The following is a 138,175-nucleotide window of genomic DNA, read 5'->3' on the forward strand; positions in this document are numbered from 1 at the left end:
TACTTGTGAAGTGTTCTCTAGGTTAACTTATATCCAGAAAATCTTAAAAAGGTCAGCTAAAAACATTTATAGACCTGTTTTGCATTTTTGTTTTTTCTATCACCAACTGTTAAAGTGAGAGGAACCCACCCGCAGAACAGACATGCATCCACCAGATACACACAGTAAGAACAGTACAGGGATACAGCCTTATCTGTCAGTTCTGGCCCTGGTACTTGCCATCCTCTACCTGGAATTTTTGGCAAGGTTCTCAAAAAGCTGTATGCATTGTCATTAGCAGGAGCCATTCTGTTACTTGTATCTGAAAATTGATTTTAAACCCTGAGGGCTGTCAGATGGCCTTCTAGCAAAGTAGTGAGAGTAACACTATTTTTCTACACTGCTTACTTCAAAAGCAGAAGCATGTTAACACCACACCAATGCACCAGAGCATACTTACTGAAAATTTCTTTTGCAGCTTACAACTGTGAGAGGTGACAGTGCTCTTCATTTAACCTAAACGTTCAAGTAAGACATCCTTAGTACTAATTACTGATTTCAGTTTAGAGTTTAGATTCTACCACATGGAAGTATATTTTGGTTGTTATTTAGAAGTGAAAACTTACTGTCTGCTTGTACTTTCTCTACACTGTAAATGTAGTAATCCTTTCTCTTGTTTCAGAAAAAAAATCTCTATAAGAAGTTCTTAAAAAAAAAAGAAATAAGTTAGGTAGTTTAAAAAGCACTATTAATAATCTAAAAAATATCTATAAGCTATACTGACCATAAAACTATATACACCTTTACAGAAGGCATCCTGTATGTAAGGGCAAATCCCATATATTGAAATAATTATGTTGATTCCAGCTATTCAGTTCCATACATCTTGGTGTTTAAGTGCCCAGCCTAATAGCTATTGTTCCTGACTACAAGTATCTGAGAAGGTGGGGAGAAAAGAAGGGTAAAATTCCTAACCAATAACGTTAATTAAATGTGAAGATATTCCTAAATCTTAACAAAGGATAATCAAGGATAAACAGTGAAGTAGTTAATACCTTTTGCAACAACCACAGGATTTAGAGATGGGCATTCACTGTCTCTAAAGCTTAAAAATATTAAAAGGTTTGTAGTTCTTTTTTTTTTTTTTTTTTTTTTAAAAAAAAAAGTTTGTAGCTCTTTTTTTTTTTTTTTTTTTTTTTAACCCCACTTCACTATCATCACTGGGGAAAACCAAAAAAAAAAACAATCCACCCTCCCTCAGCCACATGGACTATGAGCTATACTACCCAGTGTTTAAATGACAGAGAAGATAAGGTGTTGTTACAGATGCTTTTGTAATACACCTCTGCCTCAATACAGAGCAAAGCAAATCCCTCGTTATTTCCAATAAGCAGATTCTTTATATTTATATACCCTAGTAACTGAAAAACCTCAGTGCAACTCAGACCCATGCTGTGGACAGGTGTACAGCATAACCATCCACTGTAAGGAAATGGTACCAGAAGGAGCAGCTGAGGAAACAGCGTTTGCTGTGACAAACATCTGCAGCCATTTGCCTTTACCTCCTTTCAAAGTCATCTCTTGCTACAGCACTCTCAATTTGGTAAGGGCAGAAAGGCTCAACCACACTGAACATTTTCTCTTTCTTGAAGGCAAAGTTTTATTGTTGAAAGTGTTAACTCAGCTCTCCGATAGGGTTCCACTTTCCCCATATTGCAGTATTCCCCAGAGAACAGTCTTAGTGCAGATAATGAACAATTCCAGGTGTCTTGACTTCAGGGGAGCTATGACAATTTTTATACCTGTTCAAGACCTGCCTCCCTCTGTTTCCATGTGGAGACTGACATAAAGACAGCTGCTCTGACACACAGCATCACGTACAGTTCAGAAGAGAGCACCAACAACACAACAGAGCAGCTCATCTGCTTTTAAGTGGAAGTCTAAACATTTTGGATGGATTATCCCTCGTGTAGATGGCAAGATTGAAATTCTCATTTGAGAAGAAAATAACACGTGAAATGGATTTGACAAGAATATCATAAAATGGCAGTTTCCCCAGTTTTTGCAATCTTCTCTAGGCAGTGCTTAATTTGCACATGGGGACAATTTGTTACGTTCACCGTTCTTCTCGCTTTCTTCAGCTCCCCACAACTTAAAACAAATCTTGTCTTTAAGGTAAGGACTGTACTGGACATTCCATCTCATGGAGTGACCAATCCTCCCTTGAGTAAACAGGTTTGAAGGTAACAGGAGATGAAACAAGTCCAGTTTGTCTTCAGTGCAAAGCAACTGACTTTCACCATTTGTTTTAATTAAGGCTTCACCAAAAAGAAATATATAGTACCATCTTTAATAGCTGAAAATTAGCACACTCCTTTCAAAACAAATGGTCCTGGAGTGACTTTTGCACCTCTACCATCAATTGTCTTCCTGAACAAAGTAGTATCTCACTGGTGGCCCTGGCAAGTCTTCATCTCCATCAGTCTCTGGAGCAAATGATACTGTCAAATCCACATACTTTTTATCAGCAGATGGCTTCACAAGCTTTTGCATCCTACAAAGAAACAAACAGTTTATTGAGGTAATATAAGAAGGATTGACAATGGGAATTCAGAGCCAGACTAGGAGAAATTTCACTACCAGCAATGAAGCCCAACATACCAGAAACCACATTAAAATGGAGAAGGAGCTTCCTTTTAACAATGGACACAAATAAACACACAGGTTGTTCCTGTCAGAGCTATAGCAAATGGCTTTATTCTACTTCTCTTGACACAGGCCTCAGCCTGCTAGTGAGCTATTCCATTGCTCACTAACAACCACTCAGAAGAAATTACAAGAGAAAATGGCCACTTGGGATTCCTCACCCACGTGATTTGTCTTTGGCATCCTATTAAGGCACAAGATAAAAGTAGCTTTCTGTGCAGAAATTTGGTCATGAAGTAGGACCAAATTCTTGGTCTACCAATAATGGCTGGTTTTAAGACTTTAATAGGCAGACCCCCTCCAATGCAGACACCAGATATGCAGTTCTCATAGAAAGCAATTCTACTGAATTCTAACAATTCTACTGACTTTCCAAGTCCTTGAATTTTGAAAGTGAAGAGCTAGGAGGGGGAGAAACGGAAAAGAACTAGGACTTATTCTTCAGGGACAGCAAAGCAAGCTCTAACAAGGTAATCACGTCACATTTCAGTACGACTTCCCCTCTTTGCCCTCTGGAGTCCTGTTACAGCAATAAGCAATAGCTGCACCTTGGAGACTTAAATTGCACAATAATTACTTAGATCAACCTCACTTTCATTGCATATCTCTGGATGTCTCAAAACTATTTTTTTTTTTATCTCCAACTTGGAGCACTGGTTCACAAGGCCAGCTCAAATGCTAGGAGGCTTGAGGAACACATTTATTTCTATTCCTCACAGGACACTTCAGAGAAGGATTTTACTTCTGGCTAAGCCTTAGCACACAGGACAAAAAGCTGCTTTCCCCAAAAGTACTTGTTCCCTCACAAGAACACAAAGCATTAGACTCTTCTTAGTAGAGATATTGATGTCATATCCATTTGCATGAGGAATCCTCAAAGTACAGAGCAAGGTGAGTAAACATTTCTAAAACCTGCACCTAAGGACTATGCTTCCAGTCAGTGCTGTAATTCTGAAATGAAGACAGCATTTTGAAACACTTGTTGTCCTAATATAGCAAGACTTTAAACACCTTAAGAAAAAAAAAAACCTGCAAGCAAGACCTGAATTTGCTGTGCACGTATCTTTTCAAGCTTTTGGGACTGCTTGTAACAGAACCCCACAAGCTGTAACTACATGGAAAGCTTGAACGGTCTCAGGGTTAATGGAAAATCTTGATCTTTACACAGAGGCAGCTTCAAAGCTGGCCTTTGACTTTATTACAAACTCCACTCACTCAAAATGATTTATACAGCAGTAGGAAAAGGAATATAAACAATCGTTTTGAGGTGGGCTATAAATTCACATCTTGGTATGCCAGGCACCCTACAGGCAGCACCAACATAGACTCTTCTCTCCCTGGAATTTTCTCACACAAGTACTACTTTCCCTAAAGTTACCTACTAGCAGATTACTGATCAATACTTATTTGTGAGCACTGACCAACAAACACTTCAGAGGAGTTGCGATGGACAAATTTTGAGCTACAGAAGTTCAATCGACACGTAAAAGTAAAATTAAACTTGGGTCAGATCTGGCTATTCCTTTGCAAAGGTCTATCAATCAAAAAATAATAATAATGGCCTGTACTCACACCCTCTCAAATTTCTAGTTTGTTATACCCTGATGTCCTGTCAGTAAGCATCACTCACAGTCTTGCAAACTTCATTTTTAAAAGGCCTGAAGTAAACTAGAATCTCAAGGAATTACCACAGACTAAACAGGCTACCATTAATCTCAGCTTGCAACCAACACATTAACTCCTTCCTGAATGTCTTCCCCTACTTTCAGAACTAAGTTGCTAAATATCACCATTAGTTTTAAGCCTGTTTAGAAAGGATCACTTAGTACTGTTTTGATTAAACCAAGCTATATTCCGTCTCCAAAAAGTTACTGTCAGACTTCTTTGGGTTTCTCATTCTGACATTCATCAATTAGAGTCATTAGAGTTGCATTTTCTAAGTCTCCTGTCCTCAGCACAGAAGTTAATTCACCACAAGAATTAATTCACTTTTTTTTTTTTTTTTTTTAAAAAGGAACAAAGTACCTTTTTTCTTTCCCAAATATAAACAACCAGAAACCACTTTGGGAGAAAATACTGCTGTCAGACACACATTCTTATGATACAGCCAGTGAACATAATTTGTAGGTGCATTCACATCCCTAGATCCATTTTCCAGTTATACTTACGTCAGCTTTAATCTTTTAATATGACCTGGCATCACAGGAACATACAGCATTTTGACTCCTTGTACAACCATTGTTGGTTCAATTCCATATTTCTCCTGGAATTCACAAATTAGAATGTATTAAAGGACTATGCCAGCTGCACAACCCAGCAGACAACTACGGTTACTACTACAGCTAATTATTGAGAACCATAGGATTCCAAAAAGAAAATGAGATAATACATGGATGTTGACAGAAGTTTTAATACAATACATTTAAACAAATGGAATTAAAGAATTTGAAAATAAGCTTGGATGTGTGAACTTACAGATTTAAGCTCCCATTGAAATTCTTTCTAGAATTATTCTGATTTAAACAACAATTTGACAAGGTCAAAAAAAAAGTCAACAACCCAAAACAAGAAAATGCTTTCTTCTCATCTTTCATTAACTCAGTACAATAGATATCTTACTCTGACAGCGTTTATGAAGTCCAACAGTGTAAAATCCTCTTTTCCATAAATTGTCCACCTGTCCCAGATTGTAAATGATATCCCATTTCTGTTTTAAAAAGAGAAATATGGTTTGTTACTTCAGAACAGACATTTCCTTTAAACATATATTGAAGAATTGCTCTCTCTTCTAGTGACTTGCTGTTTTATCTCAAGCAAAAATCTCTTCCCTGTCTCCTGCCATTTCTCCAGCCCTTTTACCTGGCTAAGTGCAAGACACAAAGCTGTAACTGAGTAAACATAATATCTGGCAATGAATTAACTGAGTTTTCAGGCCTACTGAAAAATAGGTTTTGTATTGACCAAGATACAGAAGTGCATCGAGTCTGAGCAGACAGGATATTTATTAATAACTGTGCTGCATATCTATCTCGTCTAGATTTTTAGAGCCTAGCTACCAACAGCTTCCACTGAAAACAAAACTAAGCCCTTAAAACCACTAGCTTTAAAATTAGGACAGAAGGGTGTATGAGCTGCATTTCCACACAGGAAATTGAGTGATGCATTATGGGACACCCTTGGCAGCAGTATATGGCTAATAAAACTTGATAGCAAACACAAAGTTATTCATCATCTTCCAAGTTTAAAGAACGAAAACAACCAACCTTGAATATCTGTATTTTTTAACTGGAGTATAACCACAAACTTTGGATCCATTACATTTCTGCTATACAAGCACGTATGGATTTAATCTGATTACCTACATTTAGTAAGTACAAATCTCACACATGTAATGTCTCACCAACTTCTAAGTGAGAGACATCAGGTTTCCAGAATACTGCCCTTCTACCATCATCCATCTACCATCATCCTTCCTACCTGATTTCAGTTCTTCTTACTTCAGCAGTTTCTGTAAAGACCATTATGGGAATGGCTAAATTGAGAAAACAGTTCTTGTATGCATCAGCTGGGTAACCACCCACAACTTTGATGAGTTCCAGTGCAACCTGCAATACATCAGAATCACTTGCTTCCATAAGACCCACATTAATTTAATTAGGAGGCCACACAACTGTAGGATAAGTTGTTGAGGAGATCACCCTTTGAGCAATCCACAAAGTAAATCGTGTTAAACGCAACCCAAACATACCCAAACAGAAATAAATTCTGCTGCTGCTGCTGCAAATGTTTAAAATATTCAAAACTCTTCCTAACGCAGGACTCTTACAAAATTCTTCAATTCAAGACACCCCGCCCCAAGGCCTGCAGTTCTGTTGAGGTGCATGAATGTGAATTAATACTGAATAGATCATTTCCACTCTTGACGCTGCCACTCTGACGGTAATAATAACGGCAAAAAACAAACCGAAACACTTATCTTCAACTCCTCTTTCTGGTCAGCAAACCAGAAATAAAAGTACTGAGGGCTTACCACAGCTGAAACCACGAGTGACCTTTCGTACTTGCACAGAAGAGAATAGAAGAATATGTCCTGGTTTCAGCTGGGGTAGAGTCAATTTTCTTCATAGTAGCTGGTATGGTGCCATGTTTTGGATTTAGGAGGAAAGTAATGCTGATAACACACTGATGTTTTCCGTTGTTGCTGAGCAGTGCTTACACTAAGTCAAGGACTGTTCAATGTCTCACACCATCCTGCCAGAGAGGAGGGCTGGGGGTGCACCAGAAGCTGGGAGGGACACAACCTGGACAGCTGACCCAGACTGGCCAAAGGGATATTTCATACCACGTGATGTCGTGCTCAGCAATAAAAGCTGGGGAAGTTGGCCAGGTGCCTCCCATTGTTTGGAGACTGGCTGGACGTTGATTTGCGAGTGGTGAGTAATTGCCTTATGCATAACTTGTTTTGTGGATTTTTTTCTTTTTCCTTATTAAAAACTGCCCTCACCTTGACCCAAGAGTTTCACTTTGTTCCCCAGTTCACTGCCCTGTCTCTCTATGGGGGAGTGGATGAACACCTGTGCAGTGTTTAGCTGCCTGCCAGGTTAAACAACAGCAGGATGTAAGTTTGAAATGAAAGTATTTATGACATATTAGACTGATGATTATCATTATAGAATGAATACTTTGTGATCTTAAATAAAGAAAATACGAAAAACGTTTCTTAGATGAGGCTCTGTCTGGATGGCATTAATGAATATCCAAACGTTAGTGATTTTAGGCAAGGAACAGAGAAAAAAAACCATGCATTTTCAGAATTTTAAAAGCATACTTACCAGCCCTGAAACCGCAGCAGTAGCTGTTGCAATTGCAGGAATAATCTTTCCAGCAATGCGCTTTGTTTTGAACCGATCTGCCGGTTCGATGTTGTACATCTTGGCTCGTAAGTTTGACGCTGCTGTTATGAAATCTATATGCCCATTACTATCATCATCTTTTTCGAAAGAAATGGGCTTCATTTGCAAGTCATCTACTCGTAGGAAAAAAAAAAGCAGAAATTGTTAGAAAACAGAAGGTGTCCCAAACATAAGTTACAGAGAAATAGAACCTTAACAAATACATTTTTTTTTTATTTTTTATTTTTTTTTTATTTTTTTATGTTCTGAAGCTTGGTGCCATACTTATAACTTGCTTTTCTATGCTAGAAGGAAAAACTTCCCTATCAATATTAATGCTGACGCTGACTGTTGTTAGAAGTGAGTAACTAAAGAAATATCAAGAGGTCCAGAATACAATTTTCCTTGCAACACCAGGAATAGATTTTGGATAGTTCTATGGATATTTCTTATTAACCTCTACCGTGTTATAGCTTTTCTACTCTGAGAATTCCCTGTAAAAGCTTTGTTTATCTGTTACCATATTGGTACAAGCTCAGTAGCATGGCAGACAGAGGTTTGAGTCAATTCTCCATAGGATGGGTTAGAGCTAAAGTAATTTTTCTCTTCTGTGTCCATGGGCTAAAAATCTATGCACGCAGTTCATGCCGCCAAACAGAAACAGAATTCAAACATCTACATTTTATCATATCTAGAAGATGTTGATGAAGACTAACAGCCTTCACAATTTAGGATAATTTCAGAATGTTTCCTGTAAGAACCAACTCTCAAGTTTGTCATACCAGAATCACTTTCAGCCCATCTGGGACCTAGTCAGGACCTCTTCCCTCCTTAGAGGGAATACCCTGCTACCTTCTCACAGTTATCAGGGCTGCATTTGTGTGAGAGTATAACAAAGAACCCTATACTCCTGTATTTCGGAGATTCTTGCAAGTTTTAAGGTCAAGCAATATAGACAAATTACCTGCATGGTACTTTGGAAAGACTTAGCAATCGGCTGTCTAATTCCTGCAGAATTACAGAACTTTTTTTATCCAAAGACCTGAATGTCATGCTGCTGCAGTGCAATTGCAAGATGTTACTCATCTATAAAGCTAGCTTGTACTACTCACTTTCCAAAGCTTCATTGGATAGTATAAACTTCTCCAGCTGGAAAATAGCATTTCTTTCATCCTCACTGCTGACTGGAATATGATCTGGTTTTCTTGCAGTTTCATCAGTCTGTACAACCTGAAAGTATGTACAGTGTTTAAGTAATAGAACACATGGACTTTGTACAGCACAAACGCACTATATTTTCTGTGTTCCCTGCAGTCCTCCCTCCCAGGTACAAGAGGGGCATGGACTTGCTAGAGCAAGCCCAGCCAAGGGCCACAAAGATCATTAGGGGACTGGAGCATCTCTCATATCAGGAGAGGCTGAGAGAGCTGGTGCTGAGCAGCCTAGAGAAGAGAAGGCTCAGCAGGATCTTATCAATGTGTGTAAACAGCTAGTAGCGGGGAAGGACAGAAGGTGGAGCTGGACTCTTTTCATTGGTGCCCAATGATAGCACAAGGGGATATGGGAACAAACTGAAGCATAGAAAATTCCATAAAAAATGTAACACTTAAAACCAATAACAAACAAATAAAAACAAACAAAAAAACCCAACCACACACCAAAACAAACCACAACCAAAACTGTAAGGATGGTTGAACACTGGCACAGGTCACCCAGAGCGTCTCCAGTCCTCAAAGGGATTCAAAACCAGATGGGACACAGTCCCAGACAAACTGCTCCAACTATCCCTGCTTGAGCAGATGGGTTGTACAGTCTCCAGAGGCCCCTTCTAATATCAACCATTCTGTGACTCTGAGTCACAATAGGAGTTTTGTCTCATGAGACAAGCATTCACGACACAAACATTAGCACTGGGCAAGAAAATATGAAACCACCCAGGGATATATTGTTATTTTTAAGCAATGACAAATGCTACCCACTGCAAAACAAGACTTAAGCTGTTTTGAAGTGAACACTTCAGAAATAAACAAAAGTAATGACACTTGCTTAATATTACTTAGAGAGAAATAATAAATTGACTCTAACCAAGGATTGCTTTGAAGTTGCTTATGAATGACATTTTACTACTTTAATTATATAGGTATAAGCTTGTGTAAACTTAAAGACATTGGAGACTTATGATCACACCCATGCATTGAAAAGGCTACTGCAAGTCATTTACAAAAAACCCATAGAAAATCCACCTCGCATTTAGTGGCTGGTACATGGACACCTTAGCTCTATTCAAGTTAAAGCAGTCCTGCATGTCACTCTCTTGTTTCTCAAAAATGCATTTTTATTCATGTTTATTTCATATCAGCATCAATGCACAGAGAAGTGGCAGATGTGTGACACTGTGTGTGGATTATTTTTTCCTTAAAATTGAAGTCATACTTACTTTGTTTGAAGGTCTGAACTCTGGTACCTTCACAGATGAAGTTATCTTCAAAATCGTTTCTTCTGACAAATCCTATTATGGTTTTGAAGAAGAATAATTTAAATTCATAGCAACTGAAAAAAAGTCCCCTCCCAAGAGACTGCATATGCAGGAACATTTCGAAGAACACCAAAACCAAATAAATCCCACAAATAGTCATTGGTGTTCCACTGGGACATCAAGTCAGGTTTACAGTGCACAAGACCCACAGTGGTATGAAGTGCCTAGCACTAGAAAACTCAACAGAATTCATCTGTCTGTGAAATAAAGATTATTCCAGTAGCCTCTTTGCTATAAAGAAGCAAACACATATTTGTCTATACAAATGCAAGATTTGCAAGAAATACAGAATAGTATCAACGTTGACAGGGATTCACGTAAAAATAGGTATCAAAGCTACATCCAAGCTTAAAAAAACCCAGTATATTTCATTTGTATGTTCTTTAAAACGTCTGCAACTGTGTTTTGTTCAAAGAGTACTAAAGTCACGTCAGACATCCAGAGGCAACATAAATACTTGTTATCATGTGTCTGATTTCTGTAGATCTACCATGAGGGAAGAGGTGCCATTTCTTTTACCTGGTGTGTGCAGCACAAATGGCAGGGTAGTTTTGCATTAATTGGAATTTTGCTCTGCAAAGCACAGCAAGTCTGACTGGCCTAGAATCAGTCAGTCTCCCTGCACAGCACCTGGATCCACATATATGTCTGGGGTCTCCCAATTGCACGTACGGCATTACTCATGGCACAATACTTGAACTAGTTCAGCAGATATAAATGTGACTTGCAGGAAAATTCAATTAGAAAAGACAAAAGGTAACAAGAAAAACAAAGGATAAGCAACAGAGAGGCTGTGAGTAGTAATTATCAATAATAAAACACCTCATAAGACAGCTAAGAGACTTGATCAAAAATGCCTTAAAAAGATCTTTCATTTCAGTCACTATATTACACAGGAACCAGGTCCGTCAAAATAAGGATTTAAGAGTTCAGAGCTTACTGAAAATACCTAATACAGCAGTCAGTTGTTTTCCTGACAACTCTGTTTTTACTTTAATCAAAAAGAATACATATGAACAGCTGCTGGACAACCAGTGCTGATGGATAGATTATTTTAAGAACCACTTTAGTTACTGGAAAGGACTGGCAACTGGAGACGAGACCAAAACTGAATGTGTATATCCAAGTTATGAAATGGGGACACTATTGCAACATGGATTACCTTTTCTGTGAAGGGAACACAGTACACGGTTGCAAAGAGTTTTGCTGCGCTCACAATGAAACCATAGTGCCTGAAGAGGAAGAGATATTTTTTAATATTTTTTTTTTTTGTTCAGTGTCCACATGAAGTTTTGCAACCACATTCAAAGAGATCTTGAGAAAACACATTGAGAAACGTCTACCCTTCAGAGCATGCCGTCCAAAACAGACAGATTTTGAGGGACTCAAAAGTCCTTCCCTTCTATCAAGCATCGGTCTAACTTGTACTGCTATAAAGCCATTGTCTTGTATGTCCTACTATGGGGTGAGCTTTATAGGATGCATTAAAATGCTGAGCCATACTTACAAAGGATCATTAAATTCAAACTTCACTGGGAAAGGTGGCCTCTTTGGTGACTGCCAGAACAAACCTGGTAAGAAGACAGACTTATGATGAAATCCTAAGGAATCAGGAACAGCAATGCATGATATATGGCATGAATTCATAGAAGGCACAAGACAGGGTCTGTACTTACTTCCATCTTTTAATCGTGTATCAAGGGGAAACGAATGAAGAAGCTGAAGAGCCTAGAGGAAAAGTTAGAATAACTTCAGTAATTTGTCATATATAGATTGACACAGCTGCACAAAATCATGCCTTCTTTTTAGCAACGATGTGAAATCTTGATACAGCTTTTAACATACCCCAGCATATAGCTGATGTCATTTAAAGAAAATCTGAAGACATATTTATCAATAGAGAGAGCTTAAAGACATAAATACGTACAGGCAGAGTGACTTGCTCATTCATTCACAGGATGAAGATGACAATGTCACCTCACCTGTACCACGTCCAAGCAAGATACTTCATCCAATAAGCAAAGAGTTCCCCCCCACCTTGTTGTCACTTTAGGATTCTGGCACACCAATTCACAATTGGGAAAGTAACGTTTTTATAACGTGACAACTGTCATCACAACCAGGGCTTCGATACACATGGATGTGATATGTTTATTAATACACAACATCCTGATCACTTCTTTCCTACACAATTCCTCAGCACACACACAGACACTTCAAGCAACACTGTAGTGACTGGCTTATATTTCAGCTAACATTTCTGTGACAGCTTTAAGAAAATCAGGGATATGGATACGAAGCATTAAGTAACAAAAAGTTTAGTGGGAGAAAAAAAGCTCTTGTCCTTTAGTAAAAGGCATCTGATAATCCTGCTGCTCTGGAAAAACAAAATACCTAGTCAGTTAGAAAAAATGCAAACAAAACTGCGTGGAAACTACTGAACAAAGCCATTGGGAATTAGTTAATAAAGCAGTCTAAAAAAAGTAAGAAGAGGAAGGGATGCAGCATTTTAAAATTTCAAGTAAATTTTGTTATTTATGAAGAAAAGATGGAAGTGCATGCAAAGACTTGGAAAACTAGTTATTAGGAGTAAGTTCTCTAAAATCCCTATCAGTCAAGCGTTGCCTTATTTCCACATCTTAGCTACCTACCTTATGGCTAAAATATTTTTCAAATTTTACTCTTGCTAGTTCCACACACTGAGTCCAACTTCGGGGTCTTCTACTAAGTGTTTTAATAACATGAAAGCAGCCTTCTAAACTCTCCCCTGATTTTATTCTCTAGATACAAAAGAAAAAAAAACCAGAAAGATTAAAACAGACAAGATTCATCACAAAATGGTCAAACAGTAAGTTTGATCTTAGTAAGTTACAGGCAAAAGGAAACAGAACATCACTTTGTGAATATTAACCTTCATGTGATTCTTTCTTTCTGTGTTTTTCCACAGAAGCTGTCATCTACTTAGTTTTATTGCCACCCAGCCCTATAGTGACCGTTAGCCATTACAGACAAGAAATAAAAACAATCCAGCTGTTAAGTCCATTTGAAAGTAAATCTTCCTTTTTTTTTTTTCCCCAGCTGGGTGCACATGAGTGATACTCACTAGTATGGTTGATAACAATCCCTCAGCGTTTCTGATACTTCTATATCATGTACAGAATACACGAGATAAGGAAGCATACCATGCACAAAACTTGGCTTTTATTAGAGAGCAGAAATACTGCTCCTATGAAGGATCTACAAACGACTTGGCCAAATAAGCCTTCAGATTTTCTGAAGAAAGTCAAAAAATAACCCAAATCTTACTTAATGTAATCGCTTTTCTTGCTGGATTTTGTTCCCATTCGTTGAACATAAGCATTAATTCAAACTCTGGATTTTAACGTGGCAACCTTCTCCTACCTGTAAAACTTCTTCTGCAGATGGATAGGTCTGCCAAAATTTGTTAAACAACGAAGGCTTGTGAGAAAATGAACTTTCAAACTAGAAAACAAGAAGAACAAACATGGCATTTTACAAGAAGTAGATAAGATCCCCTATCTTTCCAAATACACAGTAAGTTGTGTCAAAAATCTACAAACTCATTTACTTACCTTATCTCTTGCCCACTGTATCGTATGTTCAATGGCAGCTGGGAAAGATTTCAAGGTACAAAAAGGTATTTCTTCTTCTGGTGGATCCCGCTGTATTTAAGGAGAATAAACATGGGCTTATTAAAGCTTATTGCTAATAACAGCACCAAGAATTTACACACTATGTACGTTTAGAACAAAGTTTGGTTTATGTTTATTTGTTTATAATGACTAATCTAAAAGATACCAGAAAGTGAAATTTAGCCCTAAAGCACAAACAACAGAAGTTACCAGCCAGATTTTCCAAGATGTGCAGTTCATATTCACACACGCTCACAAGGAGAAATATGCTATTTCAAGGCCAGAAACAGTTTTCTTCATTGCTTCTAGCAAGACTCTAAGGACGGTCAACATCAAGGCTACATGGCAAGCGGCATCATTTCATGGTGCCCTTAAACAGTGAATGTCTACCTTGAAAAGGTAGTTTCATAGGAACTTAAATTGAGGGATAATGCAAGAGTTTGAGTATCCAATTCAATCAGAATTAATATGTATCCTTATGGAAACAGGCAGACGAATGTCTAGTACAGAGTCTGCTCAAATTTAATTTCTTGAGAGCTTTTCTTAAGAATCCAAGGAAATAACTATTTCCTAATAGGACTGAACATCAACAACTCAAATGGGTCACTTATTTTAGACAGATACGTAAACAATTACAGATTTATAGGTTATCATGGGACTAGCTACAGAAGCTAAGTAATGGTCTTAAACCACTTACGTGACTATTATATGACTCTGTCAGATGAGGCACAATAACTTCTGTGTGTCCTTTTGTTCCCATAGTTCCAGAGTCTATAAGAGGACGCAGGTTTGCTACGCAACGACTGACATGAAAAGACACAGACTATCAGGATACAGATTACTCACTACACTTGCCTTACAGACGTTACCAGACCATAAGCAAAACTGACTCTAGGACCTTTCAAGAAGAGTGGAAAGCTTAAACCAAACCCAGGAAAAGAACAAGTTAAATAAGAAGAGCTACTTCAAGTTCGACTGTGACAGCATAAACCTGAGCCAACCTAGAATTCTTTTTAAATGTAAACATCCCTACTTAAAAATTTGGAGTACATATACCTCCACATAAATAATTCAACCTCAAGACTGCTACAATATTATCCCCCTCAAACAGGCCTTGACAGCAGTTCATTTCCAAGAAGCCAGTCAGAGGCTCCCTCCCATGTGAACATGAACAGCAGCATTTGCACGAGAGCAGAGCTGGTTTTCACCACAAGCTTAAAACTCTTCCTCCTCCCAGCCAGCATCTTTGCCAAGGAGCAGAATAAATCTGAGTAAAATGCTATCAATCTTAAATTGGAGTTAAGTTGAAATTCAAGAAGATTAAGAACAGAATAATAAAATTATTCTCAAATAAAAATGCGAACAACCCTCGTTTCCTTTTCACAACCTACCTATCGATGTACCTCCTCGCCTCAACATTGTCCAAAGCAGTCACAACCACATCTTGCTTTGTGTAGAAGTCATCACTGTAAGTGTTCTCAGTGGCTGGACAAACTTTATTAATATATGAGTCAATCTTTAAGCAAGGATTGATGTTCAAAGTTGCTTCTGCTGCAGTATAGCTTTTAGGCTTCTGAAAGTGCAAATATATACATGCAAATCAACATTATTAAAATAACATCTGAGTCAAGTATTGATTTCATTTGCTGATCAGACAACAATTCACTTTGATAGAAATGTTACCATGCAAAATACACAACAAAGGTGACTCTTTAATCATATACCTCCCTCACAAAAATACATCTTAGGTTAGTTTTGGTTTTAGTTTTATTTAAAGTAGTGGGTCAGAGACCACAGTGCTTGAATAGTGCAGCATAAATATATCCAGTAATTGAAACAAATGCACATGCTCCCTCTCATGCTCTCAAAATGCTGTAAGAAAGGAGCAGTTCCTGACTGTCAGAGGATAAAACCATCAGTTACTGCGACTCTGACTATGCAGCACAGACATCAAAGGCCTATGAATAATCACATTACTGCAAAGTATTCCACACAAAACCAATTTCAAAAGCTAAACTGGAATAGAGGTTTTAACCTGCTTGACACTTCTAGCCACTTCAAAATGCTGCATTCAATTATCTAGGGATCTCCACTTAAAACACCAGAACTCAAGACAGCGTGGCTTCTGAAAGCTTGCAGAGGTCACTCTCCATTTATCTATCCAACCAAAATATAATCTATTCCTAGATTTGCTCAACAAACAAGAGGTAAAAATCCAGCTGCTGAGTTTTGGGCAGGGAAATCCCTTGTTCCCACTGCTGTGAAGATTTGAGCCGCTTTTTAATATTTTGTGCCATGTTTGCAAGCACAGGGATACTCTCTCTGCTTCTAAGGAATTAACAATTTCCATGCCATCCATTTACTGAATGTACCTTCTTTTTTTTTTTTTCCCTCAAGTTATTTACCTGCTTAATGAAGACTAAATTAAGACAGACTGCAGCATTCAGCTAACACTTAGGTCAAGTTTCATCAGCATTAGTTGTTCTATTGAGAACAGACTTCTGCCAGTGCTGTCTGTTTTATTTTATTCTCCCTGAATTTCAATGGTACAGAAAAGCATTTCTAGCTTGTTAGTTCACGGTGGTTTCTTATAAAACACAGCATTTGTCACCTGATTCTTTCTTTGCAAATTTGAGAGATTTCATTAGTCAAAGCCTCCAGTACAAACGCAGATCAGACCTGCCAAGTTTACTCAACCAATACCAATGACAAGCAGCATGCCAGTATCGTCTGGGTATTGTTCTAAAAGATACTGAACATCATTACAGCCGTTACACCCTCTCTGGACAGAAGTACATGCACTCACAGTGGAGCTCTCAGTGAGGACACAGGACAGGGAAAACACAACAGCCCAGGAAGTTTACTGAAGAAAGAATACCTGTATGTGATGAGGTCGAAAGAGAAATTGCCTGTTCAGGTTGGATTTCTCTATCAAGTCTGGATCTGTAATTGTAACCTAAGTCAGAAGGGGCAAAAGCAATAGCTTAAGTTATAAATAAAGCGTAGCACTAAGCAATATTCTTGAAGAAACCTGTACAGAAATGTGTTAAAATAAAAAATAATCCTCTTGTCATTCACTATGGCTAACAGCTATGCCTATGTTCATACTGGTTGATTAAATTTTGTTTTAAAATTGAAATATAGCAACTCCACTCCAAGTGTTCTGCCTCTAACTGCATACTACTTCCACTTCATATAAAAACTATTTGCCCCTAGGCCCAGAGATCAACCTGAACAAAGGCTTTGGGTTTTTACTACTTTCAATGTAGTTTAAGTATTTAACTATTCCTTGCTACATTACTTTCTCAAAAGCAAAGTGGACGTGACTTACCAACCCTTTATCTTGCCCAGTACCAACACCAAGAAGTGCAAAGTTTTTTAGCATTTCACAGCCTATTGCTCCACAGCCAACCTAAAGAAAATGACATTTTTAGGACTGTAAACTTCTGTAAACTGTCCCTGGGGAAGATTGAGAAATTGATTATTCCCCTTTACTGAGCAGCCATTAGACCACATTTGGAATACAGCGTCCAGTTTGGGACCCTCCAATAACAATAAAAGGTGATGAAAAGCTTGGGCAAGTCCAAGTAGGGGGCTGGATCACCTGTCCTATTCAGATTACAGTGGATCCATACTTCCTCAAGATGGAGGAGAGAAAGTTCAAGGTGGACCTAACAGCAGAATTCTGATTCCTAAGAGGTTACTGCCAAGGCAAAGCCAAGTTCTTTATGGAGGTGCACAGCGGAAGGATGAGAGATAATGATCAAAAATTGAGACAGAGAAGGTTCTGTCTTGGCATAGGCAAACATTTTATTCTGTAAGACTAAACAGGCATTGGAACTGGTTGTCCAGAGACGTATAACCTTTGTCCTTAGTAATTTTCAAGATCCAAGTGGATTCCTAGATATAAAGCTAGCTCCAGAATTCAAGCACTGCACAGGACACCACGTACCATGCAGCTTAGGACTTATCTATTATATGGATGTCTATGCCAATATGCAGTGACACACGTAATCAGGCCTAATTTATCATTATTATTTTTTAAAATAGTTGAGACAAGTGGCATTAGCTGTACTAGCAGAGTATTTGCAAGAAGCCTAACAGTTTCAGTCATACTCACCAAAAAAACATTCAAATTATGCAGTTTCTGGCATAGAGGGTCTCCAATACAAGCCCTCAAGGCATCATACCTATCTCCCCTACAGAGGGGCAGGAAAAAAAACACAGGAGAGTATCAAGCTGACATTTATCATGCTAGTGTCATTGTTGCCAAACTGCACTTTGATGCAAATTAAGAAAATCAGACTGAGCCCCTGAAAATCCCTATCCCTCCCACGCTCAAACAGGACACACATTCTTAAACCTAAACCAGTCCTCCTCCAGAAGGCTACAATGAACTCCTGATTGAGACTCAGATATGAAAAGTACTTAAAACAGCAGATTGTGTTTATATTTACCGTGGAAGAAATTCTTCAGAGCCCATCTTTTCCAGAGGTGTAACAATGTCTAACATATCTATGTACAACTGTAAAAAACAAGTAAAAATAAATTAAAAACTGAAAGAAATCACATTTAGCGTAAAAAAAAAAAGTAAATATTTTCTATGCACAGAGTTGAGAAATATGTAAGTCCAGAACTTTTATTGTCAATGTAAGACTATACAGCATTCGGTTCATTACAGTTCACTACACAATTTTAGGGGACAGGAAAAACATGCCTGGACACAGAGGAAAGCTCACCAAAATCTGAGACAACCTTTTGACTTGTGATGATTTTAACCAGAGGGCTGTGATTCTCTAAATTGGACTGTGACATTTTTAAGCTAACTTTATTCTAACTCTTGTCCTGGGGGTCCTGAAAGTACAGCAGCTTCAGCAGGCTTCTGGACCATAACACACCTCTGCAGCCCTGCACTGACAGGCCAACACTTGCCTTGCTTATAGAAAAAACAATATGATTTCTGAATCCCAAATATAAAAGTTTTGGTTAAAACTGCTGCACTTTCATTGTATTAAAAAAAAAAAAAAAAAAAAAACTTTTTTTTTTTCCCTAAGTTCAGAATCAAATCCTTTTTTTTCTCCTGTTAGAAGGTTGTTCGAGCTCCTTTGATCATACAGCATTCACACGCAACCATACATTGATTACATCACTGTCAAATAAAGCTAAAGAAGCAAAAAAGCCTTACCCATTGCTGTAATGGAGAAAATTTTCCTGTTACTGCTTTCAGGACTTCCTGACTAGCAACACCACCCACTGCTGCAGCCAGAGGGGCTAGAAATCCCTGAGCCGTTCTGGACAGCCACTTCACTATATCTTCATTTACCTGAGGCTGAAAAACAGGACATGGTAACAACAGATTTATCCCATCAACTGAGCAAGCCAGCACTTTACAGCACCATAGACTATTTTTTGATCTATAGTAAAAGAAATTACTTTACTCTGCCTAGAAAAATGATTTCTAGCTAGGGCAGATGTACTACATACCCTGAACATCTAACGAGCAGTGACCTAGAAACTGGATTCACATAGACACATGGATTTAACATTTGTGTGAGGCAACCATTTGATTGAACCAGTGTTGATACACCACTGTATCACCTTGTGTGGCCTTCATAAAGTCAGCAAATCCATCGCTGGATACAAAGACCAGAAGAAGGGCCAAAAACCAAAGCACAACCTTTAGGCAACTAAATGAGTGCATCAGAAATTACTCACAATGACACTGATTTGTTACTCACTTTGTTTTCCAGTGTTTTGCTTACAGACATGGCTATTTTCAGCATTTCCTCAGCATCTTGAAGGCATCTAGACACCAGGGTAGAAACAATAACGATCACTTAAACATTCTAGAGTCCTAAAAACATAATGAAGAATGAGCCATTTGCTACAGTAGGAAGAGTTTGGAAATTTGTATTGGTTTTAATATTGATCATTAAAAAGCAGTTTAAATGTCAAGGTTGGCTCAAGAATAAGAGTCTCAGTGTAGAAGTCTATATGCAAGTCAGCTGCTGAGACTTACACTTTTTAAGTAGCTTTGTCTAATTTGCGTCAAAATTATGCACATAAAGAGCTTCAACTGAAAAAAAGTTATGGATAAAAACAAAGCCTTCAGATATTTGAATCCATACGCTGCAGGATAACTCAGGAATCACCAAAACAACTTTTCCAGTTTAACATTTAAACGTGAAAAAACTGGAACAGAGCAGGACTGCTTTCAGAAGGAAGCAGCTGGATTTTCTGTCTACCTAGGCCCAGAAAGTGCTATTGCTACACCAGAAACACCTTGTTAAAAACCCAGACAGGTACCATTTTGCATCTAGATTTCAGCTTTCCCTTTCTATGTCATCTCTTAAGTACTAGACAGACAAGGAATGCTGCTGCACATCAAGCCAGAGGAGAGATCTGATTCAAGACTTAGCAAACACAAGACTGCTGCATTACCCAATGTTTGGCATGCGACCAAAGTTCTCCTGGAAGTGGTTCAAGGCAAGCATGGCAATATGGATCTGCAAAGGTGCCTGTTAAGACAAGAATACACATTGATGAGTTACATACTCAAACTGGAGGAGACAAAAGCAACTGTTTATTTGAACAGTTCTACATTTTCACTTCCTTGTCTCTTAACTGTACAGCTCCAAAAAAAGTTTTTGAGTAGCATTAAAAAGTCAACTTGAGGTATCTTCTGCTAGCAATCTCACAAAATGGGTTCAATAAATATTGCTCAGGAGTAACGCAATAAATACCCTTCACGCACATTCAGCACCCACTTCGACCAAGTTCAACTAAAGATTCCACCAAAAGAATTTAGCACTGAAATTGGAAAACAATGTAATCTTCTTTTAACTAGACATTAGAATGTACTGCATTCTGCCAAACCTCAATATCAAAGCCCAACAGTAATGGTTAACAGTAGAAAATCTGAACAGACAAGCTAGACCTTACATTATTAGACAAACAAACAAACAAAAAAAACCACTAGATCAACCTTTTTTTGGTGTAAGATTTTAACGTGGACTAACAAGGACTTACATTCCTTGAATATGAATAATACTTCAATAAAATTGTGTTAAAGGCAAATATGGGTAGTTTTCTTTTGGATTTTAAATACTTTTGAAACTTTTTTTTCCAATGAAAAAATATATTCTCACACTTAACTGCAGTTTCCTACCAACCTATGAGTATTTTTTTAGATTGGTTTGACTTGGACTCCAGCATATTTTTTTAATCAACCAAAGATCATTGATAAAGAAAAATCATTCTCTCTTGCAAAATTAATACTCCCATGCATTAAAGAGTTATGAAAACCCAAGACTTTAAGCAGCAGATTTATGGAGAAGTGGGTAACAAATTTCTACAGGGATCTAAACCGTAACGTACATTCTATGTGACCACACAAACTGATATCCTACTCTCATTTCATAATTTAAGTTCTCATTTTAACTACTGCAGAAGAGTTAAAAATGAACGTTGTTGTACATATAAAGCTTCAGATTACACTCTTCGTTTTAGAGTTAAAATATTTCCATATATTAATTACCTCAGGCTTGCTAAAGTCTGCAACTAGGCATAATGGATTTGTTATCTGCTTCTCCAACCGTTCCTGGAAAAAAAGAATGCATGAAAATAACAGTTACTGAAAGGGTCACTGCTCTTCCTGAAGAGACTAAGAACTGAATATCCTTTTTCACTAGCATTTCTATTGCTGTCTTCATTACTAATACCCAGAAAGATGCATAATACAATAACGTGCTGAAAATTTTATAAGTCAAAAGTGTCACAGAGATGTTTTACATTGCAGTGGCAAGATTCATTTCCAAAACTGCTCTGTTGTCATCTACCAAAGATTTTACCACTTGCAGCGTACTTGTAAAAACTTCACAATCCAGCAAGAAACGGGAAGGCACTGGTTTGAAGAGACAAGACACAGCTCATATGCTGAGCTGGGCATTTTCATACCACCAGCAGCTGATCCTTACTTCCAGCTTTTTACCAGGATGTTTAAAGGCAGTCAAGATTTATTTGTTGTGGGTTCAAAATGGATCACGGCACCATGTGCCTTGCAATCCCTCTCATACAAACTCATCCACTCTTCCTTGTTCTCAGAAGGCTGCCAAAAAACACATATTCATAGACTTTCATGGACTCACCAGCAGTACAGGGATAGATTGCCCCTAATTTACTTTTTTTTTTTTTTTTTTTTTTTTTTTACCTCCTCTACACTGGCCAGTAACTTTGAATTCAAAGTATTTCCTATTCTTTGTGTTTTATTAATAAGCAACACTATCCTTACCCAGTAAGTGTAAACCTGTATCATGGTTAACCAAAACATGTACCTCCTGAACTCTGCTTTCAGTGCTTAGACTGTTATCACTGAGGAACCTGGTTGTGCCAAGGCACACTTACAAAATAAAACATCTTGGGGGTCTTCACTTGGACAGCTATGCCACCATGCAAGTAAGGCTCCATTTCTGACGTATCACCAATGCTGAATGAGTAAGGTGACACCACTGAAAAGAAGAAAGAATAAACACTGTGACAATGCATGCTACAGTTCTACAAACAATAAAGAGTTTTTTTTTTTTTCCCCCCAGTGTTTTTTATGCTCTAATGTTTTAGCATGCAACCTTGCTTTGAAGCCATGAACACAATTGATCCTCCTAACTAATGGGATTGTCCCTCTCTGCAAGGTTCTGGGCCAAAGTATTACACTCACATGATCTGTGATGAAATGAGCTTTTTAGAGTAGCAGCAGATTTATCAGGAATTCTGATGACCACAGCTCTGTAACAACAGTGAAATCACTCTCGGTTTTATTTGGACTGTGCACAGCAGTGTCCAATATAGCAGTCAGAGCAGGATTTTAGCCCAGCAACTAGAACCACAAGCAATCAAGAAAAATGCTCCAACTGCCAAGCAAAGCAATCTTTCCTCTTGTACCACCTGGAGCATCACTCAGATAAAGGAAGACAGCATACAACTGTTTTGATAACTCGGGGCATGAAAGTTGAAACCAAAAGCTAGGCCATGATTAGAAGGAAGGAATAGCATCAGAACTAGCTAAACAAATGAGTCCAGAGAAAACAGACTCAACCACCTTTCAAGGGTAGTTTTTAATCTCAGACCACAAACAACTGAAAAAACAACTAACTAAACTAAACTAACTGTACTAACTAACTAAACTAACTGTACTAAAAAACAACTGAACAACTCCACAACTCCTAACACCCATTCTCCCTCCTTCACAATTAGATGATCCCCCATCATCCAAAATGAACTGAGTAGTAGGCCTTGAGACCTACACAATGAAGATGAAAGCCAGTTAAATGGCAGTTCATGAGAAATATATTCAAAAGCATGCTTGGAAACTGAGTAATGTCAATGCATCCCAATACACTTACATTATCACCCAAGAAACTACCATGTGTACAGTGACATACACAGTGGTGTTAATTTAGTCCAAAACAGGTTTTACAGGACCTTAAAAAAAAAAAAACAAAAAACCCACAACCCCAAAAAATCAAAACAGTTTTGTCAGTCACTTCAGAGATTGCCAACTAGTTTCTACTAGCTGGTAGTTTCTACTACTTCTTAAGGAACAAGATGAGTTTAGAAAAGCTTCACTAAATGGAAATGAAACAACACTAGAAAGACCTCCATGCCAGATGGCAATTTTTCATGTGATCTCTGTACAACCCAGCATTCTTCTGGTTACAATAACTAACAGTACAGTGGACTAAAAAAGGTCAAAAAAAAATAAATATATTGCAAATGAGTAAGAAACAATTTACCCGTTATTTGGTGTGTGGATCCATTTAAACAAGACATTCCGTTAACTTCACGAAAGGTTAAGAACTGTCCTGTTTCAAGCCTGTGTGGATGATTTTCAAGGCAAGTGACAATGCCAGGATTTGACTGAAAGCAAAAAATGGCAAAGTTAGGAAGGAGAAAGGAGTCTTGTATAAAAGGGTCATGCTTTAGACAAAAAGCTTTTTGTCTATTGAAGCCGCAGCTAACGCTTCGAGTGCCTCATTTCTGCCATAACAAGGGATTTATCCAAAATAATATTTCCACTTCAGAGAGTGGAAGCAAGGTACAATTAAACTCTAGTATCAGATTATCAATTAAGAAAGAATTTTAAAAAATATATATATTCCTTGCCCTGGCACGTACTCAGGACAAGATGTGAAACAACTGCATATGGCTTATATAATTAATGAGGATCAAATCATTCATTCCACTTTAAAGATACCAAAGAATTGGCTACCCAAATCATTGTGTCATGAGTTTTAATTCAGACCAAATACAATTTGTTATACGACCCCTTCTAGCTTGATTATTGTTACATCTAGAGTGGAGATATGACAAAAGACTTGCTACTGAATGAATAAGGTTCTTGTCTGGACTTCCAAACAGAGTTGAGAGGAGCCAAAATTGTTTACATTTACAAAATAGAAGATCAGATAGATATACTCTCCAATATTCTCCACTGAAAGTATTATTCATAACATCCTTTTCTTGCTGCCTTTGCTTTGGGAGGTTAAAACAATCAACTCTTAAGTTTCTTCTCAAAGCAGGCTCTCGATCATTCTGGTGGTTGTCCTCTATATGTGACGTAGTTTCTCATAAAAAGGGCTAGTTTCATGACTATTCTAGTCATGACTATTTTGGTCATGAAACTTGAAGACTTAACCTATTCCCATAACAAGGCTATATCTCCTCTACACACTTCAACTCTTCCTTTCACTCAACAAGAAAAAAAGCCTCAATGTTATTACGTTAAATTTTAAGCAATGACAAGGGACATCTGCATGCTCTCTGGTTTTTAGCACTCATCACTGACTGTTTTTGGAGTAGACACTACAATCAAGGAGCTTGATTTGCCTCTGCTATGCAGTTTTCAACTGCTTACCAGGCTGATAACTTGAAATGCTCTGCTTGGTCATTTAGACAATAATGAGTCATAACAAAGCAAAGTTATACCAGCACAATAGCTTCTATCCCTTACTTGTGTAATATTTGAAATGAAGATTTCCTTTGGTTCCTCTCCTGTTGTATCCAGCACTTCAAATTCATCACCAAAGTCACAAAACAGACGTGAACATATTCCATACACATCTGCACTGATGAACTACAAGACAAAGTAAAAGTTTTAAGTATCCCTAAAACAGCATATACCAAAGAAATGAACTCTCAACATCCAACCTTGTCCAAGGCTAGCAGGTGTAACTTCTGCTCTGGTGGAAACCTGAGACATACACCCAAGTCACTGACTCTACAGAACAGCATTACCGACCAATTTTGAACTCACACTAGCATTTCAGAACTTCTACGCAAAAACCAGGAGTCACAGCAATAGGCAATGAAGTACTGCCATTTCTACTACTGCTATATTTGGTCTCACCCTGTTCTCTCAGAACAGAGGTTTTGAGCTAACATTGAAAAATATTTATTTACCAGCAGATTCCCTCCTCCCTCCCCCCCCCCAAAAAAAAAACAAAACAAAACAAAAAAAACAAGCTATGGTTACCCATGTAACATCAGACACACGCACAGAAAAGAACGGCAGCAGCATATTCCCAAAAACTCATTCTGCTCTGTCATTGTGGTACCTGCATAAAACTATATACACCTCATAATCCACTTTCTCAGTTTCTGGATAGAACACGCTGGAGGTGCAGAATGCTTGCTGTATGGATTAATTGTGTGTTTAAGGTTGTTGTTACCTTGATGGGTGGCTGCTGAGCATGACAGAAGTCATTAATCTTCTTCTGCAGTGAAAGGCTTACTTCAGTCAATATGACACACTGTGAACAGGAACACAAATAAAACTGAGACCCTGAAAGCAATCAACATTTTCAGGGTATGGAAAAGGTAGTAGTAACAGGAAGTTACTTTGGCACCCTGAATGTTCAAAATTCCTTTCCCTACTACTCCCAACATAACAGAGAAAGCAGTCTCAAGTCAGTTTTCTCATCAGGTAGGTTACTGCTCCACAAGTTCTTGAAGCAAGATGAGCAGGACCAGGAACGGCAAATTCTCACTTTTTATCACAACTTTGAAACTCAAAACCTAATTACAATACTCAATAAAACACCTACAGGTAATTTCTGAGAACGGGGCTCTTGAATTTCAAGATTAAAGTTAGCAAAACAAACAAATAGTAGTGACCAGTGCATACCAGGAGGTCTGCACAAGATTCAAGTACTGGTGTTCATTAAGTTGCAGACATAACACAGTTTCTGCAAGCATTCTTTTCAAATTCAGGTTAATATTGGGTTGCAAAGCTTACGCAGCGTGTCCCAATTCAGTTATATCTCTGTAGCTGGGGCATTTGGAAATCTGGTTGAGCTGCCAACTCATCCCAAGCCGTGCACACAGGCAGAAGACAGCTGACTGAACAACTGAAAAAACCTTCCTTCCACTACATTTCACTGGATATACAGATACATACATAAATGACCTAATTAAACAGCCTGAATTTCTATTGCACGGAATACAATGCACAAAATACATGTAGGACACTGTGCAATATGACTGTTAAGAAGTCAGTTTTATCTTGCAAATAAGAAAACTATTGTACAGTAATCTCAATTAGCTATTTGTTATCGTAGTAAATTCCATAAGCAACAAAGTGAATTGATAGGAACAGTTTTAGCCTTGAAAATACGAGCGTGACCATTTCATTCATCCAAAGACACATTTCTTTCTTTCCATCATTTCAAGATACACTTTAAAGTTTGCTTTCATTTTATTTACTTATATTAAAAGCTCTGAGCAAAATACTGTGACATTTAAATTCAGAGTGACATACCTGGTACTGCTTTAGGAAAGACAGATCTGTGGTTTCCTCCAATGGCACAGTTGACGCTGCTACGTGGACATACGGATTAAGTTCAGCAATACGATGAAGTGTGGCCTCAGCCCTGAAACAACAATTTTCAATTTTTTTTTTTTTAATGCATTTACAAAATTGTATTTTCTAAACTGAATTTCATACTACAAACATCCTACAGGAGTCCTGTAGAAAGTATCCTGGTGACAATCAGCAGCTAACTTCTTCACACTTAAATTCCTAGCAGGTCTGAGGAAAACAGCTCTGTCCAAAAGACAGTGAGACATTCTAGTCTTGCAAAGGTGGCTGAGAAAGTCTGAGAAAGAAATGCACTCTGGCCCTCATTACTAAGTTAATGTTACAAGCTCCCAGCTGGACGAAGTGAGATATTTGACTTATTTTGATTATTTGACTCAGGATTCCAGCCCCAACCTAGACTTCTCACGATACCTACCTCATCATTGCACTCAAAACCAGAAACTCCAATGGTAGGGGGTTAACTAGTACCTGACATTATTAACAGCTCTTAGACACTGAACTCCTATTTTTGCCACTGATCAGACTGTTGGTCCTAGTCAAGTTCAGTCCTCCCTCACCCCAAAGACTTCACCAACCTGTTCCTTTGACTAAGTATGTCATCTTCGTGGATGAAGAAATTGATCCCTAAATCCCATTTTGTGCATTGCTTGGTGTCATGAACTGTAAGAGCCTAAGAAAGAGAAAAAGCATTTACTGGAAGAAGGATACATGGTTTTAGCACCCAAAATGATGGATTAATCCCCATAAAAAAGCTGGTGGACTAGCATTGCAGAAGACCTAGTTGTACCATATATAGGAATGAACTCCTCCATCCTCTTTGCCAAAGCCCTTACTGTTTGAGAGAGAGGAGTGCATCTGAAAGATGCATTACATTAAATGTTTTCCTTGCAGCTTGCAATGATGAGAGTATGTAAATACCGAGGATGATTTTTGCCACACTGCAATTAAAGCACAACTGCCATCTGTAACTGAACAATCTCCCAAAATTATAAATAGGCAGATTTTTGAGTGTGATTGGAAGAAACAGCCTTAAAAGGCTTCTCTAATAACATTAATTCCAGCAGTACAAAAGCAGTTGTCAGATTAAAACACCCAACCATTTTAAATTCTATATAAGTGGATTCTGGCAGGTGACAGACCAGGATAACATTTTGAACAGATTGGCTTTTCAGTTTATATCACTCCATTTATGAGTGGTGACTTTGTCAATGAATTTTTTGAAAAAAGTCTGATGAGCAGCTGGATGAAATATTACATGAGGTATTTCATGGAATCATAGAACGGCTTAGGTTGGAAGGAACCTTAATGATAATCCAGTTCCAACTCCCCTGCCATGGGCAGGGAGGCCACCCACTAGATCAGGTTACCCAGGGCCTCATCCAGCCTGGTCTTGAACACCTCCAGGGATGGGGCATCCGCAGCCTCTCTGGGCAACCTGTGCCAGGGCCTCACCACCCTGAGAGAAGGATTTCTTCCTAACATCTAATCTAGGTCTCCCCTCTTTTAGTTTAAAACAATTCCCCCTTATCCTGTCATTATCTACCTGAGCAAAATTTTTCAGAATGCTTCTACTAAGAATCCCAAAAGGTACAAAAATTCAGATTTCATGCTAAAGCAAGACCCATACCCTACTACTAGAACATGCAGACAATTAAAGTTTTTGCTCTCAAGTCCTCAAATTTTTTGCAATCCTCCCAGAGAAAGACAGTTTCAGAAACTTAAGATTAGCTAGCTAGTGGCATTGCCCCTTTTCCTCCCACTCACCTAAGAATACCCAACAACAGAACTGTTTTACGTACCTTTACCCCAGCCAGAATGATATTTTTGGCTGAAAAAAAAGAAACACACAGAGAGAGGGAGTGTTGCAGATTTTTTGCAAAGCTCTAAGTGAAAAGTTATGTGGGTGGACAATAACAATATGTCACTTCTAAGAACTTCACAGCTTAAGGGTTTGTTTTCTTTTATGTTTGGTTTAAGTACTCTTCTACCATTGAAAGCACCACTGAAAGCAGAATAACATGAGCAAGGTTAAAAGGGCTCTCTACGTTTGTTCATCCCACAAGTGCAATTACAGAAACACTAATGACAATAAACAGCAGAACTTTATAGATCAGTTCTGGCATCTGGTGCAAAGTCCCATCAAAGCCAACTGAAAGGGTAATACCCCAGGTACAGACAAGACTAGTCTTGGCTAGTTCTTAAAGAGTAAAGGAAATGGTTATTGGGGTCTCTTGCACTGGGACAATTATGCATTTTTCACCAAATTGCATCTGTTCCCCTACACCTAATAATTCAGTCTATGGCTATTCCTGTATTAGCTTCATTGACACTGAAGCCTAAAGGAATAACTTGGGATTATCCAACCTCAACCTTCACCCAAGACACAAGATACTGCATAAAGCTATCTGCTTAATGGAAGCATGTTTTAAAATAATATTTAAAACTTTGTTCTATTAAGAAGATAATTAGACAGAAGCCCGGGATCCTTCCAGCAACTATGTCACTTACACGTCATGAACATATATAATCACTCAGATACTGCAGATGTGCTTATTACATCCAAAATAAGCTTTAGAAGTAATCTAAACGGTATGTTTACAAATACTTGCTTCTGCTTATACATAAATGTTGTCTAAACTTACCAATCTCCACACCAAGACCACCTATACCGCTCAGGAACACGTGGGACTGAGCCATCTTCTGCATTGCTGTGTCTCCAAGAACATATCTCTGGCGACTATATCAAAGATAAATTCAAACAAAAACAAGATACAAATAAAATCAAGAGTCACTTCAAATATTTTCACTTTTAAGTAGCTATTCCTTTCCTGCTATCATCCCAGTCAGCATCTAACATGCAATAGTTCTGCAGATGAATATGTCACTAGTGACACACGCGCAGCTATATTTACCAGTCCTCCATTCACCAAGCAACTGAGGATGTAACATACACGGATCTGACCTGTAGAGTCCTTTAGGAAATAAATGCATATCAAATGCAATACTTTCACCAACAATTGAAATAGTGAAATGCATTTACTACAGTGTTTCTCAATGCTGGGTTTTAGAGAGGAAGAAATATATATTTTAAAGCAGTGCAATTTTTTTCCAGGATAGTATAAAATCACTTTAAAATTAACTCTTGAAGACACAAGCAAACTAAAAAAAAAAAATTCTTTGCTATCAGGAATATTCAAATTGGAGGGTGCAGCAGCTTTTGTAGTGAAATCCTGAGCTCTGAAAGACTCAGAGTTTCCAACCACACAATTAAATTAAAACCATTTTAAGTAAAACTTCCTGATGGACAAGTATGACTTTCCTATGATTTGTGTCAAAAATCCATACAAGTGCTGAATTTGGTGCCTCATTTGTTCAGCATACAGAAGATGTGAATTCATTTATTTTTAATAAAGAAGCTTTTCATGCCACCATGTTTTTCTAGAGATACCATTTGTTCCACTACAGGGTCTTTAAGCTACTGGTGTGCCAAATGACCTCAAGTCACTTCTAGATAACAAATTAAAAAACAAAAATATAAAAAATTAAAATCAAAACTAAGGTCCAGTCCAAACCCAACACCCTGATATCTGGCATATAATAAAAATACTGATGATATACATGCGGACAGAAATAAATGAAATAAATGATATAGTAGGTAAATTACATAGCATAGAACAGGAGGGCAAAAAGACTGTACTGAAAGAAGATGAAGAACAAATAAGAGAGGAATATCTACTTTGTTAAAGAAGTAACAGGCTAGAGTTAGGAAGAAAAAGAATGTATTTCAATCAAGAAAAGTATTAGTTCTGGTTTCCAAAAAGCACTCATTATTGATGCTGTTGAAACTGTGTTCAACATTGTAGTATGTAACTACATTTTTACTAGAAAAACACTAATAGTCAGAAAGTACCTATTAGAATACCAATAAAGGAACAGTTTTACATGAAGATGTGTTAAATCTCCAATCCAACCAGTTCTCACTGCTAACTGTAGTTTAAGAAACTTTGCAGGAAGTGGATTCAGTTTCACATGCTGGACATTTCGCCCCTCCACTTTTAAAGTGAGGGACAGAACAGTTCAGGTAGATACACCCGGACCTAGCAGGCAGCAGATATTGTTTTCAAGTCTTGTCTTTCACATCAATGGGAGTAGATCCAAGCATTGCTGAAGAATCAGGAGTAACACTTTCAAATCAGATATTCTTACCTATACAAAGCATCATCAATTTCCATAGAGTCTGCCGCCATGACCCAATGCGATTTGTTTGCACTAGAATGCACTAGAATACAAACAGAAAGAATGCGGTTACATTGGACGCAATTTCAGTTTGTCCCCTCTCCCTATCACCATTCAATTCTTCAACAGAAGAACTGGAAAACACAGAAAGCAGTGTTATGTAAGAGTTACTTTGAACACTGACAAGTCTGCAGAACAACATGGCATCTCAGTAACTGAAACACACAGAAGCCAGAAGACAACAAACCTCAAACCTTCAACACATGAACTCAAAATACAGAGACACATTCATTTCCTCACTGAGGAGACACAAGACTAATTTCTTGTATTTGCCACAGCTGGATTTAGTAAAAGTAAAATTAAATGTTAACAGCTCCGAGTCACTTAATTTGGTTCTGCTTGTTTGCTGCTTATTCTGAATAGAAGACAGGCGATCCCTGAATGACTAGGAATAGTTATTTATGCTGCACTATTTTTATGTTAATTGAAAAAACTCAGGAAACAAATCACCATTATAGCTAACTGAAGAAATCAATATCCAAAAGTACTTTAAAAATCTATGATGTACAAGCTAGTGGAAAGTACTCAAGATGTAATAACGTTTATTTTTAAATTTACTTTATAAGATGTGAATTAATACAACATTTAACTAAGACATCAAGTCAAACACTTCAGTAGGACTTTAGTATGTGCACAGTTAAGGAGCTCATTAATTAGCAAAGACCTTTTCATTGTGAAGTTACCTGGGGGATAACTAAGCACTAGGATTAGGAAGAAATTCCATCACTGGGCAGGCTGTTCTTTTGTTATGCAGGCTTGGAATTTGTGCTTTCTAGATCTGACAGGAACCACCACCAAATACAGAAGCAAAACAGTCCCCACACTTGACCCAGAACATCAGTTCTCACCACTGCTAGAGAGGTGCACACCTCAGTACAACTCCTACAAGCGGACTTGGAAACGACAAGATTTTGAGACAAAGGCTGACAATCCTTTCTCCTAAGAGATTGCATGTAAAGGCCTAGATATACTAAGAGTATTAAGGAGTTTTCCCTCTGAAATCAAAGATGCACAAATATACTCTGAAACAGCAGTAATACTGCCCACAGGTTAACTCTTACTTCCTGTTCAGATGGCTTTAGTGCATATTGTAACATTTCTGATGTGCAGCACCTCTGCAGCCTGGCACAACCTGAGACTAGAACATTTTGATCTGAAATTTGCCCCCTTCTTTTCTCAGACCATGAGGCAGATAGCACTGCAGGATGGCAGTGAGGGACAGACAGGGTTACACTGGAAAGCAGGCCACAGATCTGAGCAGTTAAGCTGCTCCACAGTGTGGACACTAAATCCCACATGTAAGCCAACAAAGAAAGCAGTCAGCATGCGGCACCTCCATTGTATCTGCACAACCAGCCACTTCAGCACAGCTCCCTTGCCTTTACACAGCAAGCACTGAAAATAACCAAAGTACATCATTTTGGGATCCAGCTCTTAAGGCAAGAAGTAACAGACCTTATCCGATGACAGACTTGAGGCCTGCTCAGGTAAAAGCCTAAATTACATCCTCTGTGTGGGTGACAAGACTGAAAGTCCCCTCAAGACAAACCAGTGCCACCTCATTATGGCCTGCAGCAGCCATCCCTGAGCTGTTCTGCTCCTCCACAGCACAGTGATTTTGGCACTCTCAGGTGGGGAAGCTGACCCACCCTGAGGTAAAACACACACCCACCTTCCTCCCTCACAGCCCCCCGGCTACTCCTGCTGACAGCCACCACGTGTGCTCTCCCCGACAGCCATTTGCGAGTAACGAGGGCGTGCGATGAGCACACCAGAGGTTTGCCACCTGCATCCCAGACCCATTTGAGAAGGGCTTTTCCAATATGCTTACTGACTCCCAACTCTCTTCGTATGGCAGAGCTGCTGCCAGGTATATCATGTGTGGAGAAACATGGTTTGTCAAGGCAAAATAAGACTTCATAGTACTATTATTTAGTGGCCAAAGGACAAAACTTTGTTAACGTATTCCTGCATCCAAGTTGTATTTCGTTTTACCTCACCCCATGTTAAATCTGCCTCAGAGAATGGCACATAATATGGGGGTAGGTCCTTCAAGTTACTATCAGTTGCTCAACATTTATACATTCACTTTCTTTTCTTTTTAGCCTCAGCTGTTTGTGGGACAGCCCAGGGATGAACCTAGAAGCTACGTCTGACAAAGAAGGGCTAAGAGGTCCTGAACACCAAAGGCACGAAGCTGTGGTGTTGGGCTGCTTTCCCCATCCTTCTTACCTCAGAGTTAGCACAGGCTACAGCAGAACCAGTCAATTACTCGCCGTTCAGCAGCCAGGCCTGGGTGCATCCCCCCTCCCCACGGTCTCCAGAGGCAGCTGACGCAGGCTCCCTGTTGGGGCAGCAGAAGGAGAGGGCGCTCAGACCCGCTGCCAGCCGCCCCGCCGGGCACCACGAAGCTAAACCCGCACCTCAGCTCTCCCCGAGGGCTTCAGGCGAAGCCAAGCGGCGTCCAAACAAACTCCAGCCGCCCTCAGCAGCCCCAAACCCGGCCCTCCCCGCGGCCCCAAGCCCGGCGGGCAGCCCCGCCGCTGCCCCTCGCCCCCGGGGAGCGGGGAGCCGGTCCCCGATCCCGGTCCCGGTCCCTGCCGCCCGCTCTCACCGCGGCGGCCTGGCGCTGAGAGCAGGCCCGTGCCCTGCCGGCGGTGTCGGGGAAGAGAAGGCAGGAAAGGGGCGGGTGGGAAGCGGCAGCGACGCCGGTGCCGCGGCTCTTCCCCGCCTGCGCCGACATGAGGGGCCGGGCTACGGCCGCCACCTCCTCCTCCTCCTCCTGCTCCCGCCCCGCCGCGACATGGCGGCCGGCGGTGGGGATGACCCTGAAGCTCTTCACCCGAGAAGTGATGTTGTAGGGGGTGAAATTTGCCCCAAGCGCCCCGGCAGGTGGTTTTGGAGATGGTTTTCTTCCAGCTTCTGGCCGAATTGGTTGATTTTGCAACTCAAAGCTTGTGAAGTCACAGATAAAATCCGTGCGCTCAGCTTTTCTCCTTCTGCAAGCACTGTGTGGTTAAAATAAAATTAAAAGTCCTGTTACACTCAGTTGTTACCGGTTTACACAACAGATTATTTCTAAAACGTGCCCTTGAGGTATCATCTCCACATCAGGCCACACCATGTCCTGCACATCTCAAAAACAGACACTTCTTATTAAATGGGTGCTAGGGAGTGAAATTGTGGCATCCCAAGCACAAATACTAGGTGGCATCTAAAGGCATACAGGAGCATAGATCTGGCACAAAGCGGTCACACGATCAACGCACATCTCACACTGGAACAGTATGGGCTTGTGGAAACTTCCCTTTTTTATGGTGGCATTCAACACGTGCTGATCAAAGCAAGCTGTGGCAATTATCGCTGTCTCCAGAGACTTCTGGCACCAGCAGCTCCGCATCCTCTATACATATTTTCTTTGCAGTCTCCTCCCATTTCCCAAATTTTGGTTAAGATCCCAGTACTATCAGGCAAGTGGAATTTGCAACGTAAGCCCTGCCTTCGCTTGTGCTCTCCCTGACCATTGGGTTAGGTGAGGTGAGCGTGAAATCTGCCTTGATATCTCTGGCACATCTTGGTCAGATAAAATGGGAGGAGATGCAGTATACTGCATAGCCAACAATGGTGGAAAAAGTGTCATTGCATACAGTTTATACAGAATACTCACCTTTTATTTTTAATTTTTTTTTACTCTTTTATTTTATTTTTAGAAAACTGCATTCCATATTACATGAAAAAAAAAGTCTTTTCTCTATCTTTTTTTTTTTTTTTTTTTTTGGGGGGGGGCAGGGGGGAACTTCTAGAGACAAGATCTCCCAAGTTTTGTCCTTTTTGTGCATGCATGTCAGCATCTGCTACATTATTTTAACTATTTTAGCATTTTTATCTCGTATGACTGGAACTAAGAGTCCAAGGGAACTTCCAAGTCTTCATCAGGACTTAAACCACAATCCAACAACGCGTGCAGCTTTTGTACTGAATTATTAACTAAGGCTAAGAGCAGCTGGACAGCATTCATCTTGCAAACAGAGGCTATGGTTTGGCAGGTACTTGCCTACTACATGCCATTTTATTTTATTTTATTTTATTTTATTTTATTTTATTTTATTTTATTTTATTTTATTTTATTTTATTTTATTTTATTTAAATAGAACACATGGAGAAGATGAGGACAAACTTCACAGGTCCACTAGAGGCCACTAGAAGTCTAAAATGCTGGACCCCAAGGCAGGTAAACACTAAAAGCAATACGGGATGAAAAGAACACAATTCATACTAGTAAGGCAATTAATATTTAAGGCTGGTATTTGCTTTCTGTCTTTTTCACATAATACAAAAAAATCAAAATACACAAAAATATAAAATTAATTCTGTTATTTCAATGACTCAAAGAGCAATGCACCTACCTGATGAGCAGAATTATACAGAGTCCCAGCTATAAAGGGTGAAAAAAAGGCAAAGAAAAGTTTAAACTAAGCCAAAAATGTCAGCCTTGGGTTTGCCACTTTGCTGATTTTTCCCTCAGTGATTTTTTACCATTAATTTTGTGGTTTCTTTCCTAGGATCATAGAAGCTTTATCAATCATGCTGTGAAAAAATAAAAAAATCTGCTCCCTACCATCTTCCTGTCCTGGCCGCTGAACACTTAACATACCAGTTACTTCAGTATGCAATCATCTTACAGCGAACCCTGAAAAGCCTTTTGCCTGAATGGAGAAATAGCAACATCCAGTTAATTCTTTCCCAGCAGTTCGGCAGGAATAAAGCAAAGACTAACCATCAAAGAAACTGTAAATGTGGAGATTCTAAGACAAATTTCCAAATAAAGCAAGACAGGTTTTGTTTATCTCTGCAGGCAAAGAAACTGGTTCTCAAAAGCATCAATTATTAGCAGGTATACTAGGGAGCCCTCTAGGCTGATGGTACCAACCCAAAAAACATAAAGGTTTTGTGCTTATTTTCCAAGATTGCAGAATTTGAAACATCTGGAGCCATTTCACTTGTTCCTTTTTGCCCATAATCTCCTTAAAAAATACATATAACCCTAAGAATTTAATTATAAAAAATAAAATAATTTAAAAAATATATATCCCAATTCCAGAGTTGTCATTCCACTAAAATCAGCTATAGCATTTGAGATTGGCAAAAGATACCAAACAAGGCTGTCAGCTTCCTGACTTCCTAAGGCCAATCAGTGGTACATTGCTGTGGTCAGAACAACATTTTTGTACATGAGCCAATTCACACCCCAAATCCCTTTTTGACTTCAGTTCGCATGCGCTATCATAGATGCATTCTGTGTGCAAATATTGAATGCATCTTTAAAGCCGCTGTCTGCAAAAGGAGCTGAAGCTGTCAGCTGTAAATCCACCTGCTTTCACCTGCTGTGAAAATCCCAGACATTAACACTTTAAGTCTCAATTTTTTGATTTCCAGGAATGATTTCACACTCTTAACGAGGACTCCATAATGGTGATTTGGGGGATGTGTTTACTTCTCTATTTATTTAGTAAAGTAGCTGACAAACCTTCATGTCGTTTTCTCCCTAAAAACATATTATTTGACAGCGTTATGGCCAACACAGTTCAGTTTAACACACAAGCCTGTGCAGAAATGACCATAAATCCACATCAGCAGTGTTCCTTTGATGGGTTTCCAAATATCCTGCCACAGGCTATGGCTTGCCCTGGGCTCTTAAAGCAGTGAAATGCTGCCTGGTAAGGCTTTAATGTCCTCTTTTTTCCATGACATGCAGCATAGGAAGGCTTTGCTAGCATGTTTAAAAGACCTCCATCTTCCCCAGTGGGGTGGGCTGAAGGATTTTCTCACTTAAGGCTGCTCTAGTAAGTGACACCTTCCTAGAAACCACATTAACGATGTTCTTATAATCCTGATCCAGATAAACAAAAGTACTAATTACCCAAGCTGATTCCAGGTTGACATGCATGAAAACATTTTCAAAAGCAAGAGCCAGTTTCTCCATGCACATGCATCTCCAACACAGGCTGCAAGTTGCCAGATAAGTATTAATTGGCATACGTAATATCTTTTGGCTCTCAGCTCTTCTAATTTGTTAACAGGAGCAGTAGATATGAAATTGGAGTTTCTTCAAGTTTTACTTACATAAGAAATCCCAGTGACTGCTTGATGTCATTCAGCCAGACCTCCTCATGTGGTTAGGCCTTGTGAAATCAGGTTCTTACTTGCTTCCTATTTGTGCTCCAGGTTGCAAGTTAGTATTGGGCAAGCCTCAACCAACCTGATTTGAATAACCTGGAGTTTGGAAAATGTTTCTGGAAGCCGTAAATCTGTCTGGGTAATCTCAGGAGAATTGGTACATCAGCTGCATAGAAGTTCCTACGGTGGAGTGCCAGGAATGCCATGTTAGAAGGACAAGGTTTTGCAAGGCAACAAGCGCGGTGGTTGATTACAGGAAGAAGGTTCAGGTTCATTTTCAAATTTACATAGCACTAGCCATATTGAGATTCACCTTACAGTATCTTTAGAAAAGTAGATGTCTCACTTTTGTCACTGCAGAAATGTCTGTAAAGATCCCACCACTGTTAAAAACAAAATTCCTAGGTTTGGGAATGAAGAAAAAGAGATGGAGTTTTAGTATAGTTTTATACCAAACTAAATATAAGTCTATTTTGAATCAAATACACATTTTTACCTTGGCTATTATTAAATAAACAAACAAAAAAAGACAAAGAAAGAGCAATTTTTTAAAATACATTTAATGTTATGAAATATATTGCCTTTATATCATTTAAATCCTTGCTAAATCTTAACAATAATAAAAGGTTTTTAAAAATCCTTTTCCTTAATCACACAATATTCTTTTTTATCTACTGCAGAAAACAGAGTCTTCATAAATAAAACACTGACATGGAATATAAGACAAACCCAGGCCAGACAGTTTGCTAAAAGTTTGTGAAGAAAAGTGCATCTGGCTGGCTCAGGACTCCCTGAGTAAAGTAGACATTCTCCCACATGCTTCTTGCCTTTTGGCCTCTCACTATAAAATCTGAAATAAAGGCTGCTTTTCTCCTCTTAAAGGTATCTTATGTGTGTCACTTTCAGTGTGAGGTAGGAACCAGTTTATAGGGATTACAGATAATCTAAGCCTTGCCCCCATGTTGTTGCCTCTCCATTTGCTGGGCAAAAAGATAGATTTAAGTGCAAAACAAAACATGATCTCTCTCTGAATGTGAACTACTGCTTGCTTTCAATTGCAACTCATCATCCGTTGATTATAAGCAAGGCATTCACCTTCAAAGCAGTAAGCGGCAAAACAAAATAGGTGTATTTCTTTTCTTACCAAATGATACCTTTAATAAAAAGTGGAACCTGAATACTAGAAGAAAACTGTGTTTCCAGGTGACCTAATCCAAAACTCTGTACAGTCTCTATTTTGTAATAACCTAGCCCAGAGTAAATTCTTACTTTAAAAATAGCAGCAACTCAAAAGTGCATAAATTACAAACTTCACCAATAAATTAAGAAAACAGATTTGCTGCACCTGACTATCCTCCTAACTGTCCCAAGATCCTTTTAATTTTTAAATGGACATGGAATATCAGAATAGAGATACTATTACTTCAAAGGCAAAACTAAACTAAAGCCTTCAATTATTTCTAAAACAAGGTATCTTTTTTTTTTTTTTTTTAAAGCCAAAATTCAAAAGATATGAAAAAAGTTTGTAAAGAGCTAAAAAAATAAGACAATCGCTTCCCCCTACACCACCCTGAGGCCTCAATGTAGGTTTTTCCATCTGTTTGTAGACTTTTCATTCAGGGTCTGACTTTTCAGGAAATGCCAAGCATCCTATTCCCATGGATTCTGATCATGCACAGGAAAAGAGCTGAGAGACCAAATCCTGAGTCGAAGGGGAGTCAAGATGCTTCAGAGAGATTTTCTGTTTTAAGTTCAGCTGTGGGGTTTGCAGATTCTTTCACGTCTCGTACAGACTCCTGTGAGTCCTGCATTCATAGCCTAAGCAGTCTGGTGGCCATTCAAAGACAGAAGGAGATGGTATTAGATTGTCACTTCGGTTCCTCATATCGAAGGCCTGGGCTGTAGGGGATAGCAACAGTCACGTCACTGATCCCCCTTCCACCAGCAATATACTAGATGTCATGCACAGAGGTAGGAAAAGTGCTTAATCCGTGTATAAGGATAGCATTTACTCTGAAGTTCTCATCTGGACTGTTCTTTAATAAGAAATGGCCGCATAAAACACGATCATATTTATTCATGGCAGAAATGAATCCATCAGTGAAGCATGAGAGTTTATCACTGTTTACTTGCTTTGCAGTGAGATGGCTTCTGTTGGCTGGCATGCCCTTGGAAAAGCACACAATTTCTTGACTTGAAGTAAAAGGTAGTTGCCGGTTTGTGGTGAATAATTCTTTCCTTTAGCATGAATTTAAACACTGGGTTTTCTTCCAGTGAGGTTGTTCATGGAGACATGTTAGAAACAAATGTTGGTAAAGCTAGCATTTCTGTATAATAAGGACACTGCAAGTTGAACAGACTGTTTAGAAGGGCATTGCACAGATACTGTACAGGGATATTGTGACACTTGAAAATGCTATCGTAGAAGTGCTGTAATTTGAACTTCATAAAATCCTCCTTTTTCTTTCCCCTGCTAAAAATGTGCTTAAAAACAAGAACACGAAGCTTTTGTCTTCGCTCTTCCAACTTACTGCAAGCACAGAAATCCTCCTCTTCCTTAACTAGGACCTGTTCTCACTCCTGGCTGATCCCATTTTAGCCACCAAGACCGCCAAGCAGGGTGAATATCCAGGGCCTTGGATACAGTCGGCGCAGACGATGCTCTCCAATACGAATAATAAAGAGTTCACTTTCCTAGAAAGTCAGCTGTGACAACATTTGCTTCAGCTTCCTCTATGCTTAGAGTGTGGACATCTTCAGACCTCAGCTGTGGTTGAAGGTTTTGTTTTGTTTTGTTTTGTTTTTCCCCAGAAACTGTTTGTGTTTATAAAGGAGGTAAATAGCTAGGTTTTAAATGTTAGTTTAATGACAACAGTTGATAATTTCTAAGTGAGAATGCTTTAAAGCTCAAAGATGAGGACAGCAATCTCGTATGCTTAGTATAAATTCACAAGGGCTTAGGATCTCTGACAGAAAAGATAGTGCTTGCTGTGGGCAAAGTTTGCTTTGACCAAAACTACATAGGAATGTATATACTAAAAAAAATAACTTTTCACAATTACAGACAAGTATGAGTTACGTGTAACCTATGTAGTTAAATCCATTTTTGGTTTTGGAATTAGATGCCAGTTTTTGAGGTAATCCAGTCACGGAAATAAGTCACTCGTGTGTAAACTCCTGGTTTATTTGGTTTGGCACATTCATCTCCCCAGCTCACTATTCCCACGAGGTACCACATCAGTCTAGAATCGGGAGTAACCAGTGGTCCCCCAGAGTCCCCCTGGAGAAAGAGGAGGAAAAAAAAAAAAAGATTTAATTTATCAGGAGGGAAAATATAATTCTCTCCATAGATAAGAGGAAGCATCCAATAAGAGAGAAAAGCAAGTAGTATTTCAAGAGCTGCCATTTGTGCAGAATTCAATCTGCTTATGAAATCTGAGTTGGAATTCACTGACTTTTGCCTGTTTGCTGTGGAGTCTCCTGACCTGTGGTTGTACAATATCCTTTAATTAAAAATGAATGAACGAACAAACAAACAAAAAATCCCTTCTCTTCTGTTTTTTGAAACATTCCTCACACTGGCTTGTCTTCCTCCTTGTACAAAGTAGGGAAACACAAACATATACAACATTCTAAGCCAACAAGAGTTGTATTTTGTTTTGTTTTTTTCTCCAGTAACCACCATCCCTTCAGCAAATTCTTTCAGTCACTTGCAGCAATAACATTTCAAAAATAATGTCCTCAGAAAATTGGTCTTCTAACTAGATAATATCTCCTTAAGACATTAGTTGCTCTCAAAGGCTGAATTCAGATACTGTTAATAGTATGACGCAGTGATAACTGTTAGGCTTGAAACCTTGCAGTGTCAAAGGCAATCCTCACAGAACAGAACAAATTCCCCATCAACCATCAAAAGACGTAACTGAAATACACAGCAGTTGGATCCTTCTGTTCAAGTTTCTTCAATGCTGAGCAGGACAGGAACAGAGGAATTAGGTCTCCAGGACTTACCCTGCAAGGAGTTTTGCTTAAATCTGTAGGACTGCGATTCTGGAGTCCTGTTTTGAACCAGCACTTACAAATATATTCTTTATAAGTAACATGAATAGAAATTGCCTTATTAAAAGTTATTCTTATGGAAATGTTTTTGCTTGAACATAACCATTGCTTTGCAATGTTTGCAACTCTGCATCATACATGTGTCCCTACTATTCAGTTTATGCCTAGCTTCCTTATCTTTGTTTCACAGTTTTCCTTGTGCTGATCAAGGTCTGTTACCAAAGATTGTAACAGATCTGTTATAAAATGATCCTGTCATTTAATTTCAATGTTCAATTGTGCATTTTTGCACATGGCTTTTAATTAGTTGCCATAGTCAACTCCTGCAGAACAATTTGCTGAAATCAAGGCACACATATTAAATATAATATGTAGTATAATTAATCCTCTAGTATAAAGGAAAATGTAGGGGTTTGCTGTCCATTAAACAAGGGGCTGGTGTGGAACAGTAGCAATGAATGAGGAATAAAACATCAATATGGTGTATCCAGGTGGTATTTTTGAAAACAAATTATTAGATTTCACAGAAAATATTATGAAAAGCAAATGGGTTCCTAGCAGCTATTTTGAGTTACAGAATGGAAATTCCACTTTGTGCCATGAAAGATTTACATTCTGAATATTATACAACTTTAGCTTAGTATAGATTTATTTGCTAAGTAACATGTAATAAATGCTATTTCATTTTACATATTAATTCTTGTTTGAACAGAGCCCATTTTAAGGACTAATAAACTATCAGTTAAAGTTTGATCATCCAAATACTGTAATCAACATTAAAACAGTTTTCCTTGCAAATTTTCAGCTATGGTTACCTGGCAAGCATCTACTCCTCCTTCCAAGTATCCTGCACACAACATTCTGGGTGTTATGTCTCCGTCATACACTTCCTTTTTGTTGCAAGTATTCGAGTCAATAAGTTTCACTGTTGCTTCCTGAAGAGCATTAGGAGTTGGACCTGAGGGAATGAATAGTTTGAGTAAATGCAATTGTGTTGATAAATAATGTTACCTTGTGGAGGACCAGCTTAATTTTGTTTAACACAGAGGTACTGCTTGTACCTTTATGTACCTTTCCTCAAAGTGTACATGCTCAATTTCACTTAGAAACTGTACTATTAAGACAGAATTAATGATTGCATGGTATATAGTACCCAAAGTACAACACTGTATTTTACAGATGTTCCATCTAATACCATGGAATGCAAATTACCTAGCAATTTGGGTAGATGATATGAAATCAAGACAGCTTGGTTCCATTGCTAAAGGTACTCACAACTTGGCCTGATAAGAGCATGAGGTTGGGCAAGTCACTATACGCAGCTCACTGCACATTTTCTTGAAAGCCTACAGAGTTATCTGCTTCTGGCTAAACCTGGAAGAATATTTGCTCAGGCATTATATAAACACATACATGGCTAGACTACCTGTCTTAAGAATTTACAATATGAAATAGAAAGCCTGGAAAAGGAGGTCATTTCTGCTATATTCTGCTTAAGTGGATTGTAGCTCTGTCTTCATCCAGTCTAATTTTAGAGCAAGAAACTGCTGCTTACAAATTTGAGAAATATTTGCTTCTAGACAAAAACTAGGCTTGCTGCCATACAACATACAGGCTACACAAGTGATACTAATTCAGTAGCAGATCAGCTACTGAACCATGGTTTGTGCAACACATGGGTTACCCGGTGGACTCACCGTCATTGGTAAGTGCTCCCCAGCCTGTGATGACAGCATAAATATCGTATGGAAAAGTCTCAGATGGCTCAGGCAGACACACACGGTGTATGTGACTTGTAAACTCGACTTGTTTAGAGAGCTTCACAAGTGCAATGTCATAATCATGCTCTGGGTAGCGGTACTTTTCATGAATAACAATAGTCTTGATCGATCGTTTCAAGCTTGGTGGCTTCAAAAGAGCTCCAAAAGTAGCAGTCCACTTGTGAGGGTGACTCATGCTGAAAAAGGTAAGAGTGCTGTAAATACTTAGCTGTGAATATAAGTATTTGGGGCTTTAAACTTGACAAACACCTTTCTCTCATAACCCCTTCAGGCAAGCTTCCTTCTAGATTCGTAAGGCATCTGTCACTTCCCATAACACTGTCCCCCATGTCATTTTAACCTGTTTCTAGAAGAGAGCAATTTCCACCTCAGCCACAGTCTCCTGCTCCCTCTGACCCCTTGACATTGATCTAGCCAGAGTGTGGCCGCAGGGTTTAATCAGGCCCAAAAGCCCTCCTGCTAGAAAACTCATCTCCTTTACCCTTTTTGCATGGTAATAATTCGTTCAAGCACCTGTTTCATCTTATATGCCCTGCAGCTTCACAATTGCCACAGTTGAAACAAAGAGTGTTGGGAGCGCGTGGCTGAATGGAAAGGGAGGAATGTGGTTTTTTATAACATCTGGTAGCAGCCTGAAGCTGCAGCAACCTAATTATAACACCAAGGAAAACCTTTAGAAACATTCGAGGTAACAGGAAAAAAACACTCTCATTTCAGTCACATTACCTTTTCTTCACTTTTGTTTTTTTTTCCCTGAATGTGCCAAATGTGTTTCCCTTCCAAGGCAGAAAACTGTTCCCCTGAGTAGTTAGGGGTGTGCTGGAAATCTGGAAAGCCCCCCAGCTTGATCCGAATGGTGCACATTCTGCTGCAGATTCTCTCTAAGCTGGGAACTTACTCTCTGAAGCAGTGAGCTGCAGATACGAGCCACGTATTGCTGATGAGTGTTGCACCACAGCGATGGATATTATTGTACTGCAAACTAGCTTGCCATGGCCAATCCCCAGTCTCTGCAGAAGACAATCCGCCGACTATTCGCAATGATGATGCTTTCGCTATTGACTTGACTGATCTATTCTGCCGTAACCCACAGACTGTCAGAAAGGAAAAAGAATGCATTAGTTATTCCTCCATTTAGTAAACATGCCTGCCAAAGGCTGCAGGTACTATGGAAAATGTACATAAAATCACACACCACCTAGGTTCTCTAAAGGTGTAACATCAACACGAAGACAAACCTTCTACCAGCCCCCCAAAACCGAGATCCTCATGCACAACCCATTCTGTTAGAAGCCTGAATGAGCAACTGACTATTATGGTAAGCCATGATGGTCAACCATTCAGGTTTAGCTTCATGAACAGCTCAAATCAGGAATCACAACCCTTCACCATACAGCCAGGACAATTCCCAAATATAGGGATTGCCATCTCTCAGTCCCAGGTGATTTGTCTCAAGGATAAAACATGAACAAGGCAAAATCTAAGATGGCAATGATCCAAGCCATGGGTTTTTACCAAGCATGCATGCAGATTGCATCAGCAAGATGTTGATTGGAATAAGGCAAGTGCGCATTGCACAAATGGCAGCTGGACCTTGGGAGCTGCTCAGGCAAAGAGCATTGTGCCAATCCAAGCCAGAGGTGACAAAGGCATGGATACCTCCAACACGGTGTGCATCCATGGTAAGTATTATCCTCCAAACCCAGAAGGGAATGGAAATACTCATGGTTTCAGCCACTAAACAGACATTCAGGTGTAGCTGAAGCTCTCCAGTAGCTTTAGAAACTTCCTCAATTGAGGGAGCTGCTTCAGCTGTCGTCTCCCCTTCAACCAGTATCAAATCTGTCTTACCTGCGACAAGACCCACTAGACCAGGTCCCGATTTCAGCTAGACATTAGGAAAGTTGGCAGACAGAACTATCCCAATCCATTGGAAAAGAGACAGAGCTAAGAATTATTTGCATAGTGACAATACCATCCAAACTATTGCACTGCCTGTCTCTCACAGACAGTGACCCAGAGGGGGACAAGGTGGAGATCTGTAATACCTCACTGAAGAGCTGCAAGCCCCAGGCCCCTTGAAGTCCTCAGAAGAGAAACACTGGAGCCACGCAGAGCATAACCTCTGCCCCTTCCTGCTAGGATCTGCACAAGGTGATGTTAATAGTACCTCATAATGAAAAGCAGCAGCAATAACTCAGCAGATTGAAAGCTGTTCATAAATTTGGAAAAGAAAAAAAAAAAGTCACACAATATTGAGAAGGTGATATGCTCAGTGTAAGGTCTGCACTGTACAGAAATTTGTAACTGCAATGAAGGAAAACAGTGAAATGTTAAGATACAGATACTTGTCCAAAACTTTCTACATGAAAGGACAATGGAAGATTGTACTATAACTGATAAGACTGTCTGTACTAGCATGTTTACCTCCTGACAGCTATTGGTAATCCTCAGGGCCTAGATCTGTATAATTCAATCAACCACCTGAGCGGTCAATGTTCCAAACACGGAGAAAAACACAGTAGTTCTCAGTGACCCAGAACACCAGCACTTCAACTGAAAAAGCAGTATTATTTAATCTTCCATTACTTTACATTACCTTGCTAAGAGATCAAACCTTTCTAGAGGTGGAAGAAATCCATTCCTGGGGTGCATTGGGAAGAGTGTTGCCAGCAGGCCGAGGGAGGTGATCCTGCCCCTCTACTCAGCCCTGGTGAGGCCACATCTGAAGTGCTGTGTCCAAGTTCTGGGCTCCCCAGTACCAGAGGGACATGGAGCTACTGGAGTGAGTCCAGAGGAGGGCTACTAAGATAATTAGAGGCCTGGAGCACCTGTAGCATGAGGACAGGCTGAGGGCGCTGGGCCTGTATAGCCTGCAGAAGAGAAGACTGAGGGGAGACCTCACCAATGTGTATAATATCTGAGGGGAGGGTGTCAAGAGGATGGAGCAGGTCTCTTTTCAGTTGTGCCCAGCGAGAGGATAAGAGGCAACAAGCACAAGATGAAGAACAGGAGGTTCTGGCTGAATATGAGGGGGCACTTCTTTACTGTGACGTGACAGAGCACTGGGACAGGCTGCCTAGAGAGGCTGTGGAGTCTCCCTTTCTCTGGAGATATTCAAAACCTGCCTGGATGCCATCCTGCCAATGTGCTCTGGGTGATCCTGCTCGGCAGAGGGGTTGGACTAGATGATCTTCAGAGGTCCCTCGGCCATTCTGTGATTCTGTGATTTATAAGATTTTTATTTCTTTTTTTTTTTTTTTAAATGACTATTAAGTCTCCAAACAAGCTGACTTCCTTCCCTGAAAGCTCAAACATCTCTAAAACAGACTATCTCAACTTACCTACTACCTACAACTGAGACCACCTACAACAATACCTTTAGAAGACTGAGCATTGTCTATTTCCACAGCATTTTCTATGCTACTAGTCATCCCCAAACCCACAATATTTTCATTATAATCACAGACCGACTTAACTTCTACACATTGCCTCATTGTCCTTCCTTCCTTCTGATATACACAAAAGAAATGTCAAATTCCCAATTTCTAGGAGCATGCTGAAAACCACTATTCCAAACTCTTCCACGCGTGCCCATTCCTGCCAGGGGCACTTTGCATTCACAGAGTGCGATACAGGTCTCTGCCAGGCTGCCATCCTTAAAGTGTCAATCGAACAGCATGCTGGTACGCAGCCAGGTGTAGAACTCATCACTTAGAGCATATATGAGAAAATAACAGGTGACAAGGTGGAGATGAATTGTCACGCTACAGCATCAAGGACATCAAGGACAAGCAACAGATCCTGCAGTTGTTGCTCCAAGATGCAGAAAGAACTGACAGTCCTGTGCAGGCAGGATTAGACTTGACTAGATATTTAAGTACATGTTTTAATCCATTTTTAAAGAGATGTCAGACTTCACCTTTAAGATGCACCTTCCACACCAGCACTGCTGGAGGATGGAGCTTGCCATAGGCAGGTATCAACCAGGGCATGCTGCTCTGCAGCACACAGCAGCAGAACCTGAAGGTCTCCTCTCTGCTCAACATTGGGCATTTTTTCTTTTCTCATCATGTGCTCTTTTCTCACTTAATTGCTATTACTTTTAACAGGAGGAAAATCTCGCTATAAAAACAAAAAACACAAAACACAACTGACCAAGGAACTCAGCAGTGTGTGTAAGGCTTTTTCTAAAGGGGATTTTCATCCCATTTACACTAAAGACTTTCAAGCTAGTAATGACAGTTTTAAAGCATCCTGGTAGGCACTGACAAACGACTTCCCTGTGGCTGAGCAGGATTTCTCATCTAAGCAGGATTTTCTCATCTGTGCAAAGTGTAAGGTCATGTTCATTAGACAGAAGGAAGTGAAAAGGCTTTTAAGGGCCAGGAAAAGGGCTCAGAGACTCTTAATGCTAATTAAAATAATAGAGTTTTCCCAGGCTTAAAAAGCCCTCACTTACTGTCATTGAAGATTGCTTCTGCTCTTTTCCTCTCCACATCTGAAACAACAAAAAAAAGTCAGTGTAAGGTCAGGACAGCACAGACAAGGTTTATCTCATCTCCTCCATGGCCATCCTACCCTATGGCTGCTTGAGTACCGGGCATCACGAGAGGCAGAGCAGATGGGGGCTGCTGTAGAAGCCAGTGCAATTCATAAATGGTCAATATCTTCCACTGGCTAGTGCATTCCTCTCTGCAGTGCAGTTTGCTGTTCTCTGCCCAGCCAATATCCTCTGGAGCTACCACTCTAGTTGCCAGCAATCCAGGGGATAATCACAGTCTTAATACCATGTTTAAATTGTCCAGAAATTCTTGTACAGCATACACAACTTCGCAGTCTGTGGCTGGAGCTTTCCTCAACAGATCCCTGTCCTTATCTACTTGATTTTTATTTTCTCTTTGCAGCTACACAGAATGTTATCTAGCTTCGATCCAAAGCCACACCAAGCCAGGAGGAGTCTCTTTTGAATGCAAAGGGCTCTGGATCATACTTGTTGCCTACCGTGCTCTTGCAACTTGTGTTTTGCTTGTGGGCTTGACGCTCCTGGTATGCAGGGTGAATTGCATGTTTGCAATCCACCATTACTAGATACATACTCCATCATTTCCTAACAAGACAATAAGCAGCTTGTGATATAAAAAGGAAGCAAAGAGAACTGCAGTGTACATACAGTTTGACTGCAGGGAATGTTACAGAGGAAAGGCAGTGGTAGGGCTGACGTACACGCATCCAACTGCTGCTTTGTTTTGTTAGAACAGGAGATGAATTATAACTGAAAATTTATATAGTGACGGTCTTATTCACCATAAACGGGAACTCTTCTCATGATAAAGGTTTACTGGTGGGCAAGCAGCAACTTGTGAGGTCCCCTGTCAGTAAAAGTGTTCACTTGCACGTTCTCAACTGCTATGACAGAGAATGGAGAAAACCTTACAGTACGGGTAATTCCATGCTTCAGGAATGCTTGTTGTACTCTGAGAATTTCCATGCATAACACTGCTGTCCGTTGCCAATATTCCTTAGATCAAAATGTAATAATATCAAATAGGAAAAGCTAGGGGATCGCAGCAAGGGGATTCAGCAGTGCTACAAATTCCTGTAAGTTAAAAAGTAATGAAGAAACAGGAGCTGAACCATGCTAAAGAACTGTCTGCTTCACCTATGTGGTTATACTGGCAAAAAGTGCTTTGGAAAGAATCTGGCCCTACTTATTTATTTGAACCATGCTAAAAATCCAATATTTTCCTGGAAATTCATACTACATTCAATACTAATTGAATACTAATTAGGGTCATTCTAATACTGTATAGCAGGAAAATGGTAAGAAACCAACAAAGGTAACCAACAATGAAAGCACACTTTTTGCCTTTGAGTGCAGTATTGATGATTTTTATTTTTATTTTTTAACTCCTCTCTGGGTGGAGAGACATTTACCTCATAAGGCCTAATTATAAAGCCTGCAGTCAATTATTAATACTTGCATTATGTTGCAAAGCTAATCAAGGAGACAAAAGAAGCAACCAGCTGGTTCCAGCACAGTGCCGGAAGCAATTCAATCGGTATGTTCTCGCTGCACTGAGTTTTGCTGTGAATCACGCAGCCGTTCTGCAAGGCACCTGTCTATATCTCTATTGGCTTTTTTTATGAGGCACCTGAAATAAAACTAAAAATCTCCTGTATGTGTATCCCATACTGTGAGCTGGAACAGAGGTATCAAAGAAAACACCACAGTGGGGAAAACAACAACAAAAAACCACCTGGAAAAAGCAGGTGTTAACAGACCTGGGAACACATCATGCAGATTAGGACAGGTGAAATTAAGGACTCAAAGTTAAGGACACAGGACTCAAAACCAAACCACATGTACATTTTTGGAAACCAGAGCTGACATGATTTTCAGATAAGCTGAACCCAAAGTAGGTACCATCAAAAGCAGGGAACACTTCGGGTTACACGATAGTTCTGGGAGAAATCAAACAAACAAACAAACAAACAAAAAAAAAACAGGTTTCTTGCTGGTTTACCTCACTTGGGGCTTGCTTTCATTTGTCACCATCAAATAATGTTGACATTTTTTACCTGGTCAACAGCACAGATGTTCATTGTGCCAACCACCATACTGCAAGCCCTGCCTTGAAGCAATCACTTGTAAGGCACGAGATAATTTCTCTGCCCTGCTCATTTACTAGTTGCCCTAGTTGTTTGCACTACCAACAAAAAGCATCAATTAGTAACAATTAAAATGTCATATCTCATCCCAACCACATAGGGCTGCAAAAATAGTTGTTTGTGCTGCATTTAGGAAAACAGTCTTCAGGCTTCCACTGTAAACAAGAACAAGTTAAACTTGAATATGCAAACCTACCTGCAAAATGTAACTTGCTATTAAATTAAAGCTTGCCCAACTTAAGCGAAAACTAATGGTTAAATTAAAATCTCAGCAATCTATTGAAATATGGCTTCGGGAAAGCACACTTCAGAAGAGGCCCCTGTTTTCCAGCTGGATGATCAGTTAAAACAGTTATTTTGTTTACTCAGTTAACTAAATTACCTTTGAACACACCTAAATTACCGGCTTCAATTTCCTATGAATGAGAATAGTGACTTGGTACAGTTATTATTTGAGATTAATATTAGCTAATATCTTATTTTTACTGCTGAATATACATGTTTAAGCAAGAATGGAAAGAAAAGGAGAGTAACTAAAAGCAGGAGAGCTGCCTGATTTTGGTATTGTTTATATGCAATAGCCAGTTAAGGCCAGGATTCCTGAAGGAGTTCAGTGCCCAAAGCCTGCATGTCTATTTGGCAACCATCTAAATGTTGGCAGGTTTGTACTTAACTGCAGAGTGAATGCGACCACTCCCCTCCAAGGGACTCAGAGATTCCTACAGAAAAATGTGCTTGCATTGTCTAGTCTCTAATTAACTTCATCAGAAAGGTTAATCGTGTGTCCACTGCCCTATTTCACTTGAGTTACAGAAAGCAGTGCTTACATTAAAGGGAAAATAACAGTCAAAACCCCTTAATGACATAAATGGAGCAGACATTACATTGAAGAAGTTCAATCAAGGCAAGAAAACGCATTACTGCAGGACACCAGGCATTTTCAGTTTAGAAAGGGCCAGAGAGGCCTTCAAAATCAGAGGTGAAAAAGCTGCTTCAAAAACCTGATACAGCTTTACCAGGACAATTACCTAATTTTTCACAGATGCTAATTTCCACAAGCAGCTTTATTTTCTTTCAAGGCTTCCAACTGCAGATTTCTATATGCCATAACGTAACCACTAGCTTCAAAGGCAAACTGCATGGTCTGTGTTCATCACATAACTAATGTTTAAATTGTTTTCTCCCACAGAGAAGACATGGTAGGGATTATCTTAAATGGGGTAATGAGAGGAGAAAAGGATTTAAAATGTAAAAATAAATAAATAAATAAATAAAGTCCTAATAGCACTTCAGTACTAATACCATTTTCTTGGACATGCATTTGAAGCAAAGCTTTGTGCAGATGCATCAGAAACAGTGGGATCACCTATTTTGATGTTATTTAGGGTAACAGCAATACATGTAGCCAAAAAAGGATCCCTGGCAAGTTTCAGCAGTTCACCAACCTTGGTGAAGGAGTCAAGAGGAGTGCCACAGAGTGAATTTGTCCCATAGTGCAGTTAGAGAGAGGGATAGTGTCTCTACCCTAATGCTCTTTAATTACATTAAAGACTGTGAAGGCCCCAGGTACTGGGGTGAAATGGGAATTAGAGCAGTCCTTCAGAGTGAGAGGCTAAGTCCTGTTCCAAGAACTGTACCTGAAAGGAAACGCAGCAGTCTCCTGAAAGATCACAGAATCACAGAATCACAGAATCACAGAATTTCTAGGTTGGAAGAGACCTCAAGGTCATCGAGTCCAACCTCCAACCTAACGCTAACAGTCCCCATTAAACCACTAAACCATATCCCTAAGCTCTACATCTAAACGTCTTTTGAAGACTTCCAGGGATGGTGACTCCACCACTTCCCTGGGCAGCCTGTTCCAGTGCCTCACAACCCTTTCAGTAAAGAAGTTCTTCCTAACATCTAACCTAAAACTCCCCTGGCTCAACTTAAGCCCATTCCCCCTCGTCCTGTCACCAGGCACGTGGGAGAACAGGCCAACCCCCACCTCGCTACAGCCTCCCTTGAGGTACCTAAAAAGAGCGATAAGGTCACCCCTGAGCCTCCTCTTTTCCAGGCTGAACAAGCCCAGCTCCCTCAGCCGCTCCTCATAGGACTTGATGGCAACACACAAGCACTTTGGGCTCATCAGGGAAGTCTCACTCCTCTGTGGTTACATCGTGCACACAAAACAACTTCCTCCTAATATTCCTACATTCTCTCCATTCCCTCAGCAGGAATTACCTCCCTAGGGTTAAGCACCCTTGTGGAAGTAGGTACATCGGTAAGGTAGGTAAGCACAGCTTAGGTAGAGATGATGCAATTCTCATTCCTCCAGCAGGGGAGAGTAACCCGGTAGAGACAAGACAAAAGCTGTGTACCTCTAATTGTCCCTGTCACCCTGCCCTTCCCTCCCTACTCATGTCCACGGGACCTGTCCTAGCATGCATGACTTCCCCCCCATCTCCACCTTCAACCACAACTTAATTCTTCTCCATTTCCTGATTAAGACAACAATCCCTGTCTTTCATGGAAATTTGTAGCTCCAAAACTGGTAATAATCAACCCCTTCTGAAGGATGAACGAATCTTTAGTTCAATAATATCCTTCCTGTGTGAGGATAACATGCCGTATGCTGTCAGATGTCCAGTGAAGACACATGCATGGTGATATGTAAGTGCAGATTCATCCAAACCAAGCATCAACTTCATCACTATCAATGAAAATAGTGGGATTTTTGTGTGTGTGTTTTTCAGTCTGCTATATTGAGCCAGGAAGCCCCCGGAACTCTTACTGTTCAGGATCAGACACAAGCCTAGCATGAACAGAGAGCTGGTTTATTCCCCAAGCCTTTTGGGGAAGACAACAAGACTTGCAAATATTGAAACCTGCCACCTTGTGCCAGGGTAATGGCATCAAAGTGGGGGAATGTAGGATCCCCACTGTGTTTCTCAATGTGTTGATACATGTCCTGTTCTACTACCGCAGACTGCTGCTGTGGCTTGTACAAGTGGCAAGTACAAAAAAATAAGCACAGACTGCCACAGACATTCTTTGAGCCACAACTTGATGAAACGTACCTCAATAATCCAGGTCAGACACTCATCTGCATGTCTCCCAAAGAAGACTTGATAAAGAAATGAGAATCCATCTCACCAGGTTCTGTACTTTGCAAGGAGCTTTGGCAAGTACCAGGTGCCAGATAAACAGAAATAATAACAGTTGACTTGTTGATCAAAACCAATTCGTGACTCATTGTTCACGGTCAAAACCCTTGGCTGTGAGACAGATGGGAATACTTCCTACTCACTACGAACAGTGCCAGTGATCTTGCAACCAGTTTCTTTCTGACGTCAAGAGTACATTCCCAAAAATACCTTTTGAGAGACTTCCAACCTACCTGGCAAGGGGAAATAGGCTGGCAAGCTGCTCTACACTTTGCCTAATAGAGGTGCAGGCTCTGAGGTGACTACTTCTAATCAGGAAACCCTGAGGAAAAAAAAAAATCAGCCTTGTAGATCTCTTTGGTGCCAGAACTATACAGAGGACAAACTGCGACACCTTCTTTCTATACAAGTGGAAGAGCAAGTTCTAACTTGGGTGTTTCTAAGTCAACTGTGATTTGACATCTTATTCTGCCAGCCTTTCCATTGGTCTTGGAGAAGATAGGACTTTGCTAGTTTCTCCACTGAAAAATATTTAGGTGGACAAACCCAACTGGAAACAAACAAAGAGATCTCCATCACCTCCCATTTTTTATCAGAGCTATAGTGGATGTCTAGAACTATCATTGTTCTTGGCTAAGAGACTAAGTAAACTATGGCTAAACAAGAAAGTAGGGACTTCAATAATAACGACACACCTGAAGACACCCCAATAACAATGTATTTTTGCAGTTCTGTGTAAAGGACATCAACTGTTTAGTGATGATACAAAATAAAGACGGTATTATTTTGCCTTTTTTCCTTTTTTTTGCACACGCTATTTTTCCACATCTTTGCTATCCACCTTCTTTGGTTTTCACCTCCCCAAAAAAGAAAAGTGAACTCATAAAATATCATCAGCTTGGATTCCATCTCCTCAAAGCTCTTTATTCCCAATCCCTGGAATGAAGGGACAAAGCAAGATCCTATGTTGGCAGAATACTTACTTCTGTGCTTCTGCCCTGGACCACAAGTGTTGCACCCAATTTGAAGGCAGTTTGTTGGAGCTGATCCCCAAAGCAAACACTTTTGAGTGAAGTGCAAGTTGAGACATGGTGTTGAACAACAAGACGATTAGATCCTGGGAGGAAGACTTACTCATTCGCCTTATCAGACCCTCCTAGCATGCCTTGTAAATAAGTGCCTGACCTGGATTTGTTCAACTAGTTAGCTGTGCTCACCTAAGGTAAGCTATATTATTGCCCCCCAAATTAGAATCTTTTGATAAGGGGATTATAATGGAGAGGTTAATGGTTTTTTAGAAGCCATCATGAAAAAGTTCCGGGATTGCCTCAAGATAAATAGGGATTCCAGTTGGCAAAAATATCAAACTTACAATGAAGCAGATGTTCGAAAGGTTCTGCAGAGCATGGAACAACCTAGGGCTTCTCAACTTTCCTTGGCTTAAGTATTAGTGCTGCACAGGATATATTAGAAGGGAGAAAGAAACTGGAAATGCAAAACCTAGATCCCTCTCTGGACTTCCAGGACCTGTTGTAAGTTGTCTCTTCTACCAGGTGTGGGGAAGAAGGATGAACTTTGTAAGTTGAGACCTTCTCTTCCTCAGAAAGTGCAGGAGTGCTACATTCTGTACTCTCTGCCTGAGTCAACCTCATTTTCTTAAGTGGCACTGCCAACTGGAGCTTGCCTAAACCTCACAGCGCTGTTGAAATCGGATTAGCAAAGAAAGATCTAAATTTTGTTGCTGTCTCCTAGAAATGGCAAGATAGTGTTTATGTTCCTTTGTGTCATGGGTAACAATTGCACAATGCTAGTCCTGTAGTGAGTAGCAGACCTATGGAGTCAGTGTTTTATGGTTAACCTGGGACAGCCAAGAAAAGCAACAGGAAGTTTATCACACAACTTAATCAAAGTAACACCGAGATGCCATCTTTTACTGAAACCAAATATTTAATAAAAACATAGTGATTCATTTGTATCAGCTAATTTTTTAACTAGCAACTAATCATAGAATCACAGAATATTACTGTAACAGCCCTGGTGCAGTTCAAGGTCAACTAAAACAGCTCTGAAGCGCTTCTCTCATTTACCAGACTGAATATAAACAACTAACCAGATAACTTGATGAGATCACAGTTATTCTTAACAAGCATTTTTGTACTTCTTCCAGTTTTGTCCTTTAACCATGGCATGAAATTAAGATTCATTAAGCCACGACCTGACCAGCATTAAAACAAAACAAAACAAAACAAAACACAAAACACTACTACTGAAACCAAAACACAAGTCTTTCAGTCTCTTTGGTTGACGGTCACGCACTATTTCTATCTGGAAGGAAACAGAAAAGTGGTGCTTCTTTGCCCAGAGGGATGCTACCCATCATCCCTAGCCACCCCAATGGTGGGATGGTTTGGCTGGTTGGGCCATTAAGAAACAAAGGTTGTTTGACAGCTCATATTTGAGTTTCCCTGCACTGCTGCATCTTGCCCATTTCAAGCACCAAGAGGTAGAACAAGGGGTTGCTCCTGATCATTTCTGAGTGGGAAGAAGCCTGGATCCATCCAGAATAGCATTTGAGCTACGATTCTTGTTCATTCAACACAGCTGTCTGGTCTCTCTACATCTTTGCTGGCTTAAGTGGTCTAGGTGGTATTAAGTGGTCTGCAAGGAATTGTGATCCCCCCACCAAGAATTATTTTTTCCCAATGCATGTACTGTTTCCCCACAAAGTTTCCCCATGCATTGTTTCCGCAATTTCAGGCTCCTCAAAGATTGAAAGACCTAAGGAGCACATTTGTTTGCATTGCTGTGTACTGAAGCACTGTGGTGAGGCTCCTACTCTTTACCCTGACAGGAGCGTGAGGTTGATATTGCAGTCTGGAGGAAGAGCAAAACTGTACGGAGAGGCCACAAAGCATCTGCTCCTGTCAATCTTTATTTAAAAGACTTAGGTGAGCTCTATACAGTGCCATTGGTTTTGTTGCTACTTAACATCAGGAAAGACTCAATCTCAGTAACAGCCATCATCACAAGGGAAAATCAAGTCCCATCAATGAGAAGAGCACAAGAACTAGATTTAAGAGAGATACAATATACTTACTTGAGACAGTAGAAGACCTGACAATTATTCGCAGGGGTCCGGTGTATTTTCTCAGGCCCCTCCGTAAGATCCTTTCAACTCTTTCTCGCAGTGCTTCTTTGCAATCCGTGGAGGAGAACCAGAATGTGAGCAAAGCTTCTGCCACCACACCATCAGCATCTGGACTGCAAACCAACAAAACAGTCTGGTTACCTCCAGCCTATTTTGGCTTTCTTAGTTTTCATTTTATCTCTTCTAGCAATAGCAATGTAGCAAAGGATTAGACACATGATTGAACATTTTGTACATTTTTCAGAGTATGAATTGCTAAAAGAAATCCAAGCATCTGCTGAATTGTCTAATGTTCCTTAGGGTACGACAAGGCATGATGTTTTCTGTAAGTGGCCAGACCAATGTTATAATCCTGGAGTCTAAAAAAAGCAGTGACTGATTACATGTTTGGGATGCAAGACAAGGATGGAATGAACTGATTTGATCGCAATGAAAAGCTGGATATGCTGTACTTCAGAAACATGAGGCAGATGGTTAATTGTATCTGGACAGACCTTTCCAGGGTCCTGTACATGCACAGAAGAAAAATCTTAAATTGCCATTCAAAAAGGTATTTGAGGAAAGGCCAGAGACTATCCAACTTAATTCTCACCACCACAGCCTCATGAGAAATGTGAGTGTCTGCTTGGACATTCCTGGGAGAAAATCTGATTGATAACCTCACATCATGCAACAGTGAATGACACTCGGCAGCATCTCCCACAGTCTACTTATCACAGTCCAAAAAATGAATAAAAAAGGAGCCTTTTACATCTCATGGGAAAGTACAAGCTGCAGTTATGCTGGGACACACAGTTCCACAGTGGCTGCTGTAAATCCCACATGTGATCAGAAGAAAGGACAGGAATATACAAAGGACTGAATTCATCCAAAAATAATACTTATTTCTCCTTAGACAGAGCACCAGACATTGCAAGAGATGGAGTGCTAGACTACAAACACTGAAGTGTCTAATCTCGCATATTAAATCTTGCTCTACGCATGCAGACGGCTTGTTTTATCCTCGGTCATTACTCGGGGAAGATAAGAATGTGTACCAAGAACCTTCTTTCCTCTGCTTCTTTCTACCTGAGCCAAGAATGGCACAACCTACAAGAGATAGAATCTCAGTTACTTCGCATTTCATGCAGAGTGAACTAAAAGTGGGTTGCTCTGTCTTAAACATCATTCAAATAGGAAAGTGAAAGAGAAGCTCCTCCAGTTACATCTCACTGCCTTGGACAGTTGTATTTATGTAGAGGAAAAACAATTAAAAATAGAAAGCAAGTAGCTTATACACACATCATGTAATCAGCCTTTGATAGTAGAAAAGAATATGCACCAGAACAAAACAGGTATTCCTGTATTGCCAGTGAAAGGCAACAAAAAGACCATGGGTTATTAGCCCACCGTAGTATGCAAAAGTGCTTCATAGCTGAGCAGAAAGACTCATTCCTTGCCTCAAGGATATCATATTTGAGACCGAGTAGCTATATGTGAACTTTCCAACAGGCTGTTTTTTCCCGTAGTGCCAATTTCAGCATGACTGCCACTCCATTTATTTTCCAGATATTATCTGATTCAACTGTGGGTGTTGCTTTGCATTTCTGAGGTGTTCCCTCACCTCTCCCCCCCACTCCTCTTCCTGTGCTGTGCCACGCTGGAATTACCATATCAACTCTTGCAAGCACACCACACCTCTCAAAACCCTCAGGTAAGTACAGACTGCCTTGAATCACTCACTGTATAACGAAAGTCCAGAGCCAAAGGCACCTAGTCAAGACATATTTTGGCTTTCTTAGTAAGCAGTGGGGATTCTTGCTAATGTATTGCCTATGCTAAACAAAAAATACGCACAGTGCTTTCCAAAGAAATTCACAACGATGACCCTGATTAGGAGAGCTTGCATTCTAAGCACCTAAATAGCCATGAAGCTTGTGGGAAGAAATCTCTCTTATTAGGCTAAAAGATATATTTGAAGAAACAAACGAGTTTTATCACATACAAGTCTTGCATCCAGCATAACAAACCTCACAGCAGGTACCTCAGTCTGCTCTTGAGAACAAGACATTATGAAAGATACTACTTCTCCCTACCGATTGGCCTGTCAGATCTTTAAAACACTTCGTCTACACTTACAACACGTGTCAGTATCTAAAACATTCCTAAAGCTACATTCAAATAACAACTTGTATGATTTGCCTAAGTGGGAGTTAAGCCAGGATAGAGTGGGAGCCCGGATTCCACAAACCATGGAAGAACAAGGAGAGATACATTCACAGCAGTAAGATCTTTGGGGCTGCTGTCATTAGTCTTGCATCTTTGATATGTGATTATTAAGACACAAAGCTCACTTATGGAGTGCTGTGCACTCACTCAGGAAAAAGAGCTTAGTATTACAATAGGGATTTCTATGGAAAAGGTCACTATCGGTACTCAACAGTAGTCAAAAACACCTACCAAAAGCTAGATACTACTGGCAAATAGAGATCAAATAAAACAAAATAAAACAAGAAAATAATTGCAATATCATAATCCCAGTGATGGTTCTCACCCGTTGAACTCAAAGAGCAGGGGCAGATTCAGAGCAAGGTGACAAGAAGCAGCTCCTGCAAGGAATGGCTGAGCAGACTGAAACTTTCAAGTTAAAAAAAAAAAAAAAAGAAAAAAAAAAAAGAAGAAAAAGAAAAAAAAAAGAGAGAGAGAGAGAAAAAATAGCTCTAGCTGGACCTGGTGCCTGGTGAGCATTTCATAACATCTCAATTGTACGCCTTTCGTTTTTTTTAAACAATCTCACATACCTCACTCTGACTAAGCGTGAACGGACGTATTTTTTCCTTAAAATGGAATTGTGAAATGTCTTGTCCATCTGTTGAAAAAAAGAAAAATAGTCAAATTAACAACAAAAAAACAGGGGAGAGAGATGCACTGCTGGAACAAGAATTTGGAAAAAATGTATTCAGTTACAAAATCACAGATTACAGAGCCTCAGAAACATAATCCAGCCCAACCTCTACATAAGATTTGTCACAGACTTTGCTCTGCTATTCCCCATTTTAGCTGAGGCACATCACAAAAAGCTAGCTTGTTTTTCTCAATATCCTATGGCTACATCGGTGTTCCACTAGACTACCCTCCTATCCACTGCTAGGCATAATTAGGGATGTTTATAAACATCCGGAAACATGCTGCAGCAACCTCCCCAAGCACATCCTTCTCAAAAAGGCTTACAGAAAGGATACAGCATGCTGTGTGCCGCACTGAACCTCTCTTGTAGCCTTTTTTGACAGAACATTTATCTTTGCTTTAAATTTCTATAGGACTAAGGATATCAGTGATCTCAAACTACAGCCCTCCCCCAGACACCCTTGCTATCTGCCACATGCTATTCTCACCAGAAATAGGAAGCCTTGGACTTGTTTTATAACTTTTGAGTATTAGGAATCAATGCCCAAATGACATCTTGGCTGGTATCTGCTTAACCACATCCTGCTTAAGGCTGAATGTTGTCTCAGGATTGCGTGACCAGTCTGAGACAATGCAGTGTGATATAACAGGGCAAGAAATTCTGCCAGGAATAGTTTGGGATCACTGAGGTATTGAGAAACAGCAAAGTCACAAGTGAGTTATGCAGTTCCTTGTACCAGTAAGACCCAGGAAATCAAATGCATACACCCTGTAAACATCGAACGTGTTACAGGAAAAATAAATAAATAAATGAATAAAGTAGAAATGCTTTACAAAATCATGTAAGTTTTTTGTTTTGGTTTGGTTGTTTGTATTTTTTTTTTTTAGCACATAAAGGCTGTTTGATTCAGAACCAAGCCTTCACATTTTCAACCCTTAAAAAAAAAGAAAAGTAGAAAAAATAATCAAAGTTCTGGTAACGTATTTCAGATTCAGAAACAAGAAATCTGGTGTGATTTTCACAAATCTCCTCTTTTCAACCTCGGCTGCTGTAAGACAAAGCCTGACATTGCTATGTATAGAATAATTTCAAGATTGAAACTGCCTTATTTTGAGTGATTTTAAGGTGAAAAGCATACACGAGGGGCAACAAAAACATTCTTGGTCACACACTGGGCTGATGTCTTGCTGTTACTAACAGTTATCTGGAATTACTTAGGAATTCATAAAAACAGACAAAACTCTATAGAAAAAAGATATAGTGGACAGGTATCAAGTGCAACAAGCTACTGTATATGCAAAATGCATTGCATACGTGCATTTAGACATTAAGAATAGGCATACATTTAGAAATTAAGAATAGTTTTGTGTTGCCTGTAATTCTGAAGCCTGTTTCCCTTGTCCCTTCTCCACACTTTGGATATTGGAAGTATTTGTCCTCAGACAAAATGAGGATTTTTTTTTTTTTAAATATATGTCGTACTATTTGCTTGTACTTCCTGTAACAATTTCAGATGCTTCACTGATGAGTGTGTTAGAAGAAGGACGTGCTGCTAGCTTCGTGGCGCATGTTATCTTCGGCTGCACTGCCTCCAAAGATTTTGAGATCTTTGGGGCAGAGACTTTGCAGAGCACAAAGCACCATGCAAACGAGAGCGAGCTTTGAACTGTGCTGCTGTATGGGTCAAGCCTCTACATTGCAAAAGAGAAAAGCAAAAGCAGGTTTGTTTTACATTTAGGGAAGAATTTGCAATCTCTTGCAAGGGAGGGTGAAGTTAATGTGACCTCTCTGAAACCTGTATCTCCTCCTGGTGATTATATTTTCAATCCATCTGTATTCTCTCATCTCAGAGAATGCAAGTGTTTTTGCTACACTTGCCACTTGCATTTCTGTAGCAGAAATGTGGATCCTTGCTTCTGCTCCCCGTTCTCTTACACAAATTTGCTACAGCCTGAGCAGTTCATATTATTTACTCGAGCCACATTCAGCTTTCTCCTCATCCTGGACCACTTCCTAGATGTTCTGTGCAGACTGGTTGGGAACACTACGTCCTGTGGCAGAGGGATTTTCAGTGACATCAGAGAAAAAACTATTACACACAACACTTTTTTACAATAAATAAATAAATAAATAAATCTAAGGAGTCCAAATGCAATTGAACTATCAGCAACAGATATTGTTTTCAGGAAGTTCAAAAGGGATGCTGGAGTTATTTTATGGAGGAACAGTAAGTGTTTGATTTAAAATGATACCAACATTTCTGGATTTGTGTTATTTCCATGCTCTTTCACAATTTCATATCTCAACAAGAAAGGAATCTATCTTCCTGTTACACGCTATCACTAATTTTCTCCTTCTTAGGATTTGCCTTAGTTCTACATCACCAATAGATCAAAAACACCAAGTGGAGAGTGTTTGTTTCTAGTTATCCTTACAGACTCTTCAGCACCTTCAAACCTGACCAGGAATTTTTTTCCACTTTTGTAACCTGCCATATCTTATTAGGAAAGGCATGCTAGCCAAATGTCTGCACTGTGACCCCTAACTCTCACCCTGCTGATAAAGGAACTTGACAGATATGAATCTGTCCCAAATGTACTCTTTTATATTCATACAGAGTTTACATTAAGAGGAAAAAAATCAGAGAGATGCCTTCTGATAATAGCTCACAAAGACTAATTGTCTATCCCACATTTTTACCATAAATCATCTGGTAAAAACTTTCACACCCATAGCCAACAATAAACATTTTTCTCCAACGTGCCTATAGCTTTCTTCTCAGCCTGAGTCATAACCCTGGAAGCAAAAGTAACTAGAACTTTGCCCAGTAACTAGGTGGGACCCAGTCCTGCTTGGGTGAAGCACCTACACTCATTTAAAGCATTTTGTTTTGATTGCAGCCACTGAAAAGAGATGCTGTCATGTCCAGATCCCTTAATTTCACCTCTGATCACTTGTTTTCCTGGCCATTGTCTACCAGCTGCTGGATGGTGACTACTGCTTAAAAAAAACAAACAAACAAACAAAAAACAACACAGCTTCTCTCCATGCATTACATTTTCTAAGACAAATTGGACTTCACCCTTGCACTCTGCTTGATCTGTGCTTCTACAGTAGTTAGTAGTGGCCAGTAACAAAGACACGAGAAGAGGGCAAAACACTCCCACCTGTACAAACCCAGCCACAAAGGAGATTTCTTCCTTGTTCCTTGCAGCCAGAAGTTTTACACCTCGATGAATAAGAGTTGTTTTTCTATTCTGCCTCAGGTGACTCTGGATCTCATCATTACCCTCTTTTTTCTTGTGTCACACCATGTCAGCAGGGCCAGCCCTCTGAGCAACCTACCAAAAGCCTTTCCTGATGTCAGATTCAGCTGATACACCTCCTTCCCTGGGACCCAAAAGAAAAGCAAGCTCTGTAAGTGGGTCACGTGCGACAGCGATCGCATTGCTCCAATGTGGGATGAAGCTGACCTGGGCTGGGATTGTTCAGATGTGTAGCAGGGTCTGGAAGTGACCCAGCAAGGTCAGTGTGCCTTGCTTTCTCCCACTACACATGGCTCTGTCACAAGGCAAAGATTCATCAAAAAAAGTTCTTCTTAAATCTAGTTTGACAGAACTTGTGTGAGATACTTGCTGAACCCACTGCATTACGCATGTGGGATGTTGAAAGGCATTCATTAGGTTTGGGAGCAAATCCTCTTGCTGCTCAGTACTATCACACTTCTGCCTGCCGCCAGCTTAGTCCTTCTACAGCTACCTTCATGCTAACACTCTTCCCTTCGTCTTAATAGCTCATTGGGAAGTAAAGCCTATTATCAGTGATTTTATTTTATTTTATTTTATTTTATTTTATTTTATTTTATTTTATTTTATTTTATTTTATTTTATTTTATTTTATTTTATTTTATTTTATTTTAAAGTTTTCCAACCATAAATAACTATAACGCGTTGCCTGATTCAGTGAACCCCTCCAGTACTTTACAGTAACAGTACAATACAAATTACTACTAATCACTTGGGTTAATTTTGTACCAAACTCGGTGGCCAATTTACATACAATCTGCTGAGAGATCCAGCAGCTGACTGTCACGTAGTAGCAGCTTGCTTGGGAGCCTGGTATATCCCCTACCCTGGTTTCAATTGAGGGGTTAGTCGGGAACTCTACCAAGGACTGAAGGAAAAGAGGGCAGGAAGATAGCTGGACAGGGACAGCAAGAGAAGCTGAACCTGGACCTGTCCTGAACCAGGATGTGGACACCACAATCCTCTTAGAAACAGAGACACCAATTACTCACAGCAGTGGCAACCGTAAAGCCCCACTGTTTGCCTGAGGTGAAGAGAATGGACCTGAAAGAGAAGGAGTGTAATAATCCGCAGGCCTCCGGCAAACCAGAAGATCAGAAACTTTCCCAGCAGAAACCACACAAAGACAGCATGTGTCATACCCAGCACAGTGGGCAAGGGCAGCGTGATCCTCTACATCTGCAAACATCAGCACAAAACTCTGCACCGGGGTTTAATCTAGCTCAACTGCTAAAGCTGGGAGGTGAGTAACCACCGACTGCACTACAGTGAGCTCAGCCGGACAGTTCTTTGAGGCATCGGCTGCAACAGAAATAACTGACCATGCACACTAGTTCCTAAAGGGACTGGTCTTTCAGATGGAAGAAATTAAGAAGGTTAATACCTGGAAGAATGTCAAGATTTAAGGTATCATGCTCATCCCTAGTGCAACCAATCTGAAAGGCATGTCACGGCATTAGGGTTTCATTACAGCCATGTAATAGCAGCAGCTGGAATTAAGGTCACCTGAGTATTCCCACCCCTACTCCCAGCTTTCAATTGCCCGTAATTAGCTTCCTAAAACTTTCACACCGCAACTGAAATTTTGCCCACTTGGGAAGGAGATTTTCCAAAATTTGGAGAGAAAAATCCAAATTTGGATAGAAACCCATCTAGGCCAAAATCCAGAGAAGGTTGCTTGTTTTTTTTTTTCCCCAAAAAAGTAGGCTTTTCCCCAAAAAAGTTGGTACGAAGTTGAAATAGAGGAATGAACAGCTCTTAGGACAAGGCTAATTTATAAAATCTAGGATAGATCTAGGAGAGATCAAGTCATGTATTCAGGTTACAAGTGTCCAAATAGCACCAATCACACAAGTACAGTACCGAAATTGGATTCTCCCTCCTGACAACACCATGTGTTAAACAACTACTGTCTTGACCAGCCAGATTTTGATCTCAGTGACACCAGTTCACATCTTGAATCACTTCATTCATTTAATTGCCAGTAAACAATGTAGTAATTCTGGATCATGGGTCTATAATTAAGATAAGATTCTATCCTTAATCACACACACTATCGATAACTGCCCTTTATTTCATTTTGAATTCCTTTTTCTACCTCACGTTCACATCCATTTTCCTTGTGCCCATTTTACACCTCTTTATCTGGTCACACACTGGATCTGAATTTGAGTTACTTATTTTGGGGGATGGATGGTGTCATGTTATGAGACTGCAGCCTTTGTACACCCTTTTTAGACCTTCTGCCTTGATTAACCAAGGTGGGGGGACAGGGAAGAGAAATCAGTTTTTATGTTTATTACTTGAGAAAATCACATAGTATTAAGAAGTTGAAGTTAAACATATAAGTTAAAGAAAGAAAGATGGATATTAGGCACACTGTCGATGACTGTAGCCATTCCATCCTAGAAATGCTGCTTAGGTAGAGCACACTAACAGCTTGAAATCTTACTGGTAGGAAAATCACTAAACAGCAGCTTCATGCACTACGCTGCATCAATGAAAGTACATCATATTTTCCTCTTTTTTTTTTTTCCCCCCCGCTCCCTGTGTTACTGTGACCTGTAAAAACAGGAAGAACTGGAAACAAATCTAAGCAAGAAAGCATCTAAGTTTTGAAAACAATACAGCATATGCCTCTACCAGCAGTCTTTCTTCCTTTGATTTTGATTGGAATTTACAAAAAAAAAAAAAAATGGTTTACAACTGAGAAGCAAGTGCTGTCTGTGAGTTATTTCCTCTCTCAGCATACAGCATTCCACCTATGTCTTTAAAACCACACCTGTAGTGCTCAGTGTAGCCTCAACCTCTAATTCCAGCGCCAGATAAACAAGCCATCAAACTGCCACCTTGCCCACTGTCACATTGCCACGTTTCCCACTTGGCGAAATTACCATGGAAAGCTGCTTTCTGCTTTGTTTACAGCCTTGATCACCCATAGAGGGCACCCTTATTGTGTCCTGCTAACCCAAGGGCGATGCTTCCACTTTGCAAGAAGTGTTCCCTTAAAATAAAGCTTGCCAAACAGAAGTTGTCAAATACTCTAAATTCATGCTAGGATTTTTCCTCACAGTGATCCTTAGAAATACTTTCTACAAAGGAAACAAGAATATTGCTTTCATCGTACAACATTATTTTGCAGGAAAAAAAAAAAAAAAGGGAAAAAAAAGGTAAGTATTGTTAGAAAATCTCTAACTTAATTTTTCATATTTTTTTTTTTCCGTTTTCCTACTACAGGAATAATTCTAAATAAAAATGCTACCAGTGAAGAACAAGAAAAACTTTCAGTAGAAGTTCTGACCTTTTTGCCTCATGTTAGTACTAAGCAAGTACTTCAGTGACTGTATGCAGTGCCTAGGAATACCCAGGTTTAAATAAGGAATAAAGTTTTAAAACTTGGGACTGTATCTGAAAACACTAACAAATTTCTTTTGAAACTTATTAAAAACAGCAAAACTTAATTAGTATTTGTCTGAAAAGTTATCAGAAAGATTTGGCTGGTGCAGCTACTATAATTTCTATATGATCTGACTATTTTGTCTTTGATTTTCTTCAATGTTTCAGGGCCTGAGAGGGGAAAAATGATTTACAAGGGCAGGGGCAGTGGGCAGGGAAATAGCACATGCAGCAAATGAAGCTACATGATACTTGTAGTGACCATTGCTTCAACTTGCTGTTAAAAAAAAAAAAAAAAAGTCAAGTTAGACTCCTCTGAACTTCAGCACACTCGCTTTCCCAGGACATGCTCAGTTATCACCTGTACATTAGCCCTCACAGCCTGGTTTCCCAGAGCAAATACAGTCTCTAGGACTGTTTCAAAAAACTCCTGGCTTGGGGATCTACTGCTGAATTAACCTCCAGACCCAGGGACCACAAGGTATTGATCAAGCAAACCACATGTGTCTGAGCTTTACCTTATCGGCTCTGTGGAAGGTGCAATGAACACCTCGTGTACAGTTCCAGTCAGCTTTGCTACTAGCTCTTGGCTCTAAAGAGACTGTATTTCACCTTCCTCTGTCTCCCAAAAAACACAGTTTGGCTCCCCAGGAAGACATGTCTCATGTCTGACTCCAAAAAGACTAAGTGGTATGAGACAGCAGTCTCACCTACTCATTGACTACTGCCAGAGCTTTCAGTCAGGCTTCATTCATCTCACATGGAAAGCTCAGCCAGTACTGCAGGCTTTGTCCCTGCAGATGGGATTGTAAGCTACTCACGACTCAAATCACAATGATCGAAAGCTTATAACTGGATATGAAGCAGAGAGGCAGCCTTTCAGTTACCAGAAGTGTCCTGTTGAAGGATAATCTAATTGACAAAAAGGGTTATCAAGAATTAAAGCTCTATTTTCCACAGAAACATAAGCGTCTACAAAGGAGTTGAAGGAATGATCACAAAAACTTGAGTAGTGTGATGAGGGTGAGTAAAGCCTGAGTGTGCCAATGAAACCTTTCCTGATCATCTGTAAGCACTCAAAAAATTCTTTTGTCTCTGGGGATCTCTTCGTGGGTGTTGAAGTAGCTTTATGGATTGGGCCTCTCAGCTCTCTCCAACTCAGTTCCTCGTCTGTACAGTGGAAACATCAGTGCCTGGGAGCTGGGAGACCGCAGCGTGCTTTGGTTGGTTGTAACTGGAACGTGCTGAAGCCGCTGAGATCCTGCACTGCACCACTGACAATGCAAAGGATGGAGTCAGCTCCCACTGCATCCCACCAGTGTCTTCTGTGGTGGTAGCAGCTAAGGGCACTGGATTCAGCTAACAAGCCCCATTTGTGGCCACAAAGTGTCAGGGAAGGTGCAGAGCTGCAAAGAGCTACTGGATACCAAATGCTGCCCTTGACAGTCCTTGGGATTCTCGCTCACCTTTAGCAGCACAAAGAGCGGGAGATCTGTATGCAAGGTTGTGCAGGGACGTGCCTGCCCCCCAACTGCTCTCAGAGAAATATGTCAACAGACATCACCTCCCAGGGGAGTAAACTGTCTCATTCCTTCCTAGCTCCATTACAGGGACTCATCAACAGGTCCTTAAAACAACCAAGAACAGGCACGGTCATCAGAACCATCCTGCAGCATTTCCTGTGGTATCACAAGAGCAATACTCAGCAGAGCCACTACTTCTAAACTAAAACTGCACTGATTCATTTCTATCAGGCAGGGCACATCTCAAGAGCTGTATCCATCAAAAACTTTTCCTAGTGTCCATAGATAAGAACGCAGAAGATTCTTTGTTCACTTCAAATCACTGAAGCAAGATGTCTGTTTCTAGAAGAGATGCCATGACACGGTATGGAGTTCAGAGGCAAGAATTACTTAAGAAATTCTATGACTTCAATAGAAACACTGGGATAGACAGTTTTCCAGGGAAAGTGCCTAGCTATCCTGTTAATAAAATCCTCAACCACTCTGCTCAGATCCAGCCAGGTAGTTTTGTGTTGCTTGTGATGGTGCCAGGAAGGGGAAGAGCCGAGGTACCTTGTAGAGGGGAAATCCATGCCACTCCACTCTGTGGCTTGAGGCACTGATGGTGACAAAAAAACACCTTACATCTCCCCCAGGCACCCCATAGCCAAGGAGGGAGCCATGCGAAACTCCTACCTGAAGAATATCCATCCATCACAGCCTGGCTTAAAGTCACACAGGAGCAGGAGAGAGTATGGGGTAGCGAACGGGTACATGTGCAAGTCACTGGTGGGCAGGGTAAAAGCTGCTTTTCTCTCATATCTAGACACTTGCCAGCCTTCTGCTGAGGCAACTTCTCTTTAAATGGTAAAGTGCTCATTTCAAGTCCTCTTCAACACACAACTCCTTCACTTGGTAGCAAAGACTGCTTTTCAAATGACCTCCACTTTCCTCCTTGCACACGGGGCAGTGGGTGCTGCTGCCCGGGATCAGCCTGGTCACTGAGGTCTATCTAGAGCTGGCTGTCTCAGTTCCTGCTGCACTTCGGGGTCTTTAGATGAAGAAGAAAAGCTTAGAACAGGGCTTTGGACATCTCCCAGATGCTGTTACTAAGAGGGTGGCTAGGGCCTTCAAGACACTCTTGGGAAATTCAAAAGCAGAATGAAGAGATTTTATGCGAGAAGAAAAAACCCCAAGCCTGGTGCAGGAGCTACAGAAAACCAGAGGTAATGGTCATGTAGGAGAACAGTGGCATCTAAGACGATGCTTGGCTGATTTGCACGTAAGCGAACCCACTAAGAAGTAGAGGCTCGCTGTGGAAGGAGCCATTAAGGCTGCAACTGTGCCTTTTGTACTCAGCTCAAGAGGGAAGGGTCCAGCACAGTGGATTTTAGGCTGGGAAGGGAAGAACGACTGGTCCAGCTAGAAAAACAAGGAGGCTCTGGCAGGCTGGAACATCTCTTCCCACAGTGGCATTCAGTCAGGTCTGCTCTTTCACGAGAAGACAAAGGGAACCCTTAGGGCCGCTTGTAGGAAGCCATGCAGGGAGCAGATAGCTTTCATCATCTGTTCCTCAGTCCCCCCAGCTCCACCCCACAACACATTTTCCAGACTTTCCAGTCAGCCCTGCGATGTTGACTGGTGCACTGGCTTCATCAGCTCTTTGGCATGATCTCGCTGCATTCCCTCCGCCTTCAATGAGATAAGAGAGTAGGGAATGTCGTTCACATAATGGGTGTTACTATTCAGCTGTGGAAACCAAAGCTAACACCAGAATGTTTTCTGCTAGTCCCAAGGAAGGCAAAGGATGACCTCTCTACAGGATCAAAAACATTTTTCCTCGGGAAACATCACCACTCAGAAGAGCTCCTTTCAGGGTTTTTCTGGGGACAAACAAAGGAGGCTTCATCAGGGAGGGATCAGAGAAGGGAACACTCGAAGGGAGTTGCACTACCTCAGGTAATTTGAATGCTTCTGATTATCAGAGATGATTCACTTCTGTTCACTTTGCACCAAGTATTGTGAAAGATGCTGCATTTATCTGCATTGACTCACTGTTTCACAACATGAGCTTAGGTATCGTTACTACTAATGACGACTGGAAGGCTGAGGCATCCAGAACTCTGAACCCAACTGGGGAAGACTACAAAGGATTTTGGTAAAACCAAACACATCAGGAAACATGATTAAAAACAGAACAAAAGAAATCACTCAACCCTTTCCACCTCTACTTACAAGGCAGTGTGAAAATGCTGCTGATGAAAGCGTAGGTGTTCTTAGGACAGCTGTCCTAAGAAGTCAAGAGGATATTTCTGTCTCTACAAAGATTGCTTTGAGTTTTATCACCACTAACTGAGTTTTGCTTGGGCAGAATCAGACTTAGAGAGCGCATATTGTTGTTCGTTAGTCCATGGAGTCACTTAAAAAAAAAAAAAAAAAAAAAAAACAACTTATGGACAATGCTCAGCCTCACCCAGCAAAGAACTCAGAAGATTTGAAAGACTGAAGTAGAAGCTAATGCCTGAATTAAAGACCACTTGAAAGAAAAGACACAGGAATGAGGGAAAGGAAACAGTTCTCTGTATGCATGTTATGGCATTACTTATCTGGTACAATTAACATGCTCTGAAATTACGTTTCTCAGTGCTCAACCAGTATTCCTTCCAGTATTTACTATCACTACTGTTGGAAGTACTTGACACCCATAGAGGAGACAACGTTTCTTAAGCATTAGCTTCTATTCCGGTATCTGAATTAACAGCCAGATTCAGAGGGCATTCTGATTGCACTGGACACCGTATGAAATAACTTCTTGGCTAAAATTAGCATCTCCTTGCCAAAGGAGACATTTAAAAAAAAAAAAAAAAGTAATGCAGCGGGAGAAAGGGATTCAACTTTACTCACTAAGTGTTCTTCCTCAAAGTTTTCTCCTTAGTCCCTGCCTTCCTCCCACCTCAGCAATACGTCTCCTTGCTCAGGGAGAACATTCCCTCTCCAAGGTCCTATCACAAGGTTAAAAGCCTGCAATTATTAGGTAACAGTTGTCAATTGGTAGCACCTAAGTAAATGCAGCTTATGTAAGACTCTATACACACAGACATGCACCAGAAGCAGATCTTGTGAAATACAATACAGTCCCTGGTAGGCAAAGGGGGCAGAAGGGAAACAAATGCATGAAAGGAGGACAACTCGACCAAGATCTCCAAGGCCCTCAGCAGTGGAGTTGGGAAGAGACGTTAGCACTGCTAAATCCTGCTTCTCCAGGAGAACGTTCAACACAACTTAGACTTTGTTAAGAACAAATGTCACGTCCCTAAATTAAATGACAGTGGGGAGCAAAGCATTGATTGTCCTATTAACTGAGTATCTGTGCAAGGTTGCTAAACAGGAGGTAGGAGATATGTATCAGACCCTAATGAATGAAATACAAAAAGATACAAGCACAATCACATGCTTATGGCTGTAAAGAGCTGAACTCTGTAATTATCATCTGCGGGGAAGTGGCTCAAAGAGAAAACAAGAAAGGAAATTGCAATGTATCTATTTATTTCCATAGCTACTGTATGAGCACCCTCTACTATTTGTAGGAGAGTTTCCCAACAAAACATACCAAAGGAGCAGGAAAAGGACTTGTGTATTGTTTTCTCAACATCAGCAGCAGCCTGACAGATAGAGCTCCCCACCCCGTAAAGGAGAGGGTGTAAAAGCATGCTTTCCTTAGAGACAGCAGGGTAGCAGGAAAGCCAGCAAGCAGTGCCAGGTAGCTAGCTATAAGGTAGGGGAGGAGGGAAATAATTTGGAGTCTGATGAGCTCTGTCAGTATAGGTTGGTCTCTTGCGTGCCTGATGCTGCATATATACACGTGTAAGTGCATACAGCAGACAGGCTGGGGAAGGAGAAGACAGAGAAAGTGTTTGCTGATGTAAGAGGAAGCCAAGAATATTGCAAATATCTACTAAATGGGCTAAAACAAGTGGATTTGGTCTGCCAGGTATGAACATGACCCTCATGTTATCCATTGCCCATGTCTGCTAACCGTGGGGGCAGACCACCAAAGGCTCGTGTCGATTCACATTATCATCACACAGTCCTAAATAAAAGAAAGGCACAACAGTCCCAACTTACCAGTCTCTCAACCCTCTCGCTCAGGTCTCTGAACTTCCCTGAGGTCTGCCTGGACAACTCGTTACTGTACCGGATATTGGTGATTTTTACGTTGCCGCTGTAATAGAACAGCCTCTGATCTGCAAGGGAGAGAAGAGGAACAGGCAATACTCACAATGCACCAAGACCCATAAACTTACTGAAGGGTTTGGGGCTGACTGCACAGATGTCCAGGGAGCGGTTAACCTGTATCCAACCCATTCACATAATTCTGAAAGCTGGGAACTCAGGAACAAGAAATCATTTCTGTTGAGTGAGCCGTGCCAGGTAGTAACAAAAAGCCCAGTTTCTCCAGCAGGTACTTTTCTGGCCGAACAGCAGCAGTACATGCACACAGGATCACAAGTAGCATCCTCCTGGTCAGCTGCTTTCCTTCCTGGCCCACTTATCCACACAACGCTGAGCACTGGCATGCAGCTGCTGGGGATCAGGGCAGGGGAACGGGGAAACACCATGGGTAGAATCAAGCAGGAGGCTTAGCTTGTCACTCGCTTAACAGAGGCCAGAAGGCTCATGTGTTGACCTCATCACAGAAGAAGATCATGAGGAAGACATGAAAGGAGTGAAAGCAAGTGAAAGGCAACAGAAACCACAGCCCTAACCACCCTGCACAGCAGGAAATGTTCCTGAGAAGAGATCTGCAAAGATGCTAAATGTGGATGGAAAGAGTGCCAGAGAAAACAGTGGATTTCCCCCAAATAAGCTTTAGTTAGACTGATGGAAAACGAACTCCCAGCACTGTGGGCCTCAAATAGCACAAGAGAGATGCACTTAACAGAGTCACAGCAGAGTGGTAAGCTCTGTAAAACTTACCATATGCCAGAAAATAAACTAGGAGACCAATGGTGATGGCTGCTGCCACTGCTGTTCCAATAACAATTAGAGCAATTTTCCAGGGCTCAAGATGTCTTATTTTGATGGCTGGCTGATGAATTCTGAAAAAAAAAAAAAAAAAAAAAAAAAAGGGTGAGGGGGATAAATATCTAAGAGATGTTTTTCAATTAAAAACAAACAAACAAAACCACAAGGTGCAGATGCTAAAGTTTTCTCCCTTAGTATCAACTGATTCTTCCCACTAGTATTAAGTGACTTCTCATCCAACACCCTTAAAAATGAAACCATGACTCAAGGCTATTTTGAAATATATGCTGACATATGCCAAGAGCCACAGAAAACAGATGCAGGTGTTTTGTTTGTTTGTTTGTTTTAAGGGCTCAATTAAATAGGCGTCCCACTAAGGACTTTCTTACAATCCCTGACTGGAAATTTCCAAGAATAAAACTGTTATTCTCATTCTTCAGCTAACTGAACTCTTGTACAGCAACGTAAGCAGCTTTCAAGAGGTTAAATAAGTCAGTTATCACAGACATACTAGTGCCTTTGCTCCTTAGTGCAACAAAACTGGAAAAAACAAAACATCCCCTTCATTTGTATAGTACGTTTTTATGCATTACCCGAGCTATTGAGTTTATTTGAGCATGAAAAGCAGGGCTGGATACACACGCACAAAAAGATAAACAGATTTTGGGGGGCCAGCATGTGCTTCCTGTTTTACTCAGGCCAAATCTAAAAAGAAAGGTTAGCATGGTACTGAGCAGTACTAGCTGAAGGGATGGAATGACAGGGAAGGAAGAGCAGGGACATGTCAGCAGACAAGGGAACACAGGTAGAAAGCGTAGCCGGACACTTCTCTCTGCTGTGCTCTTAATTACACAGGTGCTAATCCAAATTAACACAGTACAAGTCAATAGGTCAGTATGATATTTAAACAAACCTGCCCCCAAAAGGTTATTTAGAGCAAATTCTGCCTTTGGCTATGAACTCAAAGACACCTTACGATCCCATGAGCCATGTTTTCTATGATGTTATCAGCCATTACAAAATACAGAACAGGAAGGAAGAGTTTTTGGCAAAGAGTCATTCCTACCAGAGCCACCCACCTCACTCGTGCTAAGATGCACACCTCCAGCTCCATGTACAGATAGAAAAGAAGACTACAGGGACCCTCTCCTGAGGGTATGAAGGGATCTCAGTGAGTTCCCACATTCATAACAAGATAATATAGCTCACTTCTAGAACACCTCATGAGGCATAGTTTAAATACACTAGAGTTCATTCCTCCTATACTCTAAAACAGCTTATTAAACTCTCGTCTCATCTGGTTTTCTTCAAAATGCATCTGTAGGTCCACAGCAGAAAAAAATAACACCAAAATAAAATGGTTGTGTTAAGAGTTTGGTGAAGAGCAGCTCCAATATTATTTCTGAGCCTAGTGCATGGACGTTCCCTTAAAACTCTAACTGGAGAAATGAGAAATATGTAGGTATAACTGGTTAGGGCTTTGTCTCATTAACAAGAACATTTAGGAAATAGCTCGATATAGCAACTGCCTTTGATAATCAAAGAGACTTTGGCTCGTCAGTCGCGGTAGCATCTTTTCCTCACGCCTGTGTTTCAAGCCACACATTTCTAGACTGATTGACCAGTGGGCTCACAAGTGTTCAGAGTCAGATACAGAAAAATATAGGAAACTGACTCTAACTTCCTCATAAACTGGTCTTTCTCTCCAATGGATAATTATCTGTTACTGGAAAGCAAATAGGAAATGGGATAAAATAAAATAGGGATAATTTAAATATTTTGAGAAGAGATTTCATAAGCACTTTGGTCAGAAAATTGATTAAAACAAATCTAAGAGAACCACACCTTAACATCTCTAGTACTACTACATTTGCTCTCCGTGTTTATTTAAAACTTAAAGCCAGAGCAATTTAACTAAACTTCCAATGATCACTCACCGCTGTGGTGCCTGGAATCTGGTCTCCATGGAGAACATTTATTTATGGAGGCAGCCCTTAAGGATGTGCTACATGAAATCAGGATCCAACAGGACTCAGCTTATTGTCTGAGAGATCTCAAAGCCCTAGTGGGTGTAGCAGTAGCTCTTACCTTAATTCATTAAGTGAGTGGCAAGTTCAGCTTTAGTCTATGCTTTTTATTTTTTTCCTGTGTGGTGCCAGGAGTGCACGGACAATGTGTTTTGCAAATATTTCTACAATGCTTGCAGTAAGACTAAGTTGCAAAAATAAATAAAAAACAACCCAACAAACAAACAAAGAAAAACACAGCTAACTTGATATGACCCACTCACATTCATTATCTTAGTTTCATTTAAAAAAGCAATTTCCTTCCTCAAACTTCACAGAAAAAAAAAAAAAAAAAAAAAACACTGAGAAAGTCTTTCAGCTATAACGATCCTGGCAGAGCCCCAAACCAAAATGCTGGGTTTGAGAAGCCCATTTAAAAGGCTGAATGCCAACTCCACACCACAGCAGGTGAGTGAGAAGAAGTAACTGCCTATCATATCAGTGAAAGAACGGTATCAGACCAGAAGTAACATGGCTGGGACACGATTATAGAGCAAGAACATTCTATATATTACAAACCTTATCATCATTTTTGTGTAAACATTTTAATTTTTTATATCCTTATTCTTAATTTCTTCCCTTTTGAGTTCCATGTAGTAAACAGAAGCCTCAGTCCACAACAGTTACTTATATGTGTAATCTTATTCACTACATGACTTCCACTGTATGCATGAAACCTCTTTGAGAGCACCACTTCATCAGACTCTAAATTGAACAGCTTCTTAACTGATGAAATTCAGTAAATACATCATAGAAAGTCACTTAATAGAGGTGGGATTGTTTGGGGAAAAACTGAGATGTCTTTCTACCGAATAAGGGCTTCCCTTTCCTTTTAAATAAAGGCATGACAGGACTGTTAAAAGACTTGCTCTCCATCATAAATTTGTTCTAAAACCAAAACTTTGTTAAAAAAAAAAAAAATAATAATATTATGACTAGAATGTCCCTGATTAGGCTGTTTGGCTAATCTGTACAAACTGGATACTTCTCCATTTGAAAAGATGCGTGGACTGAATTTCAAAGCCAGGTTTTCAAACATCTGTATTGAAGACAAAAGCACACAGCTTGCTGAGTTGATACTTGTCCATTTCCAGTAGGTTTGAGCTGTATTCCTGCTCTGCTCTGTCTCCTAAGGTTCATTCCTCAAAGATTAATTATTACACAATGGGACACATTGTCAAATGAAAAGTGAGACAGTACTTGGAGGGATTCAATACACGAGAAGTAGCTATCCCCAAACTGAAATAGCTTTGATTCACGTGATGACCAAGAGCTTGAACACTGCAGAGAGCTGATACAAGTTCAACAGCAGGAAATTAGGTTCTCAGGTCAAGAGTCAAGCAGTCTCTGCTAACCCCTTGGGAACTACCTGCTCAACAGAGAAGAACAGGGAGTGTAACAGAAATACACAGCAGGATTAAAAACCCTACAGCAGCAGTCAGTAGTTTCCTTCAGGAGAAATGGAGATTTTAAGCCTGAGCAAAAAATCAGCTGAAAATCTCCCACTGACCTCACTGGGTTTTCTGTTAGGGTCCTTTCTGCTTTCCAGCCTTCATGGTCCTTCCCTCTACCTCAGTGCAGTAATCTTAAATATACTGCAGTCAGGGACTGGATTTCATCCCTTGGCAAAAGGTTGTTTGCCAATTTCAGATTAAGATTTGTCTGATTGGGAAGAGGAATGAAATGTTTGCTGACAAAGAGAAACAAGCAAACAAAAAAAGATGTAAAATTGGCCATATTAGCGTAACAATTTCATTTGGTTGTTCTGTTTCCTAATAATTCCTAACATATTATTGGCTCATTTCAACTGGCATTCTGCTGGTTATTTTCCTAGAAATGTCCACTGAGACTCTTCCTGAGTGGTGGCGGGTGATTTGAAGGGACACATTTTATATCAGTGTTTGGGCTCCCCCCATCATGAGCATAAAGCAGCCCCCAAGAAACCTCTTTCTCAATAAGAAACCCCACACCAATTAGCACAAAGCCAGAGGGATCCCTCCCCCCTTTATAAATTTTAAAAGCCACAGATGGCAAGGACACAGTGGTCAGCTAGTTGTCTGTTGACTTTCATTAACAGAGGGGTATCAAAAAAAAAAAGTTTCAAGAATTTAAAAATCTTATCTAATACCCTAACTAGTTTCTTATGGATGCCACTCAATTAAAATGTCATAAATACATTAAATAAATCATTCACATACTTGCCTCAGTACAGCCTGAAACGGCTAATTTAGGAAGAATTAGCAACTCTTCCACATCTCGGGATTAAAGTTCATTTCTTCCAAAGGAGCAAATTTAAAACCCTCTCCAGTGAGTCAAACCTCCTGCTTCAGAGGGAAAGCCCTTGCCAGGGAAGAAAGCAAGCTCTGACGCTTGTGAGAATTATCTGCCCTCCATTAGCTGCTGTGAGCTTCAGATCAGAGCCTGTGTCTAGCGAAGTCAGCACGCACTGTGAAACAGCACAGGCCTCTGCTTTGGCATGCAAGCACCAGCAACGTCTGCAAAAGAAAGTTGTTGACACGACAGTGCAACTACCAAACCCAAAACAGCCACCTAGAAGTGATGTTTTCTTGTGGATTATCGAACGTCCTTTGTTTATAGTCCTATTAAAGAAGCTTAGGCAGGAAGATTTTCTTGATAGTTTTAAAATGTCTGGTATTCCATTCTTATTTGAGGCGCGCTTTGAGGAAAATTGATGAAAAGTGTTTTATCAGCCTTAGTAATAATTGCAGCACATAAACACACACATAATAGGACAGTGACGGTGTCTTAACCTGTTTACTGGACATATGAGAAGTCCCAGTAAAGCAACTATACGTACATGACTCCTGAAGAGTTCTGCAGGTCTGATAGAACAAGACCAGCTCTTCTGCCTTCGTGATTGTGTGCGCCTGCTACAGCTTATATCCACTGAGAATCTGGCCCAAAGTATCCAGCTTTTCATGTAGTTTGGAAGCTCGCATTTCTGGCTGAATAATAAGTTTTTCTGTATTTTATAGCTTATATACAATAATACGTTGCTGGTCTGGGCAGATAAGCAGTGCAATGCTGTAATCTAGCAATGTTTTTTCACTGAACAGAGATGGACAAATTTCTTCATAGGAGAAACGCTGCTGAAATGAGAGAAGACTCCTTAGGCAAGAGATTCAGCAATTTTCCAGTGACAGAGAAATTTAGCAACTCCCGTGTTCTTTTCTGTATGAAACCTGTCCCTGTTATCATCAAATCTGTCCACAAACTACATGAAGTCGTCTGATTGTGTAGTATTGGAAGCAAGTCAAATGAAGCCATCCCAAGGTTTGTGTCAACCAGACTTCATTGAGAACACAGATCTCAATCTCTCTAAAAATACAAAAATGGACAAAGTACGTGATACAAACACAACAAATTAAAGGCTTGCCGCTGACCCAAAATGCACTGACCCAAAAGAGATTGCCTATGAAAAACTTAGAGTAAGGCCCTTCTGCAACACCCTCTAGTAGGAACAACAGAGGCCAGAAACGCAGCTGAGCTTACACCGGGGCTTGCTCAGGTAATGAAGATGACCAGATTTTAATACTCAGGATTAAGTTCTTCATAATTTTGTTTTTCTGTCTGAAAAGCTCAGAAACTGAGGGAAAATGGCAAGGAAACGCAAATGGTACCTATTCTGAAGTCATCAAATTAGTTCTGGCATATATCACAACTTCACTACAGTCTTCTGGAATCAGGATCTAGACCGGACCACGCAAACTGAGCAGAGTAAGTTTGTTTGATGCCATGCAGGAACATCTATCTCCTGCAATAATCAAACGCAACTCCCACTAATACCAATGGAACATGACTGTCCTTGCACCAGGGCTGGTATTCATTTCCTGCTACACCTCAACAGTCTGTAATTTACACTTATTTTGCCCACCTACCGGATGACAAATTGGTGCAAGTGCCACTGCATTTCCACCTACATATTCACTTTTAGACTAACATATACAGCACCAGTTACTCTACAACTCACCCTGCCAGAGCACAAGATCTTCACAAGGAAGCTGCGGTAGGTTCGCTGCTCCCCAGACCACAAGGCACAGCACGATGCAGGAGCAACAAGACCAACTAGGCTGTCCACTCCACCCTGTTCTCCTTAGCAGCTTTGCTTTCTGAAGGATCTTATGGAGCACATGTTCCAGCTTAGCTCAAAATGCTGTAGAAAGAGACATCTTGGAGCTGGATAAAGCTAACACTGAAGCGCTACTCTTATTACAGACTAAGGCACAGCGTGATGTGCTCATAAAGCAAAGGTTCACAGGTGCATACTCAGACCTATATCCCTGGCCAACAAAGATCTCTGGACATTTAACAAGCTACATGGGCTCTATGATTAAGACCAGTCTCCATCCTTTCTGAAATGTGTAAATATTTAGTTACCCAACGCAGATTTCCCCCACATAAGATTTTACCACAATCTAACAAACTATTTAAACAACTGAATCCTTTCCTAAACAGGATGCAACCAAACTGGACTTAGATGTTGTTTAACTACTGTCTAGCACACTGTTATTAAAATGGTTTACACCACTGTTGATATAAACAAGACATAGCAACTAGATTTCCATCTAACAAGAAAAAGGAATAGCTTTTCAGTTCTGCTATGTACGTAAGCCTCACTTATACACCTTTATATAACATGTACAAAGTGGTATTCAGAGCTGATGGGGATTTCTTCCTCACTGTCAGAGCAGCACAGTTTTGAAGGTATGGATGTTGAACTGGCAGTAGGATCTTTGAGTGTTGAGTACCACAAGCTGAACTCAGTCTTCTCCTGACAAAGTCAACGCTATATTGACTAAAACATTATTGTCGTTGGAAAAAGAGAAAAACACTTAAGTGTGCAGAAAGAATAAGTTCTGTCAACCCAAAAGCAAAGTTTCCATGAATTCAGGAGCCAGTGTTAAACAAAAAACTCCAGGCAGCTCACTCTACATTTACGATTGGATCCCTACTCTGATCTAAGAGATCATAGTAGAACATTGTGGCTGGGAGGCTCATTTTCGTAAAAATACTCTGAACTTTCCAGCAATGTCTATAACATTAAGTTACAGTAAAACAAAATTAAGAATATCTAGCATCTCTGACTGCATAAAATGTTTCCAAATACAAAACACCTGGTCAGTATCCTCAGAAACTGTGGCTTCTACTTTAAAAGTTCTAGCAACAACCTTTAACAATGAACATTTCATGGGTACCTTCTCCTTATGTAGCTATGCTGCCTTTGCTGCTTTAACTGGGACCCTTTGCACGGCTTGAGGGAAATAATATTGTACCTAGACCTGACTAAAAGGCAGGGTTTCCCAAAACTGTCTTGTTAAAATTTGATTTTGACACAAAAAAAGTTTCCTGGATTCTGCACTGTTGCAATAAAATCCTGCTGGGGGCAGGATAAGACAATTACAGAGGGAAAGATAAGTGTCAACTTAAGCCATCATATCAACTTTCTAAACAGAAGGCAAATCTTTGTGCTCCTGGCCATGCTAGGAAAGGATTATCCTCTGCGGTTCTCCCTGCAGCCACACATTATTTCTTTCATCCAAACCGATCTCCCAAATCTCCCCTTCAGCCTGCAACTTTAGCGTCCCTTCCATTTATTGCCCCCTTTCAAGCTGCAAATTTCAGATGGGTCCATGATGTACTCTACTTCTAAAAGGATGAAGGGAGGCAGAGATATAACGAGGGCTGAGGGCAGGAAAGACAAAGAACAGCAGTGTTTTTTCTGGACCTATGTGTGTCCTCCGCTTCCTAGGGATCTCCCATAAACGATATCCCCTGCTAACATTACACCTCCAAATAAAACTTGCCGAGTTAAAACACACCACCTACTTTTGAAGATCCCATGGTAGGTCCCGGTAGGTCTGGTAGCCTTTCTGACCTCCAACCACAGCTCGGCTGAAGTCTGGACTGCGTAGCGAATGCTGCTGGAAAATGCAGGAGTCGCATTGACTGGTGTGACGGGAAGGGAAAGGTGTTGAGTGAAGATCCTTCATTGAGGCACAGCTGGCGCAACACCCAGCACCCTGTGGGTTATTGCAAAACGAGAGAGCGAACTTCGGAATAAAAACAAACAGAGGTAAGCATGGAGTCGATAAGAAGACTCTAACCTGATCAACTCAGCATCAAAGAACTCCCCAGGCAGAGATGGACGGGGTAGATAAACCGGCCCAGGCAAGAAGACTTGTTCCTCACCACAGCAGAACAGGAAGTGTGTTAAGTTTCCCTTTCCTAGCACTCCCTTTCTGTCCAAATCGTGTCCTTACAGCAGGCCTTCGCCTGGCTGGCAGCACCTTCTACCATAGACTCACTGTAAAAGCCATAAGGGAGAGTCACCGCGCTGTCCACACGTCAGTCACTCGCCTCCTGAGGTGGCCAACACAAAGGCCCAGCACAAAAACAAACACAGACATAAACGGCTTGGTCAGCCAAGCCACATCTCCCTCAGTGCTCGCTCTTCCACAGCTGTCCTGGACTCCCTTGGCATCAGGGACATGACAACTATAAGTATCCGGCCTCCTAATTACACGTTAGTCATGTAATGGTTGGCATAACCCCGCCTGTGGAAAATGCTTACTCTGTGAAAAGGGCCACCAATCTCCTTGGAATTCACTTCTCCCAGTGCAAACCTGGTTCTTCAGAGCCAGCTGGAAGGGGACAAAAATGGATATTCTCTGGTGAGAGATCGGGCACTTACATCTAAATCCCCAAATGAAAATGGAAAATTACCAGAATCCAAACTCCTTGCTTCTGGCCTTTGATGCAGTTGGGTTTTTGCCAAGAAGTTGGAAGCATTTGTTTTTTCAGTGAAGTGTCAGGAATCCAGTCACTTTCATGGGAACACTCATTCACAAAATCCTCAGTAACAGAGGAGTAGAAGCAACAAAAGGATCAAATTTTCATCTAGTTACACATAGTCCCTTTCCCTCTTTCCCCATAAATGTCCACTCACAAGCACTTCAGCATGATTTGAGGAACAATTGTCTGGACAACCCATTTCTGAGAAGGTGGGAAAAGCTGAGTGCTGCTGCACTGCACCTCCTGTTTCTCTCGATGTTTTTTTTTTTTTTTTTTTTTTTTCCCCTTGCTTTGATCAAATCAACTGCTTTTTTTGGCTTCTCTTATCTCCCTGTAGAAGGGGCATTGCTGCAATTACCTACTTTGTATAAGTGAATACACAATTACCATGTACTAATATCCTCCTAACATCCACAGGAACTCTAGCACTCCATCTTTACAAACCAATTAAATCCAGAATTTATGAAAAGATGTTAAAATCGCCTGCTTTAACTTTTTTTTTTTCCTTTTAAATACACATTACGATCACAAAATATGTCATCCTTTCAAAACACACAGTCCTAGAACAGAAAAGGTTTAATTAAGCTTGGGATGTAACCCAAAGAGGCATGGAGCAATTTCTTCCCAGAATGGTCAGTCTGAGGCTGTGCACAGTGGCCTGGTCACAGAGATAAAAGTTGGCAGCATTGTTAGCAGGTTATTAACATTAACTTCTTGATGAGTATTTGAAGACCACAAATAAGGTGCTCTGTGTAGCTAGGCCAAGCACACTGGGCAAAGGTGGCCCTTGAAGTGTTGGCAGAATAAGACGCACAGATTTTTCCCTGATGTGCCTACAAGGCCAACTCTACCCACCTGGGTCAAGAGAAAAACAAATCCCAGCAGAACAGGCCTTTATTTCAGCAAACAGCGGGAGTGTGAGGTAAAACTCACTCAGGAACATGGGTTCTGCAATGAGATTTCTTTGAGAGGAAGAGGAGAACACCAGGTTGCGAGGGATCTCTGGAGGTACTGCTAGAGGAAGCATCATGGACAACAAATACATGAACTGGTAATTTTCAAAGCTCATCTTAAGTGGACAGACCTTCTTCCTGCTGTTACTGTAAAGCATAAGCAACAGAGATAGCCCAAAAACAGGATTTAGATTTTTCGGCTCAATAATTTTTTGCAATTTGCCTAACAACAATTGAAGTAGGTTGCTTTTATTTTCAGATTAATTAGCCGTTAAAATAAATAGTCCTGGAAAACAGTGGAAAATAAGGAAATATTCTTGCCTGCATCAGAACATACAAGAGCCATTTACACATACTTGTCCACGGGAACAACGGTGCAGACAGACCAAGAAAAGACAATCATTAAGGAACAATTTTCTTCACAATAAATTAGCAAATTGCAAAGTGCTTATTACTGGGGAGTTATTCAGTAAGCAAAGTCAGTAAGCAGTATTTTTGGTTAATAGTAGGGAAGCAATACAGAAACTATCCATCAAAGCATAGGGTGGAAATCAGACAATGTGGGCGCACAGGATTTTGTAAATGAAAGTGTAAAAAGATGTAATAACGATTCCATCCATTTAACCCTGCAAAGTCAGCCCAGCCAGTCGGTCTGCTTGCCTAAGAATGGTAATAACAGGCTGCCTTGGTTTATGTTTGCGTACTCACACAGGCTGCATGGCTGTAGAGACAAAGGATACCTTGAGAGATGGCCACTGGCCAGCCCCAAAGCAATAACATCTTTGGAATTTATAAGCAAAGATGTTTTACATAATTGCCTACCAGTTACCCAACCTGGGCTACGAATTTTAGATCTTGTATCGTGCCAGTCATTACTTTTCCAGTGAGAAGTGGATGTTCCTGCCGGCGATATTCAACAGAACTGACAGAAGCACGTTTAAAGTGCACAGCACTAATCAACCTGAACTAATTAGACCTGCTCTGAGCAGGGGGTTGAACAAAGACCTCTGGACATCCCTTCCAATCTAAATTTTTCTGTGAGCACCTGAAAAGGCCAAATGGGTCTACTACAATGGAATTCTATCCTTGGAGATGTCCACTCATTTTCCATCAGCTCATTTTGACAGCTCATTTGTAGCTTCAAGTCCCGTCCCCCCCCCCATCCTGAAAATATGAAAGCATCTTGCATTTGACTTCTGAAATGCAAGGGAGCTCTAAATGAGATGCATTTCTTTATACTTACCTTCAGCTAGACACGCTACACACCACCTCTCCTGCTTTTACAAAAAAAAAAAAAAAAAAAAAAAAGAAAAAAGTTTATTATAACATCTTTTCTTTGGCACCTGAAATTCCCAGCCATGGCTTTTAATAACTGATAAGTGGACGGAGAGAACGATTCTCTAGCTCAAATGTCAGGGCTGGGAGAGAAGCCAAGTCCTTTATCTTGAGCCACAAAAAGTCACTTGAGGCCGAATTTTAATACGTGCCCCTGCAGTTTTGAGATCCTGAGCATGTAGAGGCTCTCAGATGTTACAGCCATGGCCTCAAGCCCTGCAGTATGCTAGATCCTGCCCTGGTTGGTTTCCAAACAATCCCTCTTTCCAGGCCCTTATAACAGAAACTGCTACACCCGTCTAAGTAGCAGCCAGAAAGGCCAGCCCACAATACTGACAACGCCCTTAGACAACAGAAATCCCCCACTTCCAGTGTCATTAAGAAAGAATTCATAGCCTGTCACCCCATTCAAGGCAAAAAGGTAGCACATGTATATGTACCTGTCCTCTGCAGCTGCCCAGCCAGAGCTGCTGCTTGGTTCAGGGGAACAGGCCAGCCCACATCTTGTTCCTGGGGTTACCTAAAATCAGGCCAACAAGCCTCTCTGGCTACCCACCACACAAATCCTCCTCTCACGGTCATCTACCAAGCATCTCCCAAGAGACGTGAGGTCTTTATATTGCTCGACTAGCCCTACAAAGAAATTAGGTACATTGAGATTAAAAAACAAACAAACAAACTATATCCTTTACAGGTACTGCCAAAATTAAACATAAGATCGTAATTTTAGGCAGCAGAAGTGCAGAAAAGACTTACTGGGAGCACTGATGCAGATTGATGCCCCATGTCTGTCAGTGTTCAGGAGGCATTTGTACAACACCCTCAGCAATATGCTTTAACTTCTGGTTACCCCTGAAGTGATCAGGCATATTGATGAGCATACTGGTGAGGCAAGATGATCTTTGTAGGTCCCTCCCAACTGAACTATCCTATTCTGTTCTCTGCAAGTGATATAGTCAAAACAATACTTCTATGTCTCTATGTTCCCAGAAAATGGCTAGCTTAGATTTGATTTCATTCTAGTTCTTACCAGCTATGCGTCTGCCTCTTTGAAATGCTTTCTGCCCCAGCTATTATCTGTGCCAGGTGACTTGGCAGCAGCATGCAGGACCCATGCAAGACTGGGGTTCTTGTGAGCAGTTGCCTGCCTGATGCATGGTACGCTGCATTAGCTTTTGAGGCTTCACAGGCTACATCAGACATAATGAGTATCAAGCCCACAAAGTCCATCCTGCAGCCATTTCAACTCTGGCTAACCTTGCAGTCAGGGTTTAGAGGACAAGTGACTTTGAAGGAAAAACTCAGCGTGCTTCAAGCAGGGCTGCTCAGCACCAAAATTAAGGTCCCACTTAGCAGCAGTGCATACGAGAGCTCCCTCTTGGGTAATCTGTGCTCTGCCTAGGTTGCACAGAAAGGCTTGTTTTCCCCTCCATGCCCTACTATTTTCATTGATTACTCAATTATTGGTAACAGTGCCAGACAAGGTGGGGACAACAGCACCAAGTACTGCATCCTGGTGAAGTTCTGTCCATCAGCATGCAGGTGGCTCGGTGCCAGCTGTCCTCAGCTTGTCTTGCCGGAGCACTCACCTGCCACAGAAATCATTGGGGGGCAGTCATCTAGCCTGAGTACCATAAACAGTCTAGTCCAAGCCTCCTGCTCAAAGCAAGAGCAACCAGACCATCTGGGCCACAGTCTGTCCGCTGGGAAGGGATGATCTCAGTAACATGTCCCTTTGGTATGCAGGTCAGCTGGCCTGGAGTCCCAGACTGTCTGGGTCACTCAAAGGTTGCAGACTGCAGGTGACCCCAAGAGTCTGAGGGAGGTGAGACACACGACAATTGCAGGCAGCTGATTGTTTTTGACTTGCAAAGAACCTTCCGTGGTTTGAACAGCCTCCGGATACCAGGATGATGGCAAGTCCTTCCTCAAAGACTGTGCCGCCTAGTGACACAACCAGAAGGTGGGAGGCACTGCAGCTGAGGGGAAGAACAGAGCAAGGCACAACTTTGGGGGTTTAGCTAAGGCATTCCTTCCAATAATCAAGTGAATGAGAAACATGCCATGTATTCCTTGACCTATCCAAGCTTACGGAAAAGAAGCTCATCAGATTTTTGAGTAACAGGTTTCCAAAAGCCTTTTCTTTGTCTTTATGGAAACAGCTCATTTGCATGAGAACAAGCCGCTAGCAATGAACAGTGGCTTGCAAACAAAATATCCTTAAATGACACTTCCTTTGGATAACATATTAAATTAGAAAGCTCAAGATAAAGCAGATTAACAGCCATTTGTAACACTTAGCTATTCTAACCATCATGGCAGTAATCAGCTACAAAATCCTCATTAATAAAGTGTCACGTACACAGCACATGCTGCCAGAAAACAGCAAAAAAGTAGTTTTCCCTACATTGTTCAAAACAAAACAGACTTGTTACAAAGATGTCTGTTACACAGCCTGTCTCTGATTTAAGACTCCCTTTATTACACTTGACCTTGTAAAACATGACACAAGGGCTACTGTTCTTCCAAAGGAACCTTTTTGTTCCTACCAACCTTGCATGTCTTGGAGTTCTGCACTAAGGCTGGCTTTTTTTTTTTTTTTAACCCTTTCAATCTCAAATTCCAAGACCCTCCCTTTGGCTATTCGGCATTCCAGACCAGGATCAATGAACTTTAGCAAATTTTATTCATTAAGAGCTTGCTCTTCTGGCTCAGAACTTTGCAAGTTTCCCATCTTGGAAAGGAACAAATTTAGGGTCTTCAATCTAGAAGAATCATCAGTTCTCAGAACAGGAGATCAAAGAAAACAGCAGCTGTAAGCCACTGCATCCTACCAGACTCCAAATTGCTGCTGCTCTTTGCCATCCTTTTTGCAAGAAGGCCAACGAGCTGAGAAAACAGACCCATGATACCAGTGATAACCAATATTGTGCACTTTCAGTCTGCTTTCCTGCAGCACCGTGGTTTGGCTCTGGTGCAGCAGAGCAGCAGGCAAAATCTGCTCAGTCCCTTGCTCATAGCCATAACATGCTGTACTTACATATGTGAACAGGAGCATTTGATACCAACTTTTTGGTAAGTGGGGGAAGAAACCAAAGCTCGGTGCTGCGGAGACCTACTCTAAAAGCTGAACAGCTGTCCTTTCCTCAAATCTTGCAAGATGATCATGGAGCGTCTCTGCACTGTCAAGGCAACACTGACATAGTACCTTGTACTCCAGGCTCCTTCCATGGAGCTGAAATAGAGCACCTGAAACAAAGCACCGTGAGTAGATAAGAGGCCCTTAAACAATACGATTCACCCTCTAGTGGCTGACCCAAGACCTGCTTCTGCCTGCATGCAAAACTGGGTAACCGTCGGCAGGCAGGTTACCTTGTTCGAGTCCAGACAGTGTGCACAGGGCTTCCAGTAACACTCCTCAAACAAGACAAAGACAACTGTTAAAGACTACATAAATTCAGCATGTAAATACATGGCACAGAATCGGTATAAATTCTTAAACCGACCAGTCCCCAGCTGGCAGTTGTTTACCATGACACAGGAAATTAACAAGTACCTGGAACAGAAGACAATTTTTAACAGTTTTTTATTAGATTGACATATAAATTACATTCCTGTGTGTCATGCACAATTTATGGTTAGATGCATCCCATTCTGCCTTCAGTGGTGGTCACAATTCCTTGGAAAACATGGTTGAGAGCAGGCAAAGCTTGCAGCTTTAGAAACAGGTGAGCCCAGCTTAGAAAAAATACAAGTCTGCTAGGCCACCTAAACCAAACACTATTTTTGCTGCATACATTGCTTCAGGTTTCCACAATTTCTCTCAAGAAAAGCTAGACGATGCTGACAAGGACGTAGTTTTGCCACAAGAAAGAGATTCAGATCCATCAGGCCCATCTGCACCAGTATGCCTGTGGATGGAGCGTTGTTTGAAGCGATCTCATTGACAGTCCCCATTTATACTGCTTTGCATCACCAAGAGGCCTCAGAGCATGGAAACTATATTGCTTCTAAGAGAAACAAGGCCAGAAGGCTTGTTCCTGCTGCGATCATGAAAAACACACACTGGGTCTGGTCCTCTGAAGTCCCACTCCTCCTGGCTGCACTGCACTGGCACTTAGCTGTAAGGTCAGCCATGCACTAGATCCCTCCAGATGGATGCTCAGAATTGGAAGCTCCTTCAGCAAAAAATAAGCTCACTTTTTCAGCTTTGTGTGCACTACTTTGGAGAATTACATTTACAGCAGCCCTTTGCACAGATCAAAATGCTGAAGGGTTTCTGATTTTGTACCCAAAACAAGTGCAACTAGAAAGTTCACACATTCAGAAGAAATCTTTTGGACATCTACTTACCTGTTTCTGGACACCAGTGAAATATCTGGGATTTGCAGACATGAAAATGTTATGTTCCTGAACTACAATGAAATTTGGCAGGATAAGGAAAAAAAAAAAGTGCCCTTTGAAAACCCAAGCCTGAAGTGCTTTGGGAATTAGAAACTCATGGCATCTTTTAATAACGTTTCTTTTTCAAGAAGACTTGAATTTTACTTACTGTCCCGCTAAGACAATTGTTACCAGGAAAAAAAACAAATCTTATACACTTGCCATGCATTGTTTTTAAGCTTCCTTTACAGGTAATATACTTCAAATCCATGTTCTGTTTACGGGTTTAAAGTGATATTTGTCATACGCAGACCTATGGAAACAGCTTGATACTTTTTATTCCCTACCTAAAACTTAAACCACTAAGGTTTTGTTTCTGGAGCTCCCAGTATTCCACAAGAAAAGTTCCCTGAGAGCACATTTTAAACACCAGGTCTTCACGATGTTCACAGAAGTAGAATAACAGCTTCAGACCCTTGTTCTTCACGCAAACCTTTTCTGGTCATCCAAACACCCCATAGCTCCAGTGAAGATGGCTTACTGTGCTTGCTGGCACCTAAATCATAGGATGTGCAATAAAAATACTTCTGTTAACTTGATCCTCTGTTGGGTAGGGTTTGCAGCAAGCTGCATTACCCCTGAATTACCACTGATGATATTAACTGACTTGTACTCAATTTGGACAACACTTTGATCCTGAAACTATAATCAGTCTTTCCCCAAATAGTCTAAATGTGAGGATGCTGAAAGCCTCCTGCTTTGTTCATCTTTTCTAGCCTGGCATAAAATTCCTGCCTGCTTGCCACACTGGATCAGCTCCGGGTCTCAGCAGTGTGGCTGGTATTTCCTTTGACAAGTTCTTTCTCTTCTGACCACCAAAGAAAAAGAGAGCAAGTGAGTAGCTCATATATCGAACAATTAAGACCACACCATTCAGTGTTGTCAGAATGAGCAACCACACGGTGTTGGAAAGTCTGCAAACATGTTAAGGAAAGCATCCTCAGCAGCATGTTCCACTGCTGGGGTATACGAGTTTGAGGAACATGGCCTCCTGAAAACAAAGGCAAAGAAAGTAGAAAGTTTGTGAGATCAGATGGGCTAGCTATGGACTAGCAAGAAGACACAGGCACCTCTTAACTCCTGACAGGAGAAGGATCTTTACGTGGATTTCTGGGTCAGTCTGAAGTTCTCGTTTCTGAAGCAGACATGCATTTCCACCGTGACAATGATGTGCTTTTTTTCACCCCCCAGAATGCAGCTGAAGATATACAGGTTAACTTAAAAAGACCTGAGAGCACCATTTGTGAGAACAAGCAGTTTTTGGAGATTGTTTTCAGCAACGGTCATACCAAGATTGTTACAAAGCTCCATCCTGCACAAAAAGCCAAGGACTTTTATTAAAAACCATACAATCCGGAAAGTTTTAAAATGGAAATTCATTCAGCCCAATATTCTGATATGACAACAGAATGGCATGAATACAAAGTGGTTTTCAGTCTCAAATCCAGCAATCACTCGTGGCAAATGCTGTGGTAGGTACAGTACACACAAAGCGTGAAGTGGACACACTTGTTCAGCGAACGTGGACAGAAGTTGATGTCTCTCAAGCAATCACTTCTTCAGAATAACACAGCAAAGAAAACTTCTCAGTTCACCCAGGTAGCTGACATGATACTAGGAACTGCAATGTCTCTAAGCCATCTTCTGTTCATTATTACAGTATGCTTCCTGGAGCATTGCAAGAAAAGAGCTCAAGGAGTATTCAGAAGCGCAGCAGCCTTGGAGTCAGGCTCAGTTAGAGCTGGTCTACAGATAGGAGGGGCCTTGGGAACATGCAGCGAACAGATGGACAATATTTTTGTTATGACTTCTCTTGGATGCTGATAAATAATTGTTTAGGCTCAGATGCTTTGCCTGGTTACAAAAGCAGTGGCCAAGACATTTGGCCACAGAGAAGAGGGTCAGCATGTTGCGCATAAACCAAAGCCTTTGCCCCTTTGACAGAATACTTTGCGAACAAACAGCTCTGTCACACGAATTGAGTCCGTTCCTTTCTGGAGGTAGGCCAAACCAATTTCAAGTCCTAGACTACTCTGAGCTTGCTGGCACTTGATACATCACCACAAGCCAAGCCAGCAGCTGTTTAGAGGGTAACCACAGAGCAGAATGTGTCAGAGGAATAGCCTTACACACAGCCCACAAAACTTAAGCCACTGCAGGTTTCAGATGCCCGTTTGGGAAGCGATCCAGTCTCGATAATAAGTCACTCGTGTGTATACTCCTGGTTTATTTGGCTTGCCACAGTCATCTCCCCAGCTCACTATTCCCACGAGATACCAGATTCCTCTGGAGTTGGCATGCACCAGTGGCCCACCAGAGTCACCCTATGGAGAAAAACATCAGTAGGCAGGAACATAAAGAAAACAGTGTTCGCTAATGAAGTGAGCACCACATTTGTCAGTTGTAACAGAACAATGTTTGTCTCCAGACCACAGCTATGTTTAACCTCTGCATGACTTCCTGAGAAGATGGAAGCTGATAGCAAGTATCTAATAGTCTCTTCTATTCTACACCCTCACATCTTCATTTATATATAAAAACTAAACACATAAGTGCAGACCACAGCCCAGGAGCAATGAAGTTCCTAATTTACATCTGTAAAGATCTTGAACCCCATAAACAAAAAACATACTTTGGAGGATCTTGATTATTTCTTATTTCTAGGAAACATCACTTCCCACCCCATGTCCTTCCCTTTTACTATTACTTAAGACAAGACTTACCTGGCAAGCATCCACCTGTCCCTCTAAGTATCCAGCACACAACATTCCAGGTGTTACTGTTCCACCATACACCTCCCTCCTATTACAAATCCTAGTGCTTATGATTTTCACTTCTGCTTGTCGAAGTTGATTAACACTATAGCCTAGAAGGAAAAGTGGTATTAGGATTTGCAGACAGTGTATGCAATGTAAAACACACACAAGGATTAGGAGTAGTCACATTTTTCTATAGCTTTCCTGCCATTGCAGGCAGCAAAGGGAGCTACTCAGACAATGTCTAAAGAAGAAAGTTATTATTTATCCTGAAGTCCTTTACTCGCTCATCCCAAATATGACCCTTCTCCGTCCAGATGCTGTTTCACATAACAGGAAAAGGGATTTTTGTACACGTTTCAGCATTCATTTCAGCTGTTGGCTACAAGGTGTGTCCTTGATGTCCATGGAAAGACCCATTTGGTTAACTGCAATGCAGCTCCAGGCAATCACCCCAAGAATCTACCATAAAACACAGCTTATAGCTCAATCGCTCAGAAGGTTATTCAAGTTATTTGATGAACTGAAGCCTGAATTAGCACCAAAGAGAGATCTATCACAAGGTTTCTTCAACTAGTATGACAGACAAAGCTGAATGGTAAAAATTTATGTCAGAGCTAAACCCAGAACACTAGGCAAGTAAGAATGAAAAACTGAGGACCTTCAGCCATCATAATACATGCAGTAACAAAAAAAAAAGCTGCTCTTTTTCCTATAAGGCTAACCTGCTGCTTTTTTCCATATTCCAGGCCACCACTCAAAAGCAACAACAAAAAAGCAAGCCAAGTCCACCAGTGCATTGTTAGCAAATTCACTTCTTAAACACAAAGTCTCAGAAATCCAAAACAAACAAAAACCATAAAACTAACATCAGCCTTGTCAGACACACGTGTGACAGCACGAGAAGACAACAGACACTCACCATCGTTCTCCAAAGCTCCCCAGCCTGTGACAAAACAAGAAGCATTATCCCGGAATACATGAGATGCTTCAGGAAGACAGACACTGTGTACATCACTTGTGAACTCAATAGGGGAGGCAAGTTCCACAACAGCCACATCATACTCGTGATCGAGGAGAAATTCGCTATATTTTTCATGAACGATAATTCTTCGGACGTATTTTTTCTGTTTCGGAGGTCTCAGTAGAATTCCAAAGCTGGCTGTCCACCTCCGAGGCTCTTTTGCTCTGAAAGACATTTGGGACGAGGTCACAGCCATACAGAAGATCCTAACAAGAACACAGCTTTCCATTTCACCAAGATGTAATGTGGCCAGCTTTGTCCAAGGAACAGAGAAGAGACAGATATCTTTCAGCAGGTATAGACCTTAGTGGGCCTTGAAGGACCAGAGAAGACCTGTCCAAGCACCCAGAAGTCATAGGGCCTATAGGATCAGAAAGGTGCTGATGACTTACCCTCTAAAGCAGTGGGCCGCAGTCACAAGCCATGTATTACTGATCACCGATGCACCACAGCGATGGGTCCCATCGAGCTGAATACTAGCCTGCCATGGCCATTCCCCATCCTGTGCACGCTGCCCGCCGATTATTCTTTCCACTCCTGTGAAGGAGAATGTCTCTCTTCGAATTCCACAGACTGCCAAGGAAAAAAAAAAAAAAAAAAAAAAAAAAAAAAAAAAAAAAAAAAAAAAGGCAGCTCTGGTTTAGCTGATTGAGGGAAAACAGGGTCTTGCTTTGGGCAGGCCCACGTGGCTGCTGACACAGGCACAAGAGGGAAGCGATGTCAAGAGACAACCCTCACCTAAAACAGTGCCTTCAATAGCAAGGAAGCCAGGTTTTGTGGTCACAAGCATCTCGGGATAGGTATGGGGTTAAGTGAAAGTTGGTAGAAAAAACACCACTTTTTCATTAAACCAGTTGCCAGACACAAGGCCATGTGAACTTCCACGAAGGCTGTATACCAGAGAGACTATTTTTTCCAGCTGTAACTGTTTGCCTAACTAAAAAATACTGCCTTTCTGTGAAACTCACTTTGTTTCGTATTTGTCTAGAGTTGTACAGAGGGATATGCTTGCTGGTGTGTATGTGCATACAGGCTCACACCCACCCACGTTATTGGGCACAAAGCCACACACATGCACTGGTAATTAACCATTAGCTTTTATAACAATGACATCTAAGTTTCATCTAAAGAGGCTATCCCTCTCTTGTTACTGTACATTAAAGAACATCAAAAACACTTAAAAACTGAGTGCAAAAACACTGCTGAATCCCTATATAAACAACTGCCAGACCAGGACAGCTTTAAGCTTCAATACACACAGCAACACCAAAATATGCAGCAGACAGACACTACGCATCACTTGTGAACTCAAACACTGCGGGGCAATCTTTCACTATTTGTAAAGCCCCACCTGCATAGCAAAGGAAATAACAACACAATCAGTACAGCTTTAAGTGTCACAGAATTGCTAGAGAAGTTCAGCAACAAAAAAAACAACCACCCATAAACCAAGGAAATAAGAAAAGGATTTTGTCAGGTCACCTGCAGGTCAGCTTTGACAACAACAGCAAAAAAATAAATAAATAGTGTCTTCTTCCTCCAATGGTTTACTTACAGCCACTGTGCCAACAGCACAGTCATATATCAGCCAAAAAAAAAATCAAAACCAAACAAGTTAATTCTCAGGGACCATTTAAACATGGAACATCCATGTGCAACACACGCAATGCCCATGACCATGCTAGGCAGGGGTGCTGGAGGTCTCTAGTGCTCAGGACAGCACAAAGATGCAGTCAGAGACCCTTTGTACAGGGTTCATCTGAGAAGGTACTGATTCTGTTTCCAGAGGAGTTCTATCACCTTGCCTGAGAGCACGGAACAGGAGAGGGACTCAGAACCTTCCCTTCTTCAGGGCTGTGTCACTGCCTTGCTCTTGCTGTGGACAGCTCTCCTCCCTCTCCCATCCTCTGGTCTTTCCCTGAAGGCTGCAAGCTTTTAGCTCCCAAACCTTAAGAACATCTATTGCCAATCTTTCGCAGGGAGGAGAGGGCCAGATGGAGGACGTATTGGAAGGAGTAAGGACATGCAGCTGCTAGACATGGTGGCAGCCCTCCAGATCACTAATTTCCACAGATAGCTCACTTCCAGCCTTGTGTTTGGCACTGCTCCAGCACCACCTCCGACTCCTGCAAGGCCATGGACATGACCTCTGTGCAAGGTACAAGACAACAACCCTTCTCTTACAGACAAACACTGTTAGACGAGGAAAGTGGCAAGAGAAGAAAGGAAAGATGAATTCATGAGCAATCTAAGAGCTATTCGTCTTTGCCAGCAGGATGCTATTAACTGCTTTAGTCTGTATGGTCAATGGCTACCAGCTCAGGGCAGACAGGAATGTACACACATGGGGGCTCTGCAGGCAGCAGATTGTCTTCTAGAGGAAAGCATCTGGCATGATCACTTTCAGAAACTGCTTAAAAGCTAGGGCTCTCTTTAAGACTCCATGTATGGTATGCTTGGAAGATGCAACCTGGACAACATTGTAAGGCTGTGTTTTTCCTGTCTTGCTTGTTTTAGCAAGTGGCAGTCTCCCATCCAGCACAATTCTCAGCTCACAGCAACTGTAGTCCTCATGCAAAACTCACTGACAGCAACTCGTCTACTTCACATAGTCAACACTAATGCAAGTGCTTCCCATCACCACCAAGTTGGAATGTCTAAATACTGTAAAATACTGTAGAACCAGCAAGACTCAAGTCTTGCCTGGCTCGTGAATTATCTACTATTATCTACTACTCTAATAGCTTTAAGAAGTTATTTTTCAACTTGTATCTCAGGTATAAAAAAAACATATAAACACTGAATATATAAGCACCATGTCCCTTGATAATTTCTGTAAAGCATTTGTACTTACAGTTGTTTAAAAGGGTATCTCCCTTGTCCTCATTCAACTCTGAAATGAAAAACAAAAAATATAGTGAGCATCTCATATTGCTATGTGATCTAGGACAGACTGCCTCCTTTCTGTACCTAGTAAACATATGAAATGGTTTGCCTTGCTGCTTGTAGTGACGCTATGGTCAAAGTAATTTGCTGTATTGGAGAGGTTCAGTTAAGCTTACAATCCTCACTGAAAGCACAAGGCCAAAGGATGAATCTTTTGTGCCTTAGCTCAAAGCTTAAAAAAGCAGCAGATAGATGACTAAATAGGTCCAAGTAACATCTACATGTGCTGGGGGCTATGCATGATACATAAACCAATATGCATAGGTTCACATTCAGTAAGGTAAGGTGGTCACAAATCCCCAGTGCTGAGATTGACTGTAACGTTACTGATTTCTTCCCTACAAAAACTCCCTCTACGAGGTTCTGGTAGTAACCAATGACAGGTTCACAGGAGAGAACCACTGACTACCCAGGTAACCATAGGGTTTGGTTATGAACACTTGCTACAGCAACCTGTGAAATAAGCAAAGGAAATGGCAGATGATGGAGGAGAGAACCACCTCAGACCTTTATTTTTATTTTTCAAGAGCTTGAGGACTCCACATTTAAGTACCTTGTGATACAGGTTCCTCACCAATTCACTGTGCATCTTAGCAGAGTAAACCCAGAGTGAACCCAGATCGAAAAGTTGGGCCTCTTTTTTGATGGATTAGGTTGGCCAATCACATTCAGAGCTAAGTCACACACCCAACTTCTGATGCACAGAGCAGAACTCACTCATTAAAACAGGTGTCAGTCTGCTTTAGCTCTCTTCAAGCTACTACTACTTTCAAGTTCCTGGGCTGTCAGCCACTAAAACAATTTTGAGAAGGGAAAAGAAGAAAACAGCAATTGCATGTATTTGTGTAGTAAAGCGAAGCTCATTACACTGAAAACAGTGAAGTATGAGGAACAAATTCCAAGCTAAAAACACAAACCTAAGGCACTTGCCTGTGAGAGTTATAGTAGACTGGTCAACATTCAATGACGTTGAGCTTGTTTTCAGCCTTCTGCGTAACACAGTGTTGACACGACTCCAGCTTGTTGCTGTACTATCAGCTGAGGCAAATTTAAATACCAGAGCAACAGATACAAGCACTCCGCCAGGATCCGGGCTGCAAACCAACATAAACAAAGTGGTGTCATTCTCTTTGCGCACTAAGCCTCTTAGTTCTGCTTGCACTGTCTGCCTTCCTTATACAAGAACAGGTCTGGTCTGCAGAGATGTGTGGAACGAATAGCATAGCTGTGCACAAGCAAAGGAAGATGACGACATACGTCAGCAGACAGCAAAAGGCCTGGTTCACGCTGTAACAACAATCAGAGGGAATCTTCTGCAAGGAGAGGAAGAAATACTCCCCTTAGTCTCTACGCAGCTCCATCAACAGAACATAGCAGTAGAAACAACACAAGAGTTAAAACCATTCAACAGATACCAAACAAGCCATTCCTAACATCCATTTATAAGACCTAGCTTAGATCCACAGAAATTTAAAAGGTCTTCTGGCATTTCTTTCCATGTAAGTCACTTGTCCATTTATGGGTGAGTTAGCATCCTTGGATCGAGAGACAAAAATCTCAATAGTTTGTGTTATCAGAACAAGGTATGATCATTTATTATCAATACAAACTCTGAAGCACAATACTTTAGACTAACAGTCTAAAGGAAAAGCAACAGAAACCTAGAGGCAAAGAGAGCAGAGATGCAGCTAAGCTGAACCAGTGCACATTTACACAAAGAAGGTACTCTCTTGTGTACTCACACTAGTGAAACTTTAAAAGCAGAGCACTGTTTGGTCAGCCTAAAAGGTATTAAGGAATTGTTTAAGTCTAGCTCCCAAATCTTGTAATTTCTGTAGCTACACAGCATGGGAGGCTTGCAGAAGAAACCAGTAGCAGAGAAATTGTGAACAACCTATGAAAATAACCACCTAGCGATCCCCAAAGTGCCGTGGAAAAGGATATTTGCAGGAAGTGTGGCATTCTTTGCCATAAAGGGAAAGATATTCCACATCAGATTTAGGCCTTATAGAAATTTAACTAATTGAAACCCAAATTGTGTGATGGAAGTGATGTATTGCTCTCAGTGATAAGAACCATAACTATTGCACAGAGAAAAAAGACTTAAAAGCTCCCACAGGATCTTCATATCTGTATGTCCCTTTTGCCTCCTTTCTTATCTCTCTATCCAGGCATCTCACAGTGGAATTTATTCCTTCAGTTCTTTTCTGAGAGGAGGGAGAACAGTCACTTCTTGCTGTACACCACGCAGAGGGGTAAACACCAGCCTAAACTCCCACAAGAAGAATGATACGGAACAAAGAGCTGACTGGATCTCTCGAGCCCTTAACTAGCAGTGAAGGCTGGAATCACCTAAAAAGTCACTTACTGCATCACAGCCACAAACAACTGGTGTTCAGGTAATCAACTTGCCAAAGTGTAAGGCCAATTTTGTCGTCTTTGCTGACCTCTAAGCAGATTAAGCCCTCACCAGAGTTTTGAGCCCTGATGGAGAGCAACAAGCAGCCAAGACTTAGTCATCCAGCTGGCATAATCCAAGCAAAATCAACCAGGCACATTCCCTACTGTCATGGGGTAGGGAGAAAGGATCTTTGTCACATTTCTGTTTGTTCCTGACCTTCACATTACTTACCTTAGACTGACAACATGGGACCTGATGTACCTTTGACTTAGAATGGACTTCTTAAATACTGTAGACATCTGTTAAAGGAAAATAATGTGTTAAAACAGACCCATGATATGTGCACGTTTCTCAAACTAAGAGTCTCATGAGCCTCTGAAGCACAAAAAGTTGCTTTCAGATCCCCACCTCTACACCAAAGTTACTACTAAGTTTCCATTGGAGGTTGCAGAACCAAAATAAACAGCTGACTTGCCAAATGTTGCTGTCTCGCCAGATTTTGCCGTCTCTTCTGCTCTCTGGGTGCCTTTTCAACCACAGGCTTGCTGGAACAGACAGCACGTGTGCTTACCATCTGTTTGCACACAGTCAACAAGGCATCTTCGCCACTACAGCAAGGTTTTAAAGCTTGCTGACAAGCTTGCAGTGGAGCGGAGAAGCACTTGTATAATTCCTCCTTCCTGAGTGCAGAGACAGCAACAAGGAATTTAACACTCCCTGTGGAATGCTAGAGTCCAGAAACGACTGGGGAGGATATAAAGATGACTGGAAGATGACTAGAAAGGTTGTAAAGAAGACTGAGCCATATTCTTTTCAGTGGTGTCCTGTGACAGGACAAGAAGCAATGGGGACAAGGCGATTGACTCTATGATTCTACAACCTAGAGTGAATCTGCCCTGAACAAAAACACTGAACACCACCCCGAAAGGCATGCGGTCCCAACTTTCTGGTTTAAATAAGTTACCTGGACTTTTGCTATTTTCTCCACTTAAGGCTTCCTCACGGTGCTGTGCTTTGTGCATCTCTGAAGTAATTTTAGTCTCTCTTCTGTACCACCCTGTCTTCCTTCCTTGTTAAAAGGCAATCAATGCCAAGCAACACAGTCCCCTTGCCAGTAGCATGTGTTGGACAAACAGCCTCTCACAGCTCTAGTTCATACCCTGTATGCCCTCCGGGACATTGAATCATGCTGAGGTTAAACTGTTCCTCTGCTAGACAGTCGAACATTTTCAATTACTGATTCTCACAGTACACCCCCTTATTTAATGGGAACGGACTGCAATTTTACTGCCCAGCTCTAGGCTTCAATAAGAAATAGCCCTGAAGCTGCTAGGGTACAGCAACCAGCACAGAACATTCTCTATCAGCCAGATGCTACCCCTGCACTGAATATGTCCACAACTATTTACAAACCCCACCTGATTTGGGGTGGGAGTGCACAGGGCCATTCACTGCCCTGAATCTATGCAAGTCCTGTACAACCGTGGGAAAACCAAGAAGTTCCCAGCAGGAGTTAGGCATCTAATTCCTGATTATTTCCAAGAGAACTAAACACTTAACACTGTGATGATCTGAGCCTTGACCACATTGTGCTATTTTTCCCATCTGCCCCAGGCAGCAAAAACACCAAACTACCTCTAAAGAGGTCTGGAGAGACAGATACCATTGAAAAAAATTGCAAGGCATGCAGTTACCATGATGCTGAGAGCAATACGCAGGACACAGGCTGATCTTTCAATAAAGTTTTTCTACCCAAGCAATCTACCCTTTTTCTCAAGCATTTAAAACTTAATGTCATTGCTGGTTTCTCTGTTGGCAATAGCAGGCAAGATAGTCTCAAATACCCTACTAAACACAGGTGAGTGGCAGAGTCAGGGAACAGACTCAACTTTTCCAGTATTTAATCTTGTTCCTCTCCTCATCCTCCTACTCTTTGTCCTGGGAATTGCCCAGTATAATCCAGCTACATAAGACGAGGCACAATCACCTCTGAGTCTAATTTCCAATCACACAAATGAAGGACTCTTCACCACAGGTCAGGCAGTAACAGAGAAACATCTTAGCTTACCATGTTTTCAATCTCTTGGCTCAGGTATCTGAATTCTTCTGTGGTTTGCCTTTCGTACCGAGTGTCATACTGGATGTTGGTGATAAGGAAAGCTGCATTGTAATATCTGTACTGATCTGCAGAGGGGAGAAAAAGGAAAAGTTGTTCATTTTCTTCAATACAATTCAAGCACAGCTCCACACAGAACATGGCACAAGTAAGACTTTCAGGCTTTGGCTGTGACCAAGCTCTGGGCAGCACTGTGAGGAAAGGGGGATCTGGGCCACTTTGTTGCTCCATGGACCAACTGGGGGCTCATTTCCACCCTGACAACTACACCAAGCAGCTTTAAATTACATCCACTAATAAACTTCTGAGGACCGTCTTCTTCTAATCAGCCTAGATGCCCTCTGGCATGTCCTTGCCCCACAAAGGCAGGTGGCCCAGAGCTGTTTGCACCCATTCAGCATTCGGGTTAAGTTTAAAATCTGGCTCTCGAGGGAATGGCAGAGAAGGGCCCTATAATGCAGAGTTAGCAAAAAGCTAACTGCAAAAATAAGCTGCAGCTCTGCCCCTACTCTTTCTGGTACCCTAACATAAACCAAGGCCTCACTGACTCTCAGTGACCTGAGACAGCAACACAGCTAGCTCTGTCCCTGTAGCAATATACTTCAAAACCCCTCACATCAGTATTTCAGAAACTTGGAAGAGAGTGGCATCATTCAAATACCACTGAAACCAGATCCTTGGCAACCGGGACTCCAAGAAAGCCCAAACCTCTGTCCTTTCTCCTTCTGGAATATCCTCAGCCAGAGGTGCCAGGTTCAGTTTCTGCAAAAATCCTGTTCAAGACGAAGCTTACTATGCATAACTTGAGTGCCTTAACGAGACACTTCTGGTTTACACTCAAGACCACAGTTATTGGTTAACTGTGGATACCAGGGGAGACAGCAGGGCAAGGCAAACTGAAGTACAGACAAAATTTAAATCCTCACTTCAGGTAAGTAATATTTTAAGTATTCTTGGGGGGTTTCTAATCAATACAGGACTTTCACAGGCTCTAGTAAGTTCTCATGCAGATTCTATACCTGGGGTGAATTTCATACCTGAATCACCAGGCAGGACCACAGTAGCAAGTGAAACACAACAGATACCTCAAAAGTCTCCTTAAAACAACAACAACAATGGGATGCACTTACAATGGCACAAAAAATATGTAATCAAGCCAATGACAATGGCCAGACCAACTATTACTGACACAACGATGACTGCTATCTTCCATGGCTCCATACGCTTCACTGCTGTGTCCATCTGAGACAGGATCTGCATTGAAGAAGAAAACACAGATAAATTCAACACTGTTAGACACACAGTAACACATCCCGAGCAAAACTGCATCTGGTGCGGCTTAACTCAGCTCACTGACACAAAAACTCACAGAATGAGGTAGGTTGGAAAGGTCTCCAAACCCTAGGGGTTTGGATCTGCTCAGACGAGGTTCCACTGGAGCAGGTTACCCCGGGCTTTGTCAAGTGTTCACTGTCTCCAGGGACAGATCTCTCAGGGATCCTTGTGCAGTCTCTGACCACCCTCCGGGCAAAAGCTTTTTCTCCTTATATTTAGTCAGAATCTCCTGTGTTCCAGCTTGCCTCCACTACCTCACATGCACAGCTGAGAAAAGCCTGAAGTAGTGCAGGCATGGTCAGTAGAGACGATTTCCCGTCAAGAAGTATTACACAGACCTCAAGTACAGCTGGCTGCCCACACAGGTATTTAAACTGGACTTGAATGTAACAGTTCATAACAGAGGAGGCACCTTCTGTACTCTAGGCTATCAGAGATGCTATAAAACACACCGCTTTGAGTTCTTTTTCATTGGTATGAGTAGTAACATTTACGGTCTTCTACTGGCTTTGGGTTTCTTTGCAGCAAAAGCATGCATACATTGTAAGAACATCATGCCTTCTGCCAGACAGCCTGTCAGAGGGGAGAGAAATAGCTCCTAACATGACGACACACAGCAAGAAGACCCAGTCTTATTGGCAGGCCAAAAGCCAGCAGCAGACCCATGAGAGGGCTGGGAACCTAAGTCACACATGGACAAATGCACAGTAAGCCTTTCCCTCCCATTTATTTTCTCTTGCACAGCATTAGGCAAGAGAACATTAGGAAAACTGCATTTTTGCGCATGTCCTCAGTAGCTTTGTTGTAGGATGATGCAAAGCTTTAAGTGCAATTATTTCAGATCCCTCGTAATTCTACAGGGCACTATGTAGTAACTGCTGTCATGCCACGCACCAGGCCTCTACATCATGGCTGGCTTTAGTACAAGGTGTCAGAAGAACATGTGGGATAATCCCTCAAAGGTGCCTGGAGTGACAAATGGCAGCAGCCAGCTCTGGGGTGGAGGCTCTCAGCTGACTAGTCACCATACTGCATTATGCCCATTAAACCATGTTTGCGTTTGCTGTTTGCCAGACATACTAAATGCTCTTCTCCCCCTTTCCAGGCCTTTGGCACAGTCGTTTGTGAACAACATTTGAGAAGACAGGAGCAGGAAGCAGCAGGCAGGCAGAGAGAGCGATGCTTTGCAGGTTTTCTGGCTGTGGGGTGGCAAGGAAGACAGCAGAGTGAATATGGATATGAGCAAGCAGAGTGGGATGATAGCAAAGGCTGTCGGTGGCCTAAGATGAGCTCAGGGGACAGACCAGCAGTGAAGGTAAAGCTGTGATGCACAAATCCATGACAGCAAAGATAGTGAAGCAGTGGGAGAGTGAGTGGGTTTATACACTCTGCCTCAAGGGCAAGAAAGTTGAGCAAAACCATGAGGAAGAGATGGCAGGAAACAAACTAGGAAAATGATGGGGGAAAAAAAAGGACAGAGGCACAGAAGAAGCAGCTGAGGGGGCTGCACACAGTGAGGGAGTGTTAAGTAAATGAGAGGGTAGTTGGAAGCAACTCACACACTTTGATCTCGTCACCCAAAAGCTTGGTTTATCTAGTGAGTGCTGGCAGGCATCCCAGTCCATTGCTTAAGAAGGGAGGCAGGAAAGTTTTTATGCTCTCTAACCGGTGGTGTTTTCTGCAAGGCTTTTCTGCAGGTCTAGCTGTCTCCCCACTAGACCATCTCAGTTCCCTGGTGGCAAAGCAGACTGTAGAGCAGATGGGAGCAGCCTGTCTAGGCTGGTCAAGATTATTTTTTTGGGGAACCACAAGTTGCAGTGGCATATAGTATTCAGTCACTAGGACTGAACTGGTTTCACCAAGACCTTGACTTCAGGCCACCTAGACCTTCACTGTATATGCCACCCCCTAACCCAAGGGTGTAACGGATGGAGAGATTCAGATGAAAATGAAATACCTCTGGGATTGCCCTGCCTCAGTTCAACACATTGCAGTTTCCCTGCAGTTTCATCCTCAGCTCACAGCTCGTGGTCTTTCAGACCCAGCAGGTGGGACTGCAGCTTACCTCACGGCCAGTGCCCTGGGTGGCAAGACTCTTGGCTGTTATGGTAATAATATGCCTCCTCCTCACCTAGTCGCCTCTTGTGCTTTCAAGATGCTGCTTTGGCATCCAGCCTTGCTCTCTGCACTGGTGAGCTTTTGTTCTCCAGCTCAAGCCCCTGCTGACAGGCTTGCCTGGTTCCTTGTGCTTCAGCTGTTCCCATCCCAGTGGGCTTCCACTCAAACAGCAATCAGCACAACCTCCTTCCGCTGCTCTTGGCATGGGGAGCATGAAGCACAGCTTCAACAGCATATGGCTGACTCTGCAGAGACTGAGGCAGCAGTATTCTTATTTCTTAACCAATGTTTTTTTGACCTGTATGTAGATTTCCTCAAGATGGGGCCTTACGATTAAGATTCAAAAGCTTAAGAGTCACATTAGAGAAATGAATGTCTCATTGCCCACAGGACTCATGCTCTGACAGGCAGAGCACTACCTGGAATTTCAGTCTCTTTTTTTCATGCAAATATTGGATACACATCAAACCCTGCCAGCAGAGACCCCCTTCCCCAACATTTCAGACCTGCCTGCTCTCCATAGGTCACAGAGATTTGCAAAAGAGAAACTGCTACCTTAACTGCCACAGTGCTGGGGGAAATGAAAACATTGGAGATGAAAAATAGAAAGCCTTCTCCACTTCTGATACTGATATCACTAAAAGAATTTAAGAAAACAGTTTTTAAGAAGCACTTCCTTATATTTCTACACTTACACAGGTCATTACTCTGTGTATGGGATATACAAAATGAAGTGTACCTCTTCAAACCCAAACCAGTTTCCTCTCTTTAGTAGGATGCTCTTGACCTCTACCTTGCACATCTGTCTTGCTAAGGTGAGTACCAGGACAAGAAAAATCTCTTGTGCAGTGGAAGGGCCAAGTCTCACCACCTCCCACGGTGCACATTTGCCAATATACATCCTTCAGCTATGCTGCCTGAGTGCAGGACCTAGCTCAGCAGCCCCCATCTTTTCTGTCCACTTCAACAGCAGAGATGCTAGTCAGCAGCTGTGCAGAAGGGCTGGGGAAAAAAAAAAAAGAAAAAAGAAAAAAAAAAGAACAGATGGCCTTATTTGTCCCAGGAGTAGCTATCCATCACTCTTTGAAGAAAAGCCTGAGTGCAGGCAACACCAAGCATGTACTACTTGTATTGGAGCAATGTGTATTTCCAGTAGTGCCCAGGAATTCTAGTCCTAGACTCCATGTTAGAGACTGTATGCACAAAACAAAAACACTCACAAGTAGGTCTGGCTTCGAGCCTGACTCTGCCGAGGCCAACTAGGATGTTTAAGATGACAGCTCTTGTTCAGGTTACGTCCAGTCTATTCAGTCAGTAATAATCACACAAGTTCCATCTCCAACTAACTCCTTCACTCCCCAAGCCTTTTTGCTGCCATGCCAGGAGGTGCAGGATCGTCATGCTTTACCAGAATAACCACCTGACAGGGATTCTTGAGCCTTGGACAGCCATCTCAGTAGTTAAATAGCTCAGTGGCAGGTGGATCCCCCTGTTCAGCAATCAGGTTTCTGTATGGTCTTCACGCTTCACTCACCAAGAAAACTCTGCTCCACCCAGCAACACTCCCTTGGCCAGAGAAACACCGATTCTTCTGTGGTGCTGATGAACGCAGAGGCAGAGATTATCTGATCACCTTAGCCTACAAATGAATCTTTTCCTTATACCACATGCTGATTATTGTTATTATTATTATTTTTTTATATATATATATATTTTTTTTACAGCCCAAACTACAGTAACCAACACTTCACTCTCAGGAGGGTTATCAGGGGAATTCAGGTAACACCAATATACTCATCTTCCAACAGAGCACCCACCCTTGTGAAAGGGTGAGGATGACCTTCGTTCCTCAAAAGTAAGCCTTAGGAAATCAAAAGTCACTCTCCACTCAGAAACCTTGAAGGCTGAGTCCTCCCTGCTCTGAAAACCACCTCCTCACAGTCTCTATCTGGCAGCTTCTGGTCTGCAGGAAATAAGCAAGAACTTTCAAACCCTAGATCTTTACGTTCAGTACAAACCTGCTTATCTTGGCAAGATGTTGAATGAACATCAGACCTCCTCCAGCAATCAACATTCTCATTTAAAACATGCTTAATTCCCAGGGAGCCCAAGATGATCCAGTGAGTGTAGCATCTGAAATTCCTATCATGGTTCATTTTGAACTGGTAATGGGAACTATTAGTCTCAGTTTACACACCTCGGCTCCGTGCCAAAGAAAGCATTTCAATGACTAAAAAGTTATTCCATGCCAAAAAAAAGAATCCAAATAAACTATTTTGGAAGTAACTTAATTCAACATAAACATAGCTGTTTTACACACAAAGGTGTGTTTATGCACATATGTCAAGCCTTGATACAGGATATAAATAAGTGAAATGTAGCAAGAATTAAAGCTACATTAATAGTTACTGGCACATCAGAAAGAACTGTACTGAAATTTCAATGGAGCCAAGACTGTCTGGTCTTCCTTATGAAACCAAGCAGAGAACTGACTGCATTTCTGGTTGAATTTCTGACCACCTCAAAATGAACCCCTTACATTCCAATTTGGAACATTTATCCAAAAGTAAAGGCAAGCACAATACACAGGTGACAAGCCGTCCCTTCTCTCTCACTCTGTACCAAACTCCTTAAAAGGTTACTACGCTCATTCCAGCTCTCAGGTCTGCCTGACAGAATTTGATTCACTATATTGAACTTTTCTCTCTCTTCTACTGTATGTTACCAAAAGCCTCAGTAACACTGATACCAGGAAATTGATCTTTGTTAAATGGAAAATGGCTGTTCAGACAGGGAAAGGGAGTGAAACCCCCGTGTTCTAGGAAAAGGTAAGCAGGGAAGCCCTTCCCCGTTTTGTTTTCGGAATCTGCCCTTGACTTTTTCTGACTTCTTAAGCTACGCCCTCATAGCACCCCTTACCTTTATCTGCTTTCAAATAGATCTGAACCACGGTGTGTTTTTAGTAGTATTTACTAGAAGCGTTTTGCCAAGTTCTGTGCAGAAGAAAACATGCAAACTCTTCGATTTTGCTATCTGATCTGCTGCTTTCTTCGTATAGTAACTTTAGTCCAACCACTGCTCAGTGCTACTGTAATACTCTCGGAAGAGCCAAGGGTAGAACATGCTCTGCAAACACACTGATGAGGGGCTCTCCACACTTAAAGTTGCTCCCATTTTTCCATTCTAGGATTCAGGCATAGCCCCACAATCACTCTTCATAGAAATGGGACCTTTCACAAGACAACTGAACAAACTAATCTGCTGGCCTGGTGAGTGCAATGTGAAACTATGTCCCTGAAGCGTTCTTCCTTGGCAGGGTGTTTGGGAATGGCAGTAATTGGAGCATGTCTACTTAACCCCAGGAGTCCAGTAGCAAAAGTACACGGCCACGCAAGCAAGACACGCCAATTCCATTCCCACCTCTGCTATGAGCAATCACACCAACCTCGTCCTTCTCCTCTGCTCTTGTGGCATACCCACAACACACACTTGTAAGAGGATGGGACAACATTCCCCTTCTACTTCAGGCACCGAAATAAAAGCAGCTAGTGCTTGCTTACCAGTGTCACTCACTCAATGTTTGACATCTCCTAAAGCAGCATACAATGGTAGACTTCCAGATATTGAAGGGATCTGCTGAGGGAAACAATGTGTGTGTTCTTGTATGCGTCATGCTGAATCAGCCTGATCTCCCCACACCCTCAAACATCCCACAAAGACAGTAGGTGCTGCATGCCACCCCTCTGCAGTCAGATAAAGTATCACTAATGTATTTGCCACATACTAACTGAGCCCCTCCCCTTAACTATCCACAACTCTACCAAGGCCCTTGCTGCTTCCCAGCAGCACCCTTCAGCCAAGCAAAGACAACAGCTTCAAAGACTGCTCTGGTGATTTGCAGCAAGATTCAAGCACAGCATTCAGCCTTTGGGATAAATTACTGATAAGGTCTGAGTTAACAACGTCCAGAATGCGAGAATGCTGTTCATAAAGGCTCCCTCAATTATTTAATCACCTTTGCAATCAGCACAAAACACTTCTTGTTCCTTTCTTTCACCCATTCTGCATACACCTTTTTGGTGGTTGTCAGTTCTTTGCTGGCCTAGTATACTAGTTCAATAACCTGTGGGATATAACTAGGGCTAACAACTGAAATAATCTTGATTAATAACACATTTTCCACAGTTGTTCGTCACAGAAAACATCTTGAAAAGACTCCCCTGTTCTGTAACAAGCTTTAGGAGAATTAGGAAAGCTACTTACAACATAAGAACTCAACAACTTACGTGAAGGTGAGAGAGGCCATTCTAGAGTAAGGGAGATGAAGCACCTGGCCACTAAACACATCCAGTTTAGAACAAGGCTCAACAGCTTCTACATCAACATCTACATTGATCACAAACTAGTACCTTATTCTGTCCGTTCATCAGTCCCAGAACATAGCAGCTCTCTCCTTTCCAGCCTTTGAAAAAGGCTTTGCCTGCCTGCTCTTCCTCCCTCATTAATATGTGGAAATCTACTCCAGAAGTGAGATACTAGACAAGCAATTATCATCTCCATGTTTTTTTTGTCTGTTTTTTCATTCCAAGGTAGGGTGGGTGAAATGGTTTGGTACCAGATTTGGTGTGTTTCCAAGCTGATTCTGCACAGATTAACGCTTCACTGGCAGCATACAAAGCCTACTAAAATAAACAGGAGCACAAGAAGATATTTTTATAACTTTATCCTGCTTATCATCTCATACCACGCTGCTAGTTCAGCAACCGTGACTGCAACACTAACTTCAGCAGCAAGAAAGGCAGATCAGAGTTAGAACACAGAGAGAGGACTCTCACCTGTCCCCTAAAACCTTCTGTGGCCACAGACCACCTTGGCTTTTATCACCATACCACCCGGTTAGAGGAGCCAGGGAATTCTTGGAAAACAAACGCATTTTGGGTGAAGAGAAAAGGGGAAGGATCAGAAGGATTACTGATGCGTAGAAGGCAGCTGAAATCAGATGTAAGCTGAGAGCTAGTGCCATTCATTCTCCGCCCCTGCCTCGGTCAAAGCCCCGAAATTGCCCTATAAATCTCCACATTATATAACCACGCTGCCCAAACTACTAAGTAGCAAGTCTGATGGCTGTGGCACTCACCTCCGGACACCAACGAGAGGTCAGCAGTACGTTCTTCTGTCTGGGAGATGCACCGTCCTGAACTACTAAACACACTGTGCAGCATCTCAGCATAGACTTGAGGCTTTATCACCTGAATTAGGAAAGAAAGGAGTCATAGGCAAGTCAGAACAAACAAGTCCAGCAAGTCTCAGTGACAGAGGCTTACCCACTAGCATGATTCCTCCCCTAAAACAATAACAGTACACTTCTTTCATCACACCTTTCATCCAGGAATCCCAAAGCCTTTTCAGAGCATTAACTACACACCCTGCAACACCCCAAATCAGAAGAGCCACGAAAATTTTGCAAGGACGCAGAGCTTATTTCCTTCTTTGGCAGAATTAAAAACAAATCAGAAATTATGGGCAGGACCAACACAGAAAATTTGCATATGCTAGAGAGACAGTGTTCAGTCCCTGGTTAGAGGCAGAGCTGACGTAAGTTGATGAAGGTTCAGCGGCATGTGCCTCAACTCCCTTGAACTTCCTTGAAAGGTGCCATTTGGCCAGATAAGAATTTGAGTGTAACTGTTACTACTGGGACAAGCTTGTGATTCTTCCTTAACTTCTTAGATGTTAATTTTGATTGTGACCACCTAGCCACAGATATGTCTGTCCTGGAAAAATTCTTCCAGGTCACAAACATTTATGATATAAATATTTTCAGGTTTTCTACATAAGCATTTCTAATTGTGCTAGTTATGGCATGTTAATTTGGAAGTCAATTATCACAAGCCCAAACTAACCTAATGTAGCGTTTCTCAATGTTTTCTCAATCCTTTTTTCAATTTTTAGGTTCTCTCATTTCTACTAAACATACTCAAAAATATATATGTCCACAGAGCCTTATGCATAGATTTGTTGCTGAAGGCAAGTAAAGGGGACAGAACATCAGAACAAGCGAGGGGTGTGTGTGGCAGATAGCCTCTTTGCAATAAAGTTTCTAACATGTAGGGATTATTTCCTGACACCTGAATATCCTTCATTTGACCCCTCCATAACTCAGGGATCACCAGCTAAGAAACGTGCTGCTCCAAACACTTCTGATGTGGCTGGAGCTCTTCCTTTCACCTTATACCAAGTCCACAGCCAGCTAACAGGAACACTGCCCTCCTGGGAATGGCAGCTTCTTTTGGCTGAAATATAGTCTAAAGATAAACCTCTGCTTCTCATAATTTCGATTCAGTCCAGGTCACAGGATAATTTGTTATGAAACACAACAAATACAGTTACTAACAATGCATCATGTAATTACATCTCAATATTTTAACTGGAAGCTGCATTTCCATGCCATAAAAGTAGACTTCTGTTGAGCCAGTCTAGATGTGCAAGAGAAATGCAGACAGAAACTAGCTAGAGGGTGAAAATTTCTGAGGGTAAACTGTAAGTGTTCCACGATTATGTGACCCAGGTGTAGGTGGTGTGAATATGTGTTCATTTCAGGCAGCCCACAATCCTCAGAGATGGAGCCCTTCCTGCTTACTATCATGGCACAGATGGAAGAACACATGACACGGAGGCTTCATGACAGTCTCTGAACAGTCTCACCTGCAAGCAAAACAACCCATTGCTGCCCAAGTGGAAAGGTTAAACTGAAGAGGCTTTCAGAGCACATAAAAGCTTTTCCAGGCCTAGTTTTATGGCTGGAATGCACCAAACTGGTGAAGGATGTAATAATCCTGGCCAGGGGTCCTCCCTCTGCACAAGGTGACTGTGTGTGTTCTTGTACAGACAATACTTCCTTGCAGTAGGAACTCCATCTGGAAGGAAGGAACAAGCAATAGTCACCAGTGAATCAGTTACCAGGTCCTTAACAGGTTTGGCTCATGATTGCAGAGAATGTGTACTGATGTGCCTGCTGGTGCAGCCCTGAAACTTCAAGAGAAGCCTGGGCAAGTTGGGAAATATTGGGCAGCTGGCAGGCATTGTGGTCCATGTGGGTATTAAGTACAAGAAAGGGAAGGTGATGGATTCTGGAGGCAGAATGCAGGATGACAAAGAACAGGACCCCCATAACAGCTGGTGGGGAGGCTCAATGTATGGCTAAAGCAACGGAGTAAGGAAGAGAGGTGCAGATTTATCAGGGACTGGGGAAGCCTCTGGAGTAGCAAAGGACCAGCAGGTAAGCAACATCTGCACTTCACAACAGGCAGATCATACAGGAATTTTAAATTGAGAAGTAGGAGAAAGCAGCCTGGTGCACAGGGGATGCCTTGTTCTGAATCCTATGGTAGACACTGCATTCTTAAGTAAAGAATACGTCAGAAGTTGACAAAGATCAATAGTAAACAAAACAGAAGTTTAAAAAAAAAAAGTCTGATGTGAACAGAATGCAGAGACAGAAAGCAAAAATAATGCTTCCTATGTTTCACAGAATTACCTCAAAAAGGATAAAGATGGCACAGACCCAGAATACTTCACCTTTAACAAGGACATGTACAAACAAACATAAAGGAAACATGGTGGCAGGAAGATAATGGAAATGCCAGGGAACAATTATTAACAATTATTTCCAATTACTCTCAAGTAAAATGTGAAATCTTTACACTGTCAGTCAGATAATGCCAGCTTTTTGCATGCTGTGAGCAATTGTTTCAGGAATAGACAGTCAGGAAATCCACAAGATGGGAAGCAATTCTTGATTCAGACCTGACTAGTACACACAATTGCTTTAAAATATTTCTGCCACCTACCTGAACAGTATCAGCAGCTGTTTCAACATTTCTAGGGAGACCAAAGCTGGAAAATCAGCTACTGCCACACTCAGTTTTGAAGACAGGGACCACATAGCTGCATTACTGCAACGCATAGCTGCATTGGGAACAAATAAAGCCTTTTGCAGAAAAGCTGAAAAGTGTGAAGTATTATAAAATTAAGCGCATGAACTGCACACACACTGTTAGAAAGAGGCACACCAGAACCAACTAGATAATTTTTCTTAGAAATGAAGTATCAAAAGAGACAGGTTGGAAAAGCTAACAGCAAGAAACAACCAAGAACAGATAGCACTCAACCAGGGTGAAGGATGGAAAAATTAAGTGACTGATGATGGTATGCTGCCTCTCATCCAACGCTACTTTATTGTCAGAACACTAGGGGAAAACTTTTAAAAAAAATAGTTGTAAAACAAGCATGGGGAACCCTTTACGGTGTAGCGTGATCTACAAAGTGACTAAATTAGCACAGGCAAGGAAGTAGTAAAAGTAGCAAGTATTCCTATAAAATATGTTATATGGGGTAAAACCATCGTAGCTTTTGTAAATCAAAGTCCTGCCTTGAAAACCTACCTCAATTCCTGAGCAAGTCAACAGCTGGTCCATGAGGCAAGTCTGATTGATATTGTCTACTTGTATTTCCTACAGAAATTAAACAGGACGTTGTTTTACAAAGGCCTCTTAAAAAAGCTGAGCTCCCTTGGGATACGAAGGCTTAAGATGGAAAAACAGTTAAAAGAGAGAAGAAAAATGATAATGATTTTTAGTGAAGCCAGTTCACAAACTCAGGAATCTCTGCTATTCGTTATATTCATAAAAGGTATGCAAAAAAAAAAAGAGATAATTAGCGAGGTGACAATCATCCCACAATAACTGCATACTCGTGGCAGTAGAAAGAAAAAACTAACCACAATGAACTCCAAAAGCATCTCACAACATTGAAAGACTAATAAAACAGATGAGAATCTGATAAGTATAAAGTGACACATACAGAGAAAACAAGTCCTAGCCTTACCTACAAAATGACAGGTGTTGAGCTGGTTACGCTTTTCAGGAATAAGACGGAGGCAGAAACTCCTACGAGAATATCAACTCAGTAGCAATCAAAACCAGAGAAAAATGATAGAAATTATCTGCAAAGAGAACAGAGAAACAAAAAAGGGGGTACACATATCACAATTAATCCACATTATGCCTGTATCCTAAATACTGCATCAAGTTCTGGTCCATTTCCTATCTCAAAGCAGATACAAAGGAACAGTAAAACATCCCAAAAGAGACAGAACAACTGTCCAAAGGAACCAAATAGCGTCTGTGCATGGGATGTCTGAAGGCACCAGGATTCTGCAAGCTGAAAAAGGTGCACAGAGAGGCAACAGTTATCTAGAGAGTAAGGTGTGGAATTGTGAGAGTAAACAGGAAAAGACTGTTCACTGTTTCTTCTAAGGGGACTTCAAATAAGAACAGCAGGTTTAAAACGAGCACAAGGAGATACTCTGTCATATGATACACAGGTAAGGTATGGGTCTCCTTGCTGCAAGATACGTAAAATGTCAAATACTTTGCACATTTAAAAGGTTTAATCACTTTTCTGAAAGAAGAATCCCCATAAAGATCTTAAATATGACGATTATACCTCTGTGATCCACAACTTTCCTGAGTCAAACCACTGCAGGTTTAGAAAACACTCTGAGGAAGCACCGTACTCCGACTGCTTTGTTCTCATCTTTCCTAGGTGTCCTCCATTGACTATTCCATGAGTCTCTGGTTCATTTACCTGCCAGGCATTCTTTCTTAATCATAAAGTATTGTTAATCCTCTGATGGAACAACAGGCAGTTGGGGATCAAAGCCTGTCCCCATCTGCCTCCTGAGCAAAACATGGTCTGACCTGCCTAGCTAGATCAGTAGCCACAGGAAGGATGTATTTGTGTCTTTGCTCTTAGACAGTTAAGCAAGCATGGCAACCATCGCTTGAGAAGAACCACCACATTTCTCAGCATTCAAGAGTACATTCAGCTTGGGTTACAGGTCCAGCTTGTATTTTGCAGCAGCAAAATTCTTGGCTAAAGGTTACATTGATGACACACACTAGCACGCAAAGCCTCAAGAACTGAGTCCTTAAGCTCCAAAAAGGGCCCGTGACCACCCTGAGTAAGCTGAATGGTGTTCCTCTGATTTGAAAGAGCCTGAAGTGGTATTACAAAAGCAACTGCATCTTGTCTTGCATAGAGGCAAAAATCGACAGTGTCTTTTTTGCAAAAGAAGTTCAGATATGCACCGTGTCCCCAAAGCCTGGCAAGTGAGACATGGCGTGCAACAGCCACTTACTTGAAGTCATGGCAGGAAATGTCATTTTCTTTTACACTTGGAGACAAAGGTGATGTTGGTTCCTGAGTGTTCAACCAGCCAAGCATTGTCTTCAACTTTTCTCCTGTAAAGGCATCCAGTTTCCAAGACTCCTGCCAAGGAAACACAAACCACTTTATTCATAACAATCCCAAGTTAATGTTAAGATGGAAAACTCCTGAGAAGATATTAGCATTTACAAAAGATTCTTGACAAATTACTCTGCTCCTTTGTTGGAACAGCAGCTCTTCCTTCATGAAGAAGTCAGTACTGATGAAATGCTGCTGTCCTAAACATACCTCCTGAGGCAGCCAGCCACCGGAATCCTTTTTGGAGGGAAAGGCTGAAGAAGACTTGAGGGCAAGGTTTGGTTTCTCTTCCTTCTTAGGGTTGGTGAATTAAGAAGTTTAACTGGCCTAAAACTCTGCATTCACCAGATGATCTAATTTTTCTTTTAAATACTAACGAGGACACTAACAAGACCGTTCCCATTTTACAGCCTGTAATAAGGCTCCATACTCGTAATGACTGTGGTGGTTTTGTTACTATTCCTATGGTTTTCCTAAGTTGCCAGAAAGCCAGGACCTACATTGTTTCATACAGTAGCTGCTTCTATTTGATTCTAAACAGTTCTCTGGATTATCTTCAACCATTCTGACAAATGTCATTTCAACTTGCTTTTAGAAAAATTCAATTTGAAAAATAGTAGTGCATGAGCCAGATTAATCTTTAGATAAGATTGCAAAATATGCTACACTCACAACCATTCTTCTCAGGGGTCTAAGGCTCTGCACATGCAGTACCAGTCCCCAGATCCCAGCTTAGGGTAGCCTCCCTCCAACATGCTCATAATTTTTTGGTTGAATCCTGAGCAATCTCCATATCCCAAATACCCTCTCTAACCTGGAGCATAGTGTTTGCAGACCACTGCTCCTATCACCTCCTGGTACAACAGTTGACACAAATGTTCATACTTCTACCTGCCTTTGTAGCCACAAGTTTATGGAGAGCCCATTCGCCAAGGCAGGGCACAACAATCTGCAAACATGTTTGGGAAACAAAGTAAGGTGACCTACGGGCTATGCAAGTTGGAAGTGAAAAGCCCAGGCATATATAATAAGGTCAGGACTGCATCACAAGCTTTTGTGTTGTTACTTGTTACAAATACAGGTCCAAACTTCATAGCTTATGTTTTTCCTCAAGGTTGCATGCAAGTATCTTCCAACACAGTATCAATATTCAGCATGAAAATGTTTTTAGTTCTTTCAAAGTATTTATAGGAGGAAGAAGAATGGTACACACCCATAACACCTTACAATTTGACTTGTACCTAAATTTGGCCGTTCCTTTCCTACAAGATGCATGTGGCTCAAGTGCATCTATCACTGGATTTCAGTCACATTCACTTATCTTTACAAACACCAATTGCTAGGCCGCACAAAGTGACACACAAAGCTTATCTTTGTCCATCTCTGTACAAGTGGATCTCCAAAGAGAACATACACGTATGCATACTCACACAAACAACAACAACAACAAAAAAATAAATTAACAAAGGACTCAAGGCTTCTGGAGAGTGATTCTTAAAACCAGGTGTTTAGGAGTGGGTAACTTCTAAGGATGTGGGTCATGCAGGGATAGACTGAGTTAGACTTCACTAAAAACAAAATGGCAGCAAGGAATGAACGCAGCGTACCTGGGTCTTTGCACAGTGACCGACACTCAGGTACCTCTGCCCAGGCTAGGGGTTCAGCCATGGGAACACAGTGCCTTTGCAGAGTAGGTGATGAACTATCCCAGTAGCTCCAAATCATTATTTGAAATAAGGCTCCTGAAAAACAAAGCCAAGTCAGTTTTCTGGAAGCTGTCAACATCTTGCACTAGGACCACACAAACAACAGCTACTAAACCTTCCATTTCTTCTCCAATTTTATTAGGGGAGTACCTTTCATTGCATCAGTTGCTAAACTTCAGGAAACAAGAGAAGTTTTCAATTTACAAGAGCCTTCATCCATTTTTGAAGTTGTTCTTGATAGCGCTGTAGCAGTTAAAATTGGTATAGGGCTCTGTTTGATTATTGCTGCCAGAGGATTTGCTGCTGGGTTTATTTTATTAATTGTCTGCTTAATTCAAGTCAAAAACATGCTTGGAACATGCAGTCTTCAGTCCAACTTTGCAGCCTTCTCTAGCTTACTCTGTCTACACAGCGTGTTCAAACCAGATCATCTTGATGATGTCAGGTCCATGAAAAATGAAGACTCTGAATATGAGAAAGTAACACTCAACCACGATAACTCTGGGAACTGAAGCTGGAAGAAATGTGACACAAAGCTACGTTTTTTTTTTTTCTTTTGAAGGTGTCTAAACACAGAAACCCTATGACAACAAGGCATGTGTATCACTTAAGCCCAGTTCTCTTATCAAGAAGAAAAAAACACAAGGGGTAGCACCTGTAGCTGAGTCCCAGACTGGATTCACAGCTTCAGCCCTCAAGTGGAGGCATCTTCCATAAGCACCAAAGTTTCCTACATGGTACACAGAGAGCTGAGTTTTCCAGAAAGACCTCAATATCCAGCCCAGTTCACAAATGCTCTGGTACCTTCAGTGTCACCAAAATAACCCCAGCATCCCTTGATTTCAATCTCATTCTTTGCATAAAGCAGACAATAAGAAAGCCATATCCAAAGGTAAATCCCGTTTCAGCCTTTGGACAGGCATTTGTTAACTAACTCCTTTTAGCACAGTTCTTTGATTTGTCAGTAACAACACTAACAGGACCAGGTTGTCCTGCTATGGTGGTATCAGTACAAACTACAAGATGTGCAGGACTAGCCACCAGAAAACAGTGAAAGTAACTTGTGTGCAAGCTGTAAAATTGCTTGGAGCTGAGATTACTGCACAAGCAAACTGAACTTTTCTTTAATTTTAAGTTTTTGGTTATCCTTTTACATTGCTCTGATATCAACTCATGCATATTGCAAGCCAATGGGGGAAGAAATTCAAAGCCAGGGCATACAGAAATATTTTTTTATATGCCTGATGACTCAACTTATCATATTTATTTATTTTTTTAATCTTTTTTTTTTTTTTTATTGTCTGCTTCTCTAAAAACAGATTGCATAGCTTCACCTAGGACTCTGAGTCAAACAGCATTCACTCAGTGTCTCACTTAAGGTACTCTTAAAAAAAACACCCTCCTTTTCACTGACACAAAGTAATGCTCTGGCTGGAGTCTCCTGCTGCCTTGTCAATCTCTTCTGTAATTGAGAAACATACATTATCCAGAACTGCCCTGACTTGCAGAATGCTGAAGAATTGCCTTAAACACTAATCCACTAACAAGATCTTGCTATACTAATGTGTCACTGGAATTGCTTCAACAACCCACGTGACATTTCCCCCATCACGTTTGCCATGACTGCTCTCATTCTCTCCTTTAAATGAGATTGAGGCATAAACATGCCCACAGTAAATGCTATTGCTATCATATTTTAACCTCTCCTTGGGCAGTTCTGTAACTACAGAAAAGCAAGAACAATCATCCTCGTAACAAGTTGTGCATGTAGAAATTAGTGCAGAATTAGAAACTGATACGCAGGCGCCAGTTAAGTCATCTGCTTTCAATTACCCAATACTCTGCTAATACCTACTAGCTGACAATTTCTGCCCATGACTTCAGGAGGGCTACTGAGGTATGTGAAGTAATGCACACGCCTACAAGACTAAGATACAAATCTTGTTAACAGCAAAGTAACAAGAAAGTGGAGAAGTGGAACAGAGAGATTAAGAAAAAAATCATTTTAATTTGTTTCTGGATTTAAGATTTATCTCTAGTGGATAAAAGATGACTCCAAAGAAAAATATATATATATATTGGTGTTTTCTGTATAACCTAATTGTTCTACAATGATAGCATTAAGATAAAGACAAATTTACTTAATTTATTGCTATTGTGAAGGATGAAAAAGAACATGTCTGTGCCATGACAAAGTATCTCCAGGTTAATGTAAGTCTGTAAGAAAAGAGACAATTAAATGGAAGCGGTCGTGATACTGAGCACAGCTCTGGTTTCTAACGAAGGAAAGTGAAGATGATGGTAAGGACCAGGAAGATAACAATCAAGAGACACTGTAAAGCAGACCTTGGAACTTTTATTCATGAAGGCTGAGACTGCCATGAATGACAAGAATCTAAACTCCAAAAAGCAGAGAAAAATGCAAGAGGAAATTGCGGTCACTCCCACACCTAGTTTTAGGTTCTCCTCCAGAAAGGAGTGAAGTAACTTGAGGCTAGAGCAACAAATAAAGGAGTATCAATCACAGAATCACAGAATTTCTAGGTTGGAAGAGACCTCAAGATCATCGAGTCCAACCTCTGACCTAACACTAACAGTCAAACACTAAACCATATCCCTAAGCTCTACATCTAAACGTCTTTTAAAGACCTCAATAGTTGAGAGCAATGAGTTGAGAGAGCAAAGAGACCACGCAAATGGGTACCAGCATGTTAAGGACACCACTCCTGTCCTAGGGCGCTTTCTCACTTCTGTCCACACTGCACAGAGCTGCGCTAGATTGTCAGCAGCAAGAGCACATTGTCAGTCCTGGCTCTACACAACCATCTGCAGGTCCCAGCTCCATCTCTGGGGCCTCTCAGATCCTGTACTCATATTCTTGAAGGCTCGTCCAAATTCCCTTCTGCAACCGAGGTGTCTTAGCACTGAAGACCAGCAGCAACCACAAGAGACATCTCTGGTAAGCCTGGAGCCTCACCCCGTGCAGGAAGCAGATCATTGCTCAGACCACACTCAGGGTACCCTGTAACACTGAATGCTAGAGGCAGACTGTCTCCCACCACTGAGCACGCTATTCTTCTATAACGAGCAATTTTCTCCTGCAAACATTTGAGTCACCGTGCTTCAAAATTTTCATTAGCTGCAACACAGCATTTTAAGGATTCTTTATTATTTAAATAAAAGGGCCAATGTCATCCCGGTGCCAATACTTTCACATATTTACACAGAAACTGGACACACACACCTGGAATGCTTAACTAAAACAGGGCTGTGATAAATAGGTAGAAATGTCTTTGTGCTGAGCAGGCAGGTGATCTCCCTGCAGACAGGCAGGGTTCTCAGGATGTTCCACCCTTCCTGCTTGCTGAGACTGGGTAGGCCAGACCCTGTCCTGGGTTGCTAAAAAAAATAAATAAATGCTGGTGCAGAGAGACGGGCTTACATGGCGTTTGGGTGGGGAGACAGGATCGAACAGTGCTGGTGACAGCTGAGTTTCTCAGGCTGTGTCTGCGTACTACAGTCTGGGTACCTCCCTTACTTATGGATAAAAGACTTACGTGGAAGGAGCCTCTGTCTCTCCAAAATCAGGTCTGCTGTGTGCAGACACTACCAGGTGGCATGGCAAACAGACAGACCAGCATGCTCCAGCATACAGCAGCTATAAGAGAAGCTTTGGCAGTGATAAGCTAAATCTTGTGTTGCACCTGTGCAGGGACAAGCCAGCAAGATCATTTGAGTGTGTCTAGATAAAGTTGAGGGCCTTGGTGAAATTTGCTAGGGATGCAGGGACATCAGCTCTGAGCCAAATGGGCACGGTTCACTTCTTGCTTGCCTGCTCCAGGGGAGCAGAGCTAGAGGACAGTCAAAAGGCCTGCTGAAGGGTCTGCTGCTGCTGCAGTCATCGACCCACATCCTCCCACGGGATAGAACACAAAAACAACACACACAGCTCTAGAGACACTGAACCCACCCTCTGTTCTGGAGGCACAACCCTCACAGTCAGTTGCTTGTAAGTCAGCATCATAAAGGCCTTTAAGAAGCAATTGTTTTAAAAGGGTTGCATAAGCCAGAGCTAGAATGTTAAGCAACAGAGTATGACGGCACTCCGTCCCCTTCCAGGCTGATACCTGCAGTGACCCTGGCCACGTGAACCTAAAGGAGCTCCTGTAGTAGTTAAATTCACATGGAAAATGCAGAGAAGTGACAGCAGCCACAGCTGCAGTATCAGCTTGGTAAGGATAAAGAGTGAGCCAAGCCTCCTACATCTGTCTGGTGTAGTACCTGCGTCAGGCTGTCTGGTCAGGCTGTCTGGTGTCCCTCTGCAATGCATGCCGTTTCACAGTCCTGTTCCAAAGCCCAGGCCAAAGCAGGAGGTCAGACAAGAAAGACAGACAGCAGGCGGCGTGTCATCACACGGTGTGATGTACAGACAGCTAACGAAGATATGTACCTGTGGGACTGGCAGAGATGCCTTTGTGAGACTGACAGGTTAGGTATACCTGCAAGGAAAATGAAGTAATAATTAGATTAAGAGCCCCAGGAATCCAAAGCAGGAAGCATTGTGTGGTTTAGCCAGCAATGCAAATCCTATACATATACATATATATATGTACTCAAACCAAGACAGCAAAGTAATACACCAAACTGTACGGCCTCATCAAAACAGTTGCTAGAAGTAAGGATAAGGAGCCAGAAGAGAAAGAGACAGCTCTAAAAGCTGTCATAGTACAACAGGAGAGCACTGAGACAGAACTGGATCCTGGGTATTTGTGGGAAAAAAATCAGATTTAAATGAGAAAGAAATCAATACAATAGCATGCAACATGGTGAAGCATAAGATCAAAGACTTGTTGATTAAACAAGACCTTATTACAAATTCTCCAAGATCATCCACTGGAAAGGAGAAATATTTAACCGTGCTGTAAGCAACCCAGAAATGGCTTGAAGCCAGAACTGCGATTCAAACAATGAAAAGGAAAATGCAAACCCAGCCAGTGTTATAGACGAGCTACTCAGAGTCTGAAGTGGTACACCACACACAGCAACAGAGACTCCATCTGGAGCATCGAGCACAATCCCAGGGCCACAGATGAGCTACACCTGGATCAGACATAAAGAGGCGTGCCAGGAGAATGAAAGCAATGAAGAGCTCTTCTTACGAGAGGAAGGTAACAATGGGACCGAGATTAACAACGAAAAAGGGAAGATTTAAAGTCCACTTTAAGAGTACACGCAGGACAAGAGCTAGACAACATCATAATCTTTGGCCGCTTTTCTACTGTGAGGCTTGGCTGGAATTAGAAGCTGCTGCAGTGTTGTAAAAATAGAAGGTACACGGTGGAATAACAGCCATGAAGTACATGGCTCATCACGTATTTTTCCTGAAAACAACCGTACTTCAACACTGCCATTGCATCTGATGCAATCATCCTGTTTATGACACTCATTAAGTCCTCTTTTGTGTGGCATTACTCACTTTCTGAAAGATACAAGTCTTCCATAGCAGGGGAAAAAAAAAACACCTCCTTCACTGGTTTCAGGGGATTAGAGGGAGGAGGTTCTCATGGATGGGAGCTCATCCTTAAGTAGTCAGCTAGCTCCCACTTGACTACTCCTTTTACTCAACTTTTGGGTTTGAGTGGAGGGAATAGATGAAAACACAATCATATTTGGGAGGAAACAGAAATGAATACACCATGTTTCAGGAAAACTGCCTGCATTGTTTCTAATTATGCAGACTGTCTTTCAGCACACAGCTGATAGTTTGAAGTCCAAGGGCAAGAAGAAATCATGTCGTATAAGCTCATCTCAACTCTTCCTGCAGTTTTCATTGCTGAGCCATGAGAGCAGTGCTCTGAGCTTTGACAGACTAACCAGGGTGCTTTCAGAAGAAGACAGCATGCACAAAGGGTGACTTTCTGCCTTCTGTCGTTAGGGTGCCTCTCCAAAAGACTGGCTTCCCTGCAGGACGGCACACAAGGCAGTTTGGCTGCAACACAAGCTCAGGCCAGCACATCCCCTCACCGTCAGTTGATCAGTTGGGACATTTGGGAAGTCCTTTCTAAGTTTCTTTTCTCAGTAGCTTCTTAGACACTGAACTAGAGTCTCAAGGCAAATAAAGTGTTTACTAGTCTGTGTGATTCATTCAGAAGTGCTCTTGAACCCATTGGAGAAGAGATGCGTTGTGAGAACAAGTACAGCCAGACACGTCCAAGCCAAGTGCATTTCCAACTATGACTTAGTTGCTAACAATCAAATCTTTCCCTCCACACTGCAGGATGCTTAGAAAAGATAGCTGATAGTTATAACTTTAAAGTATGCAGACGCCCTTCCTCTTTGCAATTCATCCAAAGCTCATCTAAAAGAGGTGTTAGCCATTGCAGAGTATAAAAATCTAGAAGTCTGCATGAATTTTATATAGCAAGACCATAACACACACACACACACACACACACAGTCCAGAAAAACATTTGGCAACATTCACGGCAAAACTACCAGCAGTATACACAAGCATCAACCTCCCAGTCCCCTTATGCTAGCCGTCAGGTGTTGCTGGGCTGGCTCTTCTGCGTCTTTCTTCAAGCTGAAGTCACCAACAGCATGCAGCTTTAGGCTTATGCTGACGCCTGCATCCTGCACTGCCTTCAATTGCTGCTGAAGGTGTAGCACTGCCAAATCCACCAAGGGGACATCTTGGATGGCCCAGTATGTCTCAGAGACATTATATACCAATATGAGGACATATGTATCAGACCTGAAGGGGCGCTGCTCTTCCCAACACAGGGACAGGAACCTCCATTACACTGGCAGGGTAACACGCCTCAAGTATTCTCCCTGAAACCTGAGCAAAACTGGAAGAAAATTGATTTCCAGACACAATCAAGTAGGAAAATGCTGTTTATACCCTAAACAATCTGGGATTCTTACACAGAGAGTAGCCTGTGGGGTGCGAAGTTTTTTATTTGCAACAAAACCAAAAGCTTTTGCCTAGCATTTACAGCACTCACTTCTATTTCCCTGTCTGACCAACTCCAGTGGTTTTTGAAAGAAACAGCCCTACACCAAGCACCTTTGAGAGTCCTATCTTTAAGCACACCAGGTTGCCTTGAAGGCTACCCATCTTTATCCCATATGTTGACAGTTTTACAAGGGCTAAGTGTAGTGAGGCAGTCCTAACAAGAATCTGAGGCTAAGGAGAGATGAGAGCTAACAGTGAAGCCACCACACATCAGCAAGCTCTCTCTTATCTGCTGAACTGTATTAACTAGCAAAGTGCCAGTTGTAGGGTAACCTGAACTTACTTCCAGCTGATTTGTAATACGTTAAGCTAATATAAATTTTGCTCTTCACTGCGATGGGACAGATGCAGGCATGCAGTCAACATGACTCAGCTGAGCTGGTACCGTGTTGAACAACAGTGATCCAAAGGTCACCCCTTTTTCTGGCATTCTCAACAATCCTTCCTGTAACACTGGGGTGTGGCACCTTTGTGGCATTACCAATATTTCAACCCCTTTCCTTATCTTGGAAGGAAACTCACTAAGAAAAAGTCAGAAAAGAACCTAGGAAACGTGTTAACCATCTACCCTTCCTTTGCTCCCCCCTCCACGTCCTTTATCTCAGTGGTCATCCTTACAAATAGCCTCGGGACTAGTTTACCTAAATTGCATGCAACTTCTCCTAATTGATGTTGGAAAGAGTGAAGAGGTGGAGCTGCTGTTGTAACACCAAGAGGCAGTCTGTCACTAGCCACAAGATTCAAGATAAAAACCTAACAGGCAGAGTTCTCCCACACACTGCCAAGGCCAGACAAAAACCTGAGTATAATCAGTTAGAGGAAATATGCACTGATGTTACTGCAATTGTAAATTTTGCCAATTGCACAGAAAACTTAATTGTGTGAGGAGTAAAGACATTCATAGCACTTAAGCTGATAGATCTTCATCAGACATTCTTAATTGTTTAACCAAATTGCTTTAACCAAAACCTGGGGGCTGGACGCCGTGGTACAGACCGTGGACTGACCTCAACCCCCTTTCCCCTGTGCTGTCTGGGAAGCCACAGAAAATGGGGGATGGAGAGAAGGTGTTTTATAGCTTGCTTTTAGTTCCTCACTGCTCTGGTCTGTTAATAATGGGCAATAAATTATATTAATAGTATCCCAGAATGGTTTGGATTGGAAGGGACCCTAAGGACCACCTGCTTCCAAGAATTTATCACGGGCACGGACGCCTTCCCTCCAGACCACGTTGCTCAAAGCCCCATCCAGCCTGGCCTTGAGCACGTCCAGGGATGGGGCATCCGCAGCTTCTCTGGGTAGCCTGTGTCGGTGCCTCAGCACCCTCATGGGAAAGAATTTCTTCTTAATGTCTAACCTAAAACTACCGTTTTCATTAATATCCCTTTGTCTTAAGTTAATCTCCCTGTACCGTGTCTGTTTTGCTGGTAATTGGTGAGTGATCTCCCTGTCCTTATCTCAACCCTTGAGCCCTTTTCCTCATATTTCCTCCCCGCATTCCTTTGAGGATAGGGAGTGAAAGAGTGGTCTGGTAGAGTTCAGTTAGCCACCAGTGTGAAAACATCATGGTCCTTTAAATGGTAGATACAAGCACGCTTTGGTTGCAAAACGCTTTATGGGAGCCTAGATTGAGACCACCAAAAACCTTAATCAGCTTCTTCTATATGAAAAGAAAAAACAGAGTTTGCTGCTTGCAACGACATGCTCCTGAGGCGTGATATATATACTTAATAACAAAGGCTATTTTCTTCCTTTTCAGTTCTCCGTTCTCTTTCAAGAAAGCCCAAGTCAAACAAGGCAAATCTTCCCAGCTCTGCAGGACGGTGAAACACAGCAAGAGGAACACCTGAGTCCCCTTCTTTACCCTGCAGTCCCAGTTTCACCACTTAAATTTTTAGTGACCCACCTCTCTCCCCAGCTCGCAAAAGAACTCAGAAATGGAGAGGCCCAGCATGGAAACGCAGCCAAGATTTGCTTATTTTCTCTGGCTTCCATGTATGTTTATCTGTCCTCAGCCACTCATGCTTGGTATTAAACCCTGAACACACACACACATGCCCTACAAAGTACTGAGAGGTTACCTTTGCTACTGACAGCTCAGCCTTAGTGTTGATCAGCAGTAGCTTAGAGCAGGAAGGAGAATTTTTCCTCCTCCTTGCTCTGAGCATCTTACACGTAAGGTAGAAGATGCTTTCACAAGAGCAAAAAGCAGTTCGGACATATTGTCAAGCTCATCTGCACCTAAAGGAAGATACGAACATTTTCCTTCCTGACACAACAGATGTTGGGCAGTTTCCTTGCTCAAATTCTCCAGTGCCACACCAGCCACATTCTTCCTGTTTCCTTCAAGAGTCACCCCTGCCTCTGGCACACAGGTTATCATCAGAAACTCCCTCCACGCCCCTATGAAGCAACCGAGGTTGTCCATGGCTAATTTTTACACTAGTTTTCCAGCAAGGATGCTGCAAAACTGCCTGAAAGGCTCAGTCAATTTGTGTTTACACCTAACTAAAGAAGGAAACAGGAAAGAAGTGACAAGAAGTGCTGGAGGCAGCCCCCTATTCCTATGAACACTTTTCCAGACTTGACACTGGGACTCTACAAGACAGAGCACGTACCCGTGAGCATGCACAAGTCTCTCTAGGCAGCTACTTGTACCTAAACCAAACCTGCTTAAAATGCAGCAGTGGCTCAAGAAAAGCAGCAGATACTTGCAGCTTCTCAAGTGAACAACTTATTCCCTCCATCTCCTGGGCAGCTCTGTGAGCCTCTGCTGAGTGTAAGCGGGTCAGACATCTTCCAGGATGCAGCTCGGCTGAATTAAAGCTGCCTGCAGAACATCTGCCACACATCAGCTCCTGTGAAAGACAACAGCATGGGCCCCTGGGTCTATCTATACCTGCTGGAAGAGGCTAGGAATAACAGCTAGATGTCCTAAAAGCTTGTAATAAACATGAAAATTGTTTAAGGTCCCCATGCTGGAAGCCTGGAACAAGTTTATTCTCCTTGACAAAAACAGCAACAAGGGGGAAAGAGCACACAAAGAGCAGAAGAAGGGAGGCTGTTTGGACAACGCCCTTCAAGAAGCTGGAGACTTATCCATACGTAGATGACAAAGAACAAACTCTGGTCCATAAAAAGCAAACACAACAAAGGCTCAGGTAAAGTGCCAAAGGAAAAAATATAATCAAGACATGCTGAATAATACATCCTCTTCCAGCATGTCAGAACAGGAAGCCCATAGGACCAACTGACGATCAGACTATTGAGGTATTCACAGGAGATGCACTCTGAACAAAAAATTAAGTTATTCATGCCAGCCTGGGAAAGTTCCTGCTGTGGAACATCCATTACTAATTGCTACGGTCAGATAATATTTGTGCAAACATTCAGACAGAACTTCAAAGGGGATCAGCAGGGAGGAGAGGACAGAAGCTTCTTCTCCTGAAGACTGAGGCTTGTGAAGGCAGCCAGGAGGGAACTTTACTAGATTAAAACTTCAGCTGGTTCTCAAGATGCTATTTCTGCTCATGCAAGGCAGCTGGCCACTGAAACAGAGACCATTGTCACATGGTAAAAACAAGAGCAGGAATGAGACCAGCATTAAGATTTCTGCCAGCAGTTTTGGCTAAACTCAAGGAGAAAGGGGATGAAAAAACAAAGGCCTGGAAACATTTCTAAGCACCTATAGTCAGAGCAAGCTGGACCTTATTCTTCCCCACCTTCTCAAAAAAAAGGGAAGCGCCTTCTCTCAAATTTTTCCTCTAAAATCGTGACACAGAGTTATCACACTGGAGAAGGACTGAGAGGAAAACCATACTCATTCCACTGGGTTGGAAACTGCACTGATCTAGGCAATTCTTTGGCATCTCACCTTTCCCCAGACCACTGAAGATGCTCAACCTATTGCATTATGTGCAGCTAGAGACCTGCCAGGTCTAGAGCAGGGCTGGGATTCCCACCTGGATCTTAGAGGTCAGCACGAAAACAGCGTTAACCATGTATGCAGCCTAACAGTCTCATTCCTAGCATCATTCAGAAGAGCTAGTAACGACCAAAGGATTATTTGTCTCATTTGTATTTTGTTCATTTTGGGGCACAAGATGAAAACAAACACAAATGCTCACTGTAACACTAGCTGTGTTGAAAAAACAAAACCAGGTTACCTGTTTATTTCCTTGAATCTTTCTAGAGGGCAATTACAGCATGACAGAATCACTGTCTCTGGTTTTAAATGACTGAACCATTTACACTGAGTTTACCTCAAACCTATCCCTCTTTGTATTAAGAGAAGACATGAAAAGAAATCATGTCTAGGTCCAGAAAGCAAGTAACTGAATACAGGGGGTGACAACATGAAACTAAAGTACCTTTATCTGAAATACCAAACATCCCCCTTTGTATCCATGTACCAGTGAGAACTATTCCCTGATCATCTGCAGACCAGGGTTAAGTTCCAGCACTTGGAAAATTATCAGACTACGGAAATAATCCAAGCTTTTGGTGAAATGAAGAATAACGAGTGTACAGTGGATTCTTCTACTTTATACAATTACTGCCTTCCTGTAGGATATGAAGGTGACAAACAACTTCTTAGTGTTTGCAAAAAATAACAGGGCAATTTTGGGCTGCCACTAGACCTCTTGCAACAGGAGGGAACTTGCCTCAAGCTGTGGTCACACTGCAGCAGCTCTCAGCATGTTCCAGAGGAATCAGCAAACGTATCATAAAAAGAAGGATCTCCCAGGGAATGACATAACCCCCTACACAATGGAACTGGCTGCTAAAACAAAAACTACAAACCATAATAGTTAAATATGGACCAGTGTAACACAACCAGCTTGCACCCAGATAATTGCATTACAAGCTGTAGAGGAAAAGTGGAAGAACAAGCAACAAGTGTGTCCTTATAGTATCTCCTGCAGGGAGACTTCACGACTTCAGAAATGTCATTAAAAGATCATTAGACTGTACCCACTTCTAGTATTTCCATTTTAATTTTGAACGAGGCTTGAGGCAGCAGATCTGGTTTCGGCTCAGATATTGTATCATCCTATATGGGATGGTAAAAAATATCACAGCCTGGTTTATTTCTATGGGCAGGAGACTTAAACAATTACAATTTCTTTGTATGTATTCTCAGTAGCTTGAGCCCACCACACAGCATTAAAAAATTAATAAAAGGGAGATGACATTTACATCTGAACCAAGAAAAAGGCTGGAGTTTGAGCTCAGCTTTTCTAGACACCAGGGAACCCTCATGAGCGAGCTGATCACAGCCAGCACCGCTAACCAAAAGCCAGCCAGATGAAGATCCACAGACTCAGCTCCCTCAGTCTCGCTGTGCACAGATGGTGTTTTGAGGAGGCAGCAAAGATGCTGACCTTGTCTCTCTGTGAGCAGTGCTAGCCATCTGGACATGCAGACAGCAGGAGCTAGGACAGAGAAGGCAGGTGAGCTATTCCATATCAGCTAAAGCCTCCGATCCAAGAAATAAGCAAAAAAAAAAAGCCCTAGCTTGCTAATCCACACAGTATCCAGTACCCAGCTTCTGATTAGGATGAAAGCCAAGTCTGACTCCTCCACACATGAGCAGAAGGGAAGGCCATCATAGAGCACCACTCCTTGCCAGCAGGTTCTCAAGAAGCCAGCCTCTATGCACCCCAGGCCAGCTGGGCAGCCAAGCATCATGCCCATGTGCTGTCTGCTGCCATCTGTGACAGGGCTCACCCAAAAAGACGGCCTCCCTAGCTGCCTGTGGTGAGACAGCTCTCATGTAATGAGCTCCCCAGAAACCAAAGAGGCTTTTGAACTTAAAAAGACAGGTTTTATTAGAACTTCAATTCACTTTTTAGGCAGGAAAAAAATAATCAAACTGTCTGTGCAAAACAACAGAATCTGCTTGGTAACACAGAAAATCCGTACCTTTCACAAACAATCCCACAAACACTGCTAGACAGCTGAGCTGTAAAATAAGCTCCACGTTCTCCCAGAAAAGGGGCAGCTGAGAACCAATGGGTCCCCAAAAGCCATGAACGCCCACTCCAAGGGGGGGACAGCCATCACCTAACCTTCCAAGGTGAGGTGACAACATGGATCAGCAAGCAACACTGAGGGTTCCTGGCTTCATCTGTGTCACAGCCTCTTCTGGCCTTGAGACCAGGACATAGTTATAAACACAACATCTGGTGGCCACATCTTAAAATTATAGACATTACAAGCAAGACAAGTGGAACCCATACAGTTGAACTGAGCAGCTCAGACACTTGTGATGAAGTTTTCTGATAATGTTTTTGTCTTTAACAGCAGCTTAAAAAAAAAACACAAAACAACAAACAAACAAAAAACCCTACTGAATTTAAGTAAAATTATAGAATCCTTAAAATGGATGTGATCTAGCATTGTCAGAATGACCTCAAGGAAAAACATTTTTCTCCCAGTTTATTTTTGCAGTTCTTCGTCAAGATACGTTTTCAAGATTTTATCTAACACATTCGAAGCAACTTTAATATTCAAGGAGGCCATAATTAAAGTAATTAACCTATCATATACACATAATTAATATATCAACTTCAAAACTCTGCAGAAGAACCTAAAACTAACATGTTGTTACACGATGCAAGTTTAAAGAACTTCAAAAGCAGCAGTTAGTGGCCTATAAAATAAAATGAGGCAATTAAAACAATTTAACTCATTGTTGGTACTACTGCTGTGAAGAATGTACTTGGTATGGAGTTTATTTTCTTCACAGCAGCCTGTGTGGTGCTGTGGTTTTGATTTGTTATTAAAACAGCGTTGATAATACTTTATCAACATTTATTTTAGCTATTGCTGAACAGTATTTGAACAGCATCAAGGGCTCCTGCGACCCACCCCGCTCTTCCAGCTCTCCAATAGCAAGTAGGCTGGGGTGGGCAAAAGGCTGTGAGGGATGCCAACCAGGAGAGCTGATACCAATTCTGGAGTACATCTGGAGCGCTGCGCTCAGCACCCAGCACAAGGCTGTGAACCTGGTGGAGTGAGCCCAGAGAAGGGCCATGAGGATGCTCAGAGGGCTGCAGCACCTCGCCCTCATCCCACGTTGGGGGAGCAAGAAAGCTGCTGGCAGGTGATTAGTTGGTGGTCAGAGGCATCATCTCCCACAAGACAAAATTACCCCTCACAAAAAAAAGGAAGTGGTGATCAGGCAGGTCAATTTAGAAAATAATTTTAGCACAACTAATGGCACCAAAAAGAAAAACTACAGTGAATCAAAAGTTTGTTCTAATAGCTAAAGATTGCAAGAGCTGACAGAAAACAAAAAGAACACGTATTTCCTTCTACTTCAGAATCCAGCTAGATGAAAAGTTTCTAAAATACTGGGAAAAGGATAAAGCAAATAAAGTGAGTGCGGTAACACTACAGCTTTTCTGTTCCTAATCTCAGAAAGCAGTTGCAAAGATTCTCATGCTTTTGTTAATTGTTTTCAGGAAAATGAAGAAAGGATTTCTGAAGAAAGGAGCCAGAACTGGAAGTACCACACAAAAAAAAAAAAAATCATGTTCGTGTGGGACCTGTGGTCCATGTCTGAGGGGTCCAAGACCTGCAAAAGCATCCTAAAAAAAGGAAACATTAGGCTCCATTTGTCTGCTTGTTTCTGACAGGATCTGTGACCCAACGGTGCTGACAAATTTAAAGAAAAACCCTGCAGATTACATTAGGGCTATGTATTATGAGTCATCTGAATAATTGCACATCAAGCTGTGCCTGGAAAAAAAACAACTCAGCATGGAAGAATTTCTACACCTGGGTCAGGTAAGGTGAACTTGCTTTGCTGACTTGCTTTGCAGCAGAGCTTTTCAGTGCCTCGCGGAGAGCCAGATGGCAGAGGAAGAGCAGAAAGGAGAGAGAGGACAAATGACAGTTCACGATGCAACTGCAGTGAGCTGCAGAAGCAGCTTAGTCTAAAAACCAAGGCTGAGAGGAAAGGACAAGCAATTCATCAAATGCATCCATGGGGACCTGTATGAAGGTGTTTAATGAGTAAATGCTCCCAGAAAGCCAGAGACAAGTTCTTAAACTTCCCTGGAGTGAATCCTCCATTGCCTCCATCTCCAACCTCTTCTATTCTGTTTCACTGTGGGCTTCCACAATACCTCCTTTCCAAGACAAGCCCAAGGAGTTACAGAGAGACATTTGCTGCTCCTATTTGCTGCTCAAATAGGAGAGACCTTTCTCAAATCCAATTCACGGACAGTTGCCCCAAGATGAACAATTTCTTAGTTTCACCTCTATCAATGCTATACTGAAACCTTCTACACAAGATCAAAGCTTCAAACACAGTCTTGTCAATACTGCAATCCTGATCGCTAATTCGGAGCCTAATGCTTTCCTTCCACCATTCTACCACTTCATTTACTGTAGACAAATTACTCCCTGGTAATTTTTGCCTAACCATAAATGTTAAAGAAAATAGACTAAGCACTAAAGTATGAACCCCATACATTCTAAAACCTGAAGGTGATGAAATGCCCACCCTCACGGTATCTAAGCACTTAAAATAATTGTCCAACACATTCTTTCAAGCTTTAGTTGCAGATATTCTGTAACTTCTGTAAACAAACTAGGAATACGTGAACTGATGCTGATCACACCTGTGGTGGGGGAGTAATCAGATGACCCATCAACATCCTCTCAGCCCTGCTTTATATAGCTCTACTGTTCATCTAGGCAACACCACAGCTTTGCTACTGACTCAAGATTCTGAGTATCTGATGAAGGTGACACTGGTAAGTGCTTGATAAGCAAATTTGCTCAGGAAAAAATAAACAAAACAAAACAATCGAAATAGGACATATTGAGCAAATTTAAACTTCAGCCCAATGAAGCACCAGTATTTCATTGGTCCTCCAAACAGAAAAGCATTGTGGTTTAAAAATAGGGTGTGATACCAGATAACTGCAGTGATTCACCTGGAAGCCAAGGAGAGTACAAAAGCAAGAGACAAGTTAAAACCTGCACTGAAATCAGAACACACAGCGTCACAGCCTCAACAGCTCTTCTGGTGCTGGAATGAAAGGTTAAGAAGAGGGCAACCTGGCCTTCATGGCAACAGATCACGGGAGAAGCTATGTCCATCACAGAAGCAAAACCCACCACGAACAGAAATGGCCATCACCAGTTCATCTACCGATGATGCACACCGTAGCCATTTGCAAACAAATACAGTAAGCCTGTGTAAATTATCAGGGCTTTAGTAATGTGAATGGACACTTGAATTCACAGCGGTCTGACCACAGAGACTGCAAAGGCACAAGGGAACAACACTGGGACCAAAGGAATTTCCTGCCGTGGTAGGACGCAGATATGACCCAACTTAGCCTGTTGTCTACATGTTTATAGGCACAGAATGAGATGGTAAATGTTTATGGCACTGCTCATGCCTGTTAGCTCTTCCAATTGTGCCCCTTTTTCAGGAACTACATAGAGCTTTGTTCCATTCTGCTGGGGATCACGTTTTGGTGGTCATTATGAGGATGCATTATAACCTCTAACTAGAACTGTTTAGTATGCTTGTATTTTTGGTTTTACAATTCCCAGATTAATTGCATTTTTTTTAGCTGCTTCATGCCCTCTGATTCCTCTCAGATACTCTCCCTATCAGTCAAGACCTCTGAGCAGCTACTTCTTTGAACCTGTTTTGTTAAGAGAAAGAGCATTGATACAGTCAGTGTCTGCCAATAAAGCCAGCAAGCTCTGAAGTTTTAAGAATTTAAATTTAAATGGGGGGGGGGAAGGAGGAGGAGGCAGAGAGGAAAAAAGGCTACCACCACCCCTACTGAGACAGACCTTTATGCTCACACCTTGTTAGGAACCAGAATTTCCCTACAAAACAGAGAAAACTGGGTTTCACTTTGGTTAGGCTTGCCAGAGAACTACTTATTAACAGGAAAAAAAAAAAGAAAAAAAAAAAACAACATGAAAAAACCTACACACAAGCTTCCTTCATTCTCTAAATAGGACTTTTCAGCAACATTATCCCAATGATTATATTCAATCCTAAATCACACTTTCAACCCCAAACAACTTCTCACAGCCAGAAACTAAGCAGGAGATGCTCAGAACCAGCAGCACGCAGAAGCCCTTGCTGTTCTTAGCTCCAACAGCAGGAGCTGAGCCTTCTGGAAAAGGTGACCTTTCCAATCTGGCACCTAAGCAGCACACAGCGCTGCCTCTCTTGTAATTCTAGTCTCAAAGCCTGTGCTGCCAGAAAGGAAAATTCTGCACTTTGTCCTCAGACAGGACAAAAGGGGGGAAAAATACAGTGGCAGAAGGCAGCAAAACTTGACATGACTTCTCTCCATCATGCGTTACTGAAAGGTATCTGCCCATCACGTACAGTTTTAAACCGTGCTGCTGCCAGTGGGTGTGAATACTTTTTGTGCAGAGAACAGGATGCTATTTTTGTGACCAAAAATTCCACCAGGATGCTATTCATCTATTTTGGGCTAAGTTAAGGCAGGGCCATCTAGCTAATGATAGGGTCTATTGCAGTACCATGAAGAAAACTGGTCTTGTCGAGCCTGTTCTCTAACCCTGTCTAATTGGGCTAGACAGTTTGTACCACACAAAATAATTGTTCACACACTTCCAGCGAGGTGACAACTAAGAAGAGAACTGTACTTTTCAGCAACTGTAAGCTGTGGCAGACAGAGGGGAGTGAGCAGGGAATACCAAATACATTCCTCACCCCGTCAGTGCAGCACAGCATACAAATTGAGCTCCTAGTACAGAGCTCATGGGCAATAAAAAGCTAACTGTAACATGATTCAGCAAGAAGGACAAGGCCATGCTTAATTTCAAGTATCTGATAAGGACCTCATGGCTTCCATAATACGTGATCAGGAGCTATAATAGTTCTGTAAATACCCTGCTGAACTCAGGCCAAGCAAGGGCAAATGTCATAATCACATCTGAGAACTACATCTGAGGGATGACCTTAACTGCAGCCTTGCACGCTTCTCCTGTTGCCCAGGGAAACAGACACAGCACAAGAAGCAAAACCTTACCACTAACAATTATCACCCAGAACAAATCCTGCCATCTCCAGACGTGGTCTAGGCTAGGCCAAGACACATTTCCATGCCACCAATCCACAGCGAGTCCTGCGTTTCCTTTCCTCTAACCATAATCACTGTGGATCACATCCCTGCAACACAAATTAATTCACGTTGGTCTGGAATCAAAGCACGCACCAAACATGACGTGCTGCCACCTTCTGATTCAGGAGGGCATTGACCCAGAAAACCCACAAAGCTGCACCAAGCTGCAGGTGGACTGAGCGCATCTAAGCACTCACTGCTGTGAGAAAGGAACCATCATCAGTGTTCATCTCACATTCTGAAAAAGTTACCTAGGAAAGAGAAATAAAACTTTTTTTTTCCCCCCCGATTAGCAATTTGAATCAGGTCAGTGAGGACTCTTGGAAAGCTGGGGGCAGCACAACTGAACACAAGGGATAGAAGAGAGAAGAGAGGGTTACCCCCATGCCAAAACAGAAGAGCACTGATTGGCCTCAGCTCTATCACCTAAACTTACTTTAAGGGATGTGAAAAGGCAACTGATTGAAAAAAAGAGTCCAGTCTTTGCCATGGAAGTGCTCAGACAAGGGAAAATTGCAGCAATGACTATGAAATGCAAATTCTTAGCGACACTCCACAAAGCCAAAGCAAATACACTCAGTTTTTGCCTAAGCAACTGTTCAACTCTCCAGTATCTCTCCGTCCCTCAAGTGCCTACCAAAGCATAAAACATATTTAATCAGAAAAAAGTGTCCCCTCTTTGAAACCCAGTGCAAACAAGTATCACCCTTACCACTATCAGCCTGAGAATCACACTATCCAGGGGGGTAGGGTGGGAGGAGGAGGAAGAGGAAGCTTAAGGGGAAGAAAACAGCACTGAATGAGGAACACGCACACAAATATGAGCAACACTGGGGAAAAGCAGCCAAACTCACGTCGTTCAAGAGACAGGAAAAAACTTCTTGGCTTCTAAGAACTTTAGTTTCCCTTTTTCCCTCTTTCCCCCCTCGATCTTCTGTCATTAGCTTACTAATTGAAAACGTTTTTGGAGTAATACTTTCAGGGAGTTTCCTGTTTATCAGTAATAGCACAGTGAGCCAATAAACTCGGTGGCCTGAAGTACTCGGCCTTGGCATACAGTCAGGCCAGCAGACAGTAATTACCTCGTAAACAGGAAGCATGCCACTTACTGCCAGTGCACCCAGGCGCAGGAACAAGAGGCACACAGAAACTCTACTTCTGCGCTAGCAACTCCTGCAGCACAGGAAGGTGCAAATCAGAAATTAAAACAAATACAAATAATATTTCATGGCTATATATGCCAGCAGGTGTTTGCCAGTACTCTCTGAAGCTTTCTTGAGAAATCACAACTTTCTTTTTACTGAAAACGTCTTTCATGGGCTGACACAGCCAAAATAGTTTCAAGCATTGCCTAAAAGCCTTTCTAAAGTTACTCTGCATAACTAGATGAGAGCAAGGTAGGGGAAATTTTTGTTATAACCTACACCTTACTGCTGCAGAGCTGCAGGCAGATCACAAGGGTTAGCATGCACACAATCAGAAAGGTATCAGACTTTACACTAATGATATCCATGGTAACGTTATCCAAATGTATGGGTATGTCAGAAAACATACGTACCATGATCCAGCTACACAAATGGCTCCCTGCTGACTGGTGTCATATCTGCATGTGTATGCCTTTTGAAAAGAGCAGGAGTCGCAACAAGTCTTGTCCTGCAACCTGGAATACAAATTCTTAATCAATTGATTTTAATCCAGCTGAGATAACCTACTTAAAAAAAATCCCACCCTCATCTTGTTTCTCTACAGTTTCAAGTTATACAGGCTATGACAGGCCTGTGAACAAATCATTCTCAAAAAACATACTTCTTCAACAGTCAGCAACAATCCCTACTCAATCCCCTGGAAGACAGCAGAAGGCCTGCACACAAAAGCAGGCCTGGATCTCATCTCTGACCTAGGACATGGATTATTCTTAGTCACCGTAGCTGCTCCTTAAACGTCGCCTATCTCTGATGAATGTCTTCAGAGAATGCCCATCAGTAGTCACTTGCAAAAAGACATGGGAAGATGGATCAACACCGAGAAGGGAGTTTAAAAGGAGAACTTGCAGGGTCTTAACCTGGTTCTGTAGAGCTCTCTGCAGACTCCAAGGGAATTCTTCTACATTCCTCTTAGAATAGGTTTGGGCAACGCAAAGCAAATATCTGTTCCTCAGAATAAATGGATATCTACAAATTCCCACCACAGCAAGAACTCTTTTAGTCTTAGAAACCCACCACCAAGCTCAGTACCCCTTTTTTCCTCCCTTTTCTGTTGGGATATGGGAAGCCACAGCTACAAGCTGCTTCCGTGCACCACGGAGTCTCTCTTGCCCTATTAATTCTCAAACAAATGCTCATTGATAACAGAACTGCAAGGTGGCTGAGGTTGGAAGGAATCTCTGGATACAGTTTAGCTTTGTCCTCCTATTCAAGTGATTATCATGGTGAGAGTTGGCCAAAGCCATTACACCCTCAAGAAATATTTCAGCAGCTAATTTCAGCAGCTATCCTCCCTTGCAGACTTCTGTTTTGCTTCAAAAACACACTACAGAAAAGGTGCTAGACTTACGCCACCAGTATTTGAACTTCACGCCACACTGAAAGGCTGAAACCCACCAACAGGGCTATGCCTGGATAACAGCACAGCCTTCTCCAAGGCCAGCTGGGTACTTCTGCAAGATTCAAAGCGAAGGATGCAAACCGCAGCTCCTTCTGACTAAGCACCCTTCCAGTTAACTCACTTCACTGGTACCATCTAGTGGATTACACACAGCCTGACAGTTTTTTTGGTTAGTTATCTCTCGCATTAGCTTTCGTAGACAGAAATTAAGCCAAAAAACCGCTAACGCGGTACCACGTGGTAATTCCTAGTAAAATGAGAGAAAGCAGGTATCGCTCAGGGACACGGCACGCCAAGTAAACCTGTCGTGTGCATTCCAGCTGCTGAAAGGCACTCCACAAGCTGCTTACCTAACTGATGGGACAGACACAAGCGCAAACAAGAACTGCTCTGCATTCTTTGACTACGGAATCAAGAAGTGAGTGTCAGCAAAACTACAAGGGTCAAGTCCTGCATATTTCACAAGACGCAATTCCAGAGAAAGGATGAAGATTCACAGGTGAGTAAACGTTGAATCAGAGCACTACAGAAGAAAAAACCTCAATTCAAATCAGGAAGCCACTACAAATCTGAGGAACGCATACCTTTCCATCTCCTGTAGCAGCACAGTCATCTCAGCAATTTCTTTACTTTCACCTAATTCTAGCTTCTATCATCTTACTGAAGCAGTACTGTAGTTTTTCAGTGAATGTTTTTATCCTCTATTTGGGATTTGCATTGACAGCTTTGAAGCAAGGTGGACAATCCTGACCAATGACAGAGGACATTTTGTACTCTACCCTTCATCACAGAAAAGGAAATGTGTCCTTTCCTGACACTTTAGGTGGACTAACCAACAGGCAAGGGTCTGACCAGACATTTTTACTAACCTGTCCGCCCTGCAAGAGTAGGCAAACACAGCAAAGATACCAAGAAAAACACCCTAGAACTACATTGCTCTGGCAGTCAAGGCACTGAGTAGACCAGCTGCACCCATCAGACTGCACTAGCACAGACCTGCAGCCTGAAATATAAAAACTGTCACTCAGTCTACAGCAGGCATCACCATTCAACACAACCTCCTGAGCACATAAAATTAGAGCGCATGCTTGAGCTTTTAAAATACTAACGAGCTCTCTGTTAATTGTGAGTTACACACAGCTGTAATAAATAGTATAATAGTATAAAATAATAATAGTGTAATACAATAGTATAAAATACTGTAGTGCAATCAAGTACCCAGGCTGCCTGAAAAGGTAACTAAAACAGGGCCACTTACAGTTTTCACCTGGGTTATGGTAGGGAAGTATACACTAATCCTGAGTTTCTTTAAAAAATAATTTGGCTTGATAAAGCACACTTGGTTTATGTTTAAATACAGATGTTACAAAACAAGCTGAATATTGCCAGGTGAAAACCAACATAATAATAAAAAAAGAAAGAAACCAAAACATTAAAAAAATATATGTTTGTGAAAAAAATATGGGACAGCTGCAGACACATCCGATGTAGACCCGTAAACCATTCACACACGTGAGGAAAACATGTTGTGCAGCAATTCCTAACCAAGGGGAAAGCCACGACTGTTCTGCCCTTCTCAGGGACCATGAGGAGAGCTCTGGCACCTCAGGCCGCCATCACAGCACTATAGAAACACCATGCAACAGGGGCTTTCCCTCAGCCTCCCTCATGCTGAGGGGACAGAAACTGCTTTTTTTCATTGAATCACAGAATCATTAAGGTTGGAAAACACCTCCAAGGTCATCTGGTCCAACCATCACCCTACCACCAAGTTCACTCATTTAAACCATGTCCCCAAGCACCACGTCCAACCTTTCCTTGAACACCCCCAGGGACAGTGACTCCACCACCTCCCTGGGCAACCTGTCCCAATGCCTGACTGCTCTTTCTGAGAAGAAATGTCTCCTCATTTCCAACCTGAACCTCCCCTGGGGCAACTTGAGGCCATTCCCTGAGGCCATTCCCTCTAGTCCTATCGCTAGTTACCTGTGAGAAGAGGCCGACCCCCAGCTCCCCACACCTTCCTTTCAGGTAGCCGCAGAGAGCAATGAGGTCTCCCCTGAGCCTCCTCTTCTCCAGACTAAACCCCCCCCAGCTGCCTCAGCCGCTCCTCACAGGCCTTGTGCTCCAGGCCCTTCACCAGCTTCGTAGCCCTGCTCTGGACACGCTCCAGGGCCTCGATGTCCTTCTGGTAGTGAGGGGCCCAAAGCTGAACACAGTGCTCGAGGTGCGGCCTCACCACAGCAGAGCACAGGGGGACGATCACCTCCCTGCTCCTGCTGGCTGCACCATTCCTGACACAAGCCACGATTACCTTGGCCTTCTTGGCCACCTGGGCACACTGCTGGCTCGTGTTCAGGCGAGCATCAATCAGCACCCCCAGATCCTTCTCCTCTGCACAGCTTTCCAGCCACTCTGCCCCAAGCCTGTAGTGCTGCATGGGGTTGTTGCGGCCAAAGCACAGGACCCGGCACTTAGCTCTGTTGAAACTTTTCTCCCCTTCCTTTCCCTTCCCTGCTGTTTTTGCCCCTTTTCTCCCCTTCCTTTCCCTTTCCTTGCTATTTTTGTCCTTTCTCCCCTTCCTTTCCCTGCTGTTTTTGCCCTTTTTCTCCCCTTCCTTTCCCTTCCCTGCTATTCTTGCCCTTTTTTTCCCCCTTCCTTTCCCTTCCCTTCTATTTTTGCCCTTTTTCCCCCTTCCTTTCCCTTCCCTTCTATTTTTGCCCTTTTTTCCCCTTCCTTTCCCTTCCCTTCTATTTTTGCCCTTTTTTCCCCTTCCTTTCCCTTCCCTTCTATTTTTGCCCTTTTTTCCCCTTCCTTTCCCTTCCCTTCTATTTTTGCCCTTTTTCCCCTTCCTTTCCCTTCCCTTCTATTTTTGCCCTTTTTTCCCCTTTCTTTCCCTTCCCTTCTATTTTTTTCCTTTCCCTTTTTTCCCCTCCTTTCCCTTTTTCCTCTTCCCTTTTATTTTTCCCTTCCTTTCCCTTTTTCCTTCCCTTCTCTTTTTTCCCTCCCCTTCTATTATTTCCCTTCCTTTCCATTTTTTCCTTCTTTTCCCCTTTTC

The 138,175-nt window shown here is 41.6% G+C and overlaps 3 protein-coding genes across 3 annotated transcripts; all 3 read right to left on the reverse strand.

Annotated features, from left to right (window-relative positions):
* Nucleotides 1–1,632: 1,632 nt before the first annotated feature.
* On the reverse strand, nt 1,633–33,601 carry UBA6 (ubiquitin like modifier activating enzyme 6). The gene is made up of 34 exons (XM_084286622.1): nt 33,548–33,601; nt 33,166–33,277; nt 30,844–30,916; nt 29,280–29,374; nt 28,437–28,465; nt 27,213–27,307; nt 26,578–26,689; nt 25,490–25,570; nt 24,772–24,894; nt 23,555–23,678; nt 22,170–22,273; nt 21,304–21,366; nt 20,208–20,284; nt 19,505–19,571; nt 18,952–19,095; nt 18,224–18,291; nt 17,887–17,965; nt 17,098–17,178; nt 16,645–16,722; nt 15,158–15,339; nt 14,464–14,569; nt 13,707–13,796; nt 13,516–13,596; nt 12,765–12,893; nt 11,790–11,841; nt 11,621–11,684; nt 11,276–11,345; nt 10,015–10,086; nt 8,690–8,807; nt 7,518–7,711; nt 6,163–6,290; nt 5,305–5,392; nt 4,854–4,948; nt 1,633–2,533 (listed from the first exon to the last, which is right to left on the reverse strand). The coding sequence occupies exons 3-34, from the start codon at nt 30,882–30,884 to the stop codon at nt 2,398–2,400; spliced, it is 3,066 nt and encodes a 1,021-aa protein (XP_084142748.1). The 5' UTR covers nt 30,885–30,916; nt 33,166–33,277; nt 33,548–33,601; the 3' UTR covers nt 1,633–2,397.
* Nucleotides 33,602–40,228: 6,627 nt separating this feature from the next.
* On the reverse strand, nt 40,229–80,111 carry LOC311209127 (transmembrane protease serine 11E-like; the record flags this gene model as incomplete). The annotated part of the gene is made up of 10 exons (XM_084286305.1): nt 40,229–40,390; nt 41,985–42,127; nt 42,867–43,126; nt 43,849–44,044; nt 47,413–47,451; nt 55,869–56,032; nt 58,700–58,767; nt 71,135–71,253; nt 71,987–72,108; nt 79,948–80,111. 10 exons carry the CDS (start codon nt 80,109–80,111, stop codon nt 40,229–40,231), a joined length of 1,437 nt encoding a protein of 478 aa, XP_084142431.1.
* A 9,695-nt stretch (nt 80,112–89,806) lies between these two features.
* On the reverse strand, nt 89,807–107,570 carry LOC311208736 (transmembrane protease serine 11E-like; the record flags this gene model as incomplete). Its single annotated transcript, XM_084285663.1, has 10 exons — nt 89,807–89,968; nt 90,368–90,510; nt 91,323–91,588; nt 91,817–91,997; nt 94,279–94,317; nt 95,301–95,464; nt 97,003–97,070; nt 98,840–98,955; nt 100,018–100,141; nt 107,478–107,570. The coding sequence occupies 10 exons, from the start codon at nt 107,568–107,570 to the stop codon at nt 89,807–89,809; spliced, it is 1,356 nt and encodes a 451-aa protein (XP_084141789.1).
* Nucleotides 107,571–138,175: the final 30,605 nt, after the last annotated feature.

This window comes from Netta rufina (genome assembly GCF_964035555.1).
Source record: "Netta rufina genome assembly, chromosome: 4".
In the NCBI taxonomy this organism is placed as follows: Eukaryota; Metazoa; Chordata; class Aves; order Anseriformes; family Anatidae; genus Netta; species Netta rufina.

What these genes read in the sequence shown, in the direction of transcription:
- UBA6 (XM_084286622.1), bottom strand. Translation starts at nt 30,884, where the DNA reads ATGGCGGCAGACTCTATGGAAATTGATGATGCTTTGTATAG. An exon ending in TCATTCTGGCTGGGGTAAAG is followed by an intron (nt 27,308 to 28,436) that starts GTACGTAAAACA and finishes TCTCTTTCTTAG; the next exon opens with GCTCTTACAGTTCATGACAC. An exon ending in TTTCTCCATTACAGCAATGG is followed by an intron (nt 18,292 to 18,951) that starts GTAAGGCTTTTT and finishes TGTTTTTTACAG; the next exon opens with TTGTACATAGATATGTTAGA.